This window comes from Plectropomus leopardus, chromosome 7 (assembly GCF_008729295.1).
Source record: "Plectropomus leopardus isolate mb chromosome 7, YSFRI_Pleo_2.0, whole genome shotgun sequence".
NCBI lineage: Eukaryota > Metazoa > Chordata > Actinopteri > Perciformes > Serranidae > Plectropomus > Plectropomus leopardus.
Genome location: NC_056469.1, coordinates 259,217 through 387,291, shown reverse-complemented (window position 1 = coordinate 387,291; position 128,075 = coordinate 259,217). Strand labels below are relative to the sequence as shown.

General features: G+C 41.6%; 3 protein-coding genes across 4 annotated transcripts in view; 2 read left to right on the top strand and 1 right to left on the bottom strand.

Moving 5' to 3' along the window:
* Window positions 1–8,823, top strand: part of pomgnt2 (protein O-linked mannose N-acetylglucosaminyltransferase 2 (beta 1,4-)) — a 16,763-nt gene extending 7,940 nt beyond the window's left edge. The window contains exons 2-3 of one of the 2 annotated variants that reach the window (XM_042490590.1): window positions 2,563–4,255; window positions 8,466–8,823. In XM_042490590.1, coding sequence (XP_042346524.1) covers window positions 2,648–4,255; window positions 8,466–8,738 — 1,881 coding nt within the window. In that variant the 5' untranslated portion in view covers window positions 2,563–2,647 and the 3' untranslated portion in view covers window positions 8,739–8,823. Of the gene's footprint in view, window positions 1–2,562; window positions 8,211–8,465 lie in introns of those variants that run through there. The other variant, XM_042490591.1, reaches the window with a different exon arrangement.
* Window positions 8,824–39,931: 31,108 nt separating this feature from the next.
* Window positions 39,932–75,182, bottom strand: gask1a (golgi associated kinase 1A). The gene is made up of 5 exons (XM_042489140.1): window positions 74,236–75,182; window positions 67,443–67,880; window positions 53,460–53,582; window positions 42,217–42,320; window positions 39,932–40,693 (listed from the first exon to the last, which is right to left on the bottom strand). Exons 1-5 carry the CDS (start codon window positions 74,965–74,967, stop codon window positions 40,489–40,491), a joined length of 1,602 nt encoding a protein of 533 aa, XP_042345074.1. The 5' UTR covers window positions 74,968–75,182; the 3' UTR covers window positions 39,932–40,488.
* Window positions 75,183–126,845: 51,663 nt separating this feature from the next.
* LOC121945335 (potassium voltage-gated channel subfamily G member 4-like) overlaps window positions 126,846–128,075 on the top strand; it is a 9,883-nt gene continuing 8,653 nt past the window's right edge. The window contains exon 1 of the mRNA XM_042489463.1: window positions 126,846–127,574. Coding sequence (XP_042345397.1) covers window positions 126,846–127,574 — 729 coding nt within the window. The remainder of the gene's footprint in view (window positions 127,575–128,075) is intronic.

The following is a 128,075-nucleotide window of genomic DNA, read 5'->3' as shown; positions in this document are numbered from 1 at the left end:
TTTTGAGAAAGCTTCTGCAAGAAGAATCTAACACATCCCGCTCCGCGGTTCACATTACAACCAAGCTAATGAGAGCCGAGTACAGCGAGAGACATAAAATGTGCCATTTTCTGAATAAAGATTTGGAATTCGGTATTTCTCCAGACATAAAATGAACGCGCGTAGGACCCGTGGGACTCTATCGCGTGAACGCGCATGTAACTCTTGGAGTCCCTGGCACAGCACAGGCTTTGCGCCAGCTGTAGTAATTGATATTTTTGAATCATAATTCATCATTTTTACCATTTTACAACACATCCATACGTTGTTGGCTGTAAAGCCTGTAATATGGACGTCTTACCGTGTCTGTATCAGAGTCTGCTGTCAGTATTCAAACTACTGGTTATCAGTGAGCAGCGCGGAGCACTAGTGACAGTTACCAAATGGTACTGAATGTAGTATTTACTTAAAGTTGAGCTGTGTAATAATACACGGGGCAATATTACAAGGCACCACCTATTATTATATTTTTGTGGGCACAACACATTTTGATTCTGTTAATTTAATTTCTCTGGTCATGATTACGATATGATTCCCTAATAGGTTGTATGTATATTTGTGTGTGTGTTTTGTTTGCTTCGAGCACTCAACTTGGGTAACTTGTGTGAGTGAGCCAGTGGGTTGGAATCAATGCTCGGGTACACTCGGCCGCACTCGGCCGCGTTCGGCTGTCGTTAATCCCTTCTATGCATGCTCTATGGGCCAGTAGATCCGGGTACTTTACACTTTTCTAAACCCAATGAAAGAGTTTTCTCTGTTTCGTGCACCACTGAGCAGCTCTCATAGTAATGAATGAAGCGCCGCCCCCACAGTTGTAACCAGATTTATAATATTTATAATAGATCCATGCTCATCACTCTCACAGCACTCATGCAGCCAGTCCGACCAGCAGCCTCGCAGTCCCAACCTGCAGCGGACTCTGAGAGCTGCCAGCCCTGCAAATGAATCACAGGTGTGCAGCTTATGATTTTGTATGGTTACAGCAGAGACATTACGTTTTTGTTTAAATATTCACTCTTTCTTAGTTTCACACCCCAAAATCCCTCACACAGTTCTCTCTGTCTCAGTCAGTCTCACTCACACACTCAGTCAGTTACTTGTCCCTCTCCTCCTCTGGACAAATATGAGCTACAAGATCACGTTTTGTTTTGCTCTGCATTCATTAGGTCACAAAAACAAACAAACAAAAATAAACAAACAAACAAACAAACAAACAAACAAACAAACAAAAAAACCCAAAATAACATTATAGTTATATGGCAACAAAAATAAGCTTGTAAATACACAGATAGTTAGTTTGTACACTACCTTGTCAGCATTTTCTATTACTTTTGCCTCTCTCAGAATTTCATATTATGCATGTTAGTTGATGATGTCATCTAGCGACTTTTGAGAGAGCCAATAGCGACTTCCCTTACAGAGGAGTTAGAAAGAGAAAGATCACAACTATGGAACACAAAAAGAAAAAGTGCAAATCGTGTAAGACAGAAACGGAATAGAATGAAATGAAACGAATTTAGGTAATGTGGAGCATTAGAAAAAAGCCAGAGCAGTAATAGAAGTTTAGTGAGTTCTGGAATACTGCTAACCCAAGAGAGAGAGAAACAGAAAACAAGTTTATCTCAGCTTGAGCCTGTGTGTTGTTCATGTCTGCCTTTATGAATTGATGTGTGTGTGTGTGTGTGTGTGTGTGTGTGTGTGTGTGTGTGTGTGTGTGTGTGTGTGCGCGTGTGCGTGTATGTGTGTGTGTGTGTGTGCATATGTGTGTGTTCACTCCTGTCTTGGTTTAGTTTGACCTTATTTAGTTCACTCGCTGCCTGAAGGCCAGTTTCAGAAAAGAAAAGAGTCGCTCTCTGAATTCCATATTAGCTGTCATCCTGAAGCACAGATAACCTCTTTCCCTCCTCTCAGCTGTGTGTTGGTGCATGTTGTTATTTGCATGCACCTCATGCATTTGGAAAAGTGAGGAATAGAAAAGCAAATCAAAATCATTAATTAATATGAAACCTTTGTTGTAAGCTAGCCCTCAGATGGGTGTTTAGCATGCGAGTTGTCTCGTGTTTGCAGGCAGCTGCTGGCTTTTGGCTGTTGGTTTGATTTAGAGTGTCTCAATGACTCACTTGTCTCTCAGTTTTCAGATAAGAAGAGTTGGGAGAAATACTCGTGTTCTTTTCTCTGTGCCTCCTTGCAGTGTAATTTGTCTTGACATATCCAGGGAGGGTAATGGGGTATTTATGGTTAGGAAAATGTCTCATTTGTAAACCAAGGTAAACAACCACTATTGCCAAAGGTGAGCGCTAAAACCTGCTGTCATGAATCACTGCATGGTATCTATTACTTAAAGAGCGCTGCAGTATTACAGGCTTGACTATTGATTTGGTAATTACGTCACTGCTCTTTTGTGTGCCCTGGTTTTAGGTTATTTTCATAAAGTTTGTTTTTAACATTATGTCCTCTCTTCTTTTCTCTTTTTTTCCCCTTACCTACCCTGTCCTATTGTCCTCCTCTTCTCTCTTTCCTTAGTCGTGGTGTGGTGGCGGATGTCTTTTTACTTCCCTCTGAGGTTGGAGGCCATTTGGAGTCGGGATTTGGGTCTGCAGCAGCAGTGATGCGGGCTTCAGTGGCAGGCTGCAGGATGAGCGTGGGAGCGCTTCTTAATGGACTACTGGTCTCTGTGGTGGCAGCTCTGCTTTGGAAGTATTCCAAGCTTAGTGAGCACGCTGCCCTGCTGGAGGAAGAGCTTCATATGACAAGGCAGTCCCAGGACCTCTCGCAGGCCCGCATCGACTACCATGTTGCCCTTCAGGCTCTTCAGGAACATGGCACCCGCATGGTCTGCACTGGCAAGATGCACACTGACCGCATCTGCCGTTTTGACTACCTCTGCTACTGCTCAGAGGCGGAGGAGTTTGTGTTCTTCCATTCCAATTCTTCTGTCATGTTGCCAAACCTTGGGTCGAGGCGCTTCCAACCTGCCCTGCTGGACTTGTCCTCAGTAGAAGATCACAATACTCAGTACTTCAACTTTTTAGAGCTCCCTGCTGCTGCTTTAAAGTTTATGCCTAAGCCTGTGTTCGTACCAGATGTGACACTGATCCTAAACCGGTTTAATCCAGACAACTTAATGCATGTATTCCATGATGACCTGATCCCAGCCTTCTACACTATGAAACAGTATTCAGACTTGGATGATGAGGCACGCTTGGTTTTTATGGAGGGCTGGGGTGAAGGCCCACACTTTGACCTGTACAGACTTCTCAGCAGCAAGCAGCCACTGCTCAAAGATCAGCTTAGGAACTTTGGCAAGCTCATGTGTTTTACAAAATCTTACGTTGGCTTGTCCAAGATGACCACCTGGTACCAGTATGGTTTTGTTCAACCACAAGGGCCCAAAGCCAACATGTTGGTCTCAGGAAATGAGATCCGGCAGTTTGCCAGGGCTCTGATGGAGAAAATGAACATCACAAGGGGGGAGGAGGTGGAGAGGAATAGAGGGAGTGCTGAAGATGAAAAAGAGAAAAGGGATGAATACATAGTTGTGTTTAGTCGTTCAACAACAAGACTTATACTGAATGAAGCAGAGTTAATCATGGTGTTGGCGCAGGAGTTCCAGATGAGAGTGGTCACAGTATCTTTAGAGGAACAGTCTTTCCCCAGTATTGTCCAGGTGATCAGCCGTGCTTCCATGTTAGTCAGTATGCATGGAGCTCAGCTTATCACCTCACTCTTCCTCCCCATAGGAGCTGTTGTGGTAGAGCTGTTCCCCTTTGCTGTGAACCCAGAGCAGTACACCCCATATAAAACCCTTGCCACCCTTCCAGGCATGGACCTCCACTATGTCTCCTGGAGGAACACTAAGGAGGAGAACACAATTACCCACCCAGACAGACCCTGGGAACAAGGGGGCATTGCTCATCTGGAGAAGGAGGAGCAAGAGCGAATTCTAGTGAGCAAAGATGTCCCCAGGCACTTGTGCTGCCGCAACCCAGAGTGGCTCTTCCGGATCTACCAGGACACTTTGGTGGACATCCCTTCCTTTTTGGAAGTCCTCAAAGAGGGCATGAGTACAAAGCCCAGCATGAAAAAGTTAAAGCCGGCAAGCACAGTCCACCCAGGCCGGGTCAGAGAACCCCAGTGTCAGACCTCAGTACAAACCACTAATGAGGCTAAACTCACTGTCTCTTGGCAGATCCCGTGGAATCTAAAATACCTGAAGGTGAGAGAGGTGAAGTATGAGGTGTGGATCCAAGAGCAGGGAGAGAACACCTACATGCCTTATATCCTTCCCCAGCAGAACTACACGTTTTCAGAGAACATTAAGCCCTTCACCACTTACCTGGTGTGGGTCAGGTGTATTTTCAACAAGAACCTCTTGGGCCCCTTTGCAGATGTTTTAATGTGCAAGACCTAGAACAAAACCTCATGGGTTATTTAGTTGTGCAGTTTTACACAGAGGTTGAGTCATGCTTGTTCCAGACAATCAAATTGGGACAATGGACTGTTCAATTACAGTTTGTTCATTGGGGATTGGCAAATGTGATATGGCATATCCCTACAATCCTAGAACAGGCAGCTGAACTCTTGCACAGCAGGTTTCTTTTTAGCCAGCACAGGCAACTTAGAGATTCAGGAAGAACTGTAAAAGACTTGAACCATAGGTTCAGAGCTCAATGGCAACAGCCGTTAATGAAAGGAAAGCATAGAATTCAGATCAGATCAGAAACAGATCTATTTATGTGCAAATAATATATAACATGTTTTCTTAGTATAAGTCAAAACACTGGTTCTGTACTTTTTACAGTATGCAATATAGCTTTTCTGTTGAGAGCAAGAAAGATTTTAGAATAGCAAGATTTTTAATGTTTTCTGACTTGTCCGATGTCTGCTGTGTGTGATACCTGTGTGGCTTAGTTTACCCTCCACCTGTATAATTACATACACCATAATCTGCAGAACCTAGCCAAAATCAGAGCAGCATTTTCTGTCATTCATGCCATACTACTTTCACATGTTTAAGAATGTTCTTGATTAATAAAACCATTTTAAAATGTTATTCAGAGATGTTGTGACAGACTAGTGTGAAGTAAGTAAGAGTTTTCGGAAATGCCACAGTAATTGTTTTTGACTCTGAACGTAAAGATATGTATAATTTCATTTTATGGAGCCTTTTGTGATATTATTTAATAGCATTATCTCTTAAATTGTTCTCCTACATGTTATAAATGTACAAACACGTTTTGTGTTTCAGCAGTGCCCAGCCACAAATAATTTGCATGCGTTTTACTGCATAAATAAATAAAAATTATCTAATTGGCACTAAATACAACTGTGATAATTATAGCAGTGTGCTGTTGGACAGCTGGATTTTACAGCATTTTCATTAAGATAACAAGGAATGTTACTGCCTTGTCTAAACCTAGGTTAATAGTAATTACATTCCCAGATATGTGTCTTGTATCTTTCCTCAAAATTCAAACTAAAATGTTGAATTTTAGTTTAAAACAACAGAAATCTAAAGCTGGCTCTTAAAGTTGTTTTTCATCACATTTTTTTTAAATAAAGTCCTGCTTATTGGTAGCTAGACTGCAAAGATGTTGATTTGTTAAGGCCCAGACACACAAATCTGACATCAGAGAACTAGTGACGACGAAAGCCCCCTTCTGCATTGCCTCACGTCACCGGTCTTGGCCAATACGTTGCACATGAACATACCAAACTGACAGCCAACCAGCAGTTACGTTCCGCATAAAAGCAGATACCCCTACATACCAGCAGACAGTGGTAGTCTGTAATTGTCATTCAAAAAGGGAAACAGGAAAAATGCTTGAGACTACTTAGCCAGTTAGCACATCAACAACACAATTCAATGTTGTTAGAACAAAGCATATTTACCAATAACACAAACCATTAGGGAACAACACACACATTTGCTAAAGAGCTTAATGGCAAGAAAACCTGACCTTATTGAACAAGTTTGTTTCAATCTCACTCAATTGACTGAATAAAAGCCAGCTAGCATCAACGAGGGTCAACGGTGCAGGGCACACCACATGGACGAGGGCTACGGATGCTCACTAATGGCTGACCATCAGCTTGGTGTGTCAGGGCCTTTAAACACTGGAATTGGAGGTCATAGTATGTGGCAGTGGAGCTGTAGCAAGAGATGGCTTATGGAAAGGCACAGTTTTAAGAAAGCACTGCCAACAACATATTGTGTATTATTGTGCCATTGTTATGACAACATTGTACTTTTTTGACCCAACACAGTATCTTCTAAACATGGCATTGCCCTCTTTGTCATGTTTGACTGCAGGACACTATGAGGTTCATTTCCTTTACTTGAGGTCTGGGGCTGTGTTCACAAACATTCTGAGAGTACTCTCAGAGAGCTCCTGACTCTGCCTAAAAAATTCTAGCAAGGAGTCCCAGCTTAGAAGTGATTTAGGAAAATTCTCATAGCAACTCTGAGCAAGGAAAGGACAGTGAGGAGGTGTGGTTGACCCTGTTGCTGGGAGTGATGCATTGTTTTAACAGATGTGATTGGTTGTCACAGGTGTGCTATTTTGTGAGCCTACAAAGTGTGGACACCCAGTGGAAACTGATTGAACTAAAACATAATATGAGACTGTGAAAGATCTGTTTTTTTGATCACATCACTCTGCACTGTAACATTTTCCCAGTTGCCGAATTTCTTAGTGTGATAACGTTATGTTCGGTGTTATATCGTTGTTGCATTGAATGGGACAAGTTAGCAAATCTCTAATGAGATCGTGCACAGACATTGTCCCTGCATCATTTTATCTGCAGAATTTCATTAACTCACTGTAACCCGTCATGTTCTCCTCAGCTTTAGAAACTCTAAAGCCTCTTAAAAGTCCTCCTCCCTACTCCTAACATTTTTTCACCTTAGGAGCTCTTGTAAGGGCTAAGATACTCTGTGTAAAACTTATATATTTACCAGGATCTGGTTTTAACTATAATGTGACATTCTTTGAAAAAGTCATAATTCAAAGACTTTCCTTAGAATTTTGTCACTAAGAGCAACACTTTGTGTAGGAAGCTCTATGAATACAGCCCCAGGATTTCAGAATTAACCATATATCACTTTTTTGTGCAGGATGTGATGGTTTCGATATGTATGCTTGTGTTGTATTGCTAAATTTGTATGTGCCCCTGTCCTGTCTCAGAGGAGACTTCATACTGTATGTGCTAAGTGAAATGACAGAGTGCACATTTCTGTTTTCTACATTAGCAAATAATTGGAGGTGGGTTTTTGTTTTTAGTAACAGTGATTGAATAAAGAAGCTTATTTATTACAATATCTGTTTTGTTTCAGTAGTTTCTGTCTGTAATAACATTTGAAAATGCTATGTGCAATATGGTAGGCAACTGGACTTGCTTGAGGCTTCAGTTCTTCATGAAGAAATAAAAGTAAAATGTAATGACCTGTGTCACAAAATGAGACTGGAGACTGGAAGCGCTGTACTTTGGTTTAAAGCTTTACATGTACATCACCTTAAAAACTGAGCATATTTTACACTTATAGGAAAAACAGGTCCTCTTCACAATGCCTCTCACAAATCTTTTTCCTCTGGAATCATTACTTGCCCTTTCTGCTGTGGGATGCCACTTTCTGCTCCTATCATGAAGTGGATCTCATTGCTGAGTGGAATGTAGTGGTGAACATGAAGCACCTAATCTGACAGATAGCTTGGCCTGATTGGAAATCAAAACTTAACTGCAGCTTTGAGAGCACTTTTTTGCACTTCCCCTTTAGTGATTGACCTATGATTTAACTTGCAAGAACTGGCCAGCGATTCACTGGAACTTTTAATTTTATTTTGCAGTGGTAAAGTTATGAAAATGTTTAGGGTAAATGTAGTGGAGTAAAAGTCAAAGTTGACATAAATATAAAAACTCAAATATAGGATACCCCCCAAACATACATAAGTACTGCAACAAAGTATTGCTTGCGATGGCTGTAAGTCATCCCTGTTGCATTTTTTCAGCTGCAAATATGTTTTAGTGTTGTGATCACTTTTATTTCTTGTGATAGTGTTTTTGTGTTTGGTGGGAGATGTGAGTGCATCTCATTTCCATGGGGTGTCATGGAGAAGGGAGTGTCTGTGACAACCAATCACATCTATTGAAAGAATGCATCATACCTAGCAACAGGGTTAACCACTTCTTCTTCTTACTAAAGTAAAAGTTTCTGTCTCTCTCATACTCAGTTGATCTGTGATTTTTTGGGGACTCCTTGCAAGATTTTGTTTAGACTAATTTAGGAGTTCTCCTAGAGTATTCACAGAATGTTTGTTAATATGGTGTCATGTCTAGGAAATTATGTTGATTTGCCTTTTTTTGTGTCTATGTTGTCTCATGATTTCCTGTTTTATTTTGAAATTCTAACTCTCCTCTCGTTTCAGGTCACTTACTTCCTCCCTTTGTATGTTTCCCGCCAGTGTGATTGTCAGCCCGCCCCGATTGTCTCCACCTGTTCCCCCTTACCTTGTGAATATATAGTCAGCGTCTCCCTTTGTCCTGTGCCAGTTTGTCTTGTCAGTCAGAGAACCAGCGTCATTTCCATGCTCAAACTCTATGTCAAGTCACATTTTGTTTGTTGCTTGCTCCTGCTTATTGCTCAGGTCAAGTACCTTGTTTTGTTTCTTACTCTGTTGGTCTTTTGTTCTCTTTGCTAGTAGTTAATTCCTCGTCAGAGTGATTTTTTGTTGTAACTTTTGCCTCCTCGTCTGAGTGATTTTTTTTTTTTGTTGTGATTTTTTTGCTGCCTCATCTGAGTGATTTTTTTGTTGTTACTTTTTCCTGCCTCTTTAGAGTGATTTTGATTTTGCCTTCCTCTGTGAAAGACTTTTTCGTTGCCTTTTAATAAACTTATTTTTTGATACTTTGATCTCGTGTGTCGTACATTTGGGTTTAGCTCCAAGTTCGGTCTTGTCATATGGCTCTTGGAGTCTCGCCTACTTTTTCCATGTGACATGTGCAGCTCTAGCAAAAATAGATGGTAAAGTGGTGTTTTGATAGTTTTGTTGACCTATGTCAGGGGTCAGCAACCTTTACTATCAAAAGAGCCATTTCTGTCCCAAAACAAAAATCTGTCTGTCTGTTTCAAAAGAAAAGCCCTCTGACAGAGTTTCTGTTGACAGAATCCAAGCAGTTATTGACACAAGGCTTTTTACTGTAAAACATTTGCAAGACTGTGTTGTAAACAGGTACTCACTGACACTGGGGAATAGAACATGTTTACATTGAAAGAGACCAATATTATGCGAAAATATATTCAATTCAATACATAAAAAGTTCAAAAATACAATACACTCAATACAAATAATCAAAGGTTCAAAGATACAATATGCTAAATATAACAAGTACAACACATTAAAGAACAAGTACATATCACAAATCATCCAAAAACACTAATCAGAAAAAAATAACAATATAGAAAATTCAGAAAACACAATAGAAAAAAATGATTTGAAAAATTGTGAAAAATAGGAAAGTAATAAATTGTACTCTCTTAAACCTTTTTTGTAATTGGCTATATTTTTTTCACCAGATACCCCCCCCCCCCAAAGTATAACTAATGGATTTGTTTTCTTGTTTTCACTTTTACAACTATTCTCATGAAATTGTCTGTCCTTCCAATGAGTTTATGTTGTGTTTGTGTTGTTCTCCTGTTTTAGGTTCCAACACAATATCTGACTCAGTGCCTCACTGAATTTGCTGGTACTCCCCAACTATTTATTAGAATTTATTACCTTCCACAAATTTTTCTATTTTTTCTATGAATTTTTCTTGATTGTAAGTTTTTTCTGATAACTGTTTTTGGATGATTTGTGATATATACTTGTTACTTTTGATGTGTCGCACTGAGTGCTTTTGTATTTTTGACATGTTGTATTTAGCATATTGTATCTCTGAACCTTTGATGATTCATATTGAGTATATTGTATTTTTGAACTCTGGATGTGTTGTATTGAGTGTATTGTTGCATAATATTGGTGTCTTCTTATGTTGACATGTCCTATCACTCAATGTCAGGGAGTGCCTGTTAGCTCTGCTCTGATTGGCCCAATCAGATTGTCTCAGTCTCAGAGTTGAATGTCTCTCAATCAAGCAGATCACAATCACCTGAGAAATGAATGTGCCTGTGCCTTTATATTGTTTGCTCTGTGATGATGATTTTATAATGCCTGATGAAGATCTCTGATTGAAACGATGCAGAATTAAAATTGGGTGCTTTGAGTGCAGTGTGCAGATCTTTTGTTTGATTCTTACCTTTGTTTGACTTTTGATGCTGCACCTGTAGAAGTCCTTTGGATGTGTGTGCTCTCCTACCTTGTTTGTCAGGACTGTGTTGTTGAGAATGCAGTGGGTGCACAGTTTTGTAAATGGGTGGAATACTTGCTTTTAATTGTGGAAGCACAGTAGTTATAACAGCAGGAAGCTCTGCAGCAACATCACAGCAAACATGCTGTCAGTGTGAACACCACAAGCATGCGAGCAGCAGTGAGGCTGTCCTAGGCATGAGAGCCAATGCCCACCATCAGCTGAGTGAAAGCAGAGAAATACAGCATATAGAGCATTTCACATCTTACTTGGTGAATTAGGGGTTTTATGTTGACCAAACCAGAGTTGATCATTTTTGGGAAAGTGGACTAACCAACCATGACAATTGTAGTGAGTTTTATTTTGTTTCTTTCAAGTTTGAATGTAGTGCGAAAACACTGGCTATTGCCGGTTGTTGAACTAATAGGGGCCAGTTGGAAACTCACTGGAGACCTTCTTCAGGATGCAAAGGTAAACTAGAAAAAACAACCAGCAGGTTGAGAGGGAAGATGATCAGCGAGTGAGTGTTTTTGTCACCTTTGGCTGTGTTTTGGCCAACAAAGTATTACTTGGAGCCATACCCCAAACCCATCAGGAGGTCAGTCATTTTAAAATTTAAGTATCATTTTGTGTTTTTTTGGCCATTTACACTGATTACAGTTTAATGAACTGCTAGAGATTTCATATGATTGACTTCAATTTTTGCCTGTATAATGTAAAGGCCTTTGATATTACGTTATACTTGAGTTTTGATCACCTGGTGTGGCAGTGGCAAGGCATCAAATTCCCATGCTTCACCAAGAAACAGGAAGTGGATTGTAACTCCCCTAGAGATGGTCAAATCTTTAGGGGAGTTGCATTTCATACTTTTATGCAGGCCACCCCTCATGTTGTTGACCAGATCAATCTCAAATAATGTCCGACAAGCCTAGTTAAGACATTAATGATGACTTCTAGTGATGATTTAGAGTTTTCATTTAAATGCAGCAGCCATGGCAACTTATTATTCCTTATGAAATAGGAAGTTATCCCGTTAGTGTACACCGGCCAATTGGTCTCAGATTTCATGTTTGATAACACGCTGGGCCTGAAGACATCAACATGTAAATTAGCTTTCATAGTCTCTGGGCCACCTACTGGCAACATAAAGTAAGCCTTGTCAAACAATTATCATTTAATTTACATAAAACTTACATGGTGCAGTATACAACTGATATACAGCAACATGACATACAATTAGTGCTCCAGTGCCACATAATGGGTCAAGGAAGAGATACAGAATGCGAAATTGGTCATTGCAGTGTCAGCTGGTGTCCTGCCAGTACACCAGACATGTGCACAGGTGCAAGGTTACAGTCATCACTGCTTGCAGTTTTAGTTCCTCTTGTTTCCTCTATGGGGATTGGTGAGGGAAAAATGGACACAGATACCCAGGGAGCAAGTTGTGTGTGCCAATTAGTTGCAACATGGTAACAGCGTGCCAATAAATAGATTAGATATGTAAAATAAGCAGGAAGTTCTGGCAGAGAATCAAGAGATGCTGTTGCCTTCATCAAAAAAATGAAACCTTTCAGGAATGACTAGACATGGTGGCAGTGTGTTGCCGGTTGGACTTGATGTTATCAAGTTTGGGCTAACTCTCATGGCAGCGAAGCATCACTCTTTTGTTCTTTTGAAAGCTGATCAATGTGGGCAAATCATCATTTGCTTAAGAATAAAAAGAATAAAAATATGTTTATGCAACCCATATACAAATATAAAATAATAAACAGCACAGCCTGTTGCCAGTTCTGTCCTGTGTGCTGCCTTCACGCTGCCAGCTGAGAACATCAAACACAGTTTCAGGTATGGGGCGTCGATTGTAAAGTCGTGCACTCTGAAAGAAACAGCAACATTTAGCTCTAAAGCATAATTAAAAAGAGGTGTGAATTTTTCAGTCACGTTTTAATCACATTTAGAGCATTATTTGCTTACTTTGTCAGATTTATTCTTTCATGAAAAAATATGTTCAAGATAATGTCACTGTTAAATAAAAATGTTTGAAATTAAATCTAAATGCTCAATGTTATATATCTAAATGTTACATATTAAATATAAATATTATGTTTTAATCTAAATGTTAAATATTAAATGTAAATGTTATATGTTAAATCTAACATCTAACATTTAAGTTAACAAATTTGCTCCAAATGTGTTTAAAAAGTGACATTGAAAAATTCACTTTGTCTTTTCAATTGTCTTTTTATCGTGTTTCAGAGCTAAATGTGGAGAAATGTTGCTGTTTCTTTTAGAGTGCACAACTTTACAATCGGTGCCCCATATTGAACTGTATATTTCATTTTCCAATCGTAATAAGAGAGTTCAATGTACAGTTCAGTTCATAATGTATATCGAACAAAAAGTCTTGTACTGAACAGTTCAATATGAAAATGTGTATTGTTACACCCCTAATATATATATATATGTATGTATATATATATATATATATATATATATATATATTAATCCCCTCCCACCCTGTCCCCTTTGGACAGTTTCTTCCTTCAAGCTTAGGTCCTCTATTAGAGGCTAAGGAGCTTGGGTCCTGTGCAGTATCTTAGCTGTAGCCAAGACTCCACTCTTCTGGACTGACATTTTAGATGTTGTTTCGGGAATCTACTGGAACCACTGTCCTTGTTTGGGGGTTACAGCCCTGACTGCTCCCATCACCACTGATACCACCACTGCCTTCACCTTCCACACCTTCTCTAGCTCCTCTTTCAGCCTTGGTATTTCTTCTCATGTTCCTTCTTCCTGATGCTCCAATACCTTGGGATTGCTGCATCTATCACTGCCACCATCTCCTGCTGTTTATTGAACACTACGATGTCTAGTTGGTTAGCCATCAACAATTTTTTCAGTCTGGATCTATAAGTCCCACAGGATCTTAGCCTTGTCACTCTCGACCACCTTTGGAGGTGTCTCTCATTTGGAGCTTTGGACTTCTAGCTCAAACTCAGCACAGATGTTCCTGTACATGATGCCAGCCACTTGGTTATGGTGCTCCATGTACGCTGGGCATGCCTGCATCTTGCACCCTGCTGTTATGTGCTGGACTGTCTTAGGGGCCTCTTTGCACAGCCTGCACCTGGAGTCCTGCGTGGTGTTATAGACATCGGCCTCTGTTGCACTTGTGCTGAGTGCCTGCTCTTTTGCTGCCATGATCAGAGCCTCTGTGCTGTCCTTCAGACCAGCCTTTTCCAGCCATTGGTAGGATTTCTGTGTATCAGTTATCTGTCTGTAGTACAAGCCGTGCAGGGGCTTGTCCATCCATGACAGCTTCTCCTCCTCACCATCATCATCATCATCGGGCTTCTGCTGCCTGAGACATTCACTTAGCAAGTCATCAATTCAAGCCATCTTTCTGATGTACTCCCAGATTTTTTGCTTAGTGTACAGTCTCAGGATACTGGACTTGTGGTGAAACCCAACATGCATTGTGAGGAGTGTTCTTATCTTGCCAGATTATTATACCAGCAGGGCATCTGATGATGACTGACAGTATGTATGTGTTGATGGCTTAATTTGATTGTTTGACCTATATATATGTTTGTGTGTGTGTGTGTGTGTGTGTGTGTGTGTGTGTATTGGTATTATCGACCTATAATATAATATATAAATAATATATAAATAGGATAATAATGAAAATAGGAATCTGCCAAGTGCTACTTGTTGGTTTAACATGTAAAGATTGTTTCGAATCTCCTCAGGGGACACCTTACTGAATACAGCCTTACTTTTACAATATTCTTCACCTAACTGAATCTACCAAGGAAACAAATGAATGATTTTGCTGAACACAGTGATTGGACTTTTCCACAGAAGTAAAGGCAGATTTGAAAGAATTGCCTGCTGTTTGAACAATGTTTAGGATGTTAAAGAAAACAGAGTGCCATGCTCAACACACAGGATCAGTGCAGGGGAGAGGAGCAACGGCTGTACGGCCTGGATGGCAGCTCATCAAGTAACAATAGCCAGACCAACCAGACAAGCCGGGGCAATTCCATGTCACTCAGTCGCCTGCTTTTCACAGAAAGAGACAGGGCTTATTTTCATTATTCATACCAGTCAGCCCTGTGATCTCTTTCCATTTAAGTATAGCAGGAACTAAGGACATGTAAACAAGTTTGTAATCAGTGTGAGTGTGAAAGGGGTAGAGAGAGATGAGGAGACATGTAGCAAAGGGCTGAGGTCGGATTCAAACCTGCCACAGCAATAGGAAGCAGGCTGCCAGGCCTGTCAGCTTGGAATCACAGAACCTCTTCAAAATGTCCATACAAGCTTCTCAAAACAATCATAAGCAGGCAATGTTATTCTGCTGTTAGATTTTCATAATGTTCCAAACCTGCAGACTGCTGGCTGCTCTGCAGGCTGGCATGTGGCAATGGGCCTCATGAAAGGAACAAAATACAGTTAATAAGTTTTCTCTTATTTGTGTTGGTGATATCCACAATTTGTCCTTACTTTGCCAGTACTCTATCTCTAATATGCACAGCAAAAACAGCACTTTCTTATTATTATATTTATCCATCCATCCATTGTTGTCCGCTTATCAGAAGCCTCATGCAGGGGCAACAGGCTGAGCAGAGCACTCCAGACATCCCTCTCCCCAGCAACACTGTCCAGCTCCTCCTGGGGGGCTCCAAGGCCAGACGAGATATGTAATCCATCGAGCGTATTCTTGGTCTGCCACAGGGCCTCCTACCAGTTGGACATGCTCGGAACACCTCCAGTAGGTGGCACCAAAGAAGCATTCTGATCATATGCTGGGACCACCTCAACTGGCTGCTTTCGACATGAAGGAGCAGCAGCTCTACTCCGAGCTCCTCCTGAATGTCTGAGCTCCTCACCCTATCTGTAAGGCTGAGCCCAGACAACCTTCGGAGGAAACTCAATTCGGCCGCGCTTGTATCTGTGATCTCATTCTTTCAGTCACTACCCAGAACTCATGACCATAGGTGAGGATTGGAACATAGATTGTAGCGTTAATTAATAACTACGTTAGAATTTGGGTTTTTACACTCGTTAATGTGAAAGGGGCACCATTCTCTTTTTAAGAGAAAAATAAATTTTAAATTATAACCCTTTCAAAACATGTTATCACTTTAATCAATCTCACAATCTGTACCGTTTATCTTGTATACATGGATCTTGTTTCTCTCATGAAATAATGTCCACAGACAATGACTTGGTGATAAATGGATACATTTATTTAGGCTAATAAAATGATGAGTAAATAGAGGAAGGAATATGGCATATAAATGAAATTTATAGAAAAAAACAGACGAAAGGGAACCAAAGTAACGTATGTTCAGGTGATGTAAATTATTAATTATGGACAATAGTGGGTAGAAATATGTGACCGTATAGAGCATGGATGCGCGCTAGGTAGTAAATTAGAATTTAGAAAATCGGCATTAATGCTTCGCCATTCGACATCGACTCTGATCACTAGAAGACGTTATTTTGGCTACTTTTGCCGACTTGAATAGACTTCTCCGGGGATGTCCAGGTCGGAGCGGATCGGAGTGTCCTTTTCAATAAAAATTTGCAGAAATAATTAGGCTAAAAGTAGTCCCGTTTGGTCTGACGAAATCACTTTTAAATTATTATCTTGAGTTTACTTAAAAAAAATACAAGAATGTCGTTGCTGACCCAAAACTGGTATAAAGAAAAGTGTCAAAGAAATAAAAAAAAAATGGCTTTGAAAAAGTTAAAGTCTCATGAGCAGTTGCTCTTGTAAAATTGAAGAAAGGAAAAAGAGTGCGAGCAAGGATACTCGAGAAGTGCCACGGAGAAAGGGAAAGTAGAAAGGAGCACTGAGCCAAGGGTTCACTAATTTTTAATCTATGAATTTTGGCGGGGTAGCGAACCTTTGCGCCGAGCAACCGCACATCTGGAGTTTAGTTTTAGAGGACCTAACGTGATTTAGGAGACATTTATTTCTTGTAGCTACTTTGTGATTAATTACTCAGTTTGACCTGTTACATATAAAGTCATGTATCTCATCACCACTATGGTCCAATTATAGTCATTTCAAACACATGCTAGGAGACCTTAAGGCAATTCTGAATGTAACATACAACTTTGAAGATCCTTGGTTCGATTAATCACACACAATATAAAGTTATCCAATGGACTATAAAGACCTTGGTAATTACTTAGATATAGGATTACTGTTTAACATTATACAGTGAATGAAATTACAAATAACTAAGGCCACTAGATGGCAGTATGGCGCCATCACAAAAAAGGAATCAAATATGATTTTACCTAACTCACTCAAATTATATGATAAAGAAATGGGAGTTGGTTCTACTTACTCAGAACCTTCTAGAGTATGTGGACACAGCTTTCACTTTGGTTATAGTGGGAACAGTTGGCTCGCGGCAGCAACCCCAGCTTGCCATGTTCCCTCAGTACCCCCCCACAGGACCTCCTGAGGAACGCGGTCATAAGCCTTCTCCAAGTCCGCAAAGCACAAGTAGACTGGATGGGCAAACTCCTACAACCCCTCCAGCAGCCTAGTAATGGCAAAGAGCTGATCCACTGTTCCACGTCCCTAGAACCAGCTTGCAATGCAGAGGGTCAGCCCTGCTTGCTGGTCATTTCTGAACCGCTCTTAGTATGCCCCCTCCCTTGAAACCACTTTGCCTTGGGAGACTCTACCAGATGATCACTAGGATTCATCAGATTTGGGTGGTTAAGAATGTTTGGTGCATCTGGAGCTGACTTCTCTTTTTTTCTCTTACCAGAAAATTAAGAGAAAACACTAAGAGAAATTTAAGAGAATGTTGCTGCTTGAGGCCCAATATGTGGCAGGCAGGGGCTAAAGAACTGACAGTGCTGCAGAGAGGGCAGCAGACACCACACAATTTTCACAGCAGTGTCATATTAAAGAACCACATAGTGAGCTTGTGAATGTTTGAGAACACAACCCACATTGCAGTGTTTCAATGAGAGGCTGAGGCTATTAGAAGGTGGAAAGTAGAAGGTAAAGATCATATTTTTTTTGGCTTTTGCCTTTATTTGAGACAGGACAGATATAGCATGAAAAGGGGAGAGAGTGATCCTGCTACATCTTCGGAGTTGTCAACCTCAGTTGCTTGAAAGGTTAAAGGAGTGTGTATTGCATTTTTAAGTATAAGGAATGCTAACCACAAGCTTCTTTTGTACCCATGCTTTGAAACCACTGTTCTTTTTATAGTTTTAGCAGCAATGTAGCAATGGTGCACACATTTTATAGAGGCAAAGGCTCTTGGGTGGAAGCTTACTTATTTTGGGACAGGAAACAATTGACATCTCCAACTGGTTTTTCTCAGCCTAACTGGCTCCCAGCCTGTGACTCCATTACAGTTAGTTAATACTTTTCACGCTGAGGGATAATGAAATGAAAAAAAAAGAACCCGACCATTTGTACCTTACTGTGTGTCCTTTTTTTTGCCTCCACGCCAACAATAGTCAGAGACATTATGTTTTCTGGTCATCCGTCCATTTGTCTGTCTGTACATCTGTGGGATCCATTCTTCTGAACATGATATCTCAAGAATGCCTTCAGCACACACATTCAATTTGATTCACCGATGAATTGATTAGATTTTGGTGGTGAAAGTGTTACCGGCGCCAGACCTAGGGGAAATCTGGACCGGCAGCAAAGGTTACACAGGCAAGGGTGCACTGTGTAGCCCATAAAACAAAAGTCTGTGGATTAATAAGAGAGAGGACCAAAAGTTAGCGTCTTGCTCCAGCCAACACTTGTTTAATACTGAGCTGCGCATGAGCAGAGCAAATATCTAGAGTCTCCCTAATGGATCCACAGTGGCGTTACAGTGCCATCTACTGACATATTGCAGTATTGACGCAATGTCAAAACTGTGTAAACCGAGTTAGATTAATTCACATATTCAACAAAAAAATTAGGGGGGTGTCTGTTTCAATAAAAAAAAATATACATGTAGCATTTTCAACCTACTACACTCTCCCCTGCTTTTAAGAGATGTCTCCGGACATCTAGAACCAAACTAACACGAAGTAGGTGTAGCTGTCACGAGTCTAGAAAGTCAGATAGTCAATGTACAGTAAATAAGAATTAGCAATTGCAGCATTTGTTCAACTGTCTGGTTTTTCAAGTCAGTGGGTAAATAGTCACAAGTCTAACATGTCCATACTGGTGTGGGGCAATAACAAGGTTCAGGGACAGCTGGGTAGAATGGCATGGGATAAGGGACACAAGCGAACATTAGGTTTGCTCCTGGCCTCCAGGGTTGATATGAAGGCTGTCCAAGGTGGTCATAAGTGAGCATTTCTCGAGGTTTCACTGCTCGGGTTGACCTCCTCACAGGTGGCACTTCTTTCCCTGATGACTCACTGACATGCTCATGATGGTCCACATGCTCCTCCGAACCTGCCTCCTCCCCAGTGTCCACTGCTGTTTCCTCCTGTAGGTCCCCAGTTGGTGCGGGAGCAGCCAATGCTGGTGAGGGAGCAGCCAGTGCTGGTGGTGGCACTAGGTCTTGCACTGTTACCAGGTCAGGTTCATGTGGCTGCTGGCTTTGGACTGTCTGTGTTACTCTCCCAGCTGGCTGGAACTCAGGAGCTACAGCACTGAGTTGACTGTGTGGTTCAGACTGAGGCACTGGGTGTCTGGCTCTCCTTATTTCATAAACAGGTATTTTCCTTAGACAGTACGTGTATTCCTCTTGTTCCTCAGACTGTTCCAACTCTTGCTCTACTGTCTCTCTGTCGTTCGTCTGGTTGTCTCCTCGCTTTTGTCTTTACCTGGGTGTACATGCAGTGTGCTGGTCTGAGTCCAAGGGCAAATCATTAACAGGCAGCAGCAGGTTTCGATGCAGGACACGGAGAGTTCGCTCTCCTGTTTCTGGCTGAACTCTGTACACAGGTCCATCTCCAATCCTTTCAATAACGCGATGAATTCTCTTTTCCCAGTAAGCACGAAGTTTTCCTGGGCCACCCCTCTCCGACAGATTTCTGACAAGCACCCGATCTCCAGGCTGCAGCACCATACCTTTAACACGCTGGTCATAGTGTTTCTTTCCTTTAGCTGAGCTTTTTCCACTGTTTTCTGAGGCGATTTTGTATGCCTCCTGCATACGAGAAGCCCATTTTTGTGCATACTCTTGTCTGGACTGGGATGTTTGGTCAGGTTTCAAGTCGAAAAGCAGATCAACAGGCAAACGCGGTGCTCTGCCATACAGGAGAAAGAATGGGGAGTAGCCTGTACTCTCATGTCTCGTATAGTTGTACGCATGGACAATGTGTGGTAGATGGTCTTTCCAATCTGTTTTTTTCTCCTCCTGCAGAGTGCGTAACATCTGTAGAAGTGTCCTGTTCAAACGCTCGACAGGATTCCCCTGGGGGTGATAGGGGGTGGTTCGAGAATGGGCAATTCCAGACAGCTGTTGAAGTCTTTGGAAAAGGCTGTTCTCAAACTCACGGCCCTGATCATGATGTAGCTTTTCAGGATACCCGAAGCGTGGAATGAAGTCTGAAAAGATTTTTTTGGCTGCTGTTCTGCCTGACTTGTTCTTGGTCGGGTATGCTTGTGCAAAGTAAAGTGATCTACTAGAACTAAAATGTACTCGTAACCACCTTTACTCAGTTCAAGATGGAGGTAGTCAACAGAAATGAGTTCGAAGGGGGCACTGGTCGTTATAGACCCCATCGGTGCTCTCTCTGGGATACATGGCTGTTTCTGTTTAAGACACTGGCACTGGCGAATTACATAGTCTTCAATTTCGCGTTGCATAAAGGGCCAATAGAACCTTTCTCTCGCTAAGTGAATGACTTTGTCTGCGCCAATATGCCCCATGTCATTGTGTAGGTGTTTTAGCACATTTGACTTCAGCTTACTCGGGAGGACCAACTGTTTCCGTTGTCCTGTCTGCCTGTACAATATTCCTTTGTCAAGTGTTAGTCTGTTCCATTCATGTATCAGTCTGCGTGTCTCTCGTCCCATTTGTCTTTTGTCTTTGTCATTAGGGCTCCATCCTCTTTTTTTTAGGTTTATCACCTCACAGATGGGAGCATCTTCCTTCTGGGCTGCTCTGACACTTTCTGTGGTGATAACTGGAATGCCATCAGGAGGTGTTTCATCTGCGCCAGGACGTAGCTGCAATGCAGCCACCCACGGCACATCACTGTCTCTCACTGCTTTGTCCCCCTGCCAGATGGCAGAGATAACATCTGGAGGCATTGTCTCAGTGTACTCTTTGAGGTGGTCATGAAGTTGGACTGGATATCGTGAGAGGGTGTCAGCATCTGTGTTTGACTTGCCTGGCCGATACCTGATGGTGAAATGGAAGTCGGCTAACTCGCCCACCCACCGATGCCCCACTGCATTTAACTTGGCCGTGCTCAGAACATAAGTCAGGGGATTATTATCCGTGTATACTGTGAAGGTGGGCGCGTAATAGAGATAGTCCCTAAATTTATCGCAGATTGCCCACTTGAGTGCAAGAAACTCCAGCTTGCCAGAATGGAGATGGTAATTCTTCTCGGCAGGCATGAGAGACCTGGAACCAAAAGCAATGACACAGAGTTTGTTTTCCTGCTGCTGATAGAGCACTGCACCAAGACCTTCATTTGATGCAACAGTGTGAAGAACAAAGGGCAGCTCAAAGTTTGGGTAGGCTAAGACAGGTGGACTGGTCAGCATGTCAACAAGGCGCAACACCACAGTGCTGTGTTCTGGTTTCCACTGAACAGGTGTTTTCAAGATTCAAGATTCAAGATTCAAAGTGTTTATTGTCATATGCACAGTATGGAAACATGTTTCCCTGTACAATGAAATTCTTACTTTGCTGTCCACAGAATGCCTAAAAAAAAAAGTTTAGCAAATATAAAAGAAATATGAAATAGAAATTTAAAAATTTAAAAATGTAAAAATGTACAATAGAAGAAATTTAGAAATTTACAATAGAAGTAGAAAGAACAGTGCAAATAAAACAGTACAGTGCAAATTTGAACAGTGCAATTGTGCATGTGCAAACGGAATAGTAAACTGTCTGGTACAGTTATGAGGTCGTGTGTGTGAGGTAGTTGCTGTGTGGACTCCTGTCAGCAGTTTAGGAGTCTGATTGCAGCGGGAAAGAAATAGTTCTTTAGTCTAGTGGTCCTGCATTTCACACTTCTGTACCTCCGGCCTGAGGATAGAAGTGTGAACAGACCGTGCTGGGGGTGGGTGGGGTCCTTCAGGATGAAGGCAGCTCTGCTGTGGACTCTACGGTGGTAGATGCTCTGCAGAGAGGGCAGTGGAGTCCTGATGATCTTCTCAGCAGTCTTCACCACTCTCTGCAGGCGTTTGCGGTCCACAGCAGTAGCACTGCCGTACCACACGGTGATGCAGCTGGTCAAGATGCTCTCAACGATGCAGCTGTAGAAGTTGCTGAGGATCTTTGGCGACATGCCAAATTTCCTCAGCCTTCTCAGGAAGTACAGCCGCTGTTGCGCCTTCTTAACCAGCTGTGTGGAGTTGAGTGTCCAGGTGAGGTCCTCGCTGTTGTGGACGCCCAGGTATTTAAAGCTGCTCACCCTCTCCACTTCAAGCTCCCGGATGAAGAGTGGCTGCTGAGGTCTCCTCTCCTTCCTCATGTCCACAATCATCTCCTTGGTCTTGTCTGTGTTGAGGGTGAGGTTGTTGTCCTCACACCATGACACCAGACTGGCCACCTCCCTCCTGTAGGCCGCTTCGTCACCGCTAGTGATGCGTCCTATCACTGCGGTGTTGTCTGCAAACTTCAGGATGATGTTTTCCTTATGGGAGGCGACGCAGTCATGAGTGAACAGGGTGTAAAGGATGGGACTGAGGACACATCCTTGTGGGGTGCCAATGTTTGTTGTAATGCTGGCTGAAGTCCTGTTACCGATTCTGACAGACTGGGGCCTGCCAGTCAGAAAGTCTAGGAGCCAGTCACAGAGGGCGGGGTGCAGACCAAGTGAGGACAGTTTGTGGGTGAGCTTGTGGGGGATGACTGTATTAAAGGCAGAGCTGTAGTCAACAAAGAGTATCCTGATGTAGGAGTCTTTGTTTTCCAGGTGGGAGAGGGAGTAGTGGAGGGCGGCAGAAATGGCGTCAGAGGTGGACCTGTTGGGCCGGTAGGCAAACTGCAGGGGGTCCAGGGTGTCCGGTAAGCTGTTCTGAATGTGGGCCAGCACCACTCTCTCAAAACACTTCATGATGATTGGAGTGAGTGCTACTGGCCTGTAGTCGTTCAGACAGGTGGGTGGGCTCTTTTTGGGGAGGGGGACGATGGTTGTGGTTTTGAAGCAAGAGGGAACAATGCTCTGACTGAGGGAAAGGTTGAAAATAGAGGTGAGAACATCAGCCAGCTCGTTGGCACATGCTCTGAGAGCCCTCCCAGGAATGCAGTCTGGTCCTGCTGCCTTGAGGGGGTTGATCTTCCTCAGAGCTCTGTGTACCTGGCCTGATGAGACGGTTGGTGGGGGTGGGGTGGGGGGTTGAGTGGACCCGGTGGACCCGGTGTGTGTGTGCCTCTCTGTGTGGTAGCTGGAGTTCTCAAAGCGGGTGTAGAAGAGGTTGAGGTCATCCAGCAGGTTGTCTGTGGAGCTCACGGAGCTGATGGTGGTCCTGTAGTCCGTGATGTGCTGCAGGCCTGGCCACATTCGCCCGGCATCAGCCGTGGAGTAGAGGCCATCCAGCTTCTCTCTGTACTGCCTCTTAGCCGCTGTGATGGCTTTTCTCAGTCCATACTTCCCAGCTTTGTACTCTGTCTCATTGCCTGATCTGAAAGCAAGAGAGCGAGCACGCAGCATGTGGCGTACCTGACTGTTAATCCAGGGCTTCTGATTGGGGAACTTTCGGACTTGTATGGTGGGTACAATGTTTTCAACACAAGTGCTGATGTACCCAGTCACATACTCAGCATAGTCCTGTATGCTGACAGAAGAGTCCTCTAAAGTGGCTGCAGTCCGAAACACATCCCAGTCTGTCCGAGCAAAACAGTCCTGCAGGATACTCTCAGACTCTTGGTTCCAGAGTTTTACCTGTTTATTAACAGGGTTCGTTTGTTTCAGTTTTTGTCTGTAGGCTGGATACAGGAACAGAGAGATGTGATCTGAGTGTCCGAAGTGGGGGCGGGGTGCAGCCCTGTAAGCACCATGTATATTACTGTAAACGTGATCCAGTGTGTTCTTCTCGCGGGTGGGAATGTCCACATGTTGGTAATATTTTGGCAATACAGTCCGTAAGTTGCACTGGTTAAAGTCGCCAGTGGCGATAAAAACAGCGTCAGGATGAGCCGTTTCTAACGCGCTGATGACGTCGTGGAATTTGCCGAGTGCTGCCGTGGGATTAGCTCGCGGGGGGATGTAAACCGCGGCCAGAAACACAGCAGTAAATTCCCTTGGTAGATAATAAGGGCGGCATTTTAGCAATAAAAACTCCGCGTCTGGCGAACAGTGCTTATGAACAGTCTGAATGTCTCCACACCACGAGTTGTTGATAAACACACACACACCTCCTCCTCTAGCCTTACCGGAGGCTGCAGTCCGGTCTCCTCTGTGTACGGAGTGAGTCTGCAGCTGAACGGCGCTTCCCGGGACTTTGTCTGAGAGCCAGGTCTCGGTGAAAATCACAGCGCAGCACTCTCTCACTTCACGCTGTGTTGTGATCCTGGCTCTTAGCTCGTCCAGTTTGTTTTCCAGGGACCGCACGTTAGCTAACAAGAGGCTGGTTAGCGGTGGTCGGCTAGCTCGGGCTTTTAGCCTAGCATGGAGCCCCCCCCTCTTGCCTCGCTTACGTCGTCGTCTCCGAAGCGCTCTTCTGGGGTCAGCTGGTTCACTCGAGGTCGGTGCGTCGGAGACTTCTCGGGGGTGGTGGTGGTGTCTGGGGGGGCGAACAATGAGTCGTAGCTCCGGTGGAATAAAGCCATTAGATTCAAAATGGGTGGGAGCTGGCCACTACTGGAGACCTTTGGCTTAGTGTTACTAGATCTAGCTGACGTGGCTCCCTGCCTTGACTCACTGGGGCTTTCTATGAGCTTAAACAGGGGTCTGGCTAGCCTAGAAAAGTCCTGTATGAAGGTTCTATAATAGCCCAAAAACCCAAGGAGAGCCCTAACTTCACCAACGTTCTTTGGCTCCCTATCTTTCAGATGGTGGACTGCCTCGAGATCTTTAGGATCTATCTGAACACCTTCACTGGTCACTAGGCGCCCTACATACCTGACCTGTCTTTTGAATAGTTCACACTTTTTGGGACGTAGCTTAACACCATGCTCTCGCAGGCAGTGAAGCACCCTCCTTAAGTCATCAACATGGTCTTGAAAGGTCTTTGAAAAACAGAACACGTCATCCAAGTATGGTGAGCAGCACTCATCCCTTAGACCATCAAGAACCCCCTCCATGCACCTTTGAAAAGCTGCCGGGGCGTTGGTAAGGCCAAATGGGAGGCGAATCCACTCATACAGCCCCCAGGGCGTGCTAAAGGCTGTCAGGAGTCTAGAACTCTCATGGACAAAGCCCTGGTGATAAGCACTGCCCTGGTCGAGTATCGAGAACCATGAGTAGCCCCCCAAGTTATCCAGCAAATCTTGGATGCGTGGAAGAGGGTGACGATCGGGGATGGTTTTGCGATTCAAGCCCCGAAAGTCAACACAAAGACGTAAACTCTTGTCTTTTTTTCTGACACAGACCACTGGAGACGAGTAGGGTGAGGTGGACTTCCTGATCCAGCCGTGGTCAAGCAGGTTCTGGACATATTCCTTTACCTCTTTGTATAAAGGCTTGGGAACTGAGTTGTACGATGTTTGTACGGTGTTTCGTCCTTCAGATGGAATTTTAGCTGCAGGTTTGGGATGCAACCAATGTCAGAATCATCCTTAGCAAACACATCTGACTCTTCATACAACATGTCTTGGACTAGCTCTTGTTCATCCTCTCCCAGATGTGACACATCAACAGGTGGATGCCATTTCTGTTTTGTTGTGTCTGATGCCTTGTGTTTATCGTTTGTAAGTCTGTGTTTGTCAGTGTTTAACTGAGCTGAACAGGTGTTTACAGTAGGAAGGGAAACTGACTCGGGGATAACTGGGGACAAGTTAACTGGTCTCACCTCAGTAACTTCCTCCAATGTACCCAACACTGTTCTCTTCGTGAGGTAGATGTCATGTCCCACTGGTTCCACAAAAGTTTCACAACTTTTGTGGAACCAGTGGGAACATCTACCAAAGCTGGAAACAGCTCTAATCCCTCAGGACAGTTATTCACGAGGTTTGGTTGAAAAAGCACTGTACCGCCCCTTGGCAAGTCCCTGACTCTGCACCTCACCTCACAAATCTGCCCTGCTGGAATATTAACACCTTTCTTGCCTGTTCTCACACTACACTCAGTGGATGTCTCATCAGGGGTCAAAATCTGGAGAGCAGAAACTAGGGCTTCCACTGCACTGTCACTGATACTTAAAGCTTCTTTGAGTAAAGCAGAAATATCAGCCTCACATCTCTGTTCTTGGTTTATTTTTATGATCTCAACAATGACGTTGCTGCCTAACAGGGGACAATTAAGATTGTCCTGACTGACTAACACTGGGACTTGGATAGTGACATGTCCATTGTTTTCGCTACAGATCTTGAGTTCAACATCTGCCCATCCATCAAAGGGAACGTCCGTGCCATTTGCAGCAGCAATGTCCAAGGGCTGATCAGAAAGAAGAGATTCAAGTGGCTGGATTTGGATGTTGGGGAGTGCTTTTTCCATCCACGCTCTTTCTACCATAGTCACTTGAGCACCTGAGTCAAGCAGCATTTGGAGGGGAACTCCATTCATAGCACATGAGACCATACACCGTTTTCCTATGAGTTGTGCTATTCGGTTTTTTTTGTGGTGGTTGACTTTGTGTGTTTGGTTTTACAGGGCGGGTAGTTTTTGAGTGAGTGGCGTGTACTAGGGGCACCTCAGCTGTCACGGTCACTGGCTGCCCCTCTCCAGTGGCCTCAGTCCGTTTCCCGGCTGTTTTCTTTGGAGACAGCCGATAGCGCGGTGTCCAGCTTGGCCACAGATAAAGCAGTGAGGGCAGCTCAACTTGCTTTGCTGAACACAGTCACTGCATCTGCCCCTGTTGTCAGTTGCTGGTGCCTGAGGACGGGCTGTGGGTGAGCAGGCGTCCCCAGGTGCCACACTGCCAGTAGGTTTCACCATCTGTGCCAGATGTTTGGTTAGGGAGGACACTTGTGCAGTCAGTTCGTTAATAGCGGCACGGTTAGCTTGTAGCTCTGTGTCAACATTAACTTGCTTAGCTAAGTCACGACTGTCAAGCTGGGCTGTGCTGACTGTCACTGGTCGGGGTTTACTTACTGAACCAAGTCGTTTTAGTCTTTCCACCTCCTCACTGGTAGACTTAGTGATTTGATCTAGGAGAAAGTTGTCGCTAACCTGCCAGTCAGTGAGAAGGGGTTTTAGGTCATGTCGGACATAGTTGTTTTTTTCATTTAACCCTTGGTAAAGCGTGTGAAGAAAGGTGCCCTGAACAAGCCTTTTATCATAGCTAAACTCTGCACCAGGCTGTTCAGACTCAAAAAAACAAACCATTATTCTGTACAGAAACTGCTGTGGACTCTCTTTTTCTTGCTGTTTGGCGTTACTTAACTCTTGGAAAAGTTCTGCACTGTTTTTATCCCTAATGTGTGCGCGGAGAAACCGCTTCAGCTCATCAACAGTTAAGTCACCTTTGTTTACCAACATTTCTCTGAATGCACCAGGTTTTATGATCTTAATCACTGTGCGAATTACTTCTGACTCAGTAAACCCTTCATGCATACCTTCATCAATTTGTTTACAAAGACAACTGTATGACATTTCAGAACCAACATCAGAGATTTGTCCACCATGTAGCTTAAACTCTCTGCATGGGAGAAGAGCTGCAACATCATTAAACCTCAGTACCTGATCTCCTATACTGGAAGAAAGACTGACCCTACCAGAAGGGACACCACCAGGAACTGCTGTGGGAGGTTTGGCAGCTGCTGAAGTGGCAGGGTTCCTCGCTGGCATAACACTGTCTCTGGCTGCAGGCTCTCGGCTCACGGTGGGTGGGCTAACATGCACATTTCTGCCCATCGGTGAATCTGGTGGTGAATCAATGTCTCTGTCCTTGTCCAGTGGATGTGTGGGAACATCTAGGGTGGGTGAAGCTGGAGATCTGGCTGGTGGGTCGGGGTCACGATGAGGTGGAGTGGAGCACCCCTGTTGAATGGTTGAAGAATCTCCCATCTCAAGAGGCACCGTCTGGACAGCTCCAACTGCTCCCGTGTCCATGGCTACCAGGTCACTCAGCATGTCATCAAGAAGAAGGAGCTGGGCCATACCCCCATCCTCCAGGGTTGCCAACTTCCCACTTCTGATGTAGTCGACGATCAGGTCATACAGTTCTGGTTCACTCAGGTCATCAACACAATCAGCTGCACTGCCATCGTCAATCGAACTTGCAACTTGCAAAGTCTGTGGATTAATAAGAGAGAGGACCAAAAGTTAGCGTCTTGCTCCAGCCAGTGCTCGTTTAACACTGAGCTGCGCATGAGCAGAGCAAATATCTAGAGTCTCCCTAATGGATCCACAGTGGCGTTACAGTGCCATCTACTGACATATTGCAGTATTGACGCGATGTCAAAACTGTATAAACCGAGTTAGATTAATTCACATATTCAACAAAAAAATTAGGGGGGTGTCTGTTTCAATAAAAAAATATACATGTAGCATTTTCAACCTACTACAAAAGGTGCCTGTTACCTGGTCTGTCTCATTCTTTTTTCAAATCTGGCACAACACCACTTGGACATGGGGATGAACTAATTAGATTTTGGTGGTCATTGGTCAAAGGCCAAGGTTCCTGTGACCTTGCATCCATCTCATTCTTGCAAATGCTTTATCTTATTAACACCTTATGGCGATTTCTTCAAATTTAGCTCAAACATCCACTTTGACTCAGAGATTCACTAATGAGATTTTGGTGGTCACAGGTCAAAGATGAAGGTCACGGTGACCTTGTCTGTCTCATTCTTGGCAATGGGACATCTCAACCCCACACTGATGGAATTTCTTCTAATCTTACATGAACATTCACTTGGACTCAACGATTCCCTAATTAGAATTTGGTGGTTGAAGGTCAAAGGTCGCTGTGACCTCTTCAAATGTATTTTTGGCCAAAACTCAGAATTCATACACTCAAATTTCACTTTCACACAATTGTCTCATAATTTATAATGATGACATTCTGACATTTTACATCCAAGAGGTCAAAGGTCAACTAAGACATCATAATGTTGTGCACAAACACTTTTCTGGCCATTACTCAATGTCATAAGTCAGGAACAGAAGGAGAGACATTTGGTCAGATACTGAATTGGTGACTCTGATCTTGAAACTGTGCTGATTGTAGATGTGCGTGAAACACCCATGTTTTCACAGACATGGATGTAAACTCTAAGTGCAACTTGACTGGTGCACGGAGGCATATAACTGCATGGCAATATTTCTCTTTTTTTGTGTTGAATGTTGTTTTCATTCTGCTGGCTTTATCAGTGGATCCCAGGCACTAATGCTGTTATTAACCAATTTATGTCCTTATACTATATTTAGTATGTTAAGTAAAAGCCCTATAGATATTTTTCTGTTAGAGATAGAACCCTGAAATTTTCTGTGTTAAGTGTCACGATACGTGGCTACACGTCAAAATCAATTTTTGAAAAAAAAAAATTTCAAAAAATTTTCGGTATCTGAAATTTATCATGCCTTAATTGATAGACAAAGTTGAAAGACAAAAAAAAATCACAAAAATAACTTAAGCACTAATTTTATATGCTTAATATTATACATACACTGGAACAAATTACAGATTATTGAAATTGAAGTTGTTCTAAGTCCAATGGTACCAAAATGTGAAATAGGTCCTTATAGTTTTTGAGATACAGCCATTTCTGTAACATACTATTTTCAGTAGTCAGTCACATAGGGTTAGTCATTTTGTCACTTTTCCTATAAACCCTGGTGGAAATAAAGGTTCACATAATAGCATGTTCAAAAAAATTCATGCACTTAACAACCAGATAGACTGAAGTAGGAATAAATTATAAAATAGATTTTCCAATGTGTTGTTAGGGAGAAATTATGAGAAATATGGTTCTGTTACCATGGATTCCCATGTATCCTTATGGGGTTTATGATAAGAATACATGGGACCTTTGTTTGAAAACACATCCAAAACAATATGTTAGGAGTATCAGATCTGCGAGATGCGAGAATTTTTCATACTCGCATTGTCCAGACTCTTATAATACAGATTTAAAAAGAAAAATGCTAATTCATTAATGATAATTAAGTGTGACATTGTGCATGGTATAGAGGCATTTCATATTGTATTTCTATGGGGTTTTAAATGGGAATAAAATATCTGTTTTGACTGACAGTCTTTCACCCCTACTTAATATCACTCTCTCACACACACACACACAAACACACACACGCGCGCGCGCGCACACACACACACACACAAAGAATGAAACCCAAAGTCAGATGCTTGTTGACAAACATCTTTGGTCTTTGAAATGCAGCTGCAACAGCCTGAAGAGGACATATCGTGTTAAAGCCTGTTCATTAAAAATACTTAGCAAGTAATGGAAAATATCTTTCAATTTTTATCTTCAGGGCTATTGAGGTTCAAAAATACACCTACGCCAGGGTTCCAGGGTGCCAGGGTGCCAGGACACAATAGTTTGAAGTTGCCTTTGATCAAGTCAAGTCAAGTCAATTTTATTTATTGAGCCCATTATCACAAAACATGGTTTGCCTCAGAGGGCTTTACAGTGTACGACATCCCTCTGCCCTTAGACCCTCACATCACCCAAGGAAAAACTCCCGAAAAAGAACCCCTGTAACGGGGAAAAAAAAGGAAGAAACCTCAGGATGAGCGGCAGAGGATGATGAGGGATCCCTCTTCCAGGACGGACAGACGTGCAATAGATGTCGTAAATAACAAATGAAATACAACTGTGGCAAAAAGGAAAGACAAAGAGAGAGGGGGGAGGGGGAAAGAGGGGGAGAGATGCACAGCAATAGTGGAAACAGACGCATGTCATATTACAATAACGATAGGTGTGAAATTATCAAACGCACTCTATGATGATATTGTGGGTGCTGATAAGAGTCTCATGCATATATTGATAGGGAGGTATCCAAAGGCATGATAATGGCATCGGCGCAACCAGGACCAAGACCACGATAAGGGCGAGCAGGGGATACAGTATCAGTGCGGCCACAGCATTAGCACATCGAAAGGCAGGGTCACAGCGCCAGCACAGATATCACCACGATCAGGCACAGCCAGGGCTGCGGCCAGGATCCGGGAAAGCTAGGGGGCGGAAAGAAAAAAAAGGAGAGGGGGCAAGGTTGAAACGGCCCAACCCCCCCCCCCCCGCATCCTTCCATGCATTATAAACTTTATCAAAGAGAAAGGTCTTAAGTCTACCCTGAAATGTGGAAACGGTGGCTGTCTCCCTAACCGTAACTGGAAGATGGTTCCATAGGAGAGGAGCATGGTAGCTGAAGGCTCTGGTTCCTATCCTGCATTTGGAAACTTTGGGAACCACAAGTAATCCTGCATTTTCACAGCGCAGTGATCTTGAGGGTTGGTAAGGAACTATGAGCTGCGACAGATAGGATGGAGCCTGACCATTTAGAGCTTTATAAGTAAGGAGAAAGATTTTTTATTCAATCCTGGATTTTACAGGGAGCCAGTGCAACAAAGCTAAAACAGGAGAAATATGGTCCCTTTTCTTGGTTCCTGTTAGAACACGTGCAGCAGCGTTCTGCACCAGTTGGAGAGACCTAGGGGATTTGTTGGGGCAACGGAATAAAAGGGAATTACAGCAATCCAGCCTAGAGGTGACAAATGCATGTACTAATTTTTTAGCATCTGTCTAGGATAGGATATGTCTAATTTTTGCGATGTTACGCAAGTGAAAGAAAGCAGTCCTTGAAGTTTGTTTTATATGGCAAAAGATAAATCCTGATCAAATAAAACTGTGAGGTACCTTACAGATGTGCTAGAGGCCAAGGTAATGCCATCTTGAGAAATTACATTGTTAGAAAGGGAGTTTCTGAGGTGTTTGGGGCCAAGAACAGTAACTTCAATTTTGTCTGTTTTCAACATCAAGAAATTACAGCTCATCCAGGCTTTTACGTCCTTAAGACATGTTTGAAGTCTAGATAGCTGATCAGTTTGATCTGGTTTCATAGAGAAATACAATTGCGTATCGTCAGGATAACATTGAAAATTTATAGTGTTTTCTAATAATGTTGCCTAGAGGAAGCATATATAAAGTGAAAAGGATTGGTCCAAGCACAGAACCCTGTGGCACTCTGAAGCAGACCTTAGTATGCGCGGAGAATTGATCATTGATGTGAACAAATTGGGAACGATCTGATAAGTAAGATTTAAACCAGGTTAGTGCTGTTCCTTTAAGGCCAATAACTGTTCCATTCTATGCAGCAAGATTTGATGCTCAACAACAACTATCTCCTTCTCTGACCTGACAAAAGAGTGCCTGTATCTGTTGCTTTTCACAGAGGGAAATCTAAACCGGGAACCAGAAGGAAGTAACTGAAATTCTAAGCACAGGGGATGAGCACTGACTGACAGGATGAATTTTGCCTTTTGCAGAACATGTCTATGGTACAGGTGAGCGAGGCTGCTTTGCTGCACACTAATGATTTTACCACTGACCTTCAAAATTTTGGAGAGCGCAGCTTTGGCCTAGACATTCAGATTTCCATACCAGCAGATCACAGAAAATGTTTAAATACACTCACTGTAGGATTTATAAAACATGGTCATGATAATAATAAAAATAAAAACAATACATAAAAAAAAATAATAACAGTACATTTCATTTATAAGCGCCTGTCTCAACACTCAATGACACTTTACAAAGATAAAACAAATACAATAAAACAACTGATAAAAGCTACACACAGTATAAATTGGAACAATGCAATTACAGAGAGTATGCATGTATGTATGATGGGAGTGAGTTCCAGAGTTGGGGAGCAGAGTGGCTGAAAGCTCTGCTCTCCATGGTGCTGAGGCGGGCGGGGGGGCACATTGATGTGAATGGAGGAGGAGGATCTTAGGAAGCGGGATGAGATGACGATGTGGAAGAGATCTGACAGATGAGGAGGGGCGAGTTTGTGGATGGCCTTGAATGTGTACAGGAGGATTTTGAATTCTATTCTGACTTAAACCGGGTGCCAGTGGAGTTGCTGTAGGACGGGGTTGATGCAGTGAAATAAGGGGGTTTTTAGTGATGATGCAAGCAGCTAAATTCTGGACCAGTTCAAGCTTATGGATGGATTTGTGAGGGAGACCGAAGAGGAGATAATTACAGTAATGGATACGGGAGGTGATGAGGCTGTGTACAAGGATTGAAGTAGTATGGGGGGGGCAGAGACATTTAGTAGTTTATCTTTAGTAGATGGAAATATGCAGACCAGGTGATATTATTGATGTGGGATTGAAATCCCACAATCCAACTGACAGACCTGGGTCTACCTCATTCCATCTGCCTCTGGATCCAGGATTTCCTGTCGGATCTCTCTCAGAGGGTGAGAGTAGGCCCCCACATCTCCTTCGCCAGCTGAACAGCAGTAGAGAAGCAACCGCTTCAGAGGGTTGTCGCCACCGCCCAGAACTTCCTGCTGCCTCACTAAAGCCCAGAGCATACTCAAAGATCTATCCCACCCCGGACATACGCTGTTTGAACTGCTGCCCTCAGGCAGACATTACAGAGTTACGAAAACACGAACAAACAGATTGAAACACAGTTTTTACCCTAGAGACATAATTGCACTTAACACCGACCAGATTTGAAATGTGGATTTGAATCGTGCAGTGTGTTCCTGCAAGCTGTGAAAAAGTCTTGTATGCTTGTGTTTTTCTTTTTCTTCTTTACTTTTATTATAGTTTGGTAGTTAGTTTTAGAGTAACTCTTATTTTTTTATTTATTTGTTTATGAAGCTTGCACTTAAATGTTTTTTGCACTTGATGGGGATTGCAACTTTGTTGTATGTGTACAATGACAAAAAAGATATTCTATTCTTTATTGTGTTGCGGGACTATTCAGTTCTTTATCATCCAATGCTCCAGTCTTAATCCTTAGCAATTTTAACCACTGCTACTTTGAGAGACTTTCATCATTATGTAGCCAGTCTGGCCTGACACGCTATGCTGCTATACCCTCTGCGTTGTGTTTAGATGCAGTGTGAAGGAAGGAGATGGGACCCAATATGTCTTGCCAGCCAGAAGGATTTTTAATTCTGTATAAAGACAGAATTATCAGTACAGCAACTTCACAAGCTCCGGTTTCTCTCATGCATACCTCTCCTCAGCCACCAGTCTGTGAGAGAGGATGGTGTCGAAAGCAGAGCTAAAGTCTATAAATAGCAGCCTAGCAAAGCTCCTCTGCTGCTCTAGGTGTGTCAGGGTAGTGTGGCTATTGTGGCTATGGTGTCCTCTGTGGACCTGTTAGCTCAATATGCAAACTGGTTTGTGTCAAACACAGATGGGGGGCTTGAGATGATGTGAGTTCGGACAAGTTTCTCAAAGTACTTCAGGAGTTCCACAGGAGTAAGTTTCACTAGATGGTAGTCATTCAGGCAGGATGTGATGGTGGACTGGGATAGGGACTGGTTAAAGATCTTGGTAAACATGTAAGCTGGTCAGCGCAGTCCTTCAGCACCCGTCCAGAAATGCCATCAGGTCCCACAGCTTTCCTCAGGTTTACCGCCGTTAATGTGTGCCTCACCTCATTCTCCTCCACTATGAGGATGGATGCCCTTCCACATCATTAATCTCATTAAAAACACTGATTGTTTTTCCATCAACCTGTCTGTCTGTTTGCTCATGGGACCTCCCTCATCCACGGTACCCCTAACCACCACAAGATCATCAGTGACCAAGGAAGAAATATATTGTATTTTTTTCCCTTGCTTGCTGCTCTCAGTAACTGAAGAACACCGCTGTTAGTGACCATTAGGCCAGCGTCTCCCTCCTCTTTGTCCTCCTGCGCCCGGTTGTGTGCGACAGGCAGGACGAGAGGAGATGCTGCTCGTGGTGTGAATTCAGGTGTAGTGAGTTTCCAGCTCGGTTATGTTGAAAGAATAAACTGACATTTGATGTTTGTTCCAACTTCCAACAAGCAGGGGTCGTTACAGAGTAAGAAGGTCCACACCTTATTAATCTCACGGCTGCTGTATCCAGTGTGAAAAGGTACACAGAAAATAAAAACAAAACACACTGAAATAAAAACAAAACCAAATAACAGAATATGCAGCTGATATGACATGCTGCCGGTCGCTGCACGAGCATGCGCTCATAACTTCAGTGTTATGCTGCAGGAGGAAAGGCTGGTCTGTTGTGCTGTCTCTCTGTAATGTAACTTGGGTGCATGAATTAACCAAAACTAAGGAAAAAACCATCAAATAGAGGGAAAGAAAGCATGAAAATGAGAAAATGAAATGTATCTGAAGGCCACACAGTAACATCTCATATTCTCCATTTGGTGATTAGTATTTATTTATTTTCTCGCCTTTGCACCTCCTCCTCCTAAGTCCTTGGGCCTCTAAAGCTTTTTGCATTTTAACTGCTACTGTAGACAAGAAATCTGTAAAACTGGGACACCTTGAACTCTAAACCAGGTGAATAATGACTATTTCTTATATGAATTTATCAACCATGCAGGTTTAATATTTGCACGCAGGACAAATAAACTTATGTACAGTAGGCCACAGAATGAGTAAGAAAAAAAGGAAAAGAAAGAAGAAATGAAAAACTTTTTTTGACTTATACTGAGCAATTTGTATTTCAGTGAGTCCAGCTACCATCATACATCTATGATCCATTCTCACTCTGTTTGCTCTGCTCTCCCCCACTATACTTTTAACTCTTTCTGTGATTGTCCCTGGTAACTAAGCTACTTTTTGCTTCCACAATGTAATTCTTCACCTTGGCTGGACATGTACATGACCATTATGAAACACTGCACCAGTAATCATGATCATTAGTGATGATGAAAAAAGATCATGATTGTTGATAATTCAGGGATCAATGACTGAATTAACATGTGTGACCTCAACAGAGGATGCCTCTTTATGTCTCAATACTTGCATTTATTTTGTTTTGTTGTTGCAGACACCTGATGTCATACTTTTCACCTTCAGCTTTGTGAAGTTTTCCAGCCTGTTCTTATTCTGAATTCCTAAAGTGCTTTTGGTGTAAGTGTGTGATGTCAAAAGGCAATAGTTTTGCATGTGCATGAAATGCTGCTGGACGCTGTAAATTGAGAAGGCAGTCGGACAGAACCATTTGGGTTGTTATATTATGCCAGCAGACAGCTGGACACCTGGACAAAATCTGCCACATCCACGATATGTACATGGGAGGCGTCACTTGGGGCCTGTCACGTGCATATGAAACGATGTCGATAACGATGTGATGAGGAGCGTGAAGGCGCCCATGAGGAAGGTGGGAGGGATGGTGGATGGGCCTCACAAACCCTGGACTTTCGGGGTCATTACCTGCATTGACTATGACTCATGTGTTCATGTCACAGCCTGAAGATAGCAACAGCAGACATTTAGTAAGCCTCAGCCTCTCATAATAACCCATTCTTTCTGCCCTTATAGTGACTCTCATACTGCCCCATGATCATAGCCTTTATGAATAAGTCATGAGTGACTGGCCAGCTATGTCTCCTCTGCTCTCTCTTTCCCTCTGTAACATAAAAATGTTAGATGTGCTTGCATTTGTTTTAAGCATGCATGGGAGACTAGTATATCCATATGATTACTGCATACAGGAACCAGGCTAATGTGTTCTTGCTGCAGTACACACTGTGCCATACATTAGTCATGGTTTACCTCTGACATGCTTTAGTTTAAACGATGTCAGCAGCACAGCCTTGCACTCTTGGTTGATAGCAGTGGGCAGCTTTGGCAGCTAATTCTTATATACTGTAGTTCCACTGATTTACCTTTTGCATGATATGGCCTTTTTCTGTATATCAGTGTACCCCGATTTAAAAATCAAAGAAAAGAAGCTTAAATTGAACATAATTTTGAATATTGCAGAAGTGACTTAAGGAAGTCCACTGAGGTAAGAGAATGGGTACTTATCAAATTTTTAAATTTTCTTTCTAGAGACGGAGCAAAATCTATTTTTAAAAAATCACTGAATTTATTGACAGTTTCTTCAGTCACTAGAGATTTGCCATCTTGAAATTTAGTTTGAAGGGATGATTTCTTCCTGTTCAAGAGTTGATAAAGAATGTTTCATTATTTTTGATACCATCAGAGGCTGCTAAAAAATTCTCATAGTAACAGGGCAGTTCACACCAGCAATACATTTTTTAAATATCCCATTTCTTTCTTTGTAGTTCCAATTAAGACTTCCCCTACCTGAAAAACAAAAGCATTGGTTATTTGCTTATTTTAAGTTTTCACAACAGCAATGACTTGCTGCCATGTAAGTAATAATTGTCTTCCCTCAGAAACAAAGGAGCAACTGTATGACATTGTTGTAGGCTGCACAATGTCTGCACAGTGGAGAATGATTGGACATGCAAAGACAGTGGCTTTGTAGACTGATTCAGATCCTAATGGAGGAGGTTAATTAAACTATTTTTGTAATTCTTGTGGACATCTAATTTGAACAGTGTTGGATTTAGAATAGAGGCTTTAAAGAAGTTATTTATTCTTGTTAACAATTTATAAAAGCCAGTAAAGAACCCGGGCTTGTGACTGTCACAGTATTACTCTTATTTTCTTTTTTCCAGTGTGAATTACATGAAATGGAAAGCATATATTAAAACTTGAGATACTGTTCTTATAAAAAGATTAAAGGAGATGAGACAAAGCAAGGTAACAGAGTGGACAGGTAACAGACTCATGCTGGAGAGAACGGAAGCAATGTTGTGATGCGCTGGTGTTGATGTTGCAGTGTTTTTGCTCTTCCAACAGTACAGGTGTTGTTGAGAACCAACAACCGCTCACTGCTGGTCTACATCAACAGGCAGGGCAGTCTGCTGCCCTGTTGAGGATGGTGGAGAGCCTGTGGTTGTGGGACTCACAGCACCGTTTGTCTGACGGTGCTGTGAGTCAATTGACAATTGAGGGCTTCACCCTGAGGTGTTGAGTCAGATCTGGACTCACTTCAGGAAAGCAGAAGTAGATGTATTTGCCAGCCGACCCCCCTGGGGGTGGATGCATTTGCACTTGTGCCATGGCCATGAGTGTAATCCCTCCTCTGTTGGAGAGAGGGAGTCAGGAGCAGTCGTAAGTCATTCTGGTATTCTCGGGTTGCTGCTCTGCACTTTGCATGCAGAAATGACTCAAATTGTACAACCCAGCCCTGGACAATCCATCAGTTCTGGGGGGCTCTGTCTCAGGAGCCTGGTTCCATGGGCACATTACCCACTCTGGATCAACCTTTCCAGGCTTTGATTGTCTGTGCAGGCTTTGCAGACCATCCAGGCAGTGAGAACAGGGTCCATCACTGCCTCATACAATGCAAAGTGGTTGGGGTTCCAATGCTGATACAACAGACTAGATCCCTTGTCCTCAGTTCTCAAAGTTTTTGCAGTGTGAGGTGGATACAGGGCTGTCCCATGCCACTATTAAAGTATATGTGGCAGCCGTCTTTTCGTGCCACACGGGTTTTGGTGACAGATCTGTCTTTGTCCACACCATCATGCTTGGGTAATGTGTGCCTCCTCCTCGTGATGGGACTTGCTATTAGTGTTCGAGGCCTCTGAGGGTGTTGTCATTCAAGACAGCTTTGCTGTCTAGAACCTATTTGCAGACTGAATTTTTTTCCTCCGTTAAAAACTGGAAATCTTATCCCATAAAAACAGAAATTTAAATCAATAACTCTATATCTGCTGCCAGCGCCCTATAAAATATATATTAAAAAAAATAGACAATGCTTCTTTCCACCAAACTGTTTTTAGAAAATCAGCACTCAGCTTTCTTCCCTTCCCTCCCCTCTTCTGTGAGGGGACATTAGGGGAGATGTTAGTGAGTGCAGATTGTTGACAGAATGAAAAACATGAATATATTTGGAGTGACAAGCATTCCTTTTCAACAAATGGTGCCTCAGGGTCAGTTTGTTTGGTTAATCCGGACAGCATAACAGATTTCAAAGCAAACAGAGAGGAAGACATGGATCACGGAAACGAGAGCGAAGAGGAGTGAGAACAAAAGCCAATCATACATTACAAAAATGGACGTGAAAGAGTTATATATACTTTCATTTTATTTTTCATGCTTTTGATTTTATTATCAGAACAAAATATGGTTTTACAGAATCAAACAATTAGCATAAAATCATGCCAGTTCAAAAGGGCAAATATATAAAACACCTTGAGCTTTACGTCTGATTTAGGATCACTGTCCTCTGTGGGTACCTTGATAATTAGAAAGCAATGTTTCAATAAATAGTAAACAATACAGATATACAGATCAGCAAAGCACACGTGAATTTAGTACTATGTCTATTTTGTGTATGTATTTTGACTATTTCAAGAATAACAGAAGACCAGAGTCAAATTCCCTCAATGTGCACACGTGTACCAAATAACACGTGTATGAAGATGACTCTGGTTCTCATGCTTTTAGATCAGTTATAAGACCTTAACCTTGGGTGTCCCGGTTGTGGCTGGTGTTAATTGTCCTGCAGCAGGACAGTTCAATTATTTCTTTCTTTGCTCATGTTTGTCCTAAAAGCTATCCCAATGGACCAAAGAGCTGCATCCTGTGAGAACCCCTTATTAATGACTTAACTACAACTTTAATAATAACCTCAGATGACTGTCTTATTGGCCATCAGCAAAAGGTAATGAGGAACCACTGATCCTATTTTGATTAAACTGCAGTGATGATTTAGTTCCCTTTATTATTGACTTATTAGCTCATGAAACTGCAGATGGCATATTAGAAAGTGACAGACTCCTGAACATTCATCAGTGACATCAGTGACTTGACTGTCAGTGATATCAGCCAGACCTATTATTAACAACACAAATCAGATCTATCTATCTATATCATCATCAAAATCATCAGTGAATGACTTATAAACCATTACTGAAGCCATTAGGAACACATTAGAAATCTGTTAAAGGTGTTAAAAGTGATTTTATGTGAGTATCATGGGTCTGAAGGCTTTTTCATGTTGTTTGAACCCCCAGCCAAAGGCAAATTTCTGTCTCTGTAATAGACATGATTTTTGAATCTTGAGCACGTCAGTGGACAGTTAAAGTCCTGTGTTCTCTTATTGAAGTAAGAGTTATACCCAAGAGGAAGAATAATACATATTTTTTTAATGTGTCATAGCTTTGGTTTTTTGTCAGCTTAGAATTCTTTACACATATTCAATGAAACCATTTCATATAAAATATATTTGTATACAACAGTAATCATCCGCGCTGTATGTAGCTGACAATGTACAACAATGTGACAGCAGCCTGACACACCAATTTTAGCAAACATTAACTGTGGGCCCCATAGTTCATTCATAAATCAGCCACAGCCCAGTTAGCATCTTATAGTATACATCTGCATATTTCAGTCCTTGCTGTGTTAACAGTACACTGTGTGTGCTTGGCCTGTCAGTTTTATCCAACAGCTAAGATTTACATTGTGTCTTAATGCTAAAGGAGCATTTCCTATCTTTTTTTTTTTTAACTCTAAAGATATCAATAATACGTTTGAAAATCCCTTTTCACATGTCTGTCTGGTAAAGGGATGACTTTTGTGATTTCAGTTGGACTTACAATACAATATCACACCATCAATAGAGTGATTTTAGGATAGCCAAGCGTGCCTACCAGATTCGTTAAACCATTTAAATTCTTAAAGCTCCTGTTCACTCAGAACCTCTTTCCTCTCAGAATGACCCTTGTTTGATTACACTGACAAAATGCCATTTTGGCATTCAGCTTATCATCCCAAATTATGTGCTTCAGGGTGATTAGATCAGCTCAGTCACAGGTCCCTCTTTAGCTTGAGTCTCTTGTCTCTGATGTGCTGGAGGAGAATCTTCCCTCTGTGCTCAACTGTGTGGAGGAGAGGCCTGAGGCCGCTGGCCCCACCTTGGCTGTCCCAGAATTCCCTGTCGGTGTAAAGGGAGCGTAGAAGAAGACTCTCCAGACAGCCCGACTGGAGCACTGACACTGCTCTCTCTGGAAACCTGACAACAAAAAGCAGTATGCTTGATGAGTTACAGCTTCAACCCAAAGAAGACTACAAGTGTGCAATCTCCGTTTAAAAATATCTGCATATGAATGTAGAATCAATAGGCAATGGGTCAAGATTTTGGTATCCAAAGAGTTCTAGTTTCTGTTTGTAGTCTAAGTAGCACTTTTTTTAATGTATTTTTTTTAAACGTACATTCATACACAGATGTCTCTTTGTAATGATCAGTAAACAATCAGCTGCACACCTAAGAGGACGTTTGGCTCAAACATCAGCTGGATACATCAGGGCCCCCAAAATATAGGCTATTGCCCCCAGAGGCTTATTGTTGTTTTTACACAGATACCTGACAAATGTGTAAAGCGTCCCTGACTTTATTTCTTTCACAAGCACGGGGGGAAGGCAATGAGCAACTTAAGAAGAAATGACCCAAAAATGATCAATAAATCAGCAAACAGCTTAAAAACAAAATCCAGAAAAGAAAATTACCTGAAAAAAAGAGCTTATAAATGATAATACTTTTGTAAATTCATTTTAAAATGTTTCATTTTGATAATCATATTATTGTGTTACAAATTATTATATTTTTCTGAACGTTTCCATAACTTTTCTTTTTTATTTCTATCTAAACCTACTAAATCTTGCAATTTGCAAGTTGCTCATTTCCCTTTCCTTGTTTTCAAATAAATCACACTAATTTGTTCAGGGCTCAAAAGTTTAAACACTTCTGAAAGGCTTCTGAACATGCATACAAGAAAAGTGATTTCCACCCAGGTTTCAAAAGGTTAAAATGCTGGATGTTTTATGAGTTTTTACATCATACAATCTTATGCATGTGCTTCACATTAGTGGACCGTACAACTGAATTTTAAGCTCTGTGATTGGATGTTTGTTACTGATATGCATTTTAGGAATATTGGACTTACTGGTATCTATTAATGTCCAAAGCTTTTACCTTTCTCTTTCCATGGAAATACTTTAATTTCCAGTAACCTGACTTTCATTTGCAGAACACTGGATGCATGAAATAACTAGTTGGCAAATGTATATCCAAAGAACATGCAGTCTGCTTTGAGTATTTAAGAGTAAGCTGGAGTTATCATGACTCAGAAATGCTTTGTGTTAATGATTGCATCCATCATGTAGGCTATGAATCAGTATCTATGAATGCAAAAAAATATATGAAATCTAAAAAATGCACTTGAAATGAGTGACTCTTCATCTCAGGAAATAAAAACAATTCATCTGTTTTATTTTGCTAGATTTTATTCAGTGATGAAAATATTGCAATTATTGTTACATCCTACGTCCAATCAGTTGAATATTCAGACTTAAGATATTCCAGATCATTTTGGGAAGCAATTTAGTAATCCTGAATGACAGACAAATGAGTTTCTGACTCTGTGTGAGGTAATGGTTTGTGCATCTGTGTTGGAATGAAGAATAAAAAAATAAATAAATAAAAAAGAAAATGACAGGTTTGCGTCCTCCTGCTTTAAAATGGTGCTTTGTACTCACTCATTGATGCCCTCAACTAATCTGAAGTTTAGGTTGTTGGTGGACTGCTGTGGTCTGCCAGCGTTGTCTATGAACACCAGTTTGGATGGATCTGCCTTCCTTACCTGAATACACACACACGCACATCCACGCATGCGCGCGCGTGCACACACACACACACGCACATGCACACGCACACACACACACACAATCACACACACACAAGTTTAAATATGTGCACTGCAAACAACTGCAAAACTATGGCTTAGTTTCTGGTATTTCTAAAGAATTAATTAATTTTTGTAATAACTCTTATCTTTTTCCAAATGGGAGAGATGTGTACACAGTCAATACACAAAGTTTGTTTTCTCATTTTGTAGTCACATAAGAAGAAGACACATGTTTGATGGAGAACAGAAAGTGCTCTCACTGACAACAGTTCAGATTGTGTATTATCCAAGTTGTACAATAACAATAAATTGATTCATCTTGATGTTGCACTAATAACAAAAGCACCTCTGGATAGACAACTGACAATTTATTTTGATTGTAAAGATATGTAAAATCTGCAAACATTTCTGTTGTCATTATCAGCTGTAACTGTACGGTTTACAGAAATATAGCATATACTGTATATCTGTAAACCTATATGTATATATAGGAATTTCTGACCTGTTCGAGGTTTGTGTTTTGCTTATTGTCTGAGAAACAAGTGTGTATGCTATATTTGGAATACAAATATAGCATACATTTCAGCACACTCTGGTGTGGCCGCCAGACAGGACACACATGCTGACGTACTGCGGGTAAGCGTGTTACATCACTTCCGGTGTATCTTGTCTGTGTCTCTGGTAGCGTCTCTGAGCTGCTCCTACGAGCGATCCTCAGCTAATCTTCTAACTTGTTCCTTACTTCGGCTGCTCTTATCTATCTGTGACTGAAAACTCACATAAGTTTTACTTAATCACTCACAGCTGTCTCCTCCTCTCAGCGGTTTTTCCTGTGTATTCACAGCCGCTCTCTCACTGTTAGCCGGTTAGCTTCGTTAGCATTAGCTCTGGTTAGCGATGGCTTCTCTCTGCTCCTCTCCCTCTTCTGCTCTCTCCTGCTCAGTGTGTCAGATGTTTAGTTACTCCTCTGCCTCCTTCAGTGATAGTGGTACCTGTAACAAGTGTAGTTTATTTGCTGCGCTGGAGGCGAGGCTTAGCGATCTGGAAGCGCGGCTCCGCATTGCGGATAATCCCTCTGTAGCTGCGATAGCTAGCGAGCCCCCTGTAGCCGGTGCGGACCGACATAGCATAGCCTCTGCTAGCCGTCCCCCGGCAGCCCCCGTGCAGCCAGGAGGCTGGGTGACTGTCCGAGCGAAGCATAGTAAGCCGAAGCCCGCGGTACACCACCCACCCACCCTTCACGTTTCAAATAAGTATGCCCCTCTCAACCACACACCGACCGAGGACACAACCCTGGTCATTGGTAGCTCTATTTTGCGAAACGTGAAGTTAGTGACACCAGCGGCCATAGTCAAATGTATCCCTGGGGCCAGAGCGGGCGACGTCGAGTCAAATTTGAAGCTGCTGGCTAAGGCTAAACGTAAATACAATAAGATTGTTATTCACGTTGGCGGCAATGACACCCGGTTACGTCAATCGGAGGTCACTAAAATTAACATAGAGTCGGTGTGTGAGTACGCCAAGACGATGTCGGACACCGTAATCTTCTCTGGACCCCTCCCCAATGTGACCAGTGATGACATGTTTAGCCGCATGTCAGCACTCAACCGCTGGTTGTCATGGTGGTGTCCAGCAAATGATGTGGGCTTCGTTAATAATTGGTGCTCCTTTTGGGGTAAACCTGGTCTTATCCGGAGGGACGGCATCCATCCCACTTTGGATGGAGCTGCTCTCCTCTCTAAGAATCTGGCCGATTTTATTAGAGGCCCAAAGCCATGACAAACCAGAGTTGGGACCAGGTTTCAGAGTCGCAGTCTTACATGCTTCTCTGAGCTTCCTCTAGCACAGTCACACACCCATAATGTAAATGTTATAAAAACAGTGTCTGTCTCCCGACCACTTCATTTGTTTAATACTAAAATAAACAAAAGGGGAGTTGTACATGAAAATCTCATAAAAATTAACTCATCTCCTGTCATACAGCATCATAACAGGAGAATTAAATGCGGACTTTTGAACGTTAGATCCTTATCAACCAAGGCTCATTTAGTCACTGATTTAATATTGGATAACCATATTGATTTATTATGCCTCACTGAGACCTGGCTTTGTCCTGAAGAGTACGTTAGCCTGAATGAATCCACTCCTCCTGGTCATATAAATAGTCACGTTGCGCGGGACACTGGCCGAGGAGGGGGAGTCGCTGCTATTTTTGATTCAAGCTTAGCAATTCACACTAAGGCCAAGTTAAACTATAATTCATTTGAAAGCCTTTTTCTTAGTCTTTCTCACCCATCCTGGAAAACTTTACAGCCAATTCTATTTGTCATAGTGTACCGCGCCCCCGGCCCATACTCTGAATTTCTATCTGAGTTCTCTGAGCTTATATCAAGTTTAGTGCTCAAATCAGACAAAATTATTATCGTAGGGGATTTTAACATTCACATGGATGTTAATAGTGATAGCCTTAGTTCTGCTTTCTCCACACTTTTGGATTCAATAGGCTTCAGTCAGTGTGTACATAAACCCACCCACCGCTACAATCACACCCTCGATTTAGTCCTTGCATACGGCATTGATATTGCAGATTTATTAGTCTTTCCTGAGATTCCTGCTCTGTCAGACCATTATTTGATAACTTTTAATTTTTTATTACTTGACTACAAGCCTCTCAGTAAGAGCTACTCTTCTAGATGTCTATCTGATTCAGCAGTGGCTAAATTTAAGAAACTAATTCCCTCTGCTTTGACATCATTACCATGTCTTACAACTCCTGAGCACACTACTACTAACTTAAGTCATTCCCAAATTGACTATCTCATCGATAATGCTACTGGCTCACTGCGATCAGCTCTCGACACTGTTGCACCCTTCAAGAAGAAAATAATGAAACAAAAAAAATTAGCCCCATGGTTTAACCTCCAGATTCGCAAATTGAAACAAACATCGCGAAAATTTGAAAGACATTGGCGTTCGACCAAACTGGAAGAGTCCCGTTTAGTCTGGCTGGATAGTCTTAAAGTCTATAAGAAGGCCCTCCGCCATGCCAGGGCAAACTATTATTCATCACTAATTGAGGAAAACAAAAACAATCCCAGGTTTCTTTTCAACACTGTAGCCAGGTTGACTCAGAGTCACAGCTCTATAGAGCCCTGTATTCCTTCGGCCCTAAGCAGTGACAACTTTATGAATTTCTTTAATAATAAAATCATAACTATTCGAGATAAAATCCATCACCTCTTACCCTCAACTGACCTGACCCCGAACTCAGATAGCCTGATTATGGCAGCAAGGCCCGAAATTTATCTAGACCATTTCTCCCCCATTGACCATCATCAACTCTATACTTTGGTTTCTGCATCTAAGCCATCAACATGCCTGCTAGACCCCATCCCAACTAAGCTCCTTAAGGAAGTTTTACCTTTATTAGACAACTTTTTATTAGATATAATCAATGCGTCTTTTTTAACAGGTTATGTACCCCAGTCTTTTAAAGTAGCTGTCATTAAATCTCTTCTAAAGAAGCCCACTCTCGATCCTGAGATTTTAGCTAACTATAGACCGATATCTAATCTCCCCTTTATTTCTAAAATCCTTGAGAGAGTGGTTGCTCATCAGCTCTGTGACTTTCTCCAAGACAACAGTTTATTCGAGGACTTTCAGTCAGGCTTTAGAGTTCATCATAGCATAGAGACGGCACTAGTAAAAATTAATAACGACTTATTTATCGCTTCTGACACAGGTCTGGTCTCTGTTTTAATCCTATTAGATCTCAGTGCTGCATTTGACACCATTGACCATCAAATCTTACTGCACAGACTTGAAACCTCAATTGGCCTTAAAGGAACGTCACTAGCCTGGTTTAAGTCATACTTATCAGATCGTTCCCAATTTGTTCACATCAATGATCAACCCTCCGCACATACAAAGGTCTGCTTTGGAGTGCCACAAGGTTCGGTGCTTGGACCAATCCTTTTCACTTTATATATGCTTCCTTTAGGCAACATAATTAGAAAACATTCCTTAAATTTCCATTGTTATGCTGATGATACGCAATTATATCTATCTATGAAACCAGATGAAACTGATCAGCTATCTAGACTTCAAACATGTCTTAAGGATGTAAAAGTCTGGATGAGCCGTAATTTCCTGATGTTGAATTCAGACAAAACTGAAGTTATTATTCTTGGCCCTAAACACCTCAGAAGCTCCTTTTCCAACAATTTAATTTCTCTAGATGGCATTACCTTGGCCTCTAGCACAACTGTAAGGAACCTCGGAGTTTTATTTGACCAGGATTTATCCTTTGCCTCCCATATAAAACAAACTTCAAGGACGGCTTTCTTTCACTTGCGTAACATCGCAAAAATTAGACATATCCTATCCCAAACAGATGCTGAAAAATTAGTACATGCATTTGTCACTTCTAGGCTGGATTACTGTAATTCCCTATTATTTGGTTGCCCCAACAAATCTCTTAGGTCTCTCCAACTGGTGCAGAACGCTGCTGCTCGTGTTTTAACGGGAAGCAAGAAAAGGGACCATATTTCTCCTGTTTTAGCTTCTCTGCACTGGCTCCCTGTGAAATCCAGGATTGAATTTAAAATCCTCCTCCTTACTTACAAAGCTCTAAATGGTCAGGCTCCATCCTATCTGTCACAGCTCATAGTTCCTTACCAACCCTCAAGATCACTGCGCTCTGAAAACGCAGGGTTACTTGTGGTTCCCAAAATTTCCAAAAGTAGGTTAGGAACCAGAGCCTTCAGTTACCATGCTCCTCTCCTATGGAACCATCTTCCATTTTCGGTCAGGGAGGCAGACACCATTTCAACTTTTAAGGGTAGACTTAAGACCTTCCTCTTTGATAAAGCTTATAATTAGGGCTGGCTCAGGCTGCCTGGACCAGCCCATAGTTAGGCTGACATAGGTTTAACCTGCCGGGGGACTTCCTCTGATACGCTGAACTCCTTTCCTTCTCTCAATGCCGCCATCAGAAATCATGCATGTCTGTAAACTGCATTGCCATGTGCAAGCTTAGCTTAGCTCTGTGATAGCCATGTGGTACTCTCACTGCCTGGGGCTCGCGATTACAGAGCCTGGGTCTGTTGAACTGCACTATGCTAATCCTGTTGCCTCTCGGGAGCATTCCTGCTCCCTTGTTTCCTTGTTTCCCTGGATCCTGGCCGTAACCTTGACTGTGCCTGACCGTGGTGATAGCTGTGCTGATGCCGCGACCCTGCCTTTGGTTGTGCTCGTGCTGTGGCTGTACTGATTCTGTGCCCCCCGCTCGCCCTGATCGTGGTCTGGTCCTGGTTGCGCCGATGCTGTGATCTTGCCTTTGGACACCTCCCTTTCAACATATACATGAGACATCTCTATCAACATCATCATACAGAGCAATTACTAATTCCACACCTAATATGACATGCATCTGTTTCTATTATTGCTGTGCCCCCCCCCCCCCCTCCTCTCTCCCCCCCTCTCTCTCTCTTTCCTTTTTTTCCACGATTGTATTTCATTTGCTATTTACGACATCTATTGCTCGTCTGTCCGTCCTGGAAGAGGGATCCCTCACTATCCTCTACCGCTCTTCCTGAGGTTTCTTTCCTTTTTTTTCCCCGTTACAGGGGTTCTTTTTGGGGAGTTTTTCCTTGGGTGATGTGAGGGTCTAAGGGCAGAGGGATGTCGTACACTGTAAAGCCCTCTGAGGCACACCATGTTTTGTGATAATGGGCTATATAAATAAAACTGACTTGACTTGACTTGACTTCACCCTCAACATGAACTAAAAGAGGCTGCTGCAGACCAGCTTCTATGAAGTAAAATTACGTTTTATGAAGTCTGATGGCTCTTTAGATAACAGCTTCAGCTCCCATTATAAAGTGCTGTCTGACAGCAATGTCAGGCAGAAAGAAATATTTTCTATATACTGCTTCCTCTTAACTGAATTGATTTTTTTTGGTGGGCCTTTTCTTTAAAGTTGGCTAAACACACCAACTAAGGGGATTTTTCTTCAGTGTCATTTGATTTTATGTACGTGACACCTGGGTTTTTTGCATGGAAGTTATTGTAAACAAACATTGTAATTTGGTTTATAAAATAGTGGAAACTTTGAAAGAAGGAGAAGTCATGACAGCAGCATCAGTGACAGCATTCAAATTTTGCATTGGAGCCAGACAGGATAATGCGGTGGATGGACGTGCTGATGTACTGCGGTAAGCGTGATACCTCACTTCCGGTGTATCTCTGTCTGTGCCTCTGGTAGCGTCTCTGTGCTGCTCCTACGAGCGATTCACAGCTAATCTTCTAACTTGCTCTTTACTTTGGCTGCTTCTTACTTGAAACTCAAGTTTTACACAAACACTCACTGCTGTCTCCTCTCAGCGGTTTTTCCTGTTTAATCACACAGCTGCTCACTCACTGTTAGCTCGTTATCTACTTTAGCTTTAGCTCTGGTTAGCGATGGCTTCTCCTCTTCTTCCTGCTTAGTGTGTCAGATGTTTAGTTACTCCTCTGCCTCCTTTACCGACAGCGGTACTTGTAACAAGTGTAGTTCATTTGCTGCGCTGGAGGTGAGGCTTAGCGATCTGGAAGCGCGGCTCTGCACCGTGGAAAATCCCTCCCTAGCTGCAATAGCTAACAAGCCCCCTGTAGCCGGTGCGGACCGACATAGCATAGCCTCTGCTAGCCGTCCCCTGGCAACCCCCTTGCAGCCGGGAGGCTGGGTGACTGTCTGAGTGAAGCATAGTAAGCCGAAGCCCACGGTACACCTCCCACCCCCTCTTCATGTTTCAAATAAGTACTCCCTGCTCAGTGACACACCGGTTGAGGACACAACCCTGGTCATTGGTAGCTCTATTTTGCGAAACGTGAAGTTAGTGACACCAGCGGCCATAGTCAAATGTATCCCTGGGGCCAGAGTGGGCGTTGTCGAGTCAAAGTTAAAGCTGCTTGCAAAGGCTAAACGTAAATACAGTAAGATTGTTATTCATGTCGGCGGCAATGACACCCGGTTACCAAAGGTCACTAAAATTAACATAGAGTCAGTGTGTGAGTACACAAAGACGATATCGGACACCGTAATTTTCTCTGGACCCCTCCCCAATGTGACCAGTGATAACATGTTTAGCCACATGTAATCACTCAACCGCTGGTTGTCGAGGTGGTGTCCAGCAAATGGTTTGGGCTTTGTTAATAATTGGCACTATTTTGGGGAAACCTGGTCTTCTCCGGAGGGATGGAGCTGCTCTTCTCTCTAGGAATCTGGCTGAGTTTATTAGAAGCCCAAAGCCATGACAACTGGGATGGTCCCAGTTGGGACCAGGGTGTAGAGTCGCAGTCTTACATGCTTCTCTGAGCTTCCTCTAGCACAGTCACACAACCATAATGTAAATGTTATAAAAACGGTGTCTGTCCCCGACCACTTCATTTGTTTAAATCTAAAATAAATAAAAGACGAGTTGTACAAAAAAATCTCATAAAAATTAATACATCTCCTGTCAAACAGCATTATAACAGGAGAATTAAATGCGGACTCTTAAACATTAGATCCCTATCAACCAAAGCTCTTTAAGTCACTGATTAAATATTGGATAATCATATTGATTTATTATGCCTCACTAAGACCTGGCTGTGTCCTGATAAGTATCCAATGAATCCACTCCTCCTGGTCATATAAATAGTCACATTGTGTGCGACACTGGCCAAGGAGGGGGAGTCGCTGCTATTTTTGATTCAAGCTTAGCAATTCACCCTAAAGCTAAGCTAAACTATAGTTCATTTGAAAGCCTTTTCCTTCTAAGTCTTTCTCACCCATCCTGGAAAACTTTACAGCCAAATCTATTTGTTATAGTGTACCTCCGGCCCATACTGTGAATTTCTATCTGAATTCTCTGAGCTTATATCAAGTTTAGTGCTTAAATCAGACAAAGTAATTATCGTAGGGGATTTTAACATTCACAAGGATATTAATAGTGATAGCCTTAGTTTTGCTTTCGCAACGCTTTTGGATTCAATTGGCTTCAGTCAGTGTGTAAATAAACCCACTCATCGCTACAATCACATCCTTGATCTTGTCCTAGCATATGGCATCTAAATTGAAGATTTATTAGTCTTCCCAGAGAATCCTGCTCTGTCAGACCAATATTTAATAACTTTTAATTTTTTACTACTCGACTACAAGCCTCTCAGCAAGAGTTACTATTCTAGATGTCTATCTGATTCAGCAGTGGCGAAGTTTAAGAAACTGATTCCTTCTGTATTGACATCATTACTGTGTCTTACAGTGACTGAGAATACTCTTACTAACTTAAGTCATTCTCAAATTGATTGTCTCGTTGATAGTGCTACTGGCTCACTGCGATCAGCTCTCGACTCTGTTGCACCTTTCAATAAGAAATGAATGAAACAAAGAAAATTAGCCTCATAGTTTAACCCCCAGATCTGCAAACTGGAACAAACATTGCGAAAATTTGAAAGAAAAGAGTCCCGTTTAGTCTGGCTGGATAGTCTTAAAATGTATAAGAAGGCCCTCTGCCATGCCAGAGCAAACTATTATTCATCATTAATTGAGGAAAATAAAAACAACCCCAGGTTTCTTTTCAACACTGTAGCCACACTGACTCAGAGTCACAGCTCTGTAGAGCCCTGTATTCCTTTGGCCCTAAGCAGCGACGACTTTATGACTTTCTTTAATGATAAATGATAACTATTAGAGATAAAATCCATCAGTTCTAGCCCTTAACTGACATGACCCCAGACTCAGGTAGCTTGGATATGGCGGCAAGGTCTAGAATTTACTTGGACCATTTTTCCCCCATTGACCTTTGCCGACTCTCTACTTTGATTTCTGCATCTAAACCATCAACATGTCTGCTAGACCCCATCTCAACTAGGCTACTTAAGGAAGCTTTACCCTTATTAAACACTTCTTTATTAGATATAATCAATGCGTTTTTATGAATGGGCTATGTACCACAGTCCTTTAAAGTAGCTGTAGCTGCCACTCTCGATCCTGAGATTTTAGCTAATTATAGACCGATATCTAATCTCCCCTTTATTTGGGGAGAGAGGATTAATTAAAGGAACTGGCTTCACCCTGGAGATGTGGAACATAGGGCTGAATATACATGGAGAGCTTTAATTTCAGTGCCGTTGGACTGATGACCTTCTGGATTTCTAAGGGGCCTATGAATCTGAGAGCCAACTACCTGAACTTTACACTTAGAGGAACACCCTCTGACCAGCCTGGTAGACCTGGGCTTTGATATGGTGAGGATTGGTGGAGACAGAGTAGCTTTCACCTGAGCAGAGGAGCACAGCTTGGGCTTGTGACCAGATTAAGTGGCAATGGCAGGTGATGGCCTGAAAAGACCGACAGGTGAACTCTCTCTTTTGTGCAGGGAAGAGCAGGAACTGGAATTCCCTGTGTTTCGTAGCCACCTTGACATGCATCTGCAAAAAAACTGTGATACCCCGCCTTGGTGCTCACGACAACCAGGCCCTTGGTGGACCAGCATGAAAAGGGCCGAGCTGTCTATGAATGCATCGCCCCTGGCTTTCCCATAAATGATGCAGCAGCTGATATTGTGTCATTGCATTCAATCCCTACTGTTTTTTTTTTTTTTAGATCAGTGGGGGAGAGTCAGACATGCGTGTACACAGAGCCGTCATATGGTATTGTGTGAATTATATTAAACCATTACACAATGCATAGCATTTATAATGGACACAGCACTATGAAGCCACCGACTCACAGTGGTTACACTAGCATTATTCCTCTGCCCTCTTTCTCCTGGAGCTGGGGCAGGGTGTGTGTTTGCAAGTACAGTCCTGAGGCTTTATTGGAAATCGGTCTTGTGAACTACATTCAGTGATGATGAAACCATCATGAAGGACATAGAGGAAAATGCTCTTGAGGTATGTAATTTGTTTCAATAAAAAACATTTCATCACATCACCAACATGAACATCAACACCAACACATTACAACAATGTCGCCATTTACCTTGACATGGGGGAGGGGCTGGCATTGATGGGGTGCCTACGAAGAGGCAGTGAGGAAAATAGGGGTTGCCAGAACTGCACACCACTGTCTTTCTTTTACTCTTGGCCTGTTACCATGCTTCGTCGACGATGAGCAAGCAGCCAACAGGACTGCCATCTCTTTCCTCCAGCTGATTGCTGACCCCACATTACTTTTACCAGAAGTCAGTTTCAGCCACACATGGCAAGAGCCTGTTGCAGACATCCCACTGCCCGCTGCAGCAACACCTTGAATCAGAATATGAATATGACTATGCTGTAGTCCATAAAGTCATCCTGATCCAGTGACAGAGGGGGGAATTTAACTGTGGAGAAAACCGGCAAATGCTCAACACATTTCTAACAGCAGTTGCAGAACAAAAATATCTAGTCAAAATACTCGTCACACAGCAGCCATGGTTAGAGATTCCCTGCACCCCAACCAACCAGCTGACTGCGAAAGTGGGTGGGCCACTAGGCTGTCAAGGGGGGGCACACTGGATTAAACTTCTCTGTGCTATTCTGTACCCTCAGATAATCCACCATTTGGGACTCTGGTCTTTCAGTGGCTGCTGCCAGAGCGCCTCGACACACTGCCAGATGTCTGCAAGGGGGGGTGAGAAAAAAGTTGTGCAAGCAGGGCACACCAGATAATGACAAACAGGACTTGCCAGCTTGGGTAGAAATGTTCAGGGGTATCCTGACACTAAAAACTGTCATCACCAGTGGGAGGTCCTGGCGGAGATGTCAGCGCTGGACTGCAGAAACACTGTTATAAAGTGGTGAGATGTTGTCATCATCGCCAAACAAAGCTGTGATCTCAGCAGGGATGACTGAAGGTACCAGTGTCACCATGCAGGAGAAAAGGTAGTATATTTCTTATTTTTACCAACACAGCAATTAAAGCAAACAGCAGTGAACTGTCCCTTGACTGAAAAGAATTCAGTAGTCCTTGTACTGTTACTACAAATAACAGCCAAAGGCTTTTTAATGTTTCAGGACATAAAGCATTTTAATCATGGCATAAAAAAAATCAAAGTTAACTGTCTGTAAAGTTTAAATTATACATACCAGGATGTGAACTAGCCGCAGGTCCTCGATGTTGCCACACTTAGTGTGCAGCAGGTTTACCACACAGAGTTCTGTTGGATCAGGTGTGAAACCACAGCAGCATCTGTCCAGGCGGTCATTTATCTGCACCAACAGACAAACACACAATAGGTCATTAGTTTTTACAGTGTGAGGAAAAGCTGGTATCTGCTCTTGCTGATGCCACTGACACAAAGTTTTGCTGCATACAGGCTGCGGTAAACCCTACATTCGGATTGTTAGGACTGTATGCATCACGATGATTGTTTTCTGAGCGAAAGATTGAATTTATATTTTCAGTTAATATTATCAGAAGAATCCGAAGGACTTAACATCAGTCGAAGACAAGATGCTCTCCTTGGTAAAATTGCAAACATTAGTGAAACTACTTGCGTTGTTAGTAAGCTGGGTGAAATACAAAGCACTTGGGGTCATGTGGTGTAGCAAAGCAAGGAAGATATCCCATGGGCACTCCAAACTGATTCATTTTAATACCTCCAGAGGCTGTGGCCTGCCCAAGCGCACTTCTAATATGGTTAGACAGCTGCAGTACGAACCTGAGAACCAAGGAACAAAACAAAGATGATATGATATTATAGCTCTAGTTCTAATAGCCTTGCCAGATCCCTCCACTGGACTCTATAGGTAATAATCCTCCAATCACAAGCACGCTTTTGCCCACTGAGATTTGCATGAATGTAGCCAGCAAATAAGGACGTGCCTACAGGAATACGTGTGGAACCCATAGTATATAAGACAATACATAAAGCTGTGTGCCATCCTTCACCCTCTTCAGCAAGTGGCATAGGAGCAACATGGAAACGAGGTACAGGGTTTTAACTATGCCAGTAGAACTTGGGTTACCTTATTGTAACCTTTATTTTATCTCACACAGGTCTGCCCTCAATTAGACTCAGTGGGTGGCGCCCAATGAATTAACGCCCTGTTGGGACATAACATCAACTTAACTTCACTGATCCTGACTAGCTAAAGGTTAGAAGCTGTAGCCTGCCTACTTCTTTATAACCTAGGCAGCCAAAATGGAGAAGGAGGTTGCACTAGCCAACTAAGCCATGGTGGTAAGCAACCAAACTGGGCAGAGAGCCAATAAAACCGGCTCTCAGTTGCTCACCACAAACTTTCAGCTCACCGTACAACACACCCCACGTCACTGACTATCTACATCTGACGTCACAGTTTCCCTCACTAGCCCCTCCTGCCATTCAGCAGTCCGCACCTCCATCAACTCAGCACTCTCTGTGTACATCAGCTCCCCCCCATGGCCCCATCTATCACTACCCCATTCACCACCCACATTTCCAATAGAGACCATCATAGATATAAAAAATAGCACAAATCTGTCAATCATTCCCCGTCTGTCACTGCCTCCTCCTCATTCTTCAAACTCATCCAGATCACATCACCACTTGAAGCTGGCTCACCTCAACACTGGCTCTCTCAATAACAAAGGCCCCATTCTTGACGACTTCATAACGGACACCAACCTGGACTTCCTCTGTCTCACTGAAACCTGGCACAAACCCTTAGACTATTTCTCACTAAACCAGACCACATCCACAGGATTTACATAAATCGACAAACCCTATCCTAAATGGGCAGGGTGGTGGTGTCGCTGCTGTGTATAGGATGGACAACCAACATAATTTCCATCTCTGCAGTCAATTCATTTGAACACATTGTTTTTAAACTCCCTGGTCCCACCCCTCTGGTCACTGCTATTATTTATCCCCTGCCCAAATCAAACCCCTCCTTTTTCACTGATTTCCCACACTTTCTGACCCATCTTCCATACTCCTCAGTGATTTTAACTTCCATATTGACAATACACACTGCAAATCTGCCGACGACTTCCTGAATCTTCTTAACTGTTTCAATTTCACACAGCACATCAACTTCCCCACACACAGCCATGGTCATATTCTGGAGTTGGTTTGCTCCACTGGCATTTACAATCCATCAACTGTCAAATCTCAACCTCCATATCTCCGACCACCTGGCAATAACTATGGACAATGACATCCCCATTCCCACTACTAAACAAAAACGGACAATCTCCTTCAGAAATCTCAGTATAAACTCCCCCTCTGCTCTCAGCCTCTATCTCACGTCACATCTCTGCCTCCCCTCCTCCCTGTCTGACAATCCTACAGAACTTGTTACCTAATACAATAACACACTCTCCTCCTGTCTGGATTAACTGGCTCCCATCAAAATCAAAACTGTCTCCTTCACTCACTCTGCCCCTTGGTACACTCCCAAGATCCATGATCCATGTAATGAAATCCCGCAAACGCCAACTTGAAAGATTCTACATTCTACATTTCTAGATTCTAGATTCTACAAAAAACCTGGACTCTGACGACATGTCAAACTTCCAGCCCATCTCCAACCTCCCCTTTCTGACAAAAGTATTCAAAAGAGCTGTTACCTCCCAAATCAAGTCTCATCTCACCCATAACTCCCTCTATGAACCTTTCCAGGCTGGCTTCCATTACCAGTACAGCACAGAAACAGCTCTTCTTAAAGTCGGCAACAACCTCCTCCTCTCTTCAGACTCCGACCATCTCAACATCCTCATCCCCCTGGACCTCACTGCAGCCTTCAACACCATCAACCATACTGTTCTTCTCTACCGTCAACATTATCTAAACATCTCCAGCACTGCTTTCTCCTGGCTAAGATCCTACCTTACCAACAGAAAACAATTCATCAACATCAACAACTGCTCCTACTCCATTGCTCCTCTGCCTCAAGGTGTCCCACAGGGTTCGGTGCTCTGTCCCCTCCTTTTCATCATCTACCTGCTCACCCTTGGTAACAAAATCCGTTGTCATGGTCTTCATTTCCACTGCTATGCTGGCGATGTCAATCTCTACATCTCCACCAACTCTATCACCACTGAAACCCACTCCACACTCACCAACTTCCTCAAAATAAAATAAAAACTCGGATGCAAAATAATCCTCTCTTTGAACTACAATAAAAATGACATCATCCTCATCGGCCCCAACTCCCCCCAAAACTTCACCCTCAATATAGAGAATTGCAGCCTTCGCTCTTCTGACGCCAACCTCCTCTCTCTACCACTCAGAACCAAGCACTGAACCTGGGGGGACAGAGCCTTCTCCATTGCTGCCCCCTCCCTCCCCCTGGAGCTCACTCCCGAAACAAATTCAAGATTGTACTGACCCATCCATGTTCAAATCACTGCTCAAGACTCATCTTTTTAACAAACTTTTAAACTGTGACTGTGATGTGTGTTTTATATGCTGTTGAAATGCTGTTTGCTTATTGAATCATTTTATTGATACGCTTGTGCTATGTTGCTATGTTTTCTTTTTTTTGTGTGTGTTTGAAATTCTCTAGCTATTGTACATTGCCTTTGAGTGTATGAAAAGCCCTTTCTAAATAAAAAGTATTATTATTATTATCTTACCAGGCGTTTTTTAGCTAGGGCTTTTCCAGCCACACCATCACCAAAACACATTAACTGTTCAGTGTGTCTGATGGGGCCGTGCATTCAACATAACACACTAACACACAAACTGGGCAGAGCAAATGTAATTTTTCCTCCCTGTCCCCCTCATGGAGTGGACACCAAAAAGCATCTAACTGTATAACTCTCTACCTGAAAGAGCATCTTAGGTTCTTGGAAACAAAGGAGGGATCTGGACTGAAAGAAGCCCCTCTATACTCAACACGTCACAGCAAGCAATTTGGGGTGCACTGATAGGGTGGCTAATTCATACACTTAGCTGAAGTCAATGCAAGCAGCCAAGATGTCTTGAATAACAATGCCTTCAGAGAGAAGCACTCCAGGCTCAAATGACCCCTTTTTGTGTGTTTTTGTCCTGTCTTATTGTAAACTCATTTTAGATTGGCAAAATGTCTCACTATCTTTTCTTAAATTTGTGACACATTCTCTGTGGGACTATTATTTCTTCATTTATCTACTATCACAGGGCTGATACATACAGCAAGACAAACATTCATGTTCGAGGGGCCTGGAATGACTTAACCTGTATCTACTGATGTGGTAAAAATGTATTTCTAAAATCTCTAAATGAGGGCACAGAGCCAAGTTTGCATATATCTAGAGTGAGAGTTAAATCAGAGTTCAACAAAACAATGGATGAACAGCTCTGGTTAGGTAGAACTCACTCATTGTTGATACCTGGTATAGACTGATTCACTATAATATCCTCCATCAACTTGTACCTCACCCTATAGAAACTGTATAAATCCAATGAACTTTCAGAACTCTAGCCGATCCTCGGCTGCAGAAGCTAGCTCTAGGGTTGTGGAAGCGACAGTGAGACCTGGAGGGGCATGATCGGGAGAAATGGCCCCCCTGATCTGAACCTGAGTGGTGTTTTGTTATTGGACTTCTATGCTTGCCACAGATTGTCCATAACAAACACCATGTTCAAGCATAAGGGTTGCCATATGTGCACTTGGCTTCAGGACACCCTAGGCCGCAGTTCCATGATCAACTTTGTAGTTGTGTCATTGGACTTGCGGCCGCATGTCTTGGACACTCGGATGAAGGGGGGGCGGAGCTGTCAACCGATCATCACCAGGTTGGAGTTGACTTCGATGGTGAGGGAGGACGCCGGTCAGACCTGGCAGACCCAAACACATTGTGAGGGTCTGCTGGGAATGTCTGGCAGAGTCTTTTGTCAGAAGGAGCTTCAACTCCCACCTCCAGGACAGATTCGACCATGTCCCGGGGGAGGCGGGGGATATTGAGTCCGAGTGGGCCATGTTCTGTGCCGCCGTTGTTGAGGTGGCCGGTCGGTGCTGTGGCCGTAAGGTGGTCGGTGCCTGTCGTAGCAGCATCACCCGAAACCGTTGGTGGACACTGGTGGTGAGGGATGCCATCAAGCTGAAGGAGTCCTACTGGGCCTTCTTGGCCTGTGGGACTCCGGAGGGAGCAGACAAGTACTGGCAGGCCAAACGGAGTGCAGCTACGGCGGTCACCGAGGCAAAAACCCAGGCATGGGAGGAGTTAGGTGAGGCCATGGAGAACGATTTCAGGTCGACTTTGAAGAGGTTCTGGACCACCATACGGCATCTCAGGAGGGGAAAGCAGTGCTCTGTCAACACTGTGTGTGGTGGGAACGGTGCGCTGCTGACCTCGACTCGGGACGTTGTGGATCGGTGGAAGGAATTTCTCGAAGACCTCCTCAATCCCACAGGCCTTCTGGTGAGGAAGCAGGGCCTGGGGTCTTGGGAGTGGGCTCTCCCATCCCTGGGGCTGAGGTTGCTGAGGTGGTCAAAAAGATCCTCGGTGGCAGGGCCCCGGGAGGATGAGATCCGCCCAGCGTTCCTTAAGGCTCTGGATGTTGTGGGGCTGTCATGGTTGACAAGTCTCTGCAGCATTGTGTGGACATCGGGGGCAGTGCTTCTGGACTAGTAGACTGGGGTGGTGGTCCCTCTTTTTAATTCCTTGAGTGCCATTGACGTATATATACGTCATTCAAAAGCCAACGCTTGAGTGCCATTGACATATATATACGTCAAAGTGTATTTTTGGCGGCTGGCTCAAGGGGGCACTCTCACGCTCCCTGTGTGTAATTTTGAGACTGCTGGGATTTGTAGTTGTAGGTCAAAAGACAGTAGATCAAAACATGAATTGGTGTCGCTGGGATCAGAGAGCATAGTGATCTGTATGGAGGTGATTCAAAACTACAGCAACGAAGCTACATCAATTCAATATCGGCATAAAATGCCCCCCCCAAAAAACGGAGAGGGTCAAGTGGCCAGTTTCGCCAGCGGACACTGGAAGAAATTCTCATGGATCTCGGGCCTCCCCCCACCCCATGCTCTTAACTGATACGGGCCGTCCATTCCCTGTACAACCGGTGCCGGAGATTGGTCCACATTGCCGGCAGTAAGGTGGACTCGTTTCCAGTGAGGGTTCGACTCTGCCAGGGCTGCCCTTTGTCACCGATTCTGTTCATAACTTTTATGGACAGAATTTCTAGGGCCATGGTTCTCTGCTGGAAAAGGGTGGAGTGTCCTCTCTAGATCGGGGAGGAGATCCTGCCCCAAGTGGAGGAGTTTAAGTACCTCTGGGTCTTGTTCACAAGTGAGGGACGCATGGAGCGGGAGATCAACAGGCTGATCGGTGCAGCGTCTGCAGTAATGCGGACGCTGCACCGATCTGTCGTGGTGAAGAGGGAGCTGAGCCGAAAAGGCAAAGCTCTTGATTTACCGGTCGATCTTCGTTCCTACCATAACCTATGGTGACGAGCTTTGGGTAGTGACCAAAAGAACAAGATCGGAAGTACAAGCGGCTGAAATGAGCTTCCTCTGTAGGGTGGCTGGGCTCTCCCTTAGAGATAGGTTGAGAAGCTCAGTCATCTGGGAGGAGCTCGGAGTAGAGCTGCTGCTCCTCCACGTTGAAGAAGAGCCAGTTGAGGTGGCTCGGGCATTTAATTAGGATGTCTCCAGGATGCCTCCCTGGTGAGGTGTTCAGGGCACGTCCCACCATTAGGAGGCCTCTGGGAAGACCCAGGACACGCTGGAGAGACTATGTCCCCCAGCTGGCCTGGGAATGCCTCGGGATCCCCCGGGAAGAGCTGGACGAAGTGGCGGGGGAGAAAGTCTGGGCTTCCCTGCTTAGACTACTGCCCCTGCGACCAGACCCCGGATAAGTGGCAGACAATACATGGATGGGATGGATGGTGTTTTAAATGTACCCCTGTTTTAGATAGTTCTTTTTATAGTAAATACTACAGATCCTGTATTAAATTTAATAATCTACGAACCACCCAGGCCAAACGATGTTTTTAGAATTTAACCACTGATTTTATAGATACACTGGAGTCTTATAACCCCACTCAGGCAATTCACGAACCCACACATTATAGATGTCACACTCTTTACTTAGTTTTATTCACTAGTCTCAGCCCCAACACTTTTATGACTACGGATATCTTTGTGTCTGATCACAAGGCAGTTTTATTCAGTTTGGTTTTAACCAATGTCATTTTAATCCGAGCACATTTAAGCAAATTCAGCAAATTTTCCAATCTTTTAAAATGCTGCTTCTTTAACTGTTTTTAATCCAAATTTTAACTTGGAGGAGCTGGTCTCCCTTTTTAACCACACCTGTCAGACTGTCCTAGACTCTGTTTTCCCATCCAAATGTAAAAATTCTGTTAAATGAATCCACATATAAATTAAAGAGAGACTATAGGAAAATCAAGCATAAATGGAAAAGGAAGTTTATATTTTCTGACATTTGGAAAGACTCAATGAAGAATTATCAAAAGGCAGTTAAAGAATTGTATTGATGCCTCTACAGAAATGTGTGAAAAGTTTTTACAGTTTTTTAGAAGCAAGATTATGGTTACAAAGCAACAAATCACCCCTCCAGACCGTTTTTGCATGCCAGTAGGGATATTTTTAGTTATTTCAGAAATTTCCGAAATGAAACCAACCACGTGCAGCCTTGATTTTATTCCCACAAAATTTCTTTAACAGGTTTTAACACAGTTGGGCCCAGTATTTTATCAATCAAATAGCTCCCTAGCAGAGGGTATTTCCCCATCTACTGTTAAACATGATTAGGTCTAACCTTCTTAAATAAACCCAAACCTCGACCCCTCTGTTCTTAGCAATTTTGGGCCAGTTTATTCTGCTTTTATCAGAAGTTTTAGAAAAAGTGATTTCTAACCAAGTTTTAGCTTTTATATGTCAAAATATTTGAGGAAGTTTCCATCTGGTTTTAGAGCTTTACATAGCACTGAAACTGCACTTCTCAGGGTTACTAACGATATTCTTTTAGCTGGGGGGACTGCAATTTTAATTCTTCTAAGTGCAACCTTTAAAACAGTAGACCACGCTATTTTGATCAATTGCCTCGACACTTGGGTTGGAAACATACTGCACTTGGTTAGTTTTACTTTCACCTTTTAGAACCTACTTGGTAATCATAAGTAATCACTCCTCCTCTACTACTCGCCTCTACTTACCTGTGGTGTGCCACAAGGCTCAATTTTAGGTCCAATTTTATTTTCTACTTATATGCTCCCACTCAGCAAAATAATCCATGATCAAAATTCTTCTCATTCTTGTCATTGCTACACAGATATACCTCCCCCTGAGACCAGATGACCTGAGTAGCCTAGCTGCTGTCTTAGACTGCCTTAACAATGTCAACTGTCGAATGACTCAAAATCACCTGCATCTCAACAACTCCCCAAACCCTGCCAACTACATTGTGATGCCCTTGGCCCCCTCTCCACAAATCTGAAGCCCACTGCCAGAAACCTTGGAGAAACATTTGATTCACCCATGTGTCCCATGTTGTTCAGTCCTGCTTCCTTCAGACTAGATTACTGTGACTCCCTCCTCTCCAGTATTAATTAAACGTCACACTCCCGTCTTCAACTAGGGTAGAGTGCAATAGCTCGGTTTCTCACAGGTTTTAAAAGACAACATCACATCACCCTGATCCTCACTTCCTTCCTTCCTCTATTTTAGAATTGATTTTAAGATTTTTCTTATTGTTTTTAAAGCCAGTTTGGGTCTGGCCCCAAGCTACATATCAGAAATACTGACCCCATATGAGCCAGCTCACAGCCTGATAAAAATGGTACAGACCTCAAGCAGAGCGACTGAGGAGGGATCCTTCTTCCAGGAAGAACAGATGTGCAAAAGATCCCGTAAAGAGCAATAAAATTACAGTAGATGACAAAATGTTCTGTGTGTGTGTGTGTGTGTGTGAGAGAGAGAGAGTCTGAAACTAGATATGGGTTATTTTAATTCAACCTTTGTGTCTTCTCCAGCAGTTCATTGACCAAATGAAAGCACGGGTTGTAGCACCCAATAATGTGATAATTTACTGAAAATGTAATAATGCCTGAAAATGTACATTTGCACTTAACTCAATCGAAAATGTAATAAAACCCAATAATGCAATAACTTGACCAAAAATGTAATAAAATATTCTGACTGATATTGTAATAACATTTTTACCGATAATGTAATACCTTATTACATTATTGGAGATTTATTACATTTTAAAGTGGGTCTTTTTTTTTAAAAAAATGATAATGTAAAACTTGACAGATAATGTAATATAGAGTTCTACATTTTGTGTTTTGAGAATCCAAGACTGTTATATAGCCTACACTGGATTTGAAACAACAGAATGACTGAATTGCAGACCTATACCATACAGCTATATGCACATGCAGATACTCAGGGACATCCTGGTCCTGCTGAGTGTGTGATGGACTTACCTCCTTTGGTGACCAGAATTCCAGCTCAGATATATCTGAGGTGGAATTCTGGTATAGTTTTTGAGCAGCACTGGACCTTACAGAGTCATCATGGTTGTTTGGTACCCAATTCATCTTTTATGAAATTGTGTCATCATCTTTAGGCCTACTGTGAATACAGTGCAAATCCTATGGCGGCTGTTAAAAAAAAAAAAAAAAAGCCGACCTGCTGATCACTAATAGGTCTATATTTTTGATGTAGGAAGATCGACTTCAAAAACAATATCTGAGTTTCGGAGTGGCGGTGCGTCGGAGCAGCGGGGTGTCGGAATGGGGGGGGTTCGGAATAGACGGGCGTCCCTGTGGTGGTTCAACTTAAGCACTGGAGCTCGGTGGAAAAGGGGCGCTACAGCCTCGTCTCCCTATTTGTCTCAGCGGAGCAAAATTAATGATTAAATAAACAAAGAACCTAGGGCTGGGCGGTATGACCCAAAATTCATATCACGGTATAAATTGAATCTCTTCACGGTAACGGTATATATCGCGGTATAAATGTCACGGTGTAAAACTTATAATGGAATTGTTTCTGAATGGGTTTTGTAGTCCCTTAGCAAAACTAAATTGATTTAAAAAAACAACAACAACAAAAAAAGCAAAGATATAATGTATTTTTTTGAGCATTTCCTGTGCAGAAGAACAACAGAAGTAAGGATAGTGCCTCAGAAGTACAAAAATTCTTACAAAAATAAAGTAGATATTGTAAACAGTATTTCAAGTAAGAGAGGTTTTCTATAAGGCAAATGGCAAAAACAGTGAAAAGGTTCTGTAATCCTGTAAAAATCTGTAAAAAATACCTAAGTAAAGAATGTGAGTATTTTTTCCATCACAGCAGGTCAGTGATCAGTGTTTCAGTGACTCTCTGTGGATCAGTGAATAGTGTTTTATTTATGGGGCCCGCCACATTAAAAACATCGACACCACGACATGATTTTCTATTTTTGGAGCTGCACACCTTTTTCGGTCGTGTCTAGAAGGTAACTTTATTTGCACAACTCTCGTGAGATTTGTGTTCGTTATTTCTACTAAAATAATCAAACTCGCGCGATCTTTCGCAGGTCTAGGGTTCCCTTCTAGACACGACCCTCTCTGTCTCTGTCAAACTAATGACAGCAGACTGTCTGTAAACAGCACGATGTTTCACTCTGCAGTGTTTCACACAAAGACTTTATTTGTGTGGACACCCAGGTTTGGTTTGTCACCAATTTTGTCATTTTTATTTTTTAATCAGTCCGAGAGGACGACGGTATCAGTGATTGATTAGTGATCAGTCTGCCCTCCTCTCCTCCCTCACCTGTTCACTCTGCTGTGAGAAGGTCTGAAAGTTTCTCACAGAGAAACACAGATTCTCCTGTTTTACGAATAGGTCTCCTTATACAGTTGTTTAATTTTATAAGTGCATCTGGTTGGTGTCGATGTCATTAACCATCACGTTAGTTTCTGTTGTAATAAACTCCGCCATTAACAACAGTCTCCTCCACACGCAGCTTCTCTGCAATTGGTCTGTGTGTTTCCTGATCAGCTAAACCAGCGCTGGAAAGACTAGAAAAGTTGCGCCAGTTAAAATAGAAGCGTCCCTTAAAAAAATAAAATCTATTAATAATTTATTGGTTATAGGTCCGGGTCCGTATAGGACGCCGTCTGGGTCCGGACTCGGACCGCGGTCCGTCAGTTAGGGACCCCTGTCGTAGACTGAGCCGGTGTTTGAGCCGAGCGCAGGCTCTGGCTCTCTGCATACTCGGCACGTTTTGATTTCAAATGGGAAAATAAATTGCTCGTGTTAGCTTTGTTGGCAGTCACAGTTACTCCACACATCTTGCAGATGACATTTTTCTGCTCAACATCCGACTTTTTAAACCTGAACCACGTCCAAATCACGGATGTAGCACCGTTTTTTTTTTTACCAGCCCCTCCTTCTCCGCTTGCGGCCATTTTCACACAGACGCAGGTGCGATGACGTCATCGACGGTATGACAGCAGAGCACAAATCTCTACCATGGCCAAATTTATATCGTTTCTACCGTCATACCGTGTATACCGCGCAGCCCTAAAAGAACCCCCCCACCCAACCCCCCGGTCGGACAACACCCACTGCCAGAGATGCCTAAAAAACCTGTGGGAAACAATAGGCTAACTAACCTATCCCATTAGGCCTATAAAGTTCGAAAATTAATAATGATTGAAAAAATAAATTAATTAATAAAACTTGTGGTCTGTGCACCTGTGAACCACCTGTGAACAGACCACAGTGACAAAAAGGTTGGGAACCCCTGTCTTAAGCTATTTATAGAAGTAGCCAAGCCTTGGCTAAAGTGTCAAGAAGTTGGCATCAAGAACTAGGCTAATATACAGTCACATGGTCAATAAAATTTATAATTTTTCAATTTTATTTCACTAAAATGTCTAAAACCTACCATTACCCAACTATTATCAAATGTTATCACAAAAATCTGAAGGTATTGATGCTGAGACATTGCATACTCACTTACCAAGTGGTCACATAAAGGGAGAAATGTCTCTCTTGGCTAGACACCACCTGAAAGAGACCCTGATCGTGTTCTCCCTTGCAGGCCCTCTAGTGGCCAGGATGCCGGCGTCCAAGATGAATTAATACATCAAAAGCATCATTTATACAATATAGTGACTGTAAATCGTATATATATATAAACCCCAAAAGTTAAAAAATAACCAAGTCAGTTGTCATTATGTTTTGTCATTTTTATGCTGACATTTTTATTAAACCTGTACTTATAGAGGTAAATCTCACGGTATGTCAGCTGACCACTATCACTTGACATAGGCTAGAGGAAGATGGTAAATGGTCCGTATTTATATAGTGCTTTACTATACCTGAAACGATACCCAAAGCACTTAACATTATACATCACATTCACCCAGTCACACACTGATGGCGGAAGAGCTGCCATGCAAGACGTTAACCGACGTTGACCCATGAGGAGCGGTTAGGGGTTCGGTGTCTTGCTCAGGGACACCTCAACATGAGCTCTGCAGGCCAGGATCGAACCAGCAACGGTTACAAGACGGCCACTCTACCCACTGAGCCATGCCGCCCCGTCATTCCAAGTGATATAATAACCATTTATGAGAGGATATATTTATGTCAAATTTTAAATAATGTGTTGGTGTTATGAATACTTATGCATACCCTCGTCAAATGAAGTGTTACTTAAATTTGTTTTGTTGGTTTGTGGTTGTTTTCATGAGGTAGTGATTCGTTGGAAAACTGTGGAGAGTGAAGTATGTTTAGGGAAGCAATAGTTATTCTCTTGTTTCAAAGTCAGTGTATTTAACAGTCTTAGATTCTCAAAACACAAAATATAGACCTCTATATTACATTATCTGTCAAGTTTTACATTATCATTTTTTTTTTTAAAAAGACCCACCTGAAAATGTAATAAATCTCCAATAATGTAATAAGGTATTACATTATCGGTAAAAATGTTATTACAATATCAGTCAGAATATTTTATTACATTATTGGTCAAGTTATTGCATTATTGGGTTTTATTACATTTTCGATTGAGTTAAGTACAAATTTTATTACATTTTCAAGCATTATTACATTTTCAGTAAATTATTACATTACTGGGTGCTACATGGCTCAATAAAATTACAGTAGATGACAAAATGTTCTTTGTGTGTGTGTGTGTGTGTGTGTGTGTGTGTGTGTTAGATAGTCTGAAACTGGACATGGGGTAATTTTCATTCAACCTATGCGTCTTCTCCAGCAGTTCATCGACCAAATGAAAGCACGGGTCAGTAACAGTAATATGAAACTCCTGTCGGTACCTGTTTCCACTCAAGTAGAAACCAATACCTAGCAGAGTATTCAAAAGAGTAAGATACTATAAAGAATAAAGGGCAAGGATTGATAACATTACCATTCTTATCTACTTACTTACTCACTCATGAGAGTGTCCAAAGGGGCAAACTTTTGAAGCAAAATCAGTTCATTTCATGCAAATTTACAAGCTAGCAAGCTTACGAGACTTTCCACGCACTACTGTAACGGCAGGGCTCACATGATGGATGGAGACAGCCAAAGGTGTCTGTTCTTGCTTTCGAAAGTCAACAATGAAAAAAGCAACAACACAATTGTTGTGAAATTATTATTTAAAAAAGCGGTAAAGCTGTAAACTCTCTGAGACCCTGAGGTTTAAAGCTGGAAAGATACTGGTAGCACATGAAACTAGAAAACCTCAGGAATCTCTTGGTATCAGTGTTTTACAAGTCTGTCAGAGAGCATTCTAAATAACACTCCAACGTTTGGCAGGGGAACAACAGCAGAGCAATTTTCACATGGGTCCCTTGACCTCTGACCTCATGATGTTGGAATAAAAATGGGTGTCATGGGTGCGCACATGGATTTTTCTATGGCTATCCTTAAGGTGTTGGTGTCTAAATGTGGTATTTTTGAGACATTTTTGACCACTTTTGTCTATACACCAGTGTTTAAAAGGGCTTAAATTCAGCACCAAAACTGTGATGCTATCAACCCAAAAATTTCTGCAACAACTTCTAAAACATAAATAAACGTGGGAATGCCAATCATATATTTCAAAATCTCCTGCTTATGGTTAAGTATTTCTCATAAAAGAGGAACCACAGAATGAGAAAAAAGCTCTCATCTTACCTGTAATAAGAAATCAAATAGCGCCAGTCTGCTCCACTCTGAGTGCTCAACTCCCACACAGGGTGCTGACCTCAAGTCTGCTCCACTCCCACAGTGGACCTGCAGCAGCTCCTGGTACTGGGCCCAGCTGAGCACCACTGAGTTCTGGTCATTGTCTCTGTCAGTGAGGTGCTGAATATCTGGATCCCACCACACTACAGGTCTGGGGGTGCCACTGATGTATCGATAGGGTAAAATGTCACTGTGGAAAGTCCTCAGCACTGCAGGGAGACTCCTGTTGATTCCTAGCACCCTGTCCAGGTGGAAGGCGAACACTTCAAACCAGTCGTCAGTGCGTTTGATCAGGGAGCAGTGCCCCTGCTGGCAGCGCTCACTGTGGCTCTGTGGACGTCTGTCACCTGGTCCATTCTCACGTGAGCTCGTCTTTGGTGATGGCTGCTGTGATGAAGAAATAAAGTTAAATAATGCTTTCCAATTTTTTTTTTTTTTTTTATTTGTCAAACACTGTTCTGCATTAGACATCAATACCAACAGAGTGAATCACTGTGACATTGCAACAACAAAAGCCACTTACAGGTAGAAAACTGGCTGCTGTGTTGTGGTTGTTTTTTTTTTTGTTTTTTTTTAATTTTGGCTCAGGTGAGGGACATACAACTTTTAATGGTGGTATTTTATAATAAAATAACCTCTAAACCCCAAATCCTGCTAGTGGGTTTCAAAGACATGTTTTCTTTAAAAACTGCAAAATCAGTGTTTTTATCATAGCCAGGACCTGTAAACACAATCCTTTAACACATAATTTTTAAGGAGGCTTGACATTTTACTTAAAAAGATTCAATGTTTGTTTTGGTGATGACTAGCACCCATGCTGTTTGCTAGTTACACTGGCTCCAAAACAACTTACATTTAGGGTAAACACAACAACAACACCAGCACTGAAGCTAAATTATATCCTACTGTGGACAGTGCCACAGCACAACATATTTTAGCCACCTAAAATTATTATCAGTTTTTAGCTATATTTGAATTTTTGCTCTGTATAACTTATATATCAGTTGATGGAGGCAGCCGTAGAGCAGCAACTCCACTATTCAGTGGAGTAAGTTGACTGTTTTTCTCAATGAATTTTGGTGTTTTTGATATAATGGCTCCAAATCTCTGTTGGTAAGGGCTGTCTTACAGCAAGGTAAAGTCAAGTCAAGTCAAGTCAATTTTATTTATAGAGCCCATTATCACAAAACATGGTTTGCCTCAGAGGGCTTTACAGTGTGCGACTCTGCCCTTAGACCCTCACATCACCCAAGGAAAAACAAGGTAGAGGACGACAAGGGATCCCTCTTCCAGGATGGACAGACGTGCAATAGATGTCAATAAAATGTAAATAACAAATGAAATACAATCATGGCAAAAAGGAAAGAGAAAGCGAGAGGGGAGGAGAGGGAGGGGGAAACAGATGCATGTCATATTACAATAACGATAGGTGTGAAATTATTAAATGCACTCTATGATGATGTTGAGGGTGATGATAAGAGTCTTGTGTATATTGCTAGGGAGGTGTCCAAAGGCAAGATCAGGAAATCGGTGCAACCAGGACCAGACCACAATCAGGGCGAGCAGGGGATACAGCATCAGTGCAGCCACAGCACGAGCACAACCAAAGGCAGGGTCACAGCGCCAGCACAGCTATCACCACGATCGGGCACAGCCAAGGTTAGGGCCAGGATCCAGGAAACTAGGAAACAGGGGAACAGGAATGCTCCGGAGAGGCAACGGGATTAGCAGAGTGCAGTTCAGCAGACCCAGGCTCCATAATCGCAAGCCCCAGGTAGTGACAGTACCACATGGCTATCACAGATGCAAGGCTAAGCTAAACCACTGAGGCTAAGCTAAACTTACAAACGGTTGTCACAGATATAAGACTAAGCTCAGCAGTAAGGGTAATACGTATCATGGGAAGTCCCCTGGCAGATTAAACCTATTTCAGCCTAACTATGGGCTGGTCCAGGCAACCTGAGCCACCCCTAATTATAAGCTTTATCAAAGAGGAAGGTCTTAAGTCTCCCCTTAAAAGTTGAAACGGTGTCTGCCTCCCTGACCGAAACTGGAAGATGGTTCCATAAGAGGGGAGCATGGTAGCTGAAGGCTCTGGTTCCTATCCTACTTTTGGAAACTTTGGGAACCACAAGTAACCCTGCATTTTCAGAGCACAGTGATCTTGAGGGTTGGTAAGGAACTATGAGCAGCGACAGATAGGATGGAGCCTGACCATTTAGAGCTTTGTAAGTATGGAGGAGGATTTTAAATTCATTCATTCAGCCCCTTTTCTTGCTTCCAGTTAGAACATGTTCTGCACCAGTTGGAGAGACCTAAGAGATTTGTTGGGGCAACCTAATAATAAGGAGTTACATTAATCCAGCCTAGAGGTGACAAATGCATGTACTAATTTTTCAGCATCTGTTTGGGACAGGATACGTCTAATTTTTGAGATGTTAGGCAAGTGAAAGAAAGCAGTCCTTGAAGTTTGTTTTATATGGGAGGTAAAAGATAAATCTTGATCAAATAAAACTCCGAGGTTCCTTACAGTTGTGCTAGAGGTCAAGGTAATGCCATCTAGAGAAATTACATAGTTAGAAAAGGGGCTTCTGAGGTGTTTGGGGCCAAGAACAATAACTTCAGTTTTGTCTGAATTCAACATCAGGAAATCACGGCTCATCCAGGCTTTTACATTCTTAAGACATGTTTGAAGTCTAGATAGCTGATCAGTTTCATCTGGTTTCATTGATAGATATAGGTGCGTATCGTCAGCATAACAATGGAAATTTATAGAGTGTTTTCTAATTGGAAAATTGCCTAGAGGAAGCATATATAAAGTAAAAAGGATTGGTCCATGCACAGAACCCTGTGGCACTCTGAAGCAGACCTTAGTATGTGCGGAGGATTGATCACTGATGTGAACAAATTGGTAATGATCTGATGAGTATGACTTAAACCAGGCTAGTGCCATTCCTTTAAGGCAATTAAGTGTTCCAGTCTGTGCAGTAAAATTTGGTGTCAAATGCGGCACTGAGATCTAATAGGATTTAAACAGAGCGCAGACCTGTATCAGAAGCAATAAATAGGTCGTTATTAATTTTTGCTAGTGCCGTCTCTGATGAACTCTGAAGCCTGACTGAAAGTCCTCGAATAAACTATTATCTTGGAGAAAGACAGGACAGAGTTGATGAGCATCCACTTTCTCAAGGATTTTAGAAATAAAGGGGAGATTTGATATCCTCTATAGTTAGCTAAAATCTCAGGATCGAGAGTGGGCTTCCTTAGAAGAGGTTTAATGACGGCTACTTTAAAGGACTGTGGTACATAGCCTGTTAATAAAGACGCATTTATTATATCTAATAAAGAGTTGTCTAATAGGGGCAAAACTTCCTTAAGTAGCTTAGTTGGGATGGGGTCTAGCAGGCATGTTGATGGCTTTAGATGCAGAAATCAAAGTGTAGAGTCGGTGAAGGTAAATGGGGGAGAAACAGTCCAAATAAATTTCAGGCCTTGCTGCCATATCCAGGCTACCTGTGTCCGGGGTCAGGTCAATTAAGGGCAAGAGGGGATGGATTTTATCTTGAATAGTTATAATTTTATCATTCAAGAAAGTCAAAAATTCATCACTGCTTAGGAGTGAAGGAATAAAAGGCTCTATGGAGCTGTGACTCTGAGTCAGCCTGGATACAGTGTTGCAAAGAAACTTGGGATTGTTTTTGTTTTCCTCGATTAATGATGAGTAATAGCTTGCCCTGGCATGGCGGCGGGCCTACTTATACACTTTAAGACTACCCAGCCAGACTAAACGGGACTCCTCCAGGTTGGCTGACTGCCAGTGTCTTTCAAATATTCACAATGTTTGTTTCAATTTGCGGATCTGGAGGTTAAACCATGGAGCTAATTTTCTTTTGTTTCATTATTTTCTTCTTGAAGCGTGCAACAGTGTCGAAAGCTGATCGCAGTGAGCCAGTAGCATTATCAACGAGACAGTCAGTTTGAGAATGACTTAAGTTAGTAAGAGTATTCTCAGTCACTGTAAGACACAGTAATGATGTCAATGCAGAAGGAATCAGTTTCTTAAATTTAGCCACTGCTGAATCAGATAGACATCTAGAATAGTAACTCTTACTGAGAGGCTTGTAGTCGAGTAATAAAAAATTGAAAGTTATTAAATAATGGTCTGACAGAGCAGGAATCTCAGGAACGACTAATAAATCTTCAATATCGATGCCATTTGCAAGGACAAGATCGAGGGTGGGGTGTGATTGTAGCGGTGAGTGGGTTTATGTATACACTGACTGAAGCCAATTGAATCCAAAAGCGTGGAGAAAGCAGAACTAAAGCTATCACTATTAACATCCATGTGAATGTTAAAATCCCCTATGATAATTACTTTGTCTGATTTAAGCACTAAACTTGATATAAGCTCAGAGAATTCAGATAGAAATTCACAGTATGGGGCAGTATGGGGCCTGTACACTATAACAAATAGAATTGGCTCTAGAGTTTTCCAGGATGGGTGAGACAGACTAGGAAAAAGGCTTTCAAATGAACTATAGTTTAGCTTAGCCTTAGTGTGAATTGCTAAGCTTGAATCAAAAATTGCAGCAACTCCCCCTCCTCAGCCAGTGTCCCTCAGAACGTGACTATTTATATGACCAGGAGGAGTGGATTCATTCAGACTAGCGTACTCATAGGACAAAGCCAGGTCTCAGTGAGGCATAATAAATCAATATAGTTATCCAATATTAAATCAGTGACTAAAAGAGCCTTGGTCGATTGGTTGGGATCTAACGTTCAATAGTCCACATTTAATTCTCCTGTTATGATGCTGTTTGACAGGAGATGTATTAATTTTTATGAGATTTTCTTGTACAACTCCCCTTTTGTTTATTTTAGCTTTAAACAAATGAAGTCATCGTGGGACAGACACCGTTTTTATAACATTTACATTATGGGTGTGTGACTGTGCTAGAAGCTCAGATCTCCTGTTTCTGCCAATCTGTTGTGATCTCTTGTGGTTTTAAAGTTCACATGCCATATCCTGTGCTACTTAATGACTGTCCACACTAAAATTCCCAATCACCTTTGGCAAATCTCACCTGTTCACTGCTGGCTCCCACAAGGTCAGTCCATCCAGTGGAACAGCTTGATCCAGGAAGTTAGGGGTTAACCATGTCTCTGTGAAGATGTGTCCAGAACAGTCTCTGATCTCCTGTTGCTAAATGAGCCTTCATTTCATTTCATCTCATCCACTCCACTCTCCTGCAACCTGTCATTAGCCAGAAGAAGGCTTGGTAGAGGGGAAGCTCTCGGTCCAAGTTGGGTCAGCCTCACCCTGATACTGGCTCTCCTCCCTCTAGATGTCTGGTGCTCTTCATTTCATTTCTCCCCTCTGGTCTGACTTTGGTGTGATAAGTGTTTCATGTTGATAAGTGCTTCTCTATCATAGAAAAGTTGTCCAGAAGGGGTCATGTTGTCAAAAAAATAGAAAAATATAGCAAAAAAGTAACAAGGATTTGAGGAGCTACTGGCTGCTGCATCTACATGTGCTGCCATTGTCATATCAAAGGGCTTGTCTGTTTTTTTCCAAAGCCTGGTGATATTCAGCTACCTTTGCACTTGTATGCTTCTCACATTGCTGTAGTCAATGGCCTCCTCCTTGCTGATATTTTTCAGTCTTTTGTGGATATTTGCTTGCTTCTGATGAACCTTAAAGTAGTGCCCATGTTGAACTCTTCTGTAGGACTGAAATTCCTGAAAACAACATTTTTTTTCAAATCTCTGCTTGCAGTTGAGTTGGGGACATTACTTTTGAACTCTCCTCTTATTTGTATTTTTCTGACCTGAGTGTTGGAGCAACATTTGCAGAAAAAAATGCTATATTTAGTTACTGCTAATGGAAAGCAAACATTTCCTACTTCTGCAACTTCACATTAAAAGCATTTAACTGGTAAAACATGAATTAACTTTTATTGTGAAGCAGTCACAGGAAATGCAATGTGTTTGTTGGTAAGTTTAGCACTACTGCCACTACACAGCCACTTTCAGCATTTTTAGACAATGGATCACTTTGGATTTTTTCAGGGAGTAATGGAAGCCTCAGCAGCAGCCACAATGAGCTGTTCACACCTCCAACTTTCACTGTGCACTGCTGTCTGCAGACGTATGCTGTGTGTGTGCAGCATCAGATTAGGATTGCTCACAGAATGATGGAAAATCCCAATTATTGCCTGACTTCCATATTAAGAAATATTTTATTTTGCTGTCCAGAACTTGACCTTAAACCACATTTGCTTACCAAAAGGAACTGCAAGTGTTGCCAAATCAGCCAGGACTGAAATCTTTGAGCTTGCTTTATATATTATTATACTTATGTGTATATTATATGTTATTAAATTTTCTAGTCTTCTGACCGAGCTACAGCCGCCCATTTCTACATATAGTAATTCTCCTATGCTACTTGAGTCTACTGTGTATGTTGTCTGGGACATGGACATCCAACCTGGTAAAGACCCAAGAGGGGTCTTAGATGTTGAAAAGCTCTCACACAAGCTTGTGATAAAAAAAAAATGACAAAGATCCCACCAGGTCAAGTGACATATCAAGTTACTATTGTACCAGCTGTTACATATCAACCAGCAGTGGTTCAACACAGAGCTTTAAGTAAATTTATGTGGTGAAAAACTATTTGAATATAGACATCCATCTATGTGTGTAACATTTCAAATGATCCCCTAACCATGTCATTACTATGTACCTGCTGGTGTGCATGAGGATCCAGCGCCACTTGGAGCACCTGTCCATGTGCAGGTACCCTGGTCTTACTGAGCACTTCACCCCCTGCCAGGAGCTCCATCTTCTGAAGGTCATCGTCGCTGAGCCAGGGAAGAGGGTGAAGATCTCGACTAATCCTGATCCTCCTGCGGTCACTGTCTGGGAAGTTCTGGTCTCCAAAGCTCTGACACCAGCCGCCATCATCTTTCTTTACAGCTGCCTCTTGTTTGGACAAAGCCTTTCTATGGTGCAACGCTGCAGGATTCTTCTTCACTTCAGAGGGATGATGCTGTTTTTTTATATCCCTGGTGGGCTTTTTCACAGCCTGCTGCTCCTTACCAATGTTGTCAGATTTCCCAGAGTGCTTTGTGGCTTGTCTGTGTTTTTCCAAAGCCTGGTGATATTCAGCGACCTTTGCACTTGAATGCCTGCCATGTATTTGTGTGTCTGCATTCCTGTTTGTGTGTCTGTCCTCCCATCTGCCTGCCTGTCTGTCTGCGGCCAGTCTGCCATTTCTTCGGGCATCTGCTGGAGTGGTGATATGTGGATATGTGGATTTGCTCTTTTGTAGATAAACATAGGTCTGTGCAGTGTGCTTTACCACAGCACTGTGGTTGCTTGGCGTAATTCTAAGCTTTGGCCCTGTGCTGTTGACTGTAAACTCTGGGAGAAGAAGATGGTGATGACTGGCTGAAAGCTGGTTGGCAATTGGCATGTTTTTTCTTTGGGAAGCAATCTTTTTGTTTTTGTGTTTATGTCTTTTTAAGTCTGTGAAACTTTTCTCTTTGATGCTGTTTTTGTTGCCAGCAGCGTCCCCCAAAGGGTGAGGCAGCACTGCGTGTTTAGACGTCTCCTTAGGAGTGTTGTATTTCCAGGCCCCATTGTGGATGTGAGCAGGCTCTGTGACCCTGGGCCTGGCTCTGAGCTGCCCAGTAGAGCTTAGGGCTTGGGACGAACCACCAGTCAATGTCAGTGTGCGGCAAAGGGATGGGGAGAGTCATGGTCATCACAGAAATCATGAGGAAGAGGAGGAAAGAGGGGAGAGAGGAGGAGCAGCCATTTTTGACCACAGCAGAGTTTTGACCACACCCGCCAGGCCTGGAAGGGAAAGACAAAAATAAAAAGAAAGACAGAAACACAGGTTAGAAGCAGACTGAAAGAACCATGATTATAATAGACGGCACCATAGGAAGGAAGCATTTGCACTAGATTGCACTCGAACAGATTTTTAGGGCCCGAGCACCGAATGGTGTGAGGACCCTCTTGAAACTGAAGGCATTATTATTAGGGCCCGAGCACCGAACGGTGCGAGGACTGTCTTGAAACTAAAGGAATTATATTATTATTATTATTATTATTATTATTATTAGGGCCCGAGCACTGAACAGTGTGAGGACCCTATTGTAATTGGTCTGTTTATTAGGGCCCGAGGACCAAGGGTGCAAGGACCCTATTGTAATTGCTCCGCTTTTTATTAGGGCCTGAGCACCGAACAATGTGAGGACTCTCTTGAAACTGAAGGAATTATCATTATTATTATTATTATTATTATTAGGGCCTGAACACCAAACAGTGCAAGGACCCTCTTGAAACTGAAGGAATTATTAGGACCCTAGCACCGAACAGTGCAAGTACCCTCTTGAAACTGAAGGAATTATTATTAGGGCCTGAACACCAAACGGTGCAAGGACCCTCTTGAACTGAAGGAATTATTAAGGCCCGAGCACCGAACAGTGCGAGGACACTCTTGGAACTGAAGGAATAATAATAATAATGATAATAATAATAATAATAATAATAGTATATTATTATTATTATATTATTATTATTATTATTATTATTCTCTCAAATGAATTGCCTTTTTTGGCTTTAACATATTCAAAAAGTCATGAAACTTTGCAGACTTATCAGGTTTGGTGAAAAATTTGATATTTTAATGGTCTTGTGTGTGGGTGGGAGGAAATGTATGAGTTGCACCCCCTAGTCATTTTCAACGAAGCAGCCCCCGCAGCACGTTTTACCTAGAGCTGTGAAACTTTGGAGGCCTGTGCAACATCCCAGTCTCTACAAAAAAGTATTTTGCGGCCATACCGTAAAACCAACAGGAAGTCAGCCATTTTGATTTGAAGTTGTAATTTTGATGTATTTTTGGCCATTTTTAAGGGGTCGTAATCTTGAGAACTTGTCCTAGAGCTTTCATCTGATTGACTTCAAATGTTATGGCTATCTTCATAAGACCTTTGACAGCAAAAGTTTTCATCACACCGTGTAATCTGTATGAGGCATCTAATTTGCATGTTCTGCCATGAACCAGGAAGTAAACAGGAAGTGGCATGTAACTCTGATGTAAATGGTCCAATATACCCAAACTTCACATGTTTGATAGGAGTCCCGCCCTGAACACATCTGTATGACAATTTTAAGCGATAATGAGAGCACCACCTATTGGCACAAGAAAGGCAAAGTTTTCAAGTAAGATGTCCAACTGGTAGCAGGTTGACTCGATGTTTGCACTGATGTGCCAAAATGGCTCTATAGCGTCCCCCTACAGATTTCAACGAAGCAGCCCCTGCAATACATTTCACCTAGAGCTACAAAACTTGGGAGGCATGTGTAACAGCCCGAGAGCTACAAAAAAGCCTCTTGGACCCATACCCTAAACCCAACTGGAAGTCAGCCATTCTGAATTAAATGTGCAATTTTGGTGTATTTTTGACCATTTTCAGGGGTCACAATTTTCCAAGTTTCTCTGACAGATTTCATCCAATTGACTTCAAAATCTAATCATCTTCACAGAAGGCCCTGGAAATCAAAAGTTATTACATTTGTGAGTTTTCGCCACACCGTGTGGCTGTTACTGAGCCAAACATGTCCATATCTCGCCATTAACCAGGAAGTAGTTTATAACTTAGGGACATGGTCCAATCTGCACCAAACTTCATATGTTTGATGACAGTCTTGCCCTGAACACATCTACGTGACAACTGTTACCATTATTTATAGCGCCCCCTACTGGCAACATGAAATGTCATGGAAATAACTTGCTTTCTTCTTTGATGGACTGCTCCTACAGATTTTATCTGATTGACTTCAAAACTGGTGAAAAAAACTTGAAGATCTTAATGATGCCTCCCTCTGAAGTATAGGTTTACCATGAATGCTGTTGCCATGCGGACCAGGTGGTTGCCGCCAAAGAGGAAGTTGTTGTAATTTCACTTTGCATCGACCGATTGGCCCCAAATTTCAAAGTTGTGATCAGGCTTCAGCCCTGAACACATCAGCATGTCATTGAACTATCATACTCACTGCGCCACCTACTTCCATCAGGAAATACGCCTCGTACCACAACTGTCCTTTGATTTTCATGAAATTTACATGTTTTGGTCTATAGATGATGTAGACCAAGATGACATAGAATCTGTGTGACCAAAGGAAGTAATTCACCATGTGGAATATCTCACTCAATGGAATAGCCAGACACCTGACCGTTATTATCGATCAGATTATGGACTGATGGAAGTGAGGATGAGGTATTTGTTATGTACAGCAGGATGTCATCTGCATAAAGACTAATTTTATGATGGTGTGACTTTGATTGAATGTCTGAAATATTATCACATTGTCTAATGGAAGTAGCCAGTAGTGGAGATAATGTGCATCCTTGTCAAGTACCTCTTGTAATTGAAACATTTTTGATATTATTCCATTGGTTATGACAGATGCAGTGGGCAGATTGTATAGTGTTTTAATCCAGTTGATAAAGTATGGCTGGAAAACAAAGTGGTTAAGGGGGGTGAAGAGAAAGGACCAGTCCACCCTGTCAAATGCCTTCTCTGCATCAAGGGTTGCCATGATAAATGGTGGTCTTTTTGGAGAAGAAAAGGTTTTTGCAAAAATTAATGAAATTGAATAGTTTTTGTGTGTTTTCTGAGGAATGCCTCCCTTAAATGAAACCAGTTTGATCCATGTGTATTCGTGATGAGATTACTCACTGAAGTCTAATTACTAAAGCCTTGCTAATGATTTTCGTGCCTGTTAATTAGTGATATGGGGCGATAGTTGGAGCATTGAGTGGGATCCTTATTTGGTTTTGGAATCAATGTGATATAAGCAGTGTTAATATTATGAGGCATGGTGGAACTTTGGTTAATTTCAGATATTACTTTGAAAAACAACAGTGAAAGAAGGGGCCAGAAGTGTTTATAGAATTCTGCTGGATAGCCGTCTGGTCCTGGGAATTTAGTTTTAGGCATGAGATTGAGTGCTCTAGCGATTTTGAGAAGAAATCACCCAATTCTGATAGGATGTGAGTTAGTTTAGATAGGGAGATATTCCTCAGAAAAGTTTCAGCTTCCTCTGAAGAGTTTTTTTGGTCAGGAGTATAAAGGTTTGTCTAGAAAGATCTAAAGGAGTCCCTGACTATGGACGGATTTTGGGTCATATTACAAGATAGGTCCATAATTGCGGAAATTAGTGTTTTTTTGTTTGTTGTTTTAGTTGATTTGCTATAAATGTACCTGTTTTATCACCAAATTCAAAGTATTGCTGTCAAAGTTTAAAGAAAGTATATTGGGTTTTTTTTGTTCAGTATGTTGTTTAGTTCATGACTGGTTCTCTTTAGTTCCTTTATTGTTCAGTCAGAAGGCGCCTGACAGGCCAGATGATCCAGTCTCTTTACCTCTCTCTGTAGATTTTCTTCTTTTGCAATTTCTTCTTTTTTTTGTACAAACAGCATGACATTATTTTAGCTCTCATGACAGCCATTGCATATTCCCATAGTGTACATGCTGATTTTCCCAGAGTTGTTGGTTTCAATGAAGGATGCCTATTGCCGTTTAAAGTAATTATGAAATTTTTTTGTCTTTGAGTAGTGAGTTGCTGAAGCGCCATCTGGGGATGATGATGATGATGATGATGATGATGATGATGAAAACCGCTCTATATGTGGATCTAAAACTATATTGAAGTCCTAAGATGTGTGAATCAGGAAAGTCAGACAGTGCTGTGAATATAAAGTGAAAGAAGGTGGGAGAGTCTGTGCTGGGACCATAGATATTTGAGAACATACAAGAATGGGGAAGATAAACCCTTGGTATACTCAAGAGTTGGTGTGTGTGTGTGTTAACAATCAATTGTTAACGAAAGCGTTGCTTGAACCTTTTTTTTTTTTTTTTGCATTATATATAACAGAAATATTTGTGACTGTGAGCGTGAAAGGTTGTGTGTCTATATGTGTCGGCCCTGCGATAGTCTGGCGACCTGTCCAGGGTGTACCCTGCCTTCCGCCTGCTGACAGCTGGGGTTGGCTCCAGCGCCCCCGTGACCCTTACGAGGACAAGCGGTTACGGAAAATGAATGAATGAATGAATGGACCCTTGCAGGACATTATTTTGTACGCATACACACACACACACACACACACATGGCGAGTGTGCTACTTACTAATAAATATACAATGGACACCCAAAAATGTAATATTCTCACACCTAATTTCCTTTTTTTCCTATTAAACAGAGAAATACAAATATAGAACTTCTGGGTTCAACTTTCTCTCAGCCACAGAAAACTGATGGGACTTAATTGCCTTGCTAACTCATCATAAAATTCATTTAATTCACACTTAACTCGACAGAAATAAAATAAAATTAACCCTAACTGTCTTGGTAACTCTTGCTTGTAATCTAGTTAGTAAGTCCACTGTTCCAACAATCACCAGGGGCCTCATTTATAAATGTTATGTACGCACAAAAGATGGCATACGTGACTTTGTAAGTAAACTTTGGGATTTATGAAAAACAAACCTGACGGGAAAATGTGCGCTCCTCCAAGGATGAAACGCGAGAGACAGCATTAAATTGATAGCATTGTGTAAAATAAATCAAAGAATTACCTTTCACATATCATATATGAAGAGTGTATTTGCAAAAACGGATAAAAATGAATAAACAAACAGCTGTATGATTGATACTCCCTGGAGTGCACACATGAAAAACATGATTTAGGATCCTAAATATAAGCCGAGATATCTGTTAATGAAAAAGTACCCCTCAAATACCTCTTGTAATTATCAAACAATATTTGCACGTTATGAAATTTATTCTCATAAATAACAAGGTGAACAGTAGGACAAATGACGTTTACACTGCTGCCGTTTTTGATGCCTCTGTCGGGCAGATACGAGTGCATTGTTAAAAATATTAAGTAAATATTAAGTAAATGTAAGTATGTGGACGACACCACCATCACTGGCCGAATTACAAACAACGATGAGAGCTCATACCGGGAGGACATCAACAATCTTGAAGAGTGGTGCACAGAGAACAACCTCCTGCTCAACATCAGTAAAACCAAGGAGCTGATTGTTGATTTTAGAAAGAAGGAGGCAAAGACATACCCCCCTGTCTACATCAGTGGAGCTGAGGTGGAGCAGGTGAGGAGTTTGAAGTTCCTTGGAATTATTATCACTGAGAACCTATCCTGGTCATCACATGTCACCACCCAGGTTAAAAAAGTGTAGAAAAGGCTCTTCTTCCTATGGAAACTTAGGAAGGCTAAATTCCAGAATAAGATCTTGGTTAACTTCTACAGAGCCCAGGACAGGAAGGCTCTACAGCGGGTGATTAAAACTGCCTAGAACATCAGTGGTTCCCATCTACAGAGCATCAGTGACCTCAGTGAAGTGAGGTGTCTGCACAGAGCCCAAAGGATACTGAAAGACAGCAGCTACCCCAGCCAGTGTCTTTTCACCCTGCTGCCATCTGAAAAAAGATACAGGAGTATTTGCTGCCGAACCAACAGACTGCAGAGCAGCTTCTGTCCCCAGGCTGTGGGACTCCTCAACTCCTCCTTCAACGCCAAAAACGCCAGAATTTAGATCAACTTTGATTTGCATTTCTTCTTAAACCACTTTTAAGAAAATTGACAATAAATTTATCTTGTACCTTGTAAGTAAGTACTGGGTACCCATGTCACTTTAGGGGAAAAATGTAATAAGTTATCCTCTACGTAAGTACTTGGTACCTCAGGGTACTCTAGGGGAAGGATGTCTGAAGTTAAATAGCCTGTATTTATGGAGGCATTGAAAAACATACAGTACCTTTGGGATTTCTAAATACCCTGGTGTCAGTGGTGGACAGTAACAAAGTGCATTTACTTAGGTACTATATTTAAGGTACAGTTTTTGAGTATTTGCACTTTACTTGAATAATATTTTAAAAAAAAACAACGATTTGACTCCATTACATTTGAAAAACAAATATTGTACTTTCAACTCCACTTAATTTCTAAGGCTGTCATTGCTTGTTACATTTGCTTGAATGTCTTTAAGACACATTTCAGCATGTCATCTGACACTCCATCCCCACACTTACTGTAAAATGGTGCGGTCCATCTGACAGTGTGGGCCAGAGGCGCACACAGCACACGTGCTGCTGATTTGAAGATGTGAGGTGAACTGCAGCCTGACTAACCTGAGCTAAGTCAAAATGCCTCACCAAAAACCAGGGGCCTGAAAAGAAAAGCTGAAGGTGAAGTGTTAGGCAAACTAATGTTAGCAAATGAAAGGTAAAAGCGATTAGTAGATTTAAGTTTAAAAAAAAAAACAAAATTGAATTTGTCCTTGATCCTGCTACATCTTTGGAGTTGAGGGATGAGTTGATTAAAATCAGCAGCTGCTATGAAAATCCTATCTGGTTCTTTGGGCATGTTGCTGTTGGTGGCATCATTCAATTGCTGCAGTGAAAAGAATTTGCATCTGAGTCTTGAGGGATTTTTGGCTGTGAACAAGGTCCGCCCATCCAGTGCAACAGCTTGATCCCAAATGTTTGTCATGGTTCCTGCATTCTCCTCCTTCCCTTCACTGCCAGTATTTTTCCATTCACCTCACTCTGACCTGCTCTACCTGCCAGCCACACCCACTGCTGCAGCCTGCTCTCTCCCACAGCTGCAGCTCATCATCAATCAGTCCAGTATTTAAGACACTCCAACACGTTCACTCACTGCCAGATTGTTCCTCTGCTATGCATGACTCTCCAGCGTTCTATTGCCAGACCTCCTGTTGCCGACCCAGCCTGTTCCCGACCAGCTCTCTGTGCCTGCCACCCCGTGTACCTACCTGCCTTCTGTCCCCGACCACGTGCTTCGCTTCGGCGTTCAGGAAACCTGACGGCTCCACTGGCAAAGACCTCCCCGCTCGACCACGACGATCCTCCTGCCTGCTCCTCGACGGTACCGTTGCATTCTCGGACTGTTCTCTCGGCTACGGATCCTCTGCCTGTCCCCGACCGCGGCCCAGCGCTATTCCCGACAACGTTTCCACACGTGTTGTCGGCTCATCGAGCTACGGGGTTTCCTGCTCTCCAGCCACGGTTGGTTCCAGCTTCGTGTCTTCACTTCATTGGATTCCCAGAGACATTGTTTGGGTTATTCACCCGAAGAACGAACTGACTATCTGTGAGCTGAGCTTTTATTGTGTTGGTTTTAATAAAGGTTATTACCAACTGTTTCTAAGTGTTGGCGTACTGCATCTGGGTTCATACACACCCCGTTTCAATGTTAAAGCTATCAGACATTTCTTTGATGTAATAGTCTGATTTAGCCTGATGTATTGGGGAGATACATCTGTTACTCAAGTACCTAAATGTATCAAAACAGGGTGATTTTCTTGCTATTGCCCAGGCAAGATTTTGATAATAGATAATATCTACAAGATGGTGAGTGAACCATGAATTGTTGCATCCTTAGACCTTGTATTTTATGAGAGTGACGTGCTTATTTTTAACATCTCAGAATAATGATTTAAAATAAGACAAGGCCACCTCAGGCTCTGGAATAAGAAATATCTTTATCACATAAGTAAAGACCTTGTGAAAATGCCTGCTCACAGAAAGACCTCAAATTTCTTGGGGTTAGAATACACTGTTGTAACTTTGGAAGCTTTGTGTCTCTCACCGCAGCAATTATGCAGTGATCACCAACCAAATTGCAAATACAGTGGTGGCTTTATATTAATATGGAGCGTTTGTTAAAAATAGATCAAGGAGCTATGACTTTTCAGGATGTTTAGGTAGAATAGGGTGCTCGGATTCCTGTGGGCTTAACCAAGGGCTGCGCAGAGATCACTTGGCTCCAGACAAGTGGAAAGCTAATGTGTTCATGATTCACACTGAAGTGGGTAGGCAGAAGGAAAAATAATCTGAGCTGTGGCACACTATGGTGTTCTGTGATATCACAATAATGATGTGCCATCTTTGCATGTTTATTACACAAAACGGAAATGAGAGAGAAAAGCCGGAATTTGGTGGCAATGAGGAAGCAGAGCAAAAACATCCTGTTGTTGCTGCAAAATGTGAATATGTATGCAACAGAAAAGAAAGCTAGTGTCAGCTGCCTCTGCTTCCAGTAGCCTTCAGCAGAACTGGACTCATCCAGCTCAAAGCCATATTTCACACAATACCATGTCAGTGTTCCAAGATGGCTCACTGTATCACTGACGGCTCTATAAATGTGATTTTGCCACACCAGCCAACCCTGGACACACTTTTGGGGTAGAAGTTTGTTGATCTCAATGTGTCAGACATGATTTACTGCTGTTCACACAATGAATAATTGTACATACTGTAATCTGCATATATACGCTCTCCAGCACATCATTTGCACACATGCAGCAGTCAAACAGACAAAAAAGTGTGAGATGCACTTATAAGAAAAGTTATGTTACCAGTGACAGATTGTTTACTAAAATATCTGCATTTCATCTAGGCTACATGCTAACCTCCACTACTGCTGCATCTGAAGTACATTTACACCTCCACAATAATCTCACTTACAGCTTATTGAACTGAAAGCTTGAACTTTGATTATTGTGGAGGTGTGTTTCATACCAGCTACAGCTGCAAAATCTCTTTGGTATTGGTTTGTTTCTAGCATCCATTTAAGAACTTTAAAACATGATAACCATTTCAAATGAGCAGCTTTACTCATTTCTTTGGGACAATCATTATTTTGCCATTATTGCTCTATGGTAACTGCACAGTAGGCTTCTGTGCAGTCTATTGTTAGATATTATGTACCAATAAATGCAATAACTAAGTCTGAATCACACAAAAAAAATTATACATGTATAGACTATGTACTAATAATATAAACAGGTTTTATGAGTTTGTCCATTCTGGACTACTGTAGAACCATGGGGAACACCCACGTCAAAAAAATTTCACTAATTGGTTCTATCCAAAGTGGCTGATCCTAGCCTTTCACTGTAGATGATATTTCCACATGATAACCTTTCCCATGGCAGATATCAACCTTCAATGACACCACCCGTTGATGCACAGAATGAAAAAGTCTTGTTCCTTTATTTAAACATGTCATGAAAAAATTATATTAAAAATTATAAATTATACCACTTATTAAAACATTATCATCATCATCATCATCATCATCATCATCATTATCATCATCACAAACATCACATCACATCACATCACACTAATATCCATTCTTGAGTATCCTGTTTATTCAAAATAATTATAATTATTATCAACTAGTTTCATGACATCAACCTCCTCCTCCTTCTCCTTCCACTGATTGTTGCAGTTTGTAGCTTGCACTTTTCTGTGCACCTTAGTTTGTTGGTAAGGTTTAGCATTCTGAACATTTGCAGTACATTTGGTCTCTGCATCCAGTCTAATATCAGCATACCCGTGAGAAAAAGTGGAGGAGATTTCTCATCCATTTCAGTAAGAAGCCCGAATATCTTGAAATGATTTATACATATTAATACTATTTTATTATGCTCATATGTTCCCAGTGATTTGAGGGACTCTTAGATTGTTCTGTTTCCTTTGACAATTTTGAGCACTGACTCAATTAACAATTAACTGCACAGCAAGCCATATTTTTTGTCTGATGTTTGCACAGTCTGTGGCTCCCACCAGCCGGCTCCAACACCTCAAACACCGCAGAAAGGTAAATGGACTATACTGTATAAGGTGCCACTCAGTAATCATTCAGACACACTCACACTCCATTGACACAGCATCAGGAGCAATTTGGGGTTCAGTATCTTTCCCAAGGACACTTTGACATGTTGCCCGGAGGAGCTGGGGATCGAACTGCTGACCTTCCGATTAAAGGACGACCCACTCTACCTCTTAGCCACAGCTGCCCCAGGTTGAGAAGCCTGAGGTGAAGTCCGGCTGTCAGTCTGTCACTCAAAGTGGCCATGCCCCTGATTATGCAGAACGTTAAGCCTTAATAACATTCAAACAAGTGAGTTTTGAACAAATTCACCCTCCGTACAGCTGTCATGAATGATGAAATAAGCCATAGAGACCAAAACTGGTTTTTGTACCAAAACATGTTTATTGGGCAAGGTGGGCATTTTAACATGTGTGTACGGGGATTTACTCTGTTTTGGAGCCAGCTGCAAGTCCATAAACTTAAGTTTTTTTGCATTTCTACATCAGCTTCAGCTCTTAGCTATGGAGGCTGGGGCTTGGTCAGTACCATACTGAGTGATAAATAGATAAAATTCAATCCAACAGAACAATACCTGACTCAGACAAGATCGCAGTCTTACTTGCTTTGTTGACCTTTGGTCATTGAGTCCTGAAAGGGCACTGCCTTGTGCAAAGCTTGGTCCCCAGGGCCAAGGGTCATGTGGACATTGGAAAAGTCAGCAGTGATAGAAGACGCATTGAGCATGTATCCCTATAAAGGCCCTTACACATGCCACATCTTTAACCAGCTGGACATAATGAGGTCCTGGCTGGGTGTTATTCTGCTCACTGTGTGCCAGCTTTCAAGAACATAGAGGCAGGTTGACGTTTATAGTAAAAGGTAAAGACATCTAATGGCTGTGATTGGCTGTTCCTTTTCACATGACATGCAGTGTACACTATTGCCTTCTAAAAGTTGAACTCTGCAGCTGTGGCGCCTTAAAAAAGGTGTTTTGGAATGCTTGCTCAGTGCAATGTTGTCACTGTTGCATTTGAATGCACCTTCCGCACGTCTACACTAAATACAATTGATCTGAGGGAGCACAAAATGCAGAATGTGTTCGGGCCCTAATAATGCTTCCTTTCATTCCAACAAATTGAAATCATGCCCAGATAACATGAGCAACTGAAACCTGAACAAGACAGTGTAAGCTCTATTGGCCTGCTCTCTGTCTTCACCTACAGTAAAGCCATAGGTGGAAGGCTGACCCAGATACTGCTGCCCCCCCACTCTGCCCCTCTCTGCTCTTTCCATCTCCCTTTCCTTTTTCTCCTTTCAGTTGAGCGCACATTGAAGGAATGTTTCAGACCCTTGAGATGTCTTCCTCATCTTAGAGCAGTTAACAACATTCCCAGATCCCTCCAAATGTGAAAGGATCCCATTATTCCTCCTCTGGACTGGAATGCCCTGAACCAGGCTGCCTGCCCTGGCAACTTAAGTACTGAGAGAGCCTGTCGTTCATCCACTGCTACATAAACAGTAGAGTCCCGATGCATGACATGGACAGTGTGTCAGACTCAAAAACATATTTTTTTCACAGATGTATACACCGAAACGCCAATGTGATAATAAATAGTGTCGCAGTTCTGATTGCGGACGTTTACTATGGTGTTTTGTTGGGGGTTCACAAGAATACTAATTAGTCCACAGTCTATCCAAGGTGCGACATGCTGTCATTGCTGCATTTACTGAGTAATTCATCATTTACATAATGAATTACACTACATAGATGGGATTAATGCTGCCTCTACTCACCGCTAAATGGCCTTGTATCACATCACTGAACTTCATAGCAAATATGCAAGACTGCCTGCCTCCATCTCACTCAAATGGCATGAGTGAGGCATTAACAGTCATCTTGCCTATACTTTTTTTTGGACATTACATTTGCAATTCAATTGATCAATTAGTCAATAGGGAGAAACTTAAGTTAAGTCAATAGACAGAAACCCTCCAGATATATTTGAAAAAAGTGACTTGTATTTTGTTCAACATGGTTTTCCCTGTAAAAAGTAAAATAAAAACAAATAAAATCTTAAATGTTTCGCTTTCTGCATCCTCCAGTACTGACACTGGCACAGCAGCTAGAATGAAGTGTGGAGTAAAGTCTGGCCTCCAGAAACATAGGAGAGGTGGACACCAGTTTAATTAGCATCCTTCTAGCCATCATACAGGCATTGGAAAAAACTTGGTAACCTCTGCGCTGCATCAGCTTCCAACAGAATATCAGGAACTATAATATCCACTGATTTCACTGAATCAAGGATTAACCTGGAAAGCACCATTCAACCAAGTGACTCTTCTCCTATTTTCCTGATCAGACAGAGCAGAGGACTCTAAGAGGACAAGAGTGTTTTACAGTATGTCTGGTCCTGCTGTGGATTACTGCTAATGATGGTTGTAGTGCCACTTTACCATGTTCAGGAAGAGCGACCACACGGCCATCTTGTTGAGGTCAGGATAGGGTTCGGCAATATGGCAAAAACATGTCATGATTTTTTAAAGGCAGGATCAAGATGACGATTTTATCATGGTTCTTTTTCATTTTGGATTTTAAGACTATTATGCATGTTACTGAAAAGTACAACCAAGCTAATTTCCCAATTTAAAAATATAACCCTAAATAAAAAAAATAACAGAACATGTAGGCCTAAGTACCTTTTTGAACAGAAGTTTTTTTGGGGGGACAACTCTTAGTCGTTTTCATTTTCATCCATGACTTCCCACTTGTGAAATAAAGGGGGAGGGGAAAGAAAGCCGAGACTTGACGATTTGCTATGATTGGTTTTTCTATGTATCTATAAGGAAGGCATGAAAAGGACTAGCAAATAGTGTGCTTCAGCTGAGAAAAAACAAGACTAGATTAAAACCTTGTAAATGGCTTGACTGTGTACAGTGCTTCCCAACCTTTTTCCTTTAGGGGCTTATTTACTATCACTGAGCACACTGAGGACATATTTTAGGGATATTTCATATTAAATTAAGAGAAAGGTTGAAAATAATGCAATGTGACTGTGGCCCCAGGCCCCTAAATCAGTATGTCTGCCCCTGGTAATAATAATGAGAGCTCAGTGGATGAGACACAGAGCAATGTGCTCTAAATACTTAATCCAAAGTTTGACTAAACCTGAAACTAAAACAAAATAGTATCTTTAGAAGTCAAAAGAAGTCACTTTCTACCTCTGAATATTTGTCTGTTGGTTCATTCAGACACTTTGGTGCTGTGAGGTCTGTCCGTCTCACGGCGCTGCACTGTTGGATGATCAGCTGTTTGATCTGTGATAATGAAACACCACTCATTTATCAAATAATCATCTGTATTCTACAGTCAGTCCTTCACAGAAAATCGCAATATTGGTAAACAAAAATCACAATTAAATAATTTTCCAAAATCGTTCAGCCTTAGTTTACTTCAAAGTTAAAGTTGCTGCTTTGTACATCTTGTAAACCCAATCTATGGTCCTTTTCATTGACTACGATTAAAAAACGTTATTTCTTAGGAGAGTTTTGGTCATTTTTGAATGTAGAAGTAAGGCTCCTGTGGTTTAGAGAAACAGAGCATGTTCTTTCACAGACTTCATGTAATGACACTGTTTACCAAATAATGGTAAACGATGATAATGAAAAACTGATTGGATTTCATTCAGGTTTAAAAAAACGTTTTTTTTTTTTACCCTGACTATGAAAATGCAATCTCTTACTAGAGGTGGTAACTAATGACTGGGCACATCAGAGATGTAAATGGCAGTATTTACTGGAGCCTAACATCAGGGAAATCTCATCTTGGTTACAAATGTAGATTCCCACTGGACCATGCTGTTTGTCACATTTTTGGTTTAAAAATGGTTGATCGGAAATCAACTTGTGAGTGAGGTGTAAGATATCGAAGACAGAAAAATAAAGGTTTTGTTGAATATTAAAGCATGAAAACATGTTAGAGTAGAATACCACTATACAAGTATGACCCTACAATGAAAAATATAGCAAAAAAAGCAAAAAAATAATAAGGATTTGAGAGTGCCGTAAAGAGTAGATGAGAGTGTATTGTTGTGTTTAACCCCTCTCTACAGTAAACACACACAGCCAGGGCATGGCAGAGGTCAACAGAGACATGAATGAAAATGTTATAACATATTTTCTGTTCTTTCAAAAAAAGAAAAAAAAAAAGACAATTACTGTCAAGCTCACAAAGGTCTCTTTCTTTGTGTGGCTCAAAAAGAAATAATACAAATACACACATCTTCCCCTAATGACCTCCAGCCCATTCCGACAGCCCAGATGTCTTGACTACCTGTCTGCCAGCTCTTTATTTCCTTTCTGTGGTAATGTGCCTTCTTTCTTGTGTCCCCGCCGAGGGCTGCAGGGGAGGTATGCAGCATTAGGTTGAGACATGCAACAGGTGCTGCAGAGAGCCAGCCAGCCTCAGGAGAGGAGGAGGAGCGAGGATATCTGGAGGCAGAAAACTGTCTCATTACACCATCTCCTGAATGAGACCCTTTTCTTCTACAGTTATCTGTCTTTTTCAGCAGACATCTGTCAGAAAAACACCATAACATAGAACTCTGTAAGGGTGAACTTTAAGGTGCTAAAAAGCACCATATGGAGGTCTTTAAAAAAATAACACCAAATTGGCCAACAGGCATCCCAAAGCCAGAATAAAGATAGTGTGCTTTTAAAACATGATGAGGTGGAGCATCTTTGAAATCTGTAAACTTCCACACAAACAGAGACAGGGAGCAAGAAAGAGAAGGCACTGACTCCATGGATCATCATTTACTCACTATCACTTATGTGATCCTGCACAGGCACACACTCATCTCTCAAGTGTAGCAACACTGACAGCTTTGTTCAACTGAAAGAAAGCCTCCACCTGTTGTCTAACTTGTCATTTGTTGAGAATTGTTAAGCCTGAGAATTCTTTCATCTTTCATCATCAACCACAAAACACGCTTGTGACAACTCCAGGTTCCCCCAAACAACCCACTGCCCTCAGTTTCCTTTCTTTCGCCTTCACACTTTAGCCTTAATTTAGACAGTAACCCTAGCCAGACCTGCATATAGAAATGCCGATTACCAGTCATTCTGATAACAACTATAACTACTCTATTAAAAAGGAAAAGGAAAAAAAACTAATGTTAGGGATGTAACAATCAGATGGGAAGAATTGGTATCGGGCCTGATGAACACATTTTTTTTTATTCATAGAGATCAGTCATTAGGGCCGGAGCACCAACTGCAGGCCTCTTGAAACTGAAAGAATTATTATTATTTTTCACTCAAATTAATTGCTTTTTTAGGGGCTTTTTCATAGCACAGAAAATGCTCTACTTTCTACGGAAACTTACCCAGGATTTCCACCGCTCTGCTGCGGTTTTGCTCCGTGCTCCCTCATCCATCAATTAATTCCCATGGGTTGCGGTCTGAGTCCTCAGCACAGTTGGATCAGCTGGAGTGGCGAGACCGAGGAGTTCCCGCAGTAAGTACAGAATCACGTGAATTATATCAGTACAGAAGAGGAGGTAATAAATTCATTCACTCATGTAACTCCAGATAAGTTGTTCCATAGCATTTCCTTTCTATTGTTGTCCTTGGGGTGTGTGGTGTCATAAATAATATTGTGGTTTTCCACCTCCATAATTTGCTTCCCCTCGTCCATGTTGTCAGTAGTGACCTCTGAAAACCTCTGACCAGATGATTCCAGGCCTCGATCTGTTTTGTTGATGTAGTTAAGTGAAATACGATCAGATGTAAACAAAGACTGTTTATTCTAAAAATGAAACTGGATGTTTCAATGTTGTGTCACTGTCTGATTTCCTGTCTGCTCTGTGTTAAATTTGGCAGAATTGACGCAAAGTGCTCCAGCGTCCGGCAAAAATAGGAGCCATGCGTATCTGATCCGCAAGCGTCCGAACTACTGGAGCTGGGGCGGAGTTGATCCGCAACACAGCGGAGCCAGTGGAAGTTAACACATAGATTATAGTGTAATCTATTTGTTCCGTCTGCCTGACGGATCGGAGCCGGACCACACATGGATCTTTTGCCTGAGATTAGGGGTTAGGAAGGCTAAATTCCAGAGCAAGATCCTGGTTAACTTCTACAAAGGAGCAATAGAAAGCATACTGACTTGAAACATAACAAAGTGGCATAGTTCATGCACAGCCCAGGACAGGAAGGCTCTACAGCAAAACTAAAAACTGCCTAGAACATCACTGGTTCCCATTTACAGAGCATCAGTGACCTCAGTGAAGTGAGGTGTCTGCACAGAGCCTAAAGGATACTGAAAGACAGCAGCCACCCCAGCCACAGTCTGTTCAGCCTGCTGCCATCTGGAAAAGATACAGGAGTATTTGCTGCCAAACCAACAGACTACAGATCAGCTTCTTTCCCCAGGCTGTGAGACTCCTCAACTCCTCCTTCAACACCAAAAAGATGTAGCAGAATTTAGGATCAACTTTAATTTCGCATTTCAAACAACTGCTAAATGTACTTCAACAATTTTAGATGTATCGGTCCAGTCACCCAACCCAGTATTTTTGCCACATTTCATTTTTAATCTATGTAATGTACTTATTTGTTGTACTGTAATAATGCTGTGAGAAGCATCTGGTTGTATGCTGTGTCAATGCATCTTTTGTACACTACTTTCACTGCCAGAAGGGGTAGACAAAAATCTGCATTAGAGTGCTGAAATCTATAAGCCTAACTGTCACTGCAGGTCACAACAATGCCTGAACCGAGGACTTCCGGTGGCGCAAGGATGGTGACGGCAACGTGAGAATTCAGCTCCCGACTGAACTACCTTTAACCCCCCGCTTGACACAGGAGATTTGCTTTTAAAGTGGTATTTGGACGATAATAATGCCGGGGGGAGAAGAGAGGGGCCTTAACAAAACTTTAAGAAGTAAAAAGAAAGACGCAGACACAGAAGATGCAGGCTGCGGCGACAAGGCTATGCTAGCAGAAACGGTTTCATTAGCCTCAATCCGCGACACAATAAATGAGAGCATGGCCAAAGCAATGTCCAAATTGGAAAACAGTATTTCCAAACAGCTGTCCGACTTCAGATGCAGCTTTCAAGAGGACATTAAAAAACAGCTTGGCGATATGAGGACGGACATTAACCTGAAGATGGAAGAAACTGCTAGGGAAATCGAGGCTACATCACAGAGACTGGATGAGGCCAAACAGCGCATCGGAGAAGCGGAGACTTTTGGCGTGGAGGTGAAAGAGGTTCTGACCCAGATGGAGAAGACACAGCTCATATTGAAATCAAAGATCACCGAACTAGAGGGACATTCACGTCGCAACAATATTCGGATTTATGGTATCAAGGAAGGAGCTGAGGGGACATCGATGATCCACTTTGTGGAGAACCTCATAAAAACTGAACTGGGAGAGACTACTGGTTTGACCGAGCTTGGCATTGAACGCGCACACAGAGCACTTGGACCCAGACCCGCTGACACCGCCCGCCCCAGATCAACAGTAGTGAGATTTCTGAAGTACACTACCAAAGAGAAGATTATCAGCGCAGCGTGGAAAAAAAACATCACCGTGGACGGGAAGAGAGTATTCTTTGATCATGATTACGCAAAAGGTGTGATGGAGAAGAGGAGAGAGTACGCGATCATCAAGAAAGTACTGAAAGAAGAGGGAATCCGATTCCACACACCGATGACAAGGATGCGTGTCTACCTGGACTCGGGGACAGTCACGTATGAGAGTGCAGACCAAGCCGCCGAGGACCTACGAGCAAAGGGCTTCCCGATACCACCCAGACCCGGGGGAAAACCGAGCGAAACAACGAGGCTGAGCTCGCGCTGGGAAAAAGTGAAGGGCAGCCAGCGCAGAGACGGAGGTGAATACCAGCAGCGGAACCTGGACAAACTCCGCGAATTCCAGAGACCAACTGAGATAGACACCAAGGACAGATAATTCAACTCATGGTATTGTAAGACCTACATTTCTCCGTTTCTGAACCAGTTAACATTATTAATATAAAAGACAGGACAGTGATGATAGGCTGCATTCCTCAGAGACGTTTGAATACCTTTTGTTGTTTTCTTTCTCACTCCAAATTGCGAACATTGTCTGGATACTGCGCTTCAGAGGATATGTGTTGACTTTATCCAGCCCACTTTAATTTAAATTAAAAAGGAGGTAGTCAGTCTGCAGAGTTTGAATGACAGCCACCCACACAAACAGACTAAGGGGACCCTACCACATTTTGGCTGGAACACCCCCCTACACAAGAGGTCGAGGGATAACCTCTTTGATGGAAGCCCTGTTTTCATTTATGCATTGTTCTTATTATTACTACTGTTTTATGTTCACTGTTAATAACTGTTGTTCATTATTTTGGGGGATTGCGAGTGTGTGCATGAGAGAACCCAGGTAAATACATGCATAACAAAGAATTTAAAGTTATCACTCTTAATGTTAATGGTTTAACAAGTCCCATTAAAAGAAGTAAAATGATATCAAAGGCAAAAAAGGAAAATGCCCAAATTATATTTTGGCAGGAAACTCACTTAACCAACCAAGAGCATGAAAAATTAAAGAAGATGGGTTTTAGACATACTTATTATTCATCTTTTAAAACAGGATGGAAAAGAGGTGTGGCCCTTATGATGCCAAATTCTGTTCATTTTGAGTTCCTGTCAGAGACCAAAGACAAAGAGGGCAGGTTAATTATGGTGAGAGGTAGATTAGATAATAAAGAAGTCTCACTGGTGAATGTATATGCGCCTCCAGGCAGCAACAAGGGTCTCTTTAAAAAAATATTTGACTTAATTGCATATCAAACAACAGGAGTCATGATTTGTGCTGGAGACCTCAACATAATTTTGGATCCAAAGCTGGATACAACTAATCGTAAAAGGAAAATCACTAATACTGAGAGATGGGTTAAAAGGAGAGTTCAGGATCTAGGTCTGATAGATGTCTGGAGAGACTTTCATAATCAGGACAGACAATATACATTTTATTCAAATCGACATAATGCCCACTCGAGGATTGATTATATACTCATGCATAATTTTGAGAGACACAGGTTAAAAGAGTGTGAAATAAGTCAAAAGGACTTATCAGACCACTCCACTGTCCATTTAAAATTACATTTAGATAGCAGACATAAAATAACATCGTGAAAATTAAATATCAGTATGTTGAATAATCCTGGATTCAAGGAAAAAATGAAGAACGAATTAAAAACTTACATGGAGAATAATGACGATGGGAATGTAAACCCTGTGATATTGTGGGATGCTGCCAAGGCAGTTTTGAGAGGGAAAATTATATCAGAAACTGCCTTTATAAGAAAGACAAAAACCCAAAGACTTATAGACATCCAAAATCAACTTTCAGATCTTGAACAACAGCATAGTAGAAATAAGGACCCAAAACTACTATTACAAATGAGACCAATTAAACAAGAAATTGATCAGATTTATTGTGAGGAAATAGAGAAAAAGCTCAGATTTACGAAACAGAGATATTACGAGGCAGGCTCTAAAGCCTCTAAGTTATTAGCTTGGAGGCTGCAGAAACAACGATCAGAAAATACTGTTTATAAAATTAAAGACCCTACTTCTAAAAAGATTACATCTGACCCAGAGGGAATACAAAAAGCATTCGAGAAGTTTTATCAAACTTTATACACCCAGCCTACAATATTTGATGCCAATAAAGCTGAAGAATTTTTTAATCAGTTGGACCTGCCCTCTCTTGGTAAAGTGAATAATGAAAAATTAATTAAAGAAATAACAATTGAAGAAATTAACAGGACTATTTCCTCTTTGAAGTCCTGTAAGTCCCCTGGGACCGATGGATTTCCAGGAGAATGGTATAAGTCACCGAGGGAGGAATTAGTACCATTATTATATAAAAGTTTCAATTATACTTTTAGAGAGGGAGTCCTCCCCCCATCTTGGAGGGAGGCCATCATCTCAGCAATTCCAAAAGAGGGAAAGGACTTAAAAGAATGTGGGGCATATAGACCTATCAGTGTTCTGAATCAGGATTATAAAATCTATGCAGCAATTTTAGCAAAAAGAATGGAAGAAATTATGCCCTTCCTGATTGATGAAGACCAATCAGGATTCATTCAAAATAGGCAGACCCAAGACAACATAAGGAGGACTCTCCATACCGTTGAGTATATAAGAAAGGAAAAACTTGGGGCTATTATATTGAGTATGGATGCAAAAAGCCTTTGACTCGGTGGTGTGGGGCTTTCTACATAAAGTCATGGAAAAATCTGGCTTTCACGAGAGGTTCATTCATGGCATTAAAACATTGTATACATCCCCTACAGCCAGAATTAAGGTTAATGGGGGGCTGTCAGGGACCATACACCTGCAATGTGGCTGTCGCCAGGGCTGCCCCGCCAGCCCAGGGCTATTTAATCTATTTATTGAGCCACTTGCTCAAGCCATAAGACAAGATCTAGATATTGAAGGTATAATGATAAGAGGCACAGAGTACAAAATAAGCCTCCACGCAGATGATGTTTTGGTTAGTTTAAGGAATCCGGAGCATGGAGTTCCAAGATTAATGGATTTATTACAGGTGTATGGAGCCCAGTCAGGCTATACTCTTAACATAGATAAAACACAGGCCTTAGTGCTCAATTTTACCCCATCATTAGATCTTAAGAGAAAGTATAATTTTAATTGGGACTCTTCTATTATCAAATACTTAGGTGTGAGACTGACAAAACACCCATCTCAGCTTTATCCTGAAAATTATACCCACATTAATGAAAAAATAAAAGAAGACCTTAACAGATGGGCTTCTTTGCACCTGGATTTTGGTAATAGAATAATGGCGATAAAAACAAATATCTTACCAAGATTGCTGTATTTGTTTCAGTCCCTACCTATCCAAATTCCTGATAATCAATTTAGAGAGTGGGACAAGGTGATATCTCGTTTTATATGGAACGGCAAAGCCCCTAGAGTGAGATTTAAGACCTTACAACTGCCAAAACATAGAGGTGGGATGGGCTTACTTAGCCTAAAAGATTACTACTTAGCGGCACAGATAAGACCCCTCATGCTGTGGTGTAATCAAGAGTATATCGCAAAATGGAAAGCCATGGAGCTGTCACTGTTAGACAAACCATTACAGAGTCTGTTAGGAGACCCAGCGGCCGCTAAGCAATACGACATCCAGAGCCAGTGGGTTAGGTTTTCCATTGATATATGGTGTAGTTTAGTGAAACAACTCAACATTCAGAAAGAAATTCGAATTTTAATATGGTCAAATTATGACCCAGTTTTTAAGCCTGCTGTAAATGATAGAGGCTTTGTTCAATGGGAGAAGCATGGATTCACAACACTGTGCCTGCTTGTTGATAGCCAGGATTTTATTGATTTCAAAACCATGTCAGAGAAGTATAGCCTTGCTCGTCAGGACTTTTATAGATATCTTTAACTCCGACACTACTTCGAAAAGAATGTTAAAGTACTCTTGTCAAAAAATGTGTCAGGTATTACACAAATGTTCATTAGAGCATATAATGCAAAACTGTTTAGAAAGATTATTGGCGAACTCTACAAGTCCATAGTTGAACTGAGAGGCTACTCGACAGATTATGTGAAGGCAAAATGGGAAAAATAATTAAGAATTAAAATTGCTCCAGAGGAATGGATAGATGTAATTAATACACAGATCACTACCACAGCCTCGCAATTATGGAGGGATTTTTCATGGAAAAATTGTGTTAGATATTTTATAACCCCAAAACAAAAATTCAGACAAACTGGAGAACAACCCAAATGCTGGAGAGGATGTGGTCACAGTGTGGCAGATCATATGCACATATTTTGGGATTGCCCTGCTCTTGAACCTTTCTGGGAGGGGATTCACAATACCATCAAAGCAGTTCTGTGTTACGATATCACTTTTACCTGTCTATCTTTTTATCTAGGGAACATGGATTTGAACTTACCTAAAAGCGATAGATATCTTTTAAAAATATTAATGGTGGCGGGTAAGAAGGCTATAACAAGGCGATGGCTCTGTAAAGATCCCCCCACTATATTAACCAATGGGTAGCTATAATTAGGAACATTCAATGTATGGAACGAATGACTTACAACTTAAGATTGCGAAAGGACAAATGTGATGCTCTGTGGGAGAAATGGGAGACATACTTTGCAAAAAGAGGTGAACTTCCCTTGTATTTGATGTGCTTAGATTGATAAAAACTAAGTTGATATTGTAGTCCTTGGTGTCCTGCTCGTAACCCCTAACTGTTCTTTTTTTACACATTGTTTTTCGTTTTCTTCAGCTTCCATGTGTAATTGGATGTAATTGGATCTATATGCAGCGTCACCTTTCATGTTCTCGTGATGTTGCAATGATGCTTTTATGTTACTTGTAGAAAATCTGAACTAAAAATAAAGTAATAAAAAAAAAAAAAAACAATGCCTGAACCGAAGTAGATGTACAGTAAGGTACAGTACAGTATTTTACAGTACAAAAATTAGATACAAGACAACACCTGCTTGGTCTCCCAAAGTCAGCACCTCCTTTCAGCTCTCTAAACATCAGTACATTCGGATATCACTTAGTTAGATTAATCCCATTCTGGAAATATAAATGGTTTGCCTGTAAAAAATATCACAACTTAACAAAAGCTTTTTTGTTAAGTAAAGAATAATAGAGCTGGCGATGATAGAGCTGGCGATGCTGAGCCAAGCAATCGCACTTCTGCTCCTAAACAGAAGTAATATCGCAAAAAGATGCAAAAGCGGAAGCACCTTCGCTCAGGCAAACAGTGGGATCAATATTGCAACAAGCTCAGCTGACTTTGTTTTAAGATGAAGGCATCTTCTGCTCCCTGAGCCTTGCCAGAATGTGTGTGGGTTTCGTGTCACCCAAAGTTCACAGGGTTCCAAACATCAGCCTCTGTGGTAAGGTCCCAGTGAAAAGTCTGTGGTTATGTGACCTATCCACTACCTCAACCAGCATCCTTACAAGACCGCTTGGCCTCTTCCTTGTTTACTTGCATCAGTGCATTGGTCATGTGATTGCAGCCTTTAAAAAATATGTGGACTATGCACAACTTACTGGCTCATGATTCTGGGATATGTTAAAATTTGGGTGCATTACTTTCCAAAGAAAAACTTCTAAAAGATTTTTGAGAACAGTCTGGTGTGTTGCTGCTAGATATATATATACTACCCTGAAGGCATCCATTACATAATAGCACCCTCTTGTGTAATCGCTTATAAAACAGTTTAAATGTAGTGTACATATCTATCCTCTGCCATCGCTTTTTAAAATTCTTCATTTATGTCATGTCAGGACTGTCATCTCATATATTCATCAACAATAATCATGTTATTCTGGAAATGATGCACGGAGACATAAAGGAACTAAAAACCAGTCTTGATTTCACCCAAAAATCAAAAACTGTCAGAAATCAAAATACTTCAGGCTGGGGGTACCGGTGATGACGTCATACTGAGAGGATCGAAGCCACGTAGCTCCCGGCCGAACTATCCACAAACTTTTATTTTACGAGTCATATTTGTAGCCATACTTAGTATATTGAAACATGACTAGTCGATGAACATCTCGGGCCGAAAAATGCCGACAAACAAGACCGCAAAGACGCTGGTCCAGAAAAATATTAGCCAGCAAGTCGACAGCGAAGCTACTGCTAAAGATGGCGGAGTAGCAGGAGCTAACCTGGTAGCTGCGGTAACGGCGGAGATTTCGGCTAAAGTTGCAGCCATCGTGGAAGAGAAGATGTCCATGATTTCCAACAAATTGGATATCATTGCAGCCAAGCTGGAAAGTGAATTGCATTATACTGGTTACACACAAGGTGACTTTATTGTGGAGGTTCCAGTCGGGAGTGAGTGGGTGTCATGACGGCTGCGTTTCACGGAGAATAACTGTGGACCATGGCCAAGTGCGCTCACAACGCGTTTTGTTTCCTCCCAGCTCCAAGGGACCCTTTGTTTTGTCTTCCTGAGAGGACAGTTCATGTTGAGTCCAAAGGGACATGTTCGTTCCAGATGAGTGTGTTCAATGACAAGTACGTGTTCTTAGTACTTGTGTTGTTTGAAGATAAGTTTAAAGGGAGCGAGTTAGGTCCCCTTTTTTTTTTTTTTTTTTTTTTTTTTTTTCTCTTTTCTTTCCCCCTGCTCCTTTTGTGCCCTGGTACTACTTATTTTACAAGTTTTGCCTTAAAGCTAGATGCATTCATAGTCAAGTATCTAATTGGGTAGAACGATGAACACCACTAAGTATGTTTCATTTAACATAAAGGGAATAAACAACGCTGTGAAACGTAAGAAACTATTATGCTGGCTAAAAAAAGGAAAAGCTAACATAGCCCTGTTACAAGAAACCCATTTGGATGACAATGAACATGAAAAACTTAGGAGAGAATGGGTAGGACAAATTTATTATTCTTCATTTTCTACAAGAAAGAGAGGGGTAGCCATCCTAATAAATAAAAATACTCCGTTTACTTTAGAAAAGTGTGTTAAAGATTGTCAAGGTCGTTATGTGATTATTACAGGATTCTTATATGGGGAGCATATAATGATTAGATGTGCATACGCTCCAAATGTGTACCAAGAAGAATTCTACTCTAAATTATTAGCTGATGCCTCTGTAATGTCTGCAACATTCAGTATCCTTGGAGGAGACTTTAACTGTGTTATGAACCCTGAGGTAGACCAAAGCCCCCTGACTAAAGCCACATCTAAAATGAGGGAGACCACTGGAGAACTATGTGTAGACTTACAGTTGTTTGATGCCTGGAGAATTCTCTACCCTCGAGGGAGAGATTATACCTTTTTTTCACATCCACACCAAAGTTTCTCCCGAATAGATTATTTTTTTGTTTCAAGGATGGTGCTAGATAGAGTGGAGGAATGTACTATAGGTACCTGTCTACTATCAGACCATGCAGATGTGTCTATTGTGATTTCTCCCCCCTCTCCACAACCCTCATCACACTGCTGGCGATTAAATCCCTCACTCTTTAATAATCCCTCCTTTACGACTTTTATGGAAGAACAAATTAATATTTTCCTTTCAATTAATGATAATGAGGATACCAATCCATCAATACTTTGGGATACACTTAAGGCTTACTTGAGAGGAGTCATAATTTCATACAGCACAGCCAGGAAAAGGGAAGCTTTGAAAGAGCAGCTGAATTTAGAGAAACAATTGAGTGATCTTGATAAACAGCTAAAGGATAATTACTCTGCAACCCTGTCCAAAAAAGCAGAAGCCACACGGTCAGCTCTTAACCAACTTTTGACGCAAAAGGCCGAAGCAAATATCTTTTATGCAAAACATAGGCTATTTGAAATGGGTGACAAACCAGGGCGACTACTTGCACGTTTAGCAGCTGGTAGGCGTGACGTTAGGGCTATCTCATCCTTAAAGGACGAAACTGGGAAAAATCATTATGAGACCCAAAAGATGGTGGAGATAATGAAGAGCTTTTATGAAAAACTTTATTCCTCAGAATCCACTACATCATCACAGTGTATACAGAGTTTTCTAGAAAAGCTTAGCCTCCCCTCCTTATCAGAAGCAGATAAATCTGCACTTGGAAGACCGATAACCGGGGAAGAGGTCAAAAATGCAATCAATTCCATGCAGAACGGAAAAGCCCCTGGACCAGATGGTTATGGTCCAGAGTTTTATAAAAAATTAGCAAACTCCATAGATAAACCTCTGCTCAAGATGTACCTTTATTCAATAGAGATAGGCTCCTTACCATGCTCTTTGTACGCTGCCAATATATCTTTAATCCTTAAAAAGGGAAAACCCCCTGATGAGTGCAGCTCATATCGCCCAATTAGCCTGATGAATGCGGACAGTAAAATCTTCTCAAAAATTTTAGCGAGAAGACTTGAGAACTACCTGCCACTCTTAATTGGATCGGACCAGACAGGATACATTAAAAGTAGGAACTCTTATACCAATATGAGAAAATTACTTAACATCATTCAATATGCAAAAACTAATCAGGCACAAGGTCTCGTTATTTCACTTGACGCCGAAAAGGCGTTTGATCGCGTGGAGTGGCTTTATCTATTCACCATCATGGAAAAATTCGGACTGGGGGAGGGATTTATTAAACTCATTAGGCTGATATATTTTTCACCAAGAGCGAGTGTACTTGTAAATGGTACAAAATCATCAGAGTTTAAGTTAGGGAGATCCACTCGGCAAGGGGACCCCTTGTCCCCGCTTATTTTTGCATTGGTCATTGAGCCACTGGCAGAGGCTATTAGAAGCCATAACAGCATAACGGGTTTCCAAATTAAATCCACATCATATAAGATTGCATTATATGCAGATGATGTTATTCTTTTTCTCACCAACCCAGAAGAGTCAATACCAGCTCTGATGTCTGTCATCCAGACCTTTGGATCTTTCTCTGGATACAAGATTAATTTTAGTAAGTCAATGGCTATGCCAATCGGATATGGTCATAATGTGCCAAATTTACCAAATTTTCCATTCCTTTGGTCTGCTTCAGGATTCTCATACTTAGGCATTTTTGTATCCCAAAATATTAATAATTTATTGAGACGAAATTTTAACACTGTACATAAAGATATCAAGAACGATCTTAACAGATGGATGGATTTGCCAATTTCTTGGATGGGCAGGATTAATTTAATAAAAATGAATGTTCTGCCTCAGTTACTTTATCCCATGCAGATGCTGCCTCTGTATATTTCTAAAAAGGTAGCAAGAGAGGTTGAAAGGGATTTTTCAAAGTTCATTTGGCAAAAGAAAAAATCCAGGTTAAGTATGAAAACCTTACAGCTTCCAAGAGATAATGGAGGTCTAGCATTTCCTAATATTATATTATACAATTGGGCCTGTCATGGCAGATCCATCTATGATTGGGCTCACTGCTATTTAAAGGGAATAGAGGACCCACCTGAATCTTGGGCTTGTGCTCCATTTAGATTACTAGGAGAACTCTCTTGCAAAAAAAACTGCCCCCCAAAGTAAGGGACAATCCAATACTCCAAAACTCTATTAAGATCTGGCACGACATGCATAGGTTTGTTGGTAGAAAGGGTACCTTTTCCTATCTGACCCCACTTGTGGGTAACACTCTTACCTGGCATTGAAAATATATATATATATATATATATATATATATATATATATATATAATATATATTTCGCTCTTGGCAGGAAAGGGGAGTAAGAGTGGTTGGAGATTTGTTTGATGATAATAATGTCCTCATGTCCTTCCCACAAGTACAAAACAGATTTGGACTCCCACAGAAAGACTTTTTTGCCTATCTTCAAGCCCGTCACTTTATTAATACAAATCTCAACCCAACTCAAGCAGAAACACTGAAGGGACCAATGGATAAGCTCATAATTAATTTTACACTAAATAAAGGTCTTATCACTCACTTTTATAATAGACTTCAGAGTTGTAACCAACACAATGTTGATGGGCTTATTAAACGATGGGAGGAGGACCTTCAAAGTGTATATGATGAAGATGCTTGGGAAGGATGTATTCAGACCACCCACTCTCTGTTTCTCAGCAATAAATTTAAAGAAATGCAATATAAAATACTTCATAGACAACACAGGACACCTCATGTTATGAACAAAATTGATCCTAATAGATCACCATTGTGCCTGAAATGTAAATTAGCTAGTGGGACATATATACACTACTTCTGGAACTGTCCAAGAATATCAAAGTTCTGGTCATGTGTATCTAAGGAAGTGACAGCAATATTCAAACACAAGATTTGTAAAGATCCAGGCCAGTTCCTATTGGGGTTGCCACCTTTGAATAGAGTTTTGGATGTGAAAAGATTAAAATTGCTCAATAAACTCTTAGTTCTGGCCAGGAAATGTATACTATTTAATTGGATCAGTGAGAAATCTCCCACTGTGACTCAGTGGTACAAAGAAATTTTTAGAGTTTTTCCTATGGAGAGACTAAGCGCCAAATTAAAAGGAAATGACGACACTTTTATGGACATATGGCAACCTCTAATAGACTATCTGCCTAGGGATCTAAGTGAAATTATCCAGAGGGGAAATGCTGGTTTAGAAGCCTCCAAACAGGATGATTCAGAAATAAGAAATACTCATTAACAGGTACAGAGACACACGTATTTTCATTTGCTGATAAGTTGTTGATCTCTTTTCCTTTTTATTATTATTATTTTTATTAATATTACTCTATATAGGTTTTTATTATTATTATTGTTTATTTCATTGTTTTTTATCGTGTTTTTTTTTCTTTTCTCTCTCTCTTTTCTTTTGTTCTCTTTCTACTTAGTTACAATTCTGAAAATAAAATAAAGTATGATTATTAAAAAAATACTTCAGGCTGAAAAAAAAGATCTCAGACTCTACTTTCGTTCCCTCACTACTCAAGTTAAAAAAATCTTAAACAAAAACTGAACCATGAAAGAAACTAAACTGGAACCCCAGAGCCGCAGCATGTGTGACAATGTCATCTTCACTGGAATTACAGAGCAACCACAAGACAACTCAGAACAAGCAATAAAAGCAATCAGCCCTGAAACTGTCACACAACACCAATACACAACCTTTCACTGAGTCCACCCCATCGGAGCAAAAAAACATCACCAACAGGCCGAGGACAATCGTCACCAAATTCAAGCACTTCAAACAAAATAATTTATTACGAGCCGAAAAAAAAGGACTCAAAGGAACAAACTCTGTAATAAATGACCAGCACCCCAACAGCATCCAGGACAGTCGAAAGAAACTGCTCCCAATCCTGTGGCCTCGGCTAGGGCGGGTGTGTAGCAGTGTCAGGACGGGTTTCCCACAGGGAGGGGTGGGGCTGGATGATGGGGGATGGAGAGTGACGGGATTGCTGGGAGGAACTACATCAGGCTGGTAGGATGAACAAATTGGAAGTCTTGGGGGGGTGGGGGTTGTGTGCCCCCTGCATTGGCCTGGCCTGCAGGTGGCCCTGTCATCTGATTGCGTGGCTTTTTTAAAAATCCCACAAGCCAACATTTCATCCACATCCTCCATTCCATCTTTATTATTATCTTCATTATCATTAGAAACCTCCCTACCTTGCCTTTATACATCTCTTCTTTGTCATTACTTGTCTTATCTCTTAACAGACTTAATATATTGCCTGCGTGTGCGTGTGTGTGTATGTTTACCAGTACCATTCAGATTATTATATAATTTATTACTATTGTTAGTATTATTATTAATAATAATAATAATACAGTGTATTTGCATATAGATGTGTATAGGTATATACTCCTAATAGTATTAACAGAGAGATTGAGGGAACTCATTTTTTCTTTTTTTAAAGTTTCAAGATCTCAACAGAATACCCATTAATTCCTAGTTGTCTCTGATTAAAGTACCACCACACTCTTTCTGTATACAATGCCCTTATATGGTTTTTTTTTAAAGATTTTTTTTTGGCATTTTAGCCTTTATTAGAGAGGACAGATCAGTAGTGTGAAAGGGGGAGAGAGAGTGGGGACGACATGCAGCAAAGGGCCTTGGGTAGGAGTTGAACCTGAGGCTGCTAAGGCAAGGACAGTGCTTTTTTCATGGGGTGCCTGCTTTATCCAGTCAGCCACCGATGCCCTGCCCTTATATGTTTTAGTGTTAGTCTGTCTTTTTTCTCTCTCAGATTATATAGAGCAGCTATATCAGAATGTATACAATGCTTTTCTCATTATCAACACCAGTAGTATCATGACTTTGGCACTGAATATAACTCATGGAGCATACGAGGAATTAGCTCAACTGCAAAAAGGGCCGGAGTATTGTCCATCTACACAAACTGAAAGCAACATTTGTCTGATATACGAAACTCATCTCATTCACTGGAGTCTTAGAAACTCAAGGCTAGATGGTCTGGCCAGACCCACCTCTCAACTTATAATACCAAAAAAAACCCCAAAAACGTGGCACTTCCATTCTCTTCAGCACACACCATATTCTTATATCACAACCATATCTGACCCCAAAAGATGTTTCATTTTTATCAACGGCAACAAGACAGTATAACAATACCTAGTATTTATGGCCCCAACACTGACTCTCCTACCTTCTTCCACTAACTCTTTTCAGAATTATCCAATTTTCCCAATTCACATATCATACTAGGTGGTGAACACTGTACTGAACCCAGATCTGGACCGCTCCTCCATTGCATCCTCTCATAAGTCCTTCCACTCTTTATCTACGGTGACACAGGAAATGTCAGAGTGTGGACTGGCGGACGTCTGGTGACTTATCAACTCAGATAATAAGAAATTTTGCTACTACTCCCTACACCACAAAACATACTAATGCACTGACAGTTAGTGAATCAACAATTCACTCAGAGCAACAGAATCCTACATCTACAGTATTATCATATAGACCATGTCCCTATAACCCTCACACTACTTCAACCACGTAGATGGCACTTCAGCACCTCTCTCCTTAAAGACCCAGATTTCACCAATTACTTAACAAGAATGGGCATCCTTTCTAAAAACCAACAGCATCCTTGACATAACCACAACCACTCAATGGGAAACGACAAAAGCTTGAAGGAAAAATAATATCATATTCCACAAAAACAAAAAAGAGGAAACAGCATGAGAACATGTTTTCCAGCAAGAGGTGAAAAGACCTGACATCCTATCCTCTCAGATGCCTACAAACACAAAAAGAATGACTCCAAATCAAATATGTACCCAATAGTTTTCTCAACAAATAAACAAACAACACTATCAAGGTGAATATGCTCACCTATACCCGGGCCGACTTGCTGGAGCTAAGACACACTTCCTGGAAAATACCAGCATCTCTAATCCTGGATCGAATCCTGAAACGTTTATTAAGGAAGTGTATTCAGAGGAAACAGGGATCAAGAGGAGGTATAAGAAACAGACTATAGAGACGAGCAAGTAGGTTCCCAATAATGGCTTTTACTCTGTCAAATGTGCGCTCACTGCGGAATAAAATGGATGAATTCTCTGCATGTGAGGGAGGCATGGCAGAGTCTTAACTCCATGATCAGCAGAGCACAGAAACCAGCTGAAATATGGGGCCCAGATCCTTCATATTTCTCAGAACAGCTCAATACCTTCTATGCCAGATTCAACAGGCCTGCACTGAGGATTTGACCCCAGCCAACACCAATTACGCCCCTACACCAGAGGGTCATTTCCATCTTTTCCAAGCTACATCCAAGGAAAGCCCCTGGACCACATGGACTCAAGGGCGATGTACTGAATGAGTGTGCAGCCCAGATGGGCTATGTGGTGGCTCAGCTTTTCCAGTTGTGTCTGACATCTAGCTTCGTCCCAAAGGCCTGGAAGAAGAAAACTATCATCCCTGTACCTAAAAAGCCCCATGCCAAAGCCATGAACAATTTTACACCTGTAGCACTCACCTCCATCCTCTGCAAATGAATGGATAGTGTGGTCGCTGAAGAGCTCAGAATCATGGTAAGTGAGAGCTTGGACCCATTGCAGTTTGCCTACAAGGTGAAGCAAGGAGTTGAGGATTCCAGCCTAACCCTTTTGGTCACAGTGACAAAGCAAGTTGACTCTCTTAACTCATACGCTAGGATTTTATTTACGGATTTCTCATCCGCTTTTAATAGAGTAAACACAAACATACTTCTGCACTGCCTCCAGGAACTAAAAGTTAACACAGCACTGGTTTAATGGATGAAACATTTCTTTTAAAAGACAGACCACAACATGTTTTAATTAACGGTTTTAAATCCAATGACATTGTTTTAAATACTGGGGCCCCGCAGGGGTGTGTCTTGTTACCCATCCTTTTCTCCATATACACAAACAAAATAAACTGTAATGGTGATGGACTGACACTTATTAAGTATGCAGATGACATGGCTCTGGTTGCCTGTCTGACAGACAAGAGCTCCCTGTCCCCATACAGGCAGCATGTGAACACCATGTGCTCTCTGGTTCAGGAACAGTTCATTGGAGTTGAACACCTCTAAAACTAAGAAGCTATGTTGTGGGGGGCTTCGGGCACCTTAACTGTCACACCCTCTCTCTGGGCAGCTCATTCTGGAAGGTCAGGTGGTGGAACAGGTTGATGTCTTTTGCTACCTGGGCACTGAGATAGACTGCTACCTGTCCTTCACACAACACACAGACAGCACCTACAAGAAAGTGCAGCAGTGATTGTTCCTCTTGAGTAGGCTGAAGAGCTTTAATGTCAGACGGGACATCTTAACTATAGTATATCAGTTACTCATTCATTCAGTCCTCACATTTAGCATCATATCCTGGTATAACTTTCTCACTGAAAAGGACAAGAAAAAACTTACTGAAATCATCAAACATGCATATAAAATCACTGGCACCAGACAAATCCATCAGTCAGAACATTACAGCCGTGCAGCAAAGAGGAAGGCGGTCTGCATCACTGAGGACCACTCACACCACCTTTGCTGTTCTTTTCAGCTGCTCCCCTCAGGCAGCCGCAACAGAGTACATTTGGCTAAAAAAAGAACTTACAAGAATTTGTTTATTCCTGCTGCAATGGGCATCTTAAACAAGACTAGATAAACACTACTTTTTAACCTGCATCGCACTTGTGCTTTTAATGACTTATGGAACTTTTGGTATGTTTTTATGTGAGTCTAATGGGTGTGTATGTTACTGATGTTATTTGAGCTTTAACCAAAGGTGATTTTCTGTCACTATGTGATAGACAAAGGTTTTTGGATTTTAGAATCTTGAATCTACACCTCACACACACCAACAAGTCTCCAGGTTTGGATGGATTCCCAAATGAATTTTATGAATATATTTGATCTCTCCTCTCCTCATATTTTCTTGATATGATTTCTGAAATCCTCTATAGTTTCAAAATTCCCTGCCACATGAACATAGCCCTGATCACACTCATCCTCAAACCAAACAAAGACCCTAGCACAGTGCTCTAGCGACAGCCCACTCTCATTTGTTGTTGTTTTGAGACAGGGGATAAGTCTGCCAGAGGGGAGCCACACAGACCAAGACCAGGGTGCTGTAAGTCTTAAATGATTTGGACTGCTTTTGATCTACACCACCTGGTGTAGATATCCTCCAGGGGGTGCAGAGCAGTCCCCATGATATGCTCTGCACACCTTATCATTATTTTCAGTGCCAAACCAGGCATTGACACACCCAAAGAGTGCCATAGTATGTCAATGGTTGAGTGTGACAGCGGGCAATCTGGCATTCTCCTGCTGAGAGGCTCAGCTGGCCAGTTGGTGTGTTTCTGTGGAGGTATGTTTGTCCATCTTATGCATGTTTTTGCATAACCTGTCATTGGAATATTGTCATATACATAGACATACTGTATATGTGTAAGTCTGTATGTACAGTATGTAAGTAACAAGAGCCTTGAGAGATAGCTGGTGGCAATAGGTCACATAACTATTATACATAAGCATCCACTTTGAGATGCTTTGCCATACCATGCTGCCATACATTTACTCTGATATTTAGTTAGTTACCTCATGGTTCACACAGGATAATGCAGTGGGTTTAAACTTGTGATATGATGTGAAAATAACAAGTAGTGGGATTGTGATGTGCTGAGATGGCGAAATCATGGAGATGAAATTAAGATTTGACATGATGGCACCCTTAACCCTTGCAATTAATTGGATATATGTCAAAAAGATATGAAAAATGGCATATTGTATTCTAAACTGTGCTCACTCAATAAAAGACACAATTATAAAAAAGGGATATGTCAAAAAGTATTTACAAATAACTGCATTCCGTATTAATATTTTACGCAGCACCCCAACTTTTTTTGGAATTAGGTTAACAGGATACATGTAATTTTGCAACTGTGAGCCTTACTGCTAAACACTGATTCTCTTTTGAGACACAACTTGACAACAGATATCTTTCTTTTCAACTGCTCACTTAATTACAATTATGTTTTTTTTTTTTTTTTTTATTGCTCTCGACTGTTTTTCCATTTTCCAAAAACATCTTCAGTATAAAATATTTACTGCAGGCATCTACAAACCACCACCTTAAAATGAAAAAAAAAAAAAAAAAAATTTTTGTCATAGAGCTTTGCTGGATAGGCAGGCTTGATTTTTTTCTTTTGGCAAAGGGATAAAGGATGCTTTGCTTTTTGTTACATTTTGTTAGAATAAAGCCCAGACATCAGATCACAGCTCTGAAAGTAATTACTCCGTGGCACAAAAATCCTTACTCCATATGGTTGCAATGGGAGAGCATATGTGGTTGAATCTGTTCCCGAGTGAACATTCCATTCTTCTAAGAGGAAGGTGCAGCACGAGGGGAAACATTTGCTGACTGAGCTGGTGGCCAAAAGATAACCAAGGCTAAGATTTTAAAATCATGCACTGACACTCAAGAAACAAAAAGTCTGAATGGCAGCCAAATCACATCCACTTAAGCCAAAATTTACACTGTAAATAAAAAGGAGGACTATTATAGCACAGACTCTCAACCCTTTTACCTTTTAGTCTCTCTACTGAGACTGACTATTCAATACAAGGGTTTTGGAATCTATCTTTGTCTTTTGCACCTTTTCATATCTGGCTTGTATACTCATCATGAAAGCAATACAGTACCTTCACACAATACTCTTATTTACTGAATAGAGCTTGAACGCATCATAATGTAACTCAATGTAACCTCTTTTTGGGGTTATCTTCACCGGCTGCTTAGAGCTAACTTTGATTAGCTCTCTACTGCTAATTTCAATGTATATTCCAGTGGCTTGGTGGCTGACAGGGGGTGATACTGTAAATGACCAAAAAAGGTCCTCTGATGTCTCTAATGTTTTTTTTTTAATGTTTTTTAAGGTAGCACTTTTTTAGTAGGTATTAAGAGCCCATGGAGAAGGTTGCTTGCATGTTATGTGACCCTTGTCCAGCACCATGTTGTGGTCCAATGTGTTAGGGTTTTTTTTCTTTAAGGCCTAGCACACTACCACAGAAGTAATAAATTATAAAAGAAAAAATGGACGGATAAGGACTGTACCTAATCGACCACCGCACTTCTAGAGGTGGGGGCTCACAACCTGTCAAGTGTACGCATAGCGTACTAAAGGAGTATCACAGACATGACACCATATCTTGCCAAAGTATCAAAATTCCAAGCCCATGAATGTACATGTATCAACTTGTAGGAACCGAAACTGTGAAAAGAATGGCTACCCCAATCACTAAAAAGTAGAAATAAGAGAGAAGAAAAGGAAAGAGGAAAAGAAACGAAAAGAGGAGAGAAGAGAAAAGAGGAGAAGAATGGGCCGAGAGCTGTCCTCTTAGTTTCTTTGTGGCAGTTCAAACCAGGAGTAGGTCTGAACTCCATATGTAACCAATTAGAAATGTGAGAGTACAGGGACTGCTGGAAAGACAGATGATAGGCACAAGATGGAAACACTGTTTTGACTTGCCAGCCATGCTATTTTCAAAGTTGACCTCTTTGAAAAAAAAACTTGGCAGAATGCCAGGCAACACAGTGGTAAATATAATGCATTCCTGTGGTGCGTTTCTAGTCTTAGCAACAACTCAGAGTGCTTTTCATCATTACATTTTTTCACTGAGTACCAGAGTGAGTGTATGTTCGTTCCTTTCAGTTGGTATCATTCCCTCTATATTCATGTTACAAGTCCATAGGTAGACTGACAGAGTAGGACTTGAACATACAATTAGTTTTACTGTCAATTAATCTACCTACTATTTGTCTCAGTCAAACATGCTTTGATCAATAAAATGTCAAAAGATTTTTAAAAATGTCCAATTTTTTACAAAACCTTGTTACACATATCGCCGCATCCAGTGCAGTGCATAGTGGGTGTTTGGTTCGGAACCAGTCGGAACCGCCATATTGTGGAGTCCCCTAGCAAAGAATGGGTAACGAATAAGTATTTGGGTTATGGTGCCTGGTACATTGTGGGGGCTGGTGGGGTGGTGTTTTGTGTGCTGGATGGCTTGTTCTGGGTCCCTCCCTGTGTTGCAGGGGCTGGGCGTGGCATCTGGGCACTGGAGCTCTCCACACACTTCCTCACCTGCACCTGATTACCAATCACTTCTCCCTACAATATAAAGTCTCCTGCTGCACTCTTCTTGGGCGCCAGATTGTTTTCCACCATACCAGTGGTAGATCGGCCGGCTCTCTCTGTACCTTTTTGCTGCTCTCGCTCCTAGTGACTTTTGGATTTTTTGTGCTCATGCATGTTGTCTGTGTGCTTCCTCCAGTTTTTCTCCTCGCCATGCTCCAGTGCCTAGCCACCGAGCTCCTCGCCTTCGGACTCAGTCATCTCCAGCTTCCTTCCTCATGGACTCTCTGCGCACTTAGCCACCACCAGCCTCACGCTCGCCCTCTTCACGGACAAACCTCGCTCTCAGCCCCCACCAGCCACCCGCTCTCCCTCGCCACGGACCAACCTCGCTCTCAGCCAGCCCTAGCCATGTGCTCTCCCTCACCATGGACAAACCTCAGCCACTCTGAGCCACGCACTCCCAGGCTTCCCATCCCCCATTCCCTTCATCATTATCATTAAAACTTTGTTTATTGTTCACCTAACGTCTGTGTGTTTGCTTCTGGGTCTTTCCCCTTCACTCTGGTTTCACAGAGCACCACAGTACAATCTGGCCAAAAATGGACCCAGCAAACCCAGACACCATGAAAGACGCACTCTCCAGTCAGGGAGCCCTACTAAGCCGACATGAGGCGTTTGTTTGGCCGACAAACTGCTATTTCAAGTGCATCTAATCCTGTGCATACGCCACCTGCTTCTCTGTCTCAGTCTCCCCTCCCCCACCCGGCTGGAGAACCCTTTGTTCCTCGACTGGAACATTATTCTGGGGATTTGAGTTCATGTGGCCAATTCCTTCTCCAGTGTTCCCCCTGGTTTTAGGTTTACCCTGTCTCACGATTTACAATCCCCAGATCCATTGGAAATCGTCCACCATTATAAGTTGGAGTCTCCACTGTCACTCCCAGTGTCTCCTCTTGGCCCTAGCTTCTCCCGGTCACCCTACTTCCCCTCATACACCTCCAGACCTGTCTTCTGTTTCACCTGATTATCACGACTTGGCTTCAGTTTTTAGTAAGGACCTGGCACTCTCCCTACCCCCTCACCACACTTACGACTGGGCCATTAACCTCCTTCCCGGGGCTCCCCTCCCCACCAGTCGGCTTTACAATTTGTCACACCCCGAAAGAGAAGCCATGGAAACATACATTCAGGATTCCCTCCAAGCAGGTCTCATACATCCCTCTACTTCTCCGTTAGGTGCAGGTTTCTTTTTTGCTAAAAAGAAAGACTCCACCCTCCACCCATGCATCGAGTTTTGTGGTCTTAATGACATCACCATTAAAAACAAGTATCCCTTGCCCCTTATCGATCCTTCATTTGAGCCCCTTTGTCATGCTCTGAGTTTTAGCAAACTTGATCTACGCAACGCATATCACCTGATTCGCATCAAGGAAGAAGACGAATAGAGGACAGCATTCAAGACCCCCCTTGGCCACTTTGAATATGTGGTCATGCCATTTGGTCTAACTGATGCTCCAGCTGTGTTTCAATCCCTCATCAACGACGTACTGGGACATGTTGGGTCGGTTTGTTTTTGTCTATTTGGATGACATTCTGATTTTTTCTCGGCTCTTAGAGGAGCAGAGACAACATGTGAGGCTGGTGCTGAGCCAGAGAAGTGAGAGTTCCACTCTCCCTCAGTGAGTTTCCTGGGATACATCATTACCAAGGGACAACTTCAACCCGATCCTGCTAAGATTCAGGCAGTTACAGCGTGGCCCATCCCCTCTGCTTGAAAGGAACTGCAGCGCTTCCTCGGATTCGACAACTTTTACCGCAGATCCATTTGTGACAACAGTAAAGTGGCTGCTCCTCTCACCCACCTCACTTCCACTAAGATCCCGTTTCAGTGGGACCCAGAGGCTGACCACGCCTTCATCCTCCTCAAGTCCCTGTTCACCAGTGCTCCCGTGCTGATCCATCCTAATCCTTCTTTGCAGTTCGTGGTTGAGGTGGAGGTGTCTGACACTGATGTTGGAGCCGTTCTCTCTCAACAAGACCCAGGTACGCAGAAGCTTCACCCATGTGCTTATTACTCTCATTGTTTGTCCCCAGCTGAGCGGAACTATGACGTCGGAAACTGGGAACTGTTGGCGGTGGTCCTGGTGCTTCAAGAATGGCGGCACTGGCTAGAAGGTACTGAATTCCCTTTCATTATTTGGACTGATCACAAAAATCTTGCATATCTCCGCTCAGCCAAACGCCTTAACCCCCATCAAGCTTGTTGATCCCTATTTCTCAGTAGATTCGCTGGTGAGACAAGCTCAAGTTAATCAACTTTATCTGGGTGGGGGTCCTGCTAACTGTCTGTTTGTTCCAGATGATATTCGCTCTCAGGTTCTTTAATGGGGACATTCGTCCAAAAGGTATGTCACCTTTTATAGCTTGCCTTGGCTATCAACACCCTTTTCTTCCCGACGAAATGCTAAATCTTTAGAAGCCCATGCTCAGTTTACCAATGGCTGGGTACATGACCTGGAAGTTTATAAAAGTCCGACTTGTGAAATCCCTCTATTCGTTACATCAAAGTATTTGGAATCCCGTAAAAAACAACACTTTGAGTTAGCGGAAAACCTTAAGTTAGCAGTCAAGTTAGCAGCGACAAGGGCGGAGGTTTAAATCGGTTGGTTTAAATCTATCGACTCCATCACCACACATTTCTACTGTAAGAACAAGAAAGCAAGAATCAAACTGTCCACTTTGCAAAAAAAGCAAAGCCCAAGGCAGTCTAAATGCCCCACACTTTCTCTTCTATTACCTGTCAAACCAAATACAGTATCTTACTAAATGGATCCACCCAACAACAACCCAAAATGCACCCTGAATAGACTTAGAACAACTATACTGCAAAAACATCTCTCTGTCAGATCTACCCTTCCTCAACACATCTATCAAACAACGCTCATGCTTTAAAACTACTGTAATCTCCACAACTCTGACAACCTGGTAGAAAGTTATGAAGATGTTTATTTACACTCCAACACCCTGTAAACACACCCTATTTTTCACTATCGCACATGGGAACAAAAAAGTATCACAAACCTTCAGGTTCATAGACTTTAAAGATTTCATAAAGAAACATGGAATAACAAAACATCAGTTTCTAGAATACCTACAACTAAAATCCATAATCCATTCCAAAATTAACATTTCTCATAACCCACTTGAACCTTCAAAAAATGATAACTATACCATTCAGTTGACAGAATCAAATATACTAACTTCAAAACTTTGTAGATTCTTATTAACTGCAGTCACTTCATTAACAGTCCCAACACATAGCTGGAAGACTGATCTTAACATTTCTCCCTCAAACGACTTCTGGACATAAATAAATAAAATTGTTTTTGACATGACATCAAATACAAACCTACAGATAATCCAGTACAAAATCATTCACAGAATACATATAACACAATACAAAATATACAAAATGGGACTAGCCAGCACAGACACCTGCTCACAATGCCCAACAGGCACAACAGAAAATTAACTCCACTGGCTTCACTATTTCTGGAATACTGTAACACAAAAACTCTCCATCACTCTGGAATACAGAATCCCTCCATCACCACAGCTCTGTCTGCTTGGAGACACTTCACTAACTAACATACCAAACAAATATAAGAATGGCTTGCTCATTTCTCCAACTGTCGCCAAGAAAACAATTCTTTTAAACTGGAAATCAACAAATTCAACATATATTAACCACTGAACAAACCTTCTTTCAGAATACATTTCTATGGAAAAAAATCACTGCTCACAATAGAAACAAAATCTCAGTTTTTAATGAAAGATAGTCCCCATTCTTGTCACTGATAAGACTGGGCCAAAGCCATGCACCCCCCCCCCCCCCCCCCCACAACCACAACACTATACATCATAACACATACACAAACTTATGATTGTTGTTCATTTCAGTTTTTGTCTACCTTGATTTATGTATTTGAGTTGTTCATGATAATCAATGTGGCAGAAAGTTGGACTGTTGTTGCTCAATATATATATATATATATATATATATATATAATACTAATACCCAAACATGACACAAATACACCAACACAAACACACAAAATACACATACACTCACACAAACACACTACCCTTAACCACAATCACAGGTATGTACTGACACACACACACACACACACACACACAACACACACACACACACACACACCACACCCTTAGTTTTGTTTACTTTGGTATTCTTTTTCAGATTCATTAATGAGACTTTTACAATCCTTGAAGTTAAAGCACAGTACTATTTCAGGTGGGGTTTTTTGCTCAGCCAATGTGACTGCTGGATGTTGTTACCAGACTGACATGTCTTGCATACCTGATTTAATTGTCTTACTCCTCAAGGTTTTGTTAATGTAGTTATTTATTTTTCTTTTTTTATTTTTCATTTTCGTGCTATGTGGATTAATTGACAGATTTATATAATCTGTGTGTGTGTGTGTGTGTGTGTGTGTGTGTGTGTGTGTGTTGGGGGGGCTCTAGTGGGAACCCTCTCTCTAAAAACAAAAGGAAACAATTGCTCCACACTGGACTGATTCCCTCCTAAATGGTCTGGAAGTGGTCCAAAGCAGGACAAGCACCTGCAGTGGGCCAGCATCCCCCTCTGGGTCTGGGAGTGGCTCAAATGCAAGTTTCCTCATTAAAAAATGTGAACTAAAGTAATCCCAAAACACAAAACAAATAAACAAAAATAGTATTCAAGAAAGGAAGGGGGAAAAAAGAGAGAGAGGCAGAGAGTTTGTGGGGTGCACCTTGCAGCCCCTCCCTCCTGGATACATCTCACTGGGACATTCGGTCGTGGTGCTGTCGGGTTTTGGGGGGGTGGTGCCACGCTTGCCTCCCCTCTGCACCAGATGGGCCTTGCCCCTCATCCCTGCATCTTCGCACAATTTATCACAACTTCCAACATAGAACTTTTTTCTTTTTTTTCCTTTCTCCCTCTCTCTGCCACATATCCCAGTGTCAGCATAAAAACCACAGACACATACCACTCCCTCACATGCAAACATCAAAATATGCACACACATGCACACACTTCCCAGATATACCCTACTTAAAATAAGCTAATATATTATCTCTATTGGACTCCTGCAAATACACTTCTGCTTCATGTCATAATGCATGTTGTATGTATGTCTGTATCACCCTCTCTAAATTATTTCACCATTTTTTTTTAATACTTACAGGAGCTGATATTAGAGTCACTGTAAAGGATGTGTAATACAAAGCAGAGGGACTCTAACAGGTGATTCGGTGCTACTTTCTTGTGGTACTTTTATGTTTCAGAGCGACTTATGATAAAAAACGTATTAAAAAAAAAGCTTGCGCTTGATTTACAAAATAAAAGACAAAACCGGAGCAACACTGTTTGACTCATTATACTGCACATAATCCATCTCGATTATCTTGTTTTTCAAAATCCAGGGAAGCCCAAGTCGTAATCAAAATAAAAATCCAATTAATCACCCAGCCCTACATCTTGGCATAATGAGATGTGATGTCACATCCGCAGGCTCTTTTGGTTCATGGTATTTCTTACATCTTGAGGCATGACTGCTGTCTTTCCACACAGCCAGCTCGCTCACCGGAGCAGCTCCATTCTGCCTCTGTCTGTCCGTAATACAGCTGATGACGTGTGACCAATCAGATGCTGTGAGCAGGACATTGAGCGAGGCCACAGATTAGTGACTGACTGCAGAAAAAGACAGTGACTGCTTCAGAGCCAATGCAGCACATGTCAAATAATTGATGTTGGATGGACATAGAATTTTAAAGACTAGTTTATTTAGTTAGATAGTTTATTTAACGTATCAATAGGACAGCCTGCAATGAATCAGACATAAAAACATGGCTGCACCAGATTCAGCGAGTAACTATTTCCATCTGTAGTCCTACACTCAACAGACTGACAATACATACAGTTACTAACCAAAGCAGATGCCACCAAAGGACAGTAGGCACAACTGACAGACACAGCATGGTATACACAATAACCTCACCTTGAGTGAGCAACTTACTAGTGCAAACAAATACATTGTGCAACACAAAAGTCGGCAAGAAACATAAAACCACAATTAAAGTGACCGATGCAGATTCCTTGCACTATAAAAAGTAACTACATATTCCACAATAATAAATACAGCATGAAATGCACAATAACTATAAAAACAGTAGGTGCACTTTACAAATTACAATATGAAATACCAATAAGAACATTTAAATTGACCAGTTAGAAGTGCACACGCCTTACACAATATTACACACTGCACAGTACAAAGTGCAATACAAGATACACAATAATCTACACTATAGCATTTTAAAATGAACTGTGCATGTACCCACAAAGACAGCATCCAACATTAGTACCCCCTAAGATAACCTACAATGCCCATTTAAATTTAGTGTTGACATGACTGACTGCTCAAAAGCCAGCTTTTGATGACATGAGAAAAACTGTTATGATTTGTAGTACATGTAGTACAGTAAAAAGATTTGAGAAAATGAAAAACAAACTGATACAAATCTGTGTACTCTGTCTACTACCCTACCTCATTATTTTCCCAAGACCGCCCAGATTTATTGTCACCCTATAGATGGGGCCCAACCCCTAGGTTGGACGCAAATGGATTAAGCTAAAATTGTACAGGATTAATCTTTTTCATCCTGTTCTGTAAAGCACTTTGGGCATCATGACTGTATGGACGGTACTATATAAATAAAGTCTGATGTGATCTAGTTTGATTTAGTAAATCAAACTAAATAAAACAACAGTACAACCCAGCCCAAGCAATTGTGCATCAGTATTAACGAACTTTTTAAGGCCTATTTTTCTGCAAAACATTTTTTTTCCATTTGTTTGTTTGTTTTTCTTTTTTACTTGGATAGTTACTACATTTTGTAGAACCAACTTCTGCTCCAATATGATTTGAGTGGTTTTTTTTTAACTTGTAGTGGGAGAGATGTTTTTTTAATGTAAAGGATCTTAACATTCTGCTAATATCAGGGGTAGGGTAGGAAACGTGTTCTCTTGATATGCATTTGAAAGCTGTGACAACAACCAGCCTTCTCGAACACACAGCTAGGGTTTGTCTATTTCTTAACGACTGTAATGCTTGTGACAACAGCTGACATCCTTCAAGTGTGATTCATGACTGAATTCGCATCTACACCTCCAGGATCTGCCGACTCAGCACTTGGCTGAGCCCGTAGCGCTAAGGTCCTGTCTAGTCTTGGCTGCGCGGCGGAGGAGGAAACGTTAGCATGAAAACACACTTACCATGGTTCACATCGCCGGTCGAGTGCATTCCTCTCTAGCCTCTTTCAAGACAGACATTGTGTCGACTGGAGGTTAATGAATGTCCACACACACACACACACACACACACATCGGACAGCCGGTGGTCCTGAAGTTGTAGCCGCGCGCGTCACTCAACAACTTTCGTTTGGAAAGTCTTTTCATGGTTAACTAAAGCCTGTTGTAAAGTTATCTGTGAGGTACGGGTAACATCACAATAAGCTCTTTTTTTCCGCTGCAGATTTAACATTGATCGCCAAGCTGTCGTGAGCCCAGCCTCCACTCGCGGGAGAAGGCGCTGCTCCACGCGAGCGTCTGGTAAACTGATTTCAAAGTAAAAGCGTCTGTGTTTGGAGGAACTCTGTCTGCTTGGGGTGAAATCTGAGAAGTCTTCCCCTCCACATCATAATGCCTCTCGGGTGTGCCAGAAAACTCCACACATACCTTGATACGGGGAATACATCAGAGTATAATGCCTCAAAACAAACAAAATAGTTGGAAATTTTTTTAAAATACTTATCAAAGATCTTTCCCCAACTGGATGAGAAAATGATAAAAAGTTAAAGTTGTTGTCTTTATAATGAAAAAAACACACATAATAATATGCAAAGAGAGTGTATTTTGTGACCATGCTCTTTATAAAAACCTATCAACTTTACTTACCCAAGTCCTGAGTGAAGCAGTTTTTTAAAACTTGGAAATAAACAGTGTCATTGCCAATAACTACCAGAGATGTTCGGACCTCTGCTGGTGACTATGTGGCTTGCACTGATGTTGTCTCCCATGGTAGAACATGCATGTTGAATTAAATTGACATAGCCTAATGGCTTAACAGGTAGGTCTAGTCTACATGTTTTACTAGCATATCCCTACATTTATTTTGATGTACACTTTAATTATAGATCACCAATCCTAGCCTGGTATCATCACAACAATAGGTAAATGCCACAGCAAATCAAACAGGCTACAAATCCTGCTTAATTTTTACTAACTAAGTACATCAAGACTAAGTACATCCTGCTGCTTTCCTTTTCTTTTTAATACACGTGTCATGAATGCCATGTCCCAAGAAATGCTTTCTATCAGAATCAGAATCAGAATCCGGTTTCATTGACAAGTACATTTACATATACAAGGAATGTGACTTGGTGTTTTGGTGCAAAATAATTAACATAAAGGACAAAATAAAAATATAGAATTTAAATAGAATAGGACATAAGATAAAAAAAAATATTGAAGCAATTTAAAAATATCAAATGAAAAAATAGAATATTAAGAAAACAAAATGTATGTACCAAAGGTGCAATGGAGGGATTGCACAGCTGTGCAGAAGGTGGAGTTTAAGTGCAAATATCTACAGTGAAAATAAATAAATTAACTGAAAGTGTGTAATGTAAAGAAATCCAGTCCAGTTTGTGTTAATGTAACACGTAAAAAGTGATTTAACATTAATGTAATTTTTTCAGACTGGTGCTGGATGAGAGCCTGTGTCATGTGAGTGGGATGGGAGGGAGTATTCATGATGTATCTATCTCTCTTTCTATATCCTTCAGTAAAACACTACCACCTAGTGACATAGTAAAAATGTGGTTTCAGTCTGAAGTTAACTTTCATGGCAAGTGCTGCAAGTTACTTAAATCTTCAAAGTCCATATCCATATATCACATCAATCTTTATTCATCTATTGTGATTGTGGAATGTAGATATTGTTTTTTTTGTACATTACTAGAATTGTTTTCCCAGTTAGCATGAAGAAATCTGTTATTTTTAACTTACCTGTGTAGCCTAAATAAAGAAGCACATGGTGTTTTATGATTTCTGTATACTTACCCTGACTCCAATATTTTTGTGATGATAATTTTGGTGATAATTTTGGTGATTTTGATTTTCTATGGGCCTTTATTCATGGACATTTTGAATGAATTTGCATTTCAGTTTCACAGCCAAGTCATGTCTCTCAATATACTCTAAGTCAAAACAACCTCCTCATTTTAAGAGTCTGGACATAATTGATTGTTTAGCTATAAACTTCTTCAGCCACAAAGAGGGAAGCCAGCACAGTGAAAGTAGTTAAAGCATATTCTTATCATTCCTGAGTGGATGAATAGCTTCAGTAACTGTGCAGATCTTCAGCTAAGCAGTTTGTCACTTACAGTGAACTAGTATTAACATCTATATTTAGCACTGAACATGAAAAAGGACTCAATATTAGCACACAGAAGTCATGATGCCGGGACTCGCTCTATGCTCTTATCAAGCATGAGAAATTTGGGGCAGACAATGTATGCTTAAGTTTAGGGCTGAGGTGGTTCAACAACATAATCAAAATAATTAATGGAAATACGTCATAAAAGATGATGATTACGACACCTGAAGCAAAAGCATCCCTGAGCACTTTTTCAGACAGCAGCAAACAACACTGTCCTGTTTACTTTTTGCCCCACCCAAGCATGATGTATAAGGATTATCAACAAGTGGAATGTGTTTCTGTAAGTAGTTGTCACAAATTTTCCACCACTTACATTACTTAATGTATCATCTAATGTTTTCATCAACATGTTTATTATTTTCTTTTTACTTACTTATCATGCACAAATGAGAAAACCACTTTGGCTAACATGAAAGACTGCTGTTAAAGTATGTAAATCATTTCTTTTTTTTCCCTTGCCCCATACTGAAAAAATGCTTTTGTCAGAGATTATCTTAACTGCACATTACTCAAGTGATGAAATAGAATTTAAATAAATTGATCTCATAACCAAAACCATTTAAGTGCACTGATTCCCCTGTATTTTTCCATTCAGACATCTGATACATTTGGTCTATTATAATTATTATTATTATCATTGAAATACAGCATTGATGTGAAAATTTAACTATTTTTGAAAATATGCAGCTATTATTGTTTTTTTAAGAGAAGACGAGACAACTTTCTATTATTTAATTTTGGGTTAAATATTGTATTATTGGAAATAATTCAAAAAAAAAAAATAGCAACTTGCTTAGAACCACCTCATGAACATAGAAAACATGAACATAGAAAACATCTAACTTTTAGTTGTCAGTAGGTGGCACCATAACTATAAGTAAATATTGCATGTAGATGTCTTAAGCCTGTGATCTGAATTTGTGCCACCTCCTGTTTCCTATTGAAACATGACAAACACTGACAAAAACGCAAAGCTTTTAACAACTTTTTAACTCAAAGGTCTATGACATCTAAAAAACTTGAGGTGGGTCAGATTAAATCTTTAGGAGGAGTTTGTTAAAGTACGACCCATGTAAATGTGAAAAAATACAGAAAAAATGCACTATATGGTATCTGCTATAATCACAATCCTTGACCATTAAAACACAGGGGTAGTCATCACTTATTCTCTGTTAGCATGTTTGGTTCAGGAGATATAATAAAAAAATCAAATATTCTGTTACGTCAGAAAGTAAAATGCGTCCATGGCCAGCACAAGCTATTTTTGCGATGGCTCCTTTTTTGAAAATGTGTAGGTTTGCTGTATACATACCCCCAGATGCAAATTAAAAAAATGCACTGCAGGAATTGTATGACGCCATCAGCAGCAACATCACTAAGCTACCAGATGGAATCTTTATAGTAGCTGGTGATTTTAATCAAACAGACCTCAAATCTGCCTTCCCTAAATTCCATCAGCATGTCCAGATCCCCATCCCCAGGAAGTAATATCCTGGACCACGTGAATACAAATATTACTGACAGCTACAAAGCTCTCCCACGGCCCTCACTTTGGTCTATCAGATCATATCTCTCTGTTCCTTCTGCCGACATATTGTCAGCTGATAAAAAGGCTTAACCAACAGTAAAAACTGTTAAACTGTGATGAAGCCACAGCAGCTCTACAGGACAGTTTTGAGCGCACATATTTGCAAATGTTCAAAGATGCTGCCACTGAAGATAACAAGATCAATCTTGAAGAATATGCATCTTCCATGAAATCATATGTCAGCAAATGTACTGATGACGTGGTGATCACAAAGACGGTGAGATCATTCCCCAACCAGAAACCCTGGATGAATGAGGAGGTGAAGGCTCTTCTGAGAGCTAAAGAAGGCTGCAGGCTTTGAGACTACTCAACTCCTCCTTCGACGCCAAAAGATGTAGGATTTAGGATCACCTTAAAATATCATTTCTTCTTAAACTACGTTTAAGAAAAATGACATTAAAGTTGCCTTGTACTGTGTACATTGAGTTTACCTGTGTATGAAATGTTCGATACAAATAAAACTGCCTTGCGTTTCCTTGCCAAGCTTCATGCTCGTATGAACATACGAGGATAATTTTTACATATCACCATGACTATATGAAATGCCAAGTTTCACAGTCAACTAAAAATGGCTGACTTTCTGTTGAGTTTAGATAATACCTACATGAGAGTTTTTTTTAAGTCTGGACATAATGGCATTTTCTGTTCTGGCTTGATTCTCCCTTTGACCTCTTTCTTGACTTTCTTTTCTGGCTCTGCTTTCTATCACCTCACTCTGTCCTTCCTCTTGCTGTGCCTTGTCTTGTTCTCTCTTCTTTTTGCTGTCCCTTCTCTGACTCCAGTGCCTCTCCTCTCTCTTTCATCTCCTTGCCATTCCTGCTCATTTTCTTTCCTAGAACTCCAGAAACGTGAGATGGAGTGGTTCCCTCTCTCTCTTGGAGCTAGTTAGAATGTGAAATTGCTTTTCAGGGGCCACTATTGCAGAAGTTGGTGCCATGACTGAGGAGATAGGGCTTGGTGGGGTTGGATGGTCTTTTCTTATTAATCTTGTCCATGGCAGTAAACCACTTTCAGTTTGCAGCAGTGGTCTTTCCTCCCTCAGTGCTCACCACCATGTGAGGTGCCTAAAATGGAAATATTTCTTCCCTGGGTATCAAGGGACAAAATATGATGTAATACCTACCACATGGAATAAAGATAAAAATAAAGACAGCTTTATTTATCCCAAAAAAGTCAAGACAGTATAAAACACACACAGTCAACAGCAGCATTCAAACATAGCCATGTTGGTGTAACAGATTAACAGATGGACAACCTGAGTACCCAGCGACCCAACACATACAGTGACAAGAATAAAGTAAATTCATAAACCATGCTGCTCCCCAGATTTACCGCAGGGACCCTTTGACCATTAGTTAGCCCTACTGCTGTCAGCAGCATTTAAAAGTCTGATGGTGGAAAGTAAAACAATGTGTGTATCTATTAGGTTTTCTTAGAGGGGCAAGAAAGCGCTGTCCAGAGGGCATCAAAGAGAATTCACAAGAGAGAACATGGTCAGACCGACTAATAATTCCCTTAGCCTTCTTGACAACTCGTCTCTTCCAGAGGGAGCTCAAATAAGTCAGCTGGACACCAATAATTTTATAAACATTCTGGACAGTGCTGTCAGCTCTGGAAAAACATCATTATAAGGGAGACAAGAGATAAGCACTTACATAACAATGTGGCAGTTACTCAAACATCATGGTCATTACAATAATCCCTTAAAGACAAAACTAACTGCTCAACAGAAAAATTCCCTATAAGCATTTTATATTTGGCATCTAACAAAGTATTAAAACTTGCAGGTGGTTAATAATAATAATAGGAAGAAGAAGAATGGAAGGTTATTATAATGGAGTGTCACTAGCTGACAAAATATAATTTGTAGTTTCTATCAGCATAACCCTAGTAAGGAGCCAGTGCACACACCAACCCTCAAAGCATAATTTAATATTTAGCACAATAAATTATACAGCCAGTAACAGAGCAATGATTCAATGCAATAGTGCATAATTATTTGTTTTCCGTTTCCTCCAGCCTGACCTATTTTTAGTCAGTCTGTGTCACTGTTTAAAAAAGTTATCAACTGAGTCGGCTCTCTTGGTTTCCTCACTTAGTCATCAATATTGGGTCTCCAAAACCTACATAGTAAGTCCAGAGATTTCAATGTTACACACCACAAGGATTGAACAGCCAAGGTGCTAAATGGCTTGTTGGTGGATAAATGGCATGATGGATGGATGAAAGTAAGATCTGGACTGTGGGATGAACAGCCCAACAAAACGGCTGATTTTTTTTTTTTTTTTTTGGCATGCTGCTAGGGGTTGGAAGGCTAATGGTGGACATTTTAAGTTGGACCACTTCCTCTTGTGTGTCGGCTTGTGAGTATGCACCCTACTGCTTTTCAAAGTCATTCATTGTCGAGGGTTTTGTGTGTGATGTATGGCTTAAAATCTCCACTTTTGCCAGTCTAAGAGGGTGCTATGCAGTATGGAGTAGCTGAGTATGTCCATATCTCTCAGTCAAAAAATTGATGTAGTATACATCGGACCATATCTCGCTGCACACAATTCACCCACTATTTGATTTGAACACACTACTTATTCAATTTCACATGATACCTGGCATGAATAGTAATGATACAGCAATAGTAATTCAGAGAATACGGCTGTGTTTTATGATTAAATCATATATTTTGATTGTAAATAGGGTCATCAGAGTGCGTAAAAAAGCATCAAAATAGAGCTTATTCATCAGAAAAAAATTCCCACATCCAAACCCCCTTATAGAGGTTTGGCAGATCCAGACCCAGGAAATGCCCCTTGTTATGCATATTTTACCCAATCTTATTTCTCATCAGAGAAACACCTGAAGGATCTGCTGTGGTTTGGATAAAACTTGTTAGATGGAGCAGGATAGTCTTAATAGAACTGAAAAGGTGCGTCATAAATACAAGTTATGTACATGTATTTTTTTTTAAATCACAAATGTTGTCAGATCTACAAACAAGTGCAACCTAACTTCATTACAGAACATTTTCACTTTATCCTTTAAAATTCCTAAATACACATCCGTCTGTTATATTTTCTGTGATATTTAGGCTGATGATGCACTACATTCGTGTATTTGTCTTTGGCTCTTTATCCTCTTGATAATAATCTCATTAATCCTTCCCCCTGTGGATGAGTCAGTCTCCTCTCATTGTCTGTCAGGCTTTGGATGCATTAAAGCTGAAAGCCTGGAGTGCTACAAAGTTAATGGATGATGTTTTAAAGCAAAGCAGACGCAGAGTGTCCTGATTCTGTTCAGACTGACCAGGGTCATCCATTAGTGGAGTTGGCAGTTAGGACAAGAAGGGAGGAAAGGCTGAATGGACAGATGGTAGAGTTCTGTTTACTCTAGCACTCTGTTCACTCAAAATAGTGAACAGTAGCAGTATGATGACACATCTAATTCTGTTACTGCACATCACATTTTTTGTAAATAAACGAATCAAAGACAAGGGGAGGATTTGGACTTTTCTGAACATCATTTTGAATGGGATTGTATACCCTGACACCAACTTAAGGTGAGTTACAGAGCATTTCAGTGTATACCACACTAGTCAATAATCTTAATGAATGATTCTGTATGGTAACTTGGGGCTTAAATAACCTTAAGCGGTGGTAAGCGGTGAGTGACAGTGACAGCACAGCAAAGCTACCAGTTATTAAGAGGAATGCTGTGGTTGTCAGTGACGGAGTCTGGGGATCTTTAACATCTTCTCATAAAGTGATTATTTTTGTTAGCTGTTGAAGTCAAATTAATTTATTGAAACTTTTGGTAACCAGCTTAAAAATTCAGTAAAACTTTAGTAAATATTTAATTTAGTAAAATAATAATAAAAAATAAGAACAACTTTAAAGATGCATTGATTATTTTAGGCCACATGGGGCTAATATGTCAGCAAAAAAATTTAGCAGATACAATGCAACATTGGCATTTTACTTTTACTCTTGTTTCTGGCCACCTGATGAATGAGGCTTCAGTTTCACTTTTCTTGTTGCTCTTTACATACTAAATGCTGCACTACACTCACTAGGTAGTCGCTAACTTGTCTGTCTGCTTAGTGTTAGACAAGAAGTGAACCATGGATTATTAGAGTGTGTTTGCAGAAATATCTGCCTGCCGCTGCTGGTGACGGATTGGCTGGGATTGTAAGACGATAAAATGCTATAAATAAATAATTATAATATTTATAATATAAAAATAAATAAATAAATATAAGATGCTCACCTAGACCATTATGTGAATTACCAATATATTGTAATGACTTCAGGTTTTTCTTTAAATCTCCAATCAGAGTCAATGCTGTAACTACAGTGCTGTGCTTCTGTCAAATGCCAAACTATCATCATGGCCATCATCGGTGCTGGCTTTGAGGACCACTCCTTCAGTAGTGACGACAGTTACAATCATGTGTTCACAGACACAGAGACTGCCACAGTCAAAGGCTTGTACTTTCAGCGTGCTCACCTGCTCTGTGGGCCAACATCATGCGGGTATCTTGACCCCTCCCAGCAGGCCCTCATCAATGTGGGGGGGATCCGGTACGCCTTTCCCTGGAGCACCCTGGAGGATTTCCCCCAGAGCCGCCTGAGTCGCCTGCACTTCTGCACTTCTGTGAGGGAGATAGCAGAGTTTTGTGATGACTATGATGAGATGAGGCACGAATTTTTCTTTGACCGTGACCCTTTAGCTTTTCGGGCCATAATCAACTTCCTGGCAAAAGGAAAGTTACGTTTGCTGCGGGAGGTCTGCAATGTGGCCTTGCACGGTGAGCTGCTGTACTGGGGCATTGATATAGGACAGATGGAACCCTGTTGCCGCCACCGGGTGATCTGCTCTGTGGAGGAGGTGGTCGAGCACCAGCAAAAAGAAGAAGAGTGGCAGCAGAGAAGGAGGATACTGAGGGCTCCTGTGGCAGAGGGCAGCCTATTCCACATGATTGGAGAAGCAGTGGAGAACCCTCATTCAGGTTTAGTAGGGAAAGTGTTTGCCTCTCTGTCTGTCATCATGGTGGTGGTCACTGTGGTCAGCCTGTGCATCAGCACCATGTCAGACCAACAACAGGAAGAAGCCATGGTATGTATGAATCATAGCAATATGGATTTACTGTAAATTAAATTCCAAATCCAGAGCACTACCCAAACTCTTCTGAGCCTGTTCTACCAAAATAGTGATATGACCACAGCCTTGTTAAATGAGATTCTGAACCCAACCTTTGCAAGTTGTTTTAAAAATGAAATTATATTTGGCTTGCTGACATATTGAAATGGCTCTTAGACTGTTAACACTAGGTGACAGTGGTGTACATAGCTTGCATTCTTTTTTCTGCATCAAAGAGGTTTGAGCAGATTGAGTTAACATGCACAAAAAAAACAAAAAACAAAAATCAAGTAAAAGTTCTTTATTTCTATAATGGGCACAACAGGGAGAAGCAATCATCGGAAATTAGTATCTTAGTCCTCAGGCTACCTCTGTTATGATACATGATAAACAACATCACACAGGTAAGGACATAAAATAATGGCAGTTAAAAATAAAGGGGTAAAATATAAACTAATAAAATAAAAATATAGCAAT

Bases quoted from the DNA above. Each gene is read 5' to 3' on its own strand.
- gask1a (XM_042489140.1), bottom strand. From the start codon at position 74,967: ATGCCAATTGCCAACCAGCTTTCAGCCAGTCATCACCATCTTCTTCTC. The intron at 67,881-74,235 runs GTACATAGTAAT...TCTTCATCACAG, and splicing joins ATCCTCATGCACACCAGCAG to CAGCCATCACCAAAGACGAG. The intron at 40,694-42,216 runs GTGAGTACAAAG...TTTTGTTGTCAG, and splicing joins TTAGTTGAGGGCATCAATGA to GTTTCCAGAGAGAGCAGTGT.